Genomic DNA, 144,179 nt, shown 5'->3' with positions numbered 1-144,179 from the left:
AACTGGTTTGGTCAGAATCATTAACTTTATATTTAGCCTGTAGTTCACAGTTTGTAAAAACCTGTAAAATGGACTAGGACTGTGAGCGTACACAACCTTGTATATCTAGTTATTGTGTGTCCAAGGTGACGGCAAGAATAACAGAGCAAGATAGGCTAGATGACTCATAGCTCTGCTGGTGGGAGTTGGAAAACAGCTTTGTACTATGAATCTTGTGGGAACCTGTGTAATACCATACGTGAATGGAATTCCCGACAAAAAAAAATAATGCTGAATGTTATACCTTTTATTTGGTTAAGTTGCAATCAGCGACACTCAGAAGCTTACACTGAACTACCACATCAGTTACAGATATTTATGGACAGTTAACACCAGTTTATTCATTAAAACAAACTGAAGCAAAGTAGCTAACACTTTTGTGAACACTGGGTTCCATTCACATACTAACGACAGGAAAAGTATAGCAGACAGATGTCGAGTTTTAGAGAGGATTGAGTGAAAATTGCTACCGCCATTTGTAAGGTGTTAAAGCAGAGTTCTACCCAAAAGTGTAACTTCCGCTGATTTGCTTCCTTCCCTTCTCCAATGCCACATTTGGTACCTTTCAGGGGGGTAGGGGGAACGGGTACCTGTTGTTCAAAGGTACCCTTTCCCACTTTCAGGAGATGGCGCCACTGAGCTGTCCCTCGGAAATTCAGCCCCCCTCCTCCTTCTCCCCCTGCATGGCCAATTAGAAATTGCAGTGTGCTTTGCACATGCACAGTAGGTAACCAACTGTGAAGCCGAAAGGCTTCACTGCCGGTTTCCCTTACAACGAATGTCGGTGGAAGCAGCCGGCAGCCAATCCGAAAATCGGCTGGGTGCCATCATTGTGGGCTTCCTGGACAAGTAAGTGTCTATAAATCAAAAGTCAGCAGCTACAGTATTTGTAGCTGCTAACTTTTATTTTTTTTCCCAGCTGGAACACCGCTTTAAGTAATTGCATCTAAATCATGCCACAGTGTCTCCCCCCCACATTTTGTGCCCTATGATGGTACTACCTTCTCTGCATTTTACTAAGAGTTGTTGATTAAGTCTGGGTTCACACTTGTGCGATTACTGACATCGCATGTGATTCGTACCGCATTGCTGTGCAGATCACATGCGATTTCTGTGCAATGCGAATACAGCCATATAAACTGTATGGCTGAATTTGCACTTTATTCTGCAAAAATGGCACGGGACCCTTTGCAATCCAATTCCTGCACTATTTCAGAGTTTGCAATGCGATCTGCAAACTAATCTGGGGGATGTCATTAACTTAACATTGACACCTGCAGCGATTCACAGATGTCAGTGTGAACTGCCGGCAATTCAGGTGCGATGCGGGAACCTGCACGGGAATCACACAGGTTCCTACATCGCACAAGTGTGAACCCAGCCTCAATTTAAAGCTTAAGTTTGGGTGTGGCTGTTTTTGCATAGATATATCTGCTTGGACCAATGTAAGTATGCATGTGCCATACCTGGCTGATCCCAAAGGAAGATGGAGGTTACTACTAAGTTCTGGGTCCTGTGCCGAGCGGCTGCCCAGTGCATAGTGAACCAGGAGGTCACTTGCTTGGCATAAGCGCCATTTACTTTGCATATTATCAAAGCATGCAAAGCATTCTCTGAAAGGCCAAGGAGGAGATTGTGATGTCACCACCCATCTCTCCACTGCATCCAATTGGAGAACATATTGATTGAGAAAATGCAAAGTGTTCGGTGAATGACTCCAATGTTGAGCAACCGGTTGCCCCGGTGCTCAGTGAACACAGGAAGTCATTTTATTGGCACAAGAGCAATTTAGACAACACTTTGCATTTACTCAATTAATGCAAATCGTTCTCTGATTAGTGTGGTGGAGAGGCATTTTGGAACCCAGAAGCTAGTGACATTTACTATGCCTACCACAGTGATCGCCAGTTTTCTCGGGAATCCCACAAATATAGAAAAGACATACTTACATTGATCCAAGCGGGAGCAATGTAACTATGCAAAAATATCCATACCTGAAATTCAGCTTTACCACTGAAGCCTAAATATCATCCTATTATACTAATAAAATGCTACATTTGCCAGAATAAATCCATAACAATGGATGGCACACTGCTTGCTGCAAACCACGTATAACCTATTTTCCTGAAAATCCTTAGTGGCTGGTATGCCTACCCTCATATGTAGGTTTTGAAAGTCTGACTTTTCCGATCAGTGAAGCCAGTGGGACAGAATATCATCCAGGTCCTAAGTATTTTCAGATACAGGCCATCAATAGCATTCCTATATTTCTGGTACCTTGCATTTACTTTAAAGCCCAGGGAAAGTCTGATAAAATGAATGAGGTAATGTGAGGGTGCAGTAAAACATACATTTTATATCTTCTGTTTGTGATTCTTTTCAGCTCCAGTGGTTTCATAAAATATTCAGAAGTAGGCAAGTAGGCAGCAGAAAGGGCAACTGCTACTTGGGCTGCTGTGGTCTCATTCACTACTGAGTCAGGAGTAAACTTAGTGGAGGAGGGTGTGCCAGACCATTACAGGGAGACTGCTGCAGGGCTCCTCTCTGTTGTCTGTGTCTTAACATTTTATGTTGGAGCTGAAAACAAGCACAGACAGTAAGCAATTTATAATGTATGTTTTACTGCACCCGTAAAGTGGTTATAAACCCTTAAATATACCCAATGTTGTGACTATCCTCAAGTGATACACAGAGATTAAACAAATCCTCCTACATAAGGTGTACCTTTTTATCTGCAGTCTTATCTTCTCTATATCAATTTAAAGTCCAGAATTTATACAGCTTATCTGAGCTTTTAAAAAAAGCAGGGGGCAGAGAGTTGAAGTTACTATTTGCAGAGCTCAGTAAGAAGAGCTTAGAGCTAATTCGAGGGAAGGAAACACACCTCCTCATAGAGCACACAGGAACAGAGCTGAGGCTGTCAATTGCAGGCTATGTGCAGGAGCTACCTCCCCTGTCACCTTTTTACCTCTTGGTATCAGGAAAATGTGTCAAATGTGACTCATGCAGATAGCAGAGGAATGAAGCAGCAGACAGAAATGACATGTAAGGCTCTGGATTGAGACAAGTACACACTATAGAGGGATATGTTATGTTCAAATTTTGTGTCAGAGGTTTACAACCACTTTGAGTTATCTCATTAATTTTACATCAAATGTCAATAGGCGTTTAGGCTCCATTCACATATAGGCATCTCAGATCGCGGGCAGAATTGCTGAGATTCTGCCCGTGATCCTGAACCATTGCAAGTCGCGGGACGCCTGTGCGATTCCCGTGACTTGCAATGGCACCCCAAATGTGGCGGGATTTTGCCACGATTGACACCTGATGAATCATGGTAAACTCGCGCAAACAGAATTGCAGGATGCCTGTTGCCAAAAAGAAGTTCTTGTACTTTCTTTGGGCAAAAGGCGTCCCGCAATTCTGTTTGTGTGATTTTACTGCGATTCGTCAGGCGACAATCGCAGCAAAATTGTACCACGTTTGGGGTGTTATTGCAAGTCACAGGAATCGCACTGGCTTCCCGCAACGTGTAATGGTTCGGGATCACTGGCAGAATCCGAGACGCCAATATGTTAATGCAGCCAAAGGCCTAGGGAGCAGGCACATACACTGAGTCTGTATTTGGATAAGAAGAGTACCTGACAAAACAAGACATTAGATCCAAACATTTGCCCAGTTTTAAAAATAATTAAGATCAATTGATTGGCAGTGTGAAGCCCTAACAGTCCTAATCTTGCTAAATTAGGGGATTTGCACTATCCTGGAGAAAATGAAAACTCCTTCAAACAGGTGTGCTATATAATGCATGCAAATCTCATTTTAGCAAATGTAAGTCATTTGCCACAATTTAGCCATTTTCCTTGAGGTCTTGCTGTATGAGGAGCTGATTCTCTCTTACTATACTGCTGTCTGCAGTACAACACATACACTTAATGATAATCTGCATGGAGACACAAAGGTTCATTTCTGTTATATTACTGTGAAGGATTTGTAGTTTTCCCAAACCAACTCCCACACACACACACAACGGCCCTTTGATCGCTGTACTTCCTCCTTTCTGCTCTGACCGCGCCCTGGTGCTCGCCTTTCATTCTTTCATCATACCTTTTCTGTGCAGATTATTACTTTTGCTCCAACAGAGTGAGTCACCTGTGTGAGATTTACTAGAGCAAACACTGCTTTAAAGCAAACCTGTATGCAAGAACCAGGTACTCTATAAATGCATCTACTGCCACTAGGAACCCTCTGGTGTCTGCGGACCACAGTTACATATTTCAGAGCATCTTAGCTAAGCCTCAGAAGCTTTTGAATCTTTTTTAGGATACTTTGAGGCTTCTTGAAGGCATTGCATCACAGAATTCAGTTCAAAGTGCATTGGCAATCATTTGAAATTGGTTTGCATTGCATGGTGGTTGTAAAAAAAGTAAAAAAATTGCACAAGGCTGCTTAGGGTATACTCAGGTGCCATCTGTATTCTCCACTGTAAGTGTCGCTCGTCCACAGCGGCAATGCCGATGGGGGAGGAAGTAGAAAGGAACCTAGTTCCCCTATGGTTCCCTTGGTCACAGGGAGGCGGCTATCTGATTGGATGCTGACACTCCATGTGTCCTTGGCAGCCATCTTGGGTCCCAGTTGGGTTATCTCCCTACCAGAAAGCAAAGGAAAAGAGTCGAGTGTAGATCGTGAACAAAATTTATTCCAAATGAAGGATAAAACTCACATTAAGGTGCATATAACAAGCATTTCAGACTTATATATAACATATCACAAGCAAAGGACTTGTGGAGGAATGGGCGCTGTGATGCCCGTGTTGGTGCTGTGTCTCTGCAGGTCTCGCTGGATCCAGCCAGCAATTAAGATGAAATGAAGAGCAGCTGAGAACGAGGGCTGAGACGCACGGTGAAATGCAGCGTCGATCCTCTGACATCACTGGTCTGCGACACGTTTTAGAGCATGCGCAGTAGGTGTAAGATGACAATGCGTGCATTGACAGCCCCCATTCCTCTGGATGTCCTTTGGGTATGTAGCACAATTCCCAGCTGTTTTGCTGGCTGTGGGTCCCCCTGGGTCACCGGGTGCAACAAAAGTACCTTTGAGCATGTTTCTCCAAGTGTGAGCACTGAGACAATGACCAGTCCAGTATCTTTGGGTTTTTGTATTTATTTGGTAACTTGGATAGGAGAAGGGATGAGTGGGATACTCCTTTGGCTAAACTATGCACAACTTAGCGGAGACACTTGAAAAATGCCGATTGGCGCTGACTTGACCCTGGCAGGATGCCGGTTAATGCCGGTTAACGATAGTTAACGCTGGCCTGATGCCTGTTAACGCTGAACTGACTTGTGACTGCTTTTCTGGATAAAGAATTCCTCTTTAAGCTCCCTTAAGCACTCCTTGCTGATGTAGCTATCTGTATACACTGCTGCACTGCTGAACACTTCAGGGCCCGCACCGGCGCCCCCTTTCTCTCACTTCTCTTCAGGGTTTAGACACAGGCACCCCCTTTCTTTAAATCTCTCTACTGGTTAGCTGGCTCCCGGATCCCTTTTGACCTTCTGGAGTGGTCCCCTATCCTAGGCAGACCCCTGGGCAGTTTCGAGTACTCACAACACTGTTTTTCCTGGAAACTTCTGCCCAGCAGCTCCACTCGGTCCAGAGCACTCTGGATCCTTCCTGCAGCTCAGCTCAACCTTCGGTCCTCTAGGCCAGTGGTCCTCAACTCCGGTCCTCGGGGCCCACTAACAGGCCAGGTTTGCAAGATAACTAAATTATATCACAGGTGGTCTCATTTGCTGCTCAGTGATTGCAATATTCTAGTCTGCATCTCCCCAAGGTAATACTTAAAATCTGGCCTGTTAGTGAGCCCCAAGGACCGGAGTTGAGGACCACTGCTATAGGCCAACCACCCAGGACACATTTGCTTCCTCTGACAGGAGGAGTGACAGCCATCAGCCTCCTCCTGGGACTCTGTTTCCCACCAACGACGCTCTGTCATGTGCTCTCCTCAGACTTATACCCCATTCCAGGGTGCATTGCGGCAGACTCCGCCCTCTGGGATAGATGCAAGCCCTGGTGTGCTATTGGCCAGGTTTCCTCCACTGTCCAATAAGAGCCCTAATCGGACACAGTGGGGAGACTCCCCAGACTCAACAGACACACCTGGAAACACATAACAGCCTAGCTGAATGATCAGGCCCCCCTGATAAGAAGGCAGGGCCACAATATGCTTTTCCTGGCACCTATCTAGGAGGGGGCTACACGTATAACACCCAAAATGCTCATTGTTTTTTTTACATGTTTGGGCAATGCAGCTTCCACTCCTCCCCTCTTGAAGGCCAGCCCTGTGGAGTGGACTTATCTCCTTTTTCACATGGATGTTTATATGGACCATTTACATTTTTATAATTACCAGTTTCATCAGTAGATTTCCATGTTTTAGCACCTTAGTATTTTATGTTGAATTGTTGCCTTCCCACCAGGCCTGTTGTATACTGCTGAACCTTTGTTAAAAAGTTACTCCTGTTACTGCACTTGGACTCTGTGTGCTCTCTGCTGCAGCTACCCACAAGGGTTCTGTAGAATCTACATTTTACAGCTAGGCCTCGTTTACTCAGGCTCCAGCTAGGCCTTGTTCACTCAGGCTCCATCTTGTATACAGTTTCGGAGAAGTAGGAAAAGTGCAGTTACTACGCCATCCTTGCTGGAAAGCCTACCTTTTGGCTACAGACCAGCCAGGCTGCATTCTGCTACTCGTGGCAGACACTTTCAACATCTCCAGGTCTCCAGTCTTCTGTTCCTTCACTGTTGCACTTTGTAAGTGGTCCAAGTTGGGTTGCCTCCCTGCCAGGCCTGTTGTGTACTGCTGAGCCTTTGTTACAATATACTCCTGTTACTGCACTTGGACTTTATGTGCTCTCTCCCACTGAATCACGCTGCACCTATCCACAAGGGCTCTGTAGAATCAAAGTTCCCCATCTAGGCCTTGTACACTTGGGCTCCATCTTGTAGGGCCGTGTGTACAGCAAGCTTTTGCTAAGCATTAACAAATCTTTCAGCCAGCTCCAGCTCAGAAAAGTTAAACAGCAATCTAAATGGGAATGTAGAATGACACTTTAAATAAGCTATTAGCAGTTCTCAGTGAGCCTCAGCGCTACTTGAAAATTAAAGTATACTTAGCAGAAACACAGGTTAACGTCCTCGAACTGGAGCTGAAGGTTGCTTTAGAAGCTTCAGTTTGGCTGCTTGAAGCTTGCTTAAAGGATAGGTTTACCTTTTAGAAAGAAATAATAAATTAACATGTTTTTTCAGGTAAAAAAAATGTCCATTTATTTTTTTTTTAAGCCTATAAAGCATTGCACCAGTGGTCAGCCGATTACTGGTGCCATGCTGGTCTCCAGCAGATCTGTCTGTGTATCTGTATGCCTGTACATCCCATACAGGCAAGCAGATACTCAGTGACAGGAAGATAGTTGTCTGATGAAGGACTTGTGGGGGTGCGGGGCCTGATCCATTGGGTGTAACATGTAACATGTTACGAAAGGTGAACTTATCCTTTAAAGCTTTGCAAATGCTTCTTAAAATGCTTGTTGTACATATTAGGGCCAGTTCACACCAGAACACGGTGTTCGACACCCACCTTCCGTTCACATTTCCCGCACCGCATTTAAAATGCACTACAGTTGCAATCTGCAGTGGGTGTCAATAAACCATCCCTTTGTGGAATGGATTCTACTGCTCTGCTTCCTGCAGATGAAATGAGCTATGATGTGTATCATCAGAGTTTGAAAAGCTTGAATGTTGAATTTAAAAAAACAAAAAAACAATGAACATGTCATACTTACCTTCTTGGGGCAGTGCTTTTGCATAGAGGATTCTCCTCTTCTCAGGTCTCCCACAGGTGGTACTGCCCCCCCCCCCACTGAGTGACCCTACAGGAAGCTGCTTCCCATGGGGGCACTCATTCGTGCTTGATCCCTAGCCGGACTGTTTGAAACAGCCCAGGTTGTCCCCCACCCTCTGTTCACAAGTTTTGACTGACAGCAGTAGGAGCCAATGGCAACCACTGCTCTCAGCCAAGCCTGTCAGAGCCAGGAGAGAGAAGAGGAGCTTCTGCAGATGAGCATAGCGCTGGACCGAAATCAGGTTCAGATGTGTATTAGGGGAGGAGCCACTTTTAAAAGGTTATTTACATTAGTGCAGAGAATGCAATAAGGTAAAAAACCTTTTACTTTTAGAACCACTTTAAAGCGGAGTTCCGGCCACAAAAAATTTTTTTCAATGAAAATACCCCCGGGAAAGTCAGGGCTAGTACATTCCACAATGGATAGCCTCTGATCTGTCCCGGTTCGCACTTACCTTTTAGAAGAAATACTTACCTTGAAAATTTATTCTCCAGCGCTGCCATCTCATGTGTGGGCAGCTGAAGCCAACGCGTCCTCTTCTGCGTCCTCTTCCGTGTCCTCTTCTCCCAGAATGCGCCTGCACCGGCCCCGCTCGTCACTTCCAGTGCGCGCGCGTCATCCCTCCACAGCTTCTTGGCATGCCCAGAAGCTGTTTAGCAGGGAACGAGGCACCGCACCGGAAGTGACGAGCGGGGCCGGTGCAGGCGCATTGATTCCTGGGAGCGATGTCGGTCAGCTCCCAGGAATCAATGCAAAGAGGAAGTGACGACGCGGGCCGTGCACGCAGAGGGAGGAAGTGGAAGAAAGGTGATTATATTTTTCTGCAATAACAAGGTAAGTAAAAATTAAAAAAAAAATCGTAATTATCCATTTCTTTTTCAGGTGACTAGAAGCAATTGTCGATTTCATGGCTGGAACTCCGCTTTAACCTTCTTCCTTTTTCCTCTATAGCATAATGGTCAGTTCTGCCTGCTGAGTGGGAGAGATCCCGTATGATCATTTAAGGCCCACCCAAGTCTTGACTTGGGCATGTGTACCTGGGTACTTGTCATGGGTGGCAAGAATTCTGCCAGAAATATGGTGTCATTACTGCACAACTAGTGTTGTACAACCGGGTCCCACTATCGGGCCTCTCTCATCACCAATGTTTGACATGGGCGATTTTGTTCATAGATGCCAGGTTTAATAGAATATCTTATTGGTCAAATAATCAGACACGGAATAACTGTAATGCCTTACTGTTATGAAAGCTGCACTGTAATGCCTTACTGTTATGAAAGCTGCACAAACATGGACTCTTCACAGCAGTGTCTCTGTGGCTCAGTCAGGTTAACATGTGGCTGCACTGTTTAGTCTCTATACAAACTAAAAAAAAAAAACAGAGGGTTTAGTGGAGAATCACTACAGTCAAACAGTTTAGAACATAACAGCTACTTGTGCTTATCCTCATAAACATCGTCTCTCTCAATGTAGTCCAGGGTAGTTCTGGTAAGCCAGGTGAACAGCTGGAGGGATTCCAGGCCCAAGGTAACAGGGCCACTCTATTGGAACTGCAGCAATCTAGAAACAAGTGGGTAGGTGCTCCTAACAGTATCTGGGTCTTCCAGAGATGCTGTGTGCAAACAAGCTCTGGCCTGGCTGCCCACATATTGGTTTTGATAGTGGAGGGCCTCTCACCTAGCTGCAGATCACTTGCCCAGCTACATCTGCCTCATCAAAGGTGGCCACCCCGAACTGCTGAAGGAGGGAAGCAGAGAAATGATCTTTCTTGAGTATGTCCAGGAACCCAGGGAGTTGCGAGTTAAAAGGGTCTGTGCCTGCATCTGAGCATGGCGAGTAAAAGGCACTCTGCTACATGAGTCACTAACCTAGAACAAGCATAGAGATGAGCACTCTCTATAGAAGTGGGGTGTGTCATACCTAATTGAAAAAAAGTACTTTTCAACTAAACTGTGGCAAAGAATATAGTAAACCCTAACAGCAATATGAAAATATTCTTCAAAGTTATACTTGGAATGTTTCTAGAAATTTCTGTCATTAAAACTAGGCGGCTTCAATAGACTTTGCAAAATATTTTATGTGCATAGTTGCCTTTTTATATTTGAGAAAACAGCTTTCATAGACAATGACACATACAGGGCTGGAAGGTTTGTTGCTACAGACAAACATATTAGTAGTAATATTTGTTTTACCATCTTAAATTTGAAAAGAGATAACATATTAGAGATTATTGAAGTGCACATGCATATACTATGTATGCTTTAGGAATCTGTCACTATATCATGCTTGTTTTTTGTTCACTGTAGGTAAATTAAATGATGTTCTGTAAAGAGTTGGTGCATTAAATGCCTACGTTGGATTCAGGCAGTAAAGTTAAACGCAATTTTCTTCAGGATCAGCTTTACTCATGCAGGCCTTACTGAGCTGCAAGTAAAAAAAGGTATACAAATAATACATCTAATGCAAAAGTAATATTTTAAACCATAAATTTGCACATATAATCTCAGTTTATGATTTTAGTAGACATGTGCAGAACAGAAACATTTGTTTAATTTTGGATAGATTCTTTGTTACTAATTTCATTTTGTTGATTCGTTTCGGAATTTGTTTAGTTAAATTTAGTTTATTCATTTTCTAATGAATTCCAAAATTTCAGAACAATCAAAATCTGGCTTGGTCGGAAAACTATTGACCGATTCAAATTCCGTGTAAAGAATAGCTGATCGTTAAGGAGGGGGCCAGGAAACCTTCACATCCTTAACAACCTTACAACCCTGCTCACAGCTGAAATGTAAACAAAGAATGCCAGTAAAAGAAAAGTCAGGAAAAAAAAAAAAAAAACAGCATGGGATTTCCCCCCAATCCATACCAGGTCCTTTGGGTCTGGTATGGATTCTAAAAAAAAAAAAAAAAAAACAGCATGGGATCCCTCCCAAAATCCATACTAGACCCTAATCCAAGCTTGCATCCCAGCAAAGGGGGGGAGGGGGGACGAGACGAGACGAGTGAGCGGCCTCCCTCTCCTAAACCATACCAGGCCTCATGCCTTCAGCATGGGAGGGGTGCATTGGGGCAGGGGGGACTCTGCCCCTTGACTCCAAAGCACCTTGTCCCCATGTCGATGGGGACAAGGGCATCTTCCCCACAATCCTGGGCTGAGGTTGTGGGGATCTGTGGGTGGAGGGCTTATCGCAATCTAGAACCATACATAGTACCCCTACCCATTCACCAAAAAAGTTGAAAAAGTGAATAAAGACAGACCACGAGTTTTTGACAGGTCCTTTATTTAAAAATAAAAAACAATATCCCCTGATGTAGATCCTTGTTTCCACCACACCGCTGGACCTGAAGAAAGAAAAAAAAAAACCTCCAGCCTCGTCAAAGGCTCCTCGCCGACTGCCTGCTCTGCAAACTGACATTTCTTAACTAGGTAATGGCCGGAGTTACCAGATGACATCAGCGGATGACCCCGCCCCCTTATGACATCATCGGCCCAGCATGCCCCAATCTGTGATGTCACAGGAGGTGGGGGTCACCCACTGACCTCATCAGGTGACTCTGGCCATTACCTATTTAAGAAATGTCAAACTGAGGAGCAGGCAGTTGACAGGGAGCCCTTGACAATGCTGGAGTTTTTTTTATTTCGTTTTTTCAGGTCCAGCGGTGCGGTTGGCGGCGTGATTGAGGATGGATCCACATTGGGGGACATTGTTTTTCATTTTTTAATAAAGGAATTGTCAAAAACTCATGTCTTTATTCACTCCTGAATCTTCAAATAACCAAAACTTCATCCGAATTTACATTCGGACTGAAACAAATTGCACATATCTAGATTTTAGAATGTTGTTTGGTAATGGCAGCTGTAACCTTGGATGCTAATATTGCAGGCCAGTAAATTGAGCCAGACATAGAGACTCAAAAAGAAATGATGGATGCAAGTGTGGTTGCAAGGGCCTGCATGCTGTGTATAATAGAAAATTGTGCCTTACATGTGAAGTGCACCTCTGCCCAGACTATTAACTCCTTTACTGCTGCTGCTGTAAGGATTATGGCACAGCAGTGAGGTTACTATTAGTTCAGCCAACTTTGGACATGATTATAGAAGTGGTATGCCCAACCCCACCACATTCATTTCTTGTGCTCACCTGTGCTCTCCAGGAGCCTAAGAAGTCAATCAGCACTGTTAGGATGGTGAGTGGAGGGGAGGGGAGGCAAGGGACATCTGTTTCCCGAACTCCCCTGACAGCAATGAATTCAGGACCCCCCAGATCGGATTGCTTTTAGCTTCAGAGCCGTCAGATCCTGACTGGTGGGGATGGGCAAAACAGCTGACTGAGTGCAATCTCTACTCAGTCGAGCTGAGAGGAGTGTACAGGCATACCCCGCTTTTAAGTACACAATGAGACCAGAGCATGTATTTAAAACGAAAATGTACTTAAAGTGAAGCAATACCTTTTTAATTTCCTAGGCAAGCTGGCTGGCCACAAATAGGATATGTTGTAGTCCTGGGTCCCCTCACATTGCTCCCTAAGTTTGGTATCCCTGTCACTTATGGCTTGGGAGCAGTGCCATGTCAAGCTGACCAAGACTTCCCATAGATGCCAATGTTAAAAACTGGGAGTAATGCCATGCCAAGCTGACCAGGCTGTGTCCATACTCGCGAGTGTACGTAAAGTGAGTGTACTTAAAACGGGGTATGCCTGTAGAAGAGACGTTAGGGGTCCAAAACTTCCCTGATGCCTCTGTAAAGAGTGTGTGTCACTCCATTTGTGCTATCACATAGGAGGCTTGTTAAATTTTTATTTAAAGCCAACCTTTTCCCATATAACAAGACAAACACACAGAAATGGAGCCACAATGCATGCAGTAGTAAAATAAATAAATGCAGGATCATTATTTAATGTTATTTATTGCTATAGTGATATTAAGGTCAAGTTATTTTCATTTAAAATAAAAGAGAGGTTTAAACTTACCTGCCCTATACAATGGTATTGAACAGAGCTGTCCCTTACCTCCTCTTCCTTGGTCCCCTACCAGCACTGTCCTCTCCTCCTCTTCTCTAAATGCCCCCATAGCAAGCCATGTGCCATGGGAGCACTCATGCAGGGGTGCTCCTGAGCCAGGTTGTGTATCAATATGTAGTGTGGTGTAGCATGGTGCAGAGGCAATAATTTACACAGGTAGGTGCAATAGAAGGCTTGTATTGAATTAATGCAGTAACAGTTCACAACAAACCCAGTGGGCAGGCTCCCCAGCAGTGAGCACTCACAGTTTCCAGCCACATGGAAGAAGCAGATTCCAGCTGGACTGACAGCGTCTGTTGAGAGGGTACAGAATGCAGCCTGGCCGTTTAGTCATATCTCCTAACTTTTTGAGATGGGAAACGGGGACACTTGTTAGCGAAAGTATGTAGGCATAGGACACACCCCACTGCTACACCCCCTTAAAGGAGAACTATACAAAAAAAATGAATAGTTAAAGCAGAGTTCCGGCCACAAAATCGACATAATCGATTTTGGGCCATCCGTTTGCTCTTGGTCACCTGAAAAACAAATGGATAGTTACGATTTTTTTTTTTTGTTTACTTACCTTGTTATTGAAGAAAATATACTCGCCTTTCTTCCACTTCCTCCCTCTGCGGCCGCGGCCCTCGCCGTCACTTCCTCTTTGCATTGATTCCTGGGAGCTGAACGTCATCGCTCCCAAGAATCAATGCGCCTGCACCGGCCCCGCTCGTCACTTCCGGTGCGGGCGCCTCATTCCCTGCTAAACAGCTTCTGGGCATGCCCAGAAGCTGTGGAGGGATGACGCGCCCGCACCGGAATTGATGAGCAGGGCTGGTGCAGGCGCATTCTGGGAGAAGAGGACGCAGAAGAGGACACAGAAGAGGACGCGCTGGCTTCAGCTGCCCACATCCGAGATGGCAGCGCTGCAGAAGAAATTTTCAAGGTAAGTATTTCTTCTAAAAGGTAAGTGCAACCCGGGACAGTACAGAGGCTATCCATTATGGAATGTACTAGCCCTGACTGTCCCGGGGGTATTTTTAGCTAAATTTCACCCCCGTGGCTGGAACTCCACTTTGAAACCCAAAAGTGCTTTTTTAACACTACTATTCCTTTATACAGTCTTTTGAAATATACCAGTGCAGAAATTTGGAAATTGGATGAAAGGTTTAGCACTGGGAGACCCTTTTTATATATATACAACTATATAGATTGGACCAAAATGAGGGAAAAGCAAGCAAGAAAGAGGAACACAGGGACTTTGTTCCAAATCAGGGACAGTCCTTCAAAATCAGAGACAGTTGGGAACTTTGATTTAGTGCTAATTCGGGAAGGTGTCCAGAAGAAATGTGACCCTATACTTTCCATCCTTGTCAGGAATCTCCCCTACTACTAGTGGTGTCCCTAACAGACAGGGTACCTTTCCCTACTCTGCCCATTTGCCGAATGCACGTCAAGCCTGGGAGCCAGGGCCTTAAACAGGCTCTTCCTGACCCAACATGGTTGCTGGATTCACATGGGGCAGCAGCATTCAATTGGGTGCTTCCCCAGTGACTCAGGAAAACATAGAGGAACCATGTGTCTCCTGGCTTCCTCTCCGGCTGCAGTGCTGCTGCAGAATAGCACCTCCTGCAAGGGAGAAAGTAGACTGCACTTGCCTACATATAGACGCATACAGAGTGACTCGACCCTGCCCCCTGCTCTTGTTCTCAAGATTTGACTGACAGCAGCAGGAGCCAATGGCTCCCGCTGCTGCCCTTGTCTTGTGAATGCAGGAAGAGAGGTGAGGGGGGCTGCTGACAGAGACCAAGGAAGGGTATCAAGTAAGTGTTTGGGGGGAAGAAATGGCATAAGAACTGCAAGATGTTTTACAAGAACTCCCCTAGGCACAGAGATGTATAGTAACTAAGTAGAACTACTTCACTACTGTACTTAAGTACCGAAAGGCGGTATCTGTACTTTCCTAGAGTATAATTTTTTTCTCCTACTTCCACTTTTACTTCACTACATTTTTTCAATGATTTCAATACTTCTACTCCGATATTTTTTTTTTTTTGTGCTGCATAGTTACTCGTTACAATTATAAAAATTACCACCACCAGAACAGTAGATGGCAGGTTTCATGAAGCTCAAAACATGTGTATGATCAGCGCATACGAAAATAAATGCTACTGTATGTATAAATAAAAGCTGCATTTGAAATAATAAAAACCAATGTGATGTTCAAACTTTTGACTTCTTTCTTTAATAACTACATAACACAGTACTTGTACTTTTACTTTCAGTACTTGAGTAGCAATTTTTTTTCAAAACTACTGGTACTTTTACTTTCAGTACTTGAGTAGCAACATTTTTAAAAAAAATACTTAAGTACAAAAAATGTTGAATACTTTAGTACTTCTACTCAAGTCACTTTTTGATCGAGCACTTGTACTTTTACTCAAGTATGGGTTTCGAGTACTTTATACAACTCTGCCTAGGCACTAGGCAACAAGTCATCATTAGATAACGTTATGCTATCCCTGAAACCATATTATTAAACAGGTCTTGATTCAACACAAGTGCAGTTTACAAGTCAAAATCAGTGGCAAAGGATTTTCTCTGCTCACTGCACTCGCATGCTCCAGACACCTATGTGCAAACTAAATCATAGCTGAGGCCAACAGCAACCAATCAGATTTCTTGTTTAATTCCACAATACTCATTAGGGTGAGAAAGAATAAAGCCTGTATGGTATTGACCACCACCCTGCTTTTTTCTTTGGAACAGTTTTCATGAATCAACCCCATTGTGTGCCTCACTGTAATCTTCAACTTATTGCCCTATCGTATATTATTTTTACATAGAGAGTGACAACAGACCCCATCTCCCGAGGCTAGGGCGTGCTGCTGTGTGCACATAGCTTGTCTACTCCAGAGAATGCTGAAAGTCTGCATGTCTTCTTTATTTGTGCAAACAAGATGTTCACAGGTGTGAATGCAATGCCTATCAGATTTCAGTATTCTTTGAGGAATTTCTACACATCTGAAAGTTGTATGGAGTAATAGCCCAGGAGGACAGCAGGGTTCAGATAGGAGCCCCATGGCATTTCCAGATAATTGTTTTCCAGTTTAGTTACATGTCTGACTTTGCCTTTAAGCAGAAGTCAAAGAGACAATTGATGGGAGCTTGGTAGTTAAGGAGCCAGGAGCTACTACTGTGTTCATTCAATTTTTAAGGGAAAAATACTTTACTACTGATCACAATCTGTAGGTTGACCTGGATATGTTCTTTCTTGACAAATTAGTTCCAGAAAGATATATGTTTATCCAAAACCATGCGCTGTCCAGGTATGACAAAAATGGGTTTTGTAGTCCCTGGTGACACACCCTTCAACCAATCAATTCCAGCAGGTATAAAACACTATACTCCTACTCACCCTTCCAGAGGCGTAACTAGAACCTTCAGGGCCCCGGTGCAAGAAACTATGAAGGCCCCGGCTGGGGGCCCTTCCCTTGAAGCCTGGGGCTCTTCCCACTGATCCTGGGGCCCTTTACTCTCGTTGCGGGATCCTTTCACAATTTTAGCAGTGGGCCCCCTTCCTGCCATCTTGGGGCCTCCCCACGGGTGTGGAATGCCAGGGCCCGGTTGCAAGTGTGACCTGTGTGATCCTGGAATTTCACCCACTGGTTTCAGTGTTTTTTTTATTTTTTGGTATTTTAATTGTATTATTTTTATGATTTTATTTAATTTTTTTACAATGACATTGACTATGACTCTGTTCATTCAGAAAAGGAAGGAGCTGGTAAATTACATATTTACCGACTCCCTCCTGGTTCTCTATTGTGACACATCCCCTGCAGCAGCCAGCAGGAAAGGGAAGGGAGCACAGTGGAGGGAGGGGGGGTCCAGGGGAGCACACAGGGGCCCAGAGACAGCAGAACACAAGGGAACAGGATAGGAGGAGTGTCGGGGGCAGCATACAGAGGAACCAATCTCCACCATTTTCCTCCTGCAGCTAAAGGAGGAAAAAGGAGGACAGTGATTTCTCTACATGCTGCCCCCCCCCCCCCCTCCTATCCAGGTGTGAAGGGGAGCCACACAGGCTCCCTGGAGCATGGGGCTTGTTTGCAATTGCAACCCCTGTTGTTACGCCCCTTCACCCTTCTCTCTTTGTTACTGCACTCTCTTGACCTTGCAGCAAATCCTTCACAAGATGTCAGAAAATCAGGGAGAGATGATCAAGAAAAGAGTCTTTTCTGCTCACTGGAGCTTGTCTTGTTGGATGATGTGCAGTGGCATAGTGACAAGGCCCATGCCTCTGCAGCTGTATCAGTGTTGCCAACTCTCAGTATTTATACTAATGGCCAGTAATAAATGAGCATTTTTTTACAGAAAAAGGGTGCCAGCAAAAAAAAATGTCTGTGACGCTCGGCTCAGAACTGTGCATGTCACACTATCCACGGGCAAATGTGAGCGAACAAAAACCCCAACAGCCCCCAGCCCCCAACAACGGTAGCTCGACTTCTGTTCAACCACATTTCCCATACATGGATTGAAATTCGGCCGGTCCCTGCTGAACCAGCCAAATTTTGATCCATGTATGCCAGCTTTGGGGAGGGAGGGTATGACAGGTCATTGCTTGCATTAGTGCTTGTGTTTATTGCAGCAATTTGGGAAACTTCTGAGATCATTTAGAATTCATTACCAGACGCAGTTGACCTGCAGCAGACCTCCTTCTGAACTGCTTCAAACGGGTCTGAATTACCATTGGCTTGTAAGGGAATGTAAAACCGGCTTAAAGAAAACATCCTGTCAACACAGGACCTTAGTCCTTGTTTCCTGAAGACATTTACGAACTAACGTCATTAGAACACTTGAGTAAATTTGGGTAAAAGCCAAAAAACCCATCACTATGCTTGGATTGTGCCAAAATATCCTCTCTCTGATTTTCTGCAGTAGTTGGATAAAAGATATAATATGGTCAAACTTGTCAGTAACTAAACAAAAATATCTACTTTGGGTAGTTTTCTTTTTAGGTCACTTGTAATTTATGAATAAAGCCAAACTCTAGGCAAGAAGCTAAGTATTTAGTTTAAATAGATATGAGAATGATTGTATCTGCCAAAGGATTTGTAATTCTGTTCAGCTAGTCATGTTATCTAGGCACCCTGGCCAGGGCCGGGACAAGGGGTGGGCAGGAGGCGCGGCTGCCCTGGGCACTGTGGTATCATGTGAGGTTTGGGGGCATCCAGGGCACGGACAAGGGGTGGGCTGGAGGGGCGGCTGCCCTGGGCACTGGGGTATCATGTGAGGTTTGGGGGCATCCAGGGCAGGGACAAGGGGTGGGCTGGAGAGGCGCTTGCCCTGGGCACCTGGGTATCATGTGAATTTTGGGGGCATCCAGGGCCAGGACAAGGGGTGGGCTGGAGGGGCGGCTGCCCTGGGCACTGTGGTATCATGTGAGGTTTGGGGGGCATCCAGGGGTGGGACAAGGGGTGGGCTGGAGGAGCGGCTGCCCTGGGCACTGGGGTATCATGTGAGGTTTGGGGGCATCCAGGGCAGGGACAAGGGGTGGGTAGGAGGGTCGGTTGCCAGGATGGTGGCACCCTGAACCTAACACTAAGAGAAGGCGGGCGGAGCGCAGTTTGGCATCTTTGCCCTGGGCGCTGGATGGCCTTGTCCTGGCACTGACCCTGGCAGATGGTAAAACCCAATCAATGACCTACACTGCAGCGGCAGCAGTACAGCTTGATCAAGGGCAAACTCCCAGCTTATTAAATGAACAATAGGTAAGCAGCATTACAGTAACAAGGTCACTCTGTCCTCCTGTCCGCATTTGTTTCTTGTGAGCACATGTGCACTGAGTGTAATTATCTCAGAGTGCTGAACCTACCTCTCCAAGTATGTTTGCAAGGAGCTGGGAATTTTTCCACTTCAAATGGGATTAGCATTCCAAAACAAGTCTATGGGCATGCAAACCCCACTTTAAGATGGTCAAATAAAGGTCAGATGGGAGTCAAATGCAGATCAAATGCACCAGTCAATGATTTCTGAATGATTTTAGAAGCCTCTCAAACTGATGCCATTGACATACTGTAGCACACAGCTAATAGAGAAGTTCCAGCCTGTAAAAAAAAAAAAATTAAAAGTCAGCAGCTACAAATACTGTAGCTACTGATTTTAAAAATAAGGACACATACCTGTCCAGGGATCCTGCAATGTCGGCACCCCAAGCTGATCCGTCCATCGGCTCTGGGTGCAGGCGCCGGCATCTTCACTAAGGGAAACAGAAAGGGAAGCCTTGAGGCTTCACAGCCTGTTTCCTACTGCACATGCGCGAGTCATGCTGCACTTTCTGTTGGGAAAAGTTAACCGGGGAACAATTACAGCCTTAGCCTTGTCCCAGGGCATTGATGGAAACAGCACAAGGCAAAGGTACCCCATGTGCCTAGCCAAGCCTAGATGAACCCACCCCTGGGGGTAGTCCTCTCATGTGACCCAAATTTGGCGCCCAACCAGTACTTTAAGTGGGCCGGTATGCACTGGTACTCAGTACCGCCATTTCCAAATATGGCTCTTGAGCACACTGCCACCTCTCCGCGCACCTTAGTGTACCAGTACGCTCATTTTGCACATCTGCGCCCTCAATTCCCCCTCCCCAAGAATATTTCCCACTCCAGAGCCAGACCAGTCACCACCAGTGAGTCCCCCTGCTCGGGAGTCCCAAGCCCAGGCCAGGGGGGGGGGTTGCTCTGTGGGGACCCTGATGTGGGGTGTGGGGGGGGGGTACAACATTTATAGGCTATAATAGAGTAGAGTACCGGCACCTCTTTTGGGCCACTTAAAGCACTGCGCCCAACAAGTTAATGAGAAAACATGCAGAAACCAAGAGTCTTAACCTGAAAGTGCAAGGGCCTCATACTACTTAACTGTTGGTAATACAGGTATTGTACAGTCAGCTTGTAAGATGTGAAGTCTGGTTAGGCAGCTCCTGTGTGGATTTCTGTGTGCATTGAAAGCATTTCCTGCTAGTGATCTATGCAGATCGAAAATATTATTTTTTTTTTTCAAGTCTACAGAAAACTGCATTACCTCTACATAACTCTTAGTACTCTTTCGAAAAGATTGCAGCACAAGCACTAGAATGGCCATTCTCAGTATTTACAGAACACATGCAGCTAAAGAGCTGCAATAAAGTTTGTTGAAATGTTTGCATGCACTGTGATGTATATAGTAAATATGTTGGGTAGGTCTTGTTTTTTTTTTTTTTACATAACTCTTACCTCACTTTAAAGATTCATGAGCAAATGCTGCCTTTGTGGTTCAGAGTTTCAGAGTTAAGGGCACTGCATGAATGTATTTATTTACTAATGAACACAGTATAAGCTCATAGCAAGCATTCAAAAATAATATTTTGCTAATCTGACTGCAGTCTACTGAAATATAATTGGTTGCTAAAGCAAACCTCCCAACTTTCTGAGATGGGAATAAGGGACACCAATTTGCAAAAGTATGTAGGCATAGGACACATCCCTGCCACGCCCCCTTGAAGGGCAATTGTACAAAAAAAATGATTGGTTAAACCCACAAGTGCTTATTTTTACCACTACTATTCCTTTATATTGGCTTTTTAAATTTATAAAAGCAGAAATTTAGAAACTGGATGAAAGGTTTAGCACTGGGAAGCACTTTTTGATAGATAAAAAGTGCATTTTATATACAACTATATAGATCAGACCAAAATGAGGAACAAATAAGGAGGAAAGAGGGACAGAGGGACTTTTTTCCGAATGAGGGACATTCCCTCTAAATCAGGGACAGTTGGGAGCTATGGCTAAGGGTCGCTGCATCTGTATGTCATTTTTGTTCTCCATGCTCCAGAGGAGAGCAACTAAACTGATTAGGGGGTTAGAGGATCTTAACCACTTGCCGACCGCTCACTGGTGCTCTTCGTCGGCAAAGTGGTTAGTTCCCGTCCAGCGACGTAGACCTACGTCGCTGGACTCCTCCCCTTGTGGGCGGCGCACGCGCGCCGCCGAAGGCTCGATCCCGCTGTATTCAGTCACAGCGGGAGTCGGGCCAGGGGAGGAGCGGCGGTGATCACCGCCGCTCTTCCCCGATCGTCGGGGAATCGAGTTTGTAGACTCCTAAGTGACAAACAGTGACAGATTGCAGGGTTCAGCATAGCTGAACCTGCGATCTGTCCCTGTGTCACTCAGTCACCTCCCCCCACACACGTTAGTAAGCACCAGACATACATTAACCCCTCCCTCTCCAATAAAATTAACCCCTTCCCTGCCAGTGTCATTTTTACAGTAACAGTGCATATTTATAGCACTGATTACTGTAGTAATGTCACTGGTACCCCCAAAAGTGTCAAAAATGTCAGTCAAGGGTCTGATCTGTCCGCCGCAATGTCGCAGTCCCGCAAAAAAAATCGCAGATCGCCGCCATTACTCGTTAAAAAAAAAAACACCAAAAATGACAGAAATCTTTCCCTTAGTTAGTAAACGCAATAACTTTTGCGCAAACCAATCAAAATACACTTATTGTGATTTTTTTTTTACCAAACATAGGTAGCAGAAAACAAATTGGCCAAAAATTTAAAAAAATTTTGATTTTTACATTTTTTTGGGGGGAAATTTCATATAAAAAAATGTGAAAAATATTGTTATTTTTTCAAAATTTACTCTCTTTTTTTGTTTATAGCGCAAAAATTAAAAATCGCACAGGTGATCAAATACCACCAAAAGAAAGCTCTGTTTGTGGGAAAAAAAGGACGTACATTTTGTTTGGGTACGGCGTCGCACGACCGGGCAATTATCAGGTCAAGCCGCACAGTGCCGAATCGCAAAAAGTGGCCTGGACGTAAGACAGCAAAATCCTCTGGTGGTAGAGTGGTTAATTATGAAGAGCGCACACAAGCGCTTGATTTATTCTCCCTGGAAAGGAGATGCCTGAGAGGGGACATGATAGCTATATACAAGTACCTCAACAGTGATCTCAACATAGAAAAAAAACTGTTCAATCGCAACAAATGCATGAGGACACGTGGACAATGCAATTAGAGGAGAAGAGATTTAACCTCAGGCTACGCAGGGGGTTTTTTACAGTAAGGGCTACAAGACTGTGGAATTCTCTACCACAAATGGTAGTTACTGCAGGGAGTATGGCTACTTTTAAAAGACTCTGGGACGAACATCTCAAGGATCAAAACATTCAGGGGTATGGGAAACGATTGTGTCCACACACACACCTACACAGGTTGAACTGGATGGACTATCGTCTTTATTCAACCTCAACTACTATGTAACTATGCTGCTATTATGAATTATAATTCTAGACCTGTACATCTCACTGTTGGCCAGCAGATGTCACACTGCCATCCAGTTAGGGACACTAGGGAAGGTGTATGCACTCTCACTAGGTACACCCTCTACTTTCTTGGAGACAGGATTGTGTCTGTACTCTGTACAACTTGATTCTTGTCGCTCCCTCGCTGGAGGCAACTTGCATAAATTACACTTGTCTTATTCTTATTGGCTCTTCAGAATTATTATCACACACCAGGGTAGGCAGAATAGAGCGCAGCTCACAGCTTGACAGGTCTTCACTATCATAGTGCTGACACACCCCCTGTGCCATTACTTCCCAGGGAGGAAAAGTCCCAGTCTTCTATGCTGTGTTCTCATGCAGGTGGTATTACCTGATGAACAAAGAATGTGACTCATCTGCTAACTGCGTACCGCTTGGCAACAGATCTATTTACTAAATATACAGCATCTTTCAAATAACACAGGGTTATTAAAACAGCTGCCATGTCTGCTCTCACTTAAAGTGTACCTGTCACCAATTGTGCCTGCAGCCATTTTTTTTGCGGATTAATCCTATTCAGCTATTGTCATAGCTGTTTATCCGCACACTCTTTTTTTTTTTTTTTTTTTTACTTTTATTAGGTGAACCAGAAGCCTCTCGCTTACTAATATGTACTTACTAAAATGTACACTTAGGGTCCTTTCACACGGGCTTTCCGTATGTCCGCAAATCATCCTATTTTTTTGCGGATGATATGCGGACATAATGTAAGTCAATGGCATTGCGGATGTCAGCGGAATACCATCCGCTGACATCCGATTTTCCTCCTTTCAGTTCTGTTCCGTTTTTTGGAACGGAACAGAACCCTATTTTTCCTCCGTTCAAAAAACTGAAAGGAAGGAAAATCGAATGTCAGCAGTGTCATCCGCTGACATCCGCAATCCCCATAGACTTACATTAGGTCCGCATATCATCCGCAAACGGATGGGATGATATGCGGACCTACGGAGCGGATGACACAAATGTCATCAGCTCCGTGAAATAAAAAAAAAAAAAGGACCGCAGCGGAGCTCTCACACGGAAAGCCCGTGTGAAAGAGCCCTAAAACTAGAGTTGACACCTGGCCAAGACTTTTCTGAACTGGCTGGTAAAAATAGGACTGGTTGCCAATGTTATTAATGGGGAAACATCATAAGGTGGTTTTTCCAAGAAAAGGTGGCAATTTTATATATCACTTATGTTTAATTATTATTTGCTGCATTTAAAAGACAGCTATAATTTATACACTCACTTTTACAAGAGACGCATGCAAAGTCTGATTTCTCTGGCTCACCTATAAATCAAATGTTTGCAGTTGCATTAAAAAATTTAAAAATCGATTTGCTATTTTAATCGCACTTTTCTATCGCCACATGCCTATCCATTTACAATTAACTGCCATCTTACTGTGGGCCCTTCCCACTGAGCTCTGCATAGACAGGCCCTGCCATGTTAAATACAGTGCACTTACAGGAGCAAGTTCTGATGTAGTGGGAGCAATGCTATAGGGCCTCTGGCTTCGGGGGTAAGGCCAGAGAAGGACTATAGGTGTGCACCAGGTATACCGGCTGTGCCTGGGCACATACTAAGCATCTCATGCCCATAGGTGTGGGCAGCCTATTGCATTAGGGTGTGTACCCTAAAGCTCAAAAACATGTGTGTGCGTGTCTACATACACTCTATTACCAAAAGTATTGGGACGTCTGCCTGGGCACAAAGCAAGGTCCATAAAGACATGGATAAGTGAGTTTGGGGTGGAGGAACTTGACTGGCCTGCACATAGTCCTAAACTTAACCGGATAGAACACCTTTGGGGTGAATTGGAGAGGAAACTGTGAGCCAGGCCTTCTCATCCAACATCAGTGCCTGAGCTCACAAATGCGCTTCTGAAAGATTGGTCACACATTCCCATAGACACACTCCTAAACCTTGTGGACAGCCTTTCCAGAAGAGTTGAAACTGTTATAGCTGCAAAGGGTGGGCAAACTCAATATTGAACCCTACGGACTAAGACTGGGATGCCATTAAAGTTCATGTGCGTGTAAAGGCAGGTGTCCCAATACTTTTGGTAATATAGTGTGTGTATCGCCACAACACATTGATCTCCCGGTCTGCACAGTGAAAGAGAAGTGCATAAGCACTCCTTTTATGGCAGAGTCGGTAAGAGGGAAATCTTTACTATCTTCCCGCTGGCACACAGAGCAATAATGCTAATGGGCATGAGATGCTTAGCGTGTGCTCAGGTACATCCGGTATATCCGGTGCACACCTATAGGTCCTTCTCTGGCCTTACCCCTGAAGCCAGGAGCCCTATAGCATTGCCCCCACTACCAGTGGCGGCTGGTGCGTTGGGGGCGCGCTCCCTGTCCATGCGTCCGGCTCCCTAATCTACATGCGGGGCGCCGAACGCATGGAGTTCAATTAGTTTTTTTTTCTCTGAATCACCTGATTAGAGCCAGAGGCTCTAATAGGCTTCAGAAAAGGGTGGACTCGGGGCGCAGAGCACTGCGCCCTAGCCCCCCCCCAATTTTGCGACAATAGCGAATTAAAATTCGCTATTGTCACACGGATCCTCCTCCTGGCCATTTGGGAAGAGGGTCCAAGACCTGCTTCCCGATTGGCCAAAAGACGAACCCATGCCATTGGCCAAGGAGGAGGCGGGAGGACTCGAGGAGTCGCGGGGGATTGAGGACAAGCCGTAGCTGCAGGTAAGTGCACTGGTTTCTCTGCATTGAAGGGGGCACGCTGGTCACTCTGCATTGAAAGGGGGCACGGCACGCTGGTCTTTCTGCATTGAAGGGGGCACACTGGTCACTCTGCATTGAAAGGGGGCACGCTGGTCACTCTGCATTGAAAGGGGCATGCTAGTCACTTTGCATTGAAAGGGGGCACAGCACGCTGGTCACTCTGCATTGAAAGGGGGCACGGCACGCTGGTCACTCTGCATTGAAGGGGGCACAATGGTCTCTCTGCATTGAAGGGGGCATGCTGGTCACTCTGCATTGAAAGGGGGCACGGCACGCTGGTCACTCTGCATTGAAAGGGGGCACGATGGTCACTCTGCATTGAAAGGGGGCACGCTGGTCACTCTGCATTGAAGGGGGCACGATGGTCACTCTGCGTTGAAGGGGCACGATGGTCACTCTGCATTGAAGGGGGCACGATGGTCACTCTGCATTGAAGGGGGCACACTGGTCACTCTGCATTGAAAGGGGGCACGCTGGTCTCTCTGCATTGAAAGGGGGCACGCTGGTCACTCTGCATTGAAGGGGGCACGCTGGTCACTCTGCATTGAAAGGGGCATGCTAGTCACTTTGCATTGAAAGGGGGCACAGCACGCTGGTCACTCTGCATTGAAGGGGGCACACTATACCTTGATTACTGAAGGCTCCTTTCACACTTTTGTGACCTCAAAGTCACACAATTTTTTATAGCATTTTTTGCCGCAAAGCAATGCCTATTACATTTTTCTGTTTGCGCCCCCCCCCCCCCCCCCAAAAAAAAAAAAAAAATTTATAGCACCATTCGCCACTGCCCACTACATCAGAACTTGCTCACTGGATTTAATATGGTAGGGCCTGCCTACGCAGACCTCAGCTGTCAGAGGGTTCATTCCTTCTGGCTTAGAAAAGTGGCATAACAAGGATGGGGCATTGAGTGTGGTCCACAGACTGGCAATAGGGTCAGCAATGACATTGTCAGCATGCAGGCATTCGGGTCCTGCAGTGCCTGCATATTTTCAACACTAATGTCACTTGGGGCATGTCCTCTCACACCTATGATCTTTTTTGCTGTCTGTAAGAAAGAGATGTTCATTTCTCTTAACAACCACCAATGTAAGGGACACTCTTACCAATGACCACCAACATAAGGGACATTCTTATCAATAACCACTAATGCAAGTGCTATTCTACTCATTGACCACCCATGTAAAGGGTATTATTCCTACCAATGACCACCAAAGTTTGGGGTATTATTCCTCATAATGACAACCAATGTAAGGGGCATTTTTCCTTACAATGACCACCAATGTAAGAGCAATTTTTTTTTTAAGGCAGCACAGTGACATAATGGTTAGCATTTACCCACATGGAGTTTGCATGTTCTTCCTGTTTCCAGTTTCCTCCCGAACTCCAAAGAGGTAGGTTTATTAGCTCCAATCTAAATTGGCACTAGTATGTGTGTGCGTGTATGTATGCATGTGAGATAGGGACCTTAGGTTGTAAGGTTCTTAAGGGCAAGGACTTATGTGAATGTGCAGTATGTAAAGTGCTGCAAAAAAGTTGTCAGTGCTTTATAAATATCTATATTAAATATTAAATGACTACCACTGTAAGGAGCATTGTTCCTCCCAATGACAACAAATAAAAGGGTCATGTCACTTAATGTAACAGGACCTTCTTTCTCCCAATTGCCACCAATGTAAGGGAACAACTAATCTTTGACAATGAATGTTAAGCCAGCCATACATGGACCGAAATTCAGCCAGTTCATCAGGCACTGGCCAAATTTCAATCTATGTATGGGCAGGATAATTTGTACCCAAGCAGATTCATCGAACGACTTGGGTACAACCAGTCTGTTGGATTTTTGACACGTGATTACTGCCAGCGGCTTAGCCACTAGCAGTGATCATTTTGTTTCACCAGCCAGGAAGAACACAATAGTGCTGTAGCAGGAATTCAGTGTTAAAAAAGGGAGCCAAGTGATTTTCTTACCTTCCACCCATGGTGGAAGGAAAGAAAACCGAATCATCTATGGGCTGCCTAAGGGTACACTACAATTTGAACCATTTTCATTTCATTATAGCCTTTATTACTATTTACTAAACTTGATTATAACAGGAAGTATTGCTGTTGTATAGGGGGGGTTTGTTAAATAAATGATCCACCCTGGGATTTGAATAGGATAGGTGTGTTACTGGTTTGGAAACAAAGGCAAACTAACAGTAATGATGGGCGTAAACATGGAATGGTGTTGGGGTATACAGAAGGAAGCAAAAAACAGCAATGTTAAAAAAAGCCATTTCCATTAAAGATGAAGCAGGGTTCATTCCTTCTGTCAATTATTTAATCAACTGTTGGACTTCAGACAGACGTTTCTACTTCCGAATCCACAAAGTCAGAGTGTGTTAAAGTTTTTCTTTGAGTACTGTGGTCAATAGATCTGTGGGCCCCCCTGTGGTCAAAAGATCTGTGGGCTCTTCCCGAGAGTTCAGCCAAACCCTACATGGTAGGGTGAGATTTCTACTGAGCAATCTACTGTATGGCTGTATTTCCAGACTGCTTTGACTAAGTAATGGGTCAATGTTCACTTGTTTCTTAAACGCTAAGCCTCTCAACAGTTGTATCATGGTGCAACTGAACTTGTTACTTGCCGAATCTTCTTGTGGGTGATACATGGCAGTTTGTGACTTCTTTATGCCTAGTAAATGGCACCATTCTTGGAAGAACTTGATTCTGAAACAGGACCCCTGGTCTGAATGTATCTTATGTAGACAGACAGAAGTGCTCCCACACCATCTGGGCAATGGTTTTGGTGGTCTGGTTACCAGTTGATGCTGCCACTGCAAACTTAGTAAAGTAGGTGACCATGACTAGAACGAGAGGTATCCATCTATGTCAAGTGTAAGAAAATCAGTACTTCCACTGAGGCATATGTGCAAAGCAAGGAGTTGGAATTTGGGCCTCAGCACCCTCCAACACTGAGTGAACCACACTGTATTAGCAGACTTGAACAAACAACATGAAACAGTTGCACACATTGCCTGTCTCTTTAACCAGTCCCCTGCCTAGGTGCTGCCCGGCTGGATTTTGAACACATGAGGTGTCTTGCTCTGAATGGGCAGCATTCAGGGAACATTTTACATTATCTCTATGAATGCAAAGCATGATTTATTTGGACCAGAAGGAGGGGCGGTAGCGGTAATGTCTCAACCCCACCTCATTCCATCAGAGAACACTTTGCATTCTTTGAGAAAATGAAAAAGGATTTCTGAATGACACCTGTGCCAAGCCGGTGACCTCCTGTATTCAGTAAGCAACAGTGCTGCCACTTGCCAAGGGATCGGGAACCTACAGGTAGGCAGTGCAGTAAGGATACCTGCTACAGTAATTTCCAGCTTCCACAGGGAACCCACAGGTATGTCATGCCAGTTTAGTCCAGGAGGTACAATTTGCTATATCTGGAATTTAACTTTAAGTAGTTTTTCATTGCAAGATTTTGGCCTTTTTACATGTGTAAAGTTCAGGAGTAGCTCAAGATAAGCTTCTGTGGACCTAGACACCCCACTCTAAGATATCATGCTATACCTGAAAGCCAAAAGTATTGTAAAGGACATGAACATATAGCAGGAAGCAATGGTTTGATGGCCTGGTTATAATTACTGTATTTTCTGGCGTATAAGACTACTTTTGAACCTCAAAAAAATCCCCCAAAAATGGGGGGTCGTCTTATACGCCGAGTATAATATCTCCAAGGTAACCTAAGTATAAGTATTACCGGTAGATGTAATCTCTCAAGATGCTGGCTGTGTGGAAATCCTGTACCGGTATACTGTATGTACCGTAGCTTCGGCTACATACAGTATACCGCGCTGAGCCAATCAGGGAGAGCGATGTATTCTATTATTGAATGCAAAGCCTGCTCGGATTAGCGGAATAACATAAGTCCGCCTCTTTGACTCTGCCAATCCGAGCAGGCTTTGCATTCAATAATAGAATACATAGCTCACTGTGATTGGCTCAGCGCGGTATAGTGTATGTAGCCGAAGCTACGGTACATACGGTATACCGGTACAGGATTCCAGCACAGCCAGCATCTTGAGATTACATCTACTGGTAATACTTATACTTAGGGTACCTTGGAGATATTATGAGAGATTACATGTATTACAGTACTTGGGGTACCTTGGAGATCTATGAGAAATCTGATGTTTTTCAGCGGTGTTACTTTGCTTCGGAAGGGGGATAGTCTTATACGGCGAGTATAGCCCAAAACCTATGTTTTAACTAGAAAATTAGGGGGGGGGGGGTCGTCTTATACGCCCAGTCGTCTTATACGCCGGAAAATACGGTAAATGAAATCAGATTGGTTGTTGCAAGCCACTACACATTGTATAAGTACACCTTCAGTGCTCTTGGCCTTGCTGAATAAGCTCATTGAACTTTTACTTGTATATTTCATCAGATCTGAATTCTTGTGATATGTAAGATTTTTTTCATTTTTTTTACTTAAAAAAAGTGTGAGAGAAAGAAGCTTAGAGCTAAAAGGATGACAATCTTGTACTGAGTGACGGAATAACAAACATCTAATCTCTTATAGCATTCTTACTTGTCAGAGGGTTTCTATAACTTCAGAGGATGGTATGCTCAGGTTTAGCCCTGAGGTGTGGGTCTTTCTCAGATTCTCACAGCCATAAATTCCACATGAATGAAAATTTGTTATAATACAACCAGTCTGCCAGTTTCTATCTTTTTTATTTCAAGCATTCATAGAGCATACTGCAAGTTACAAGCGGGCTATATCACATGTTTTTTTTTTTAGCTGGAGGTGAGTGGGTGCAGGCTGTAGTTAAAACTAGTTTTCTCTAAAGAGCCACTATTTATATATTAGTTATCTTCCAGCGGAGTTCCACCCAATAATGGAACTTCCACTCTAAGGCCTCCTGACCCCCTGACATGCCACATTTGGCATGTCTTTTTTTTTGGGGGGGGGGGGGGGAGTGGGTACCTAGATTTGACAGGTACCTAATCCCACTTCTACTCGGGCCACCTAGAAGTTCTCCTCATCCCTCCCTCCCTGCAATCTTCTGGGACACGTCACAGGTCCCAGAAGACTACCTGTCTACTCGGGACGTGCAGCACGATTCGCACAGTGCGCACCTGGCTGTGAAGCCGCAAGTTGTCACAGCCGTGTGCCCACACTAGAGATTCCAGCACCGCGGAGAGAAGAGGGAGACAACCAAGGCTCCCCCCGGCCACATCGCTGGACCGTGGGACAGGTGGGTATGTGTTTATTAAAAGTCAGAAGATACACTTTTTGTAGCTGCTGACTTTTAATAAACACAAAAACGGGCGGAAATCTGCTTTAATTAAAGCTGATCTACAGGGGAAAAAAAAGCAACTAAATACGCAGCGCTAAAACACATTACTGTAGAAGCACTATACTATAGCATTCTCTATTCTGGTCAAAGTGGCAGAATCTTTTTAACCACTTAAGAAATAAGCCTTTTTCTGACACTTGTTGATTAAGGGCTCTTTCACACTATCCGTCCATCCGTCGGACGGACTCCGTTTATCTTAGCGGGGGATCGATCCGCCGATCCCTCGCTGAGCAGGAGGATGACAGCTGTCAGTTCCCCATAAATCTCTATGGGGGAATCGGATGGGAATGGACCATCGATCCGTTCTCATCCGATCCCATCCCAACCGATCCGCTGGACGGATGGAAAATAGCAGACATGGGAGTAAGTCACACATGTGCAAGTCACAAGCAAGTCTTAACCTTCAAGTCTCAAGCAAGTCCCAAGTTACTGTGGCAAAAAGCAAGCAAGTCAAGTCGAGTCCCTGCTAGAAGTCAAGCAAGTCAAGTCAAGTCATTTATTTTGGTCAAGTCACAAATCAAGTCAAAATACTGATCTACCCCAATTTTCACCTTTAAATCAATTAAAAGTTAGTGGTCAGGAAAGGTTTTGTTTTATTTTCAACATTAACAAAACTGCTTAGTGTTTTTTTCTTGGCATATTAAAGAAACACTTTGAATGCCCAAACAGCTCAAAATCCTTCATCTGGTCATGTTTCAACACCACAGTCACTAAAACATGTTAAGTATTTCCATTGTTAAACAGCCAGTGTCCTAAAAATCAGAACACAGTGAGGTGTTTTTAGTGACTGTGGTGTCAGAAACATAACAGGCACATTCATTTTGCTTTAACACATCTTAAGAAAATGCAAAGTAAAGTCATTTCGAGTCCTATGCCTCAAGTCAAAGTCAAGTCTTAAGTCATGAATACCAAGTCAAAGTCAAGTCGAGTCTTTTATTAATTTTAGTCAAGCAAGTCTCAAGTCCTCAAACTGGTGACTTAAGTCTGACTTAAGTCAAGTCATGTGACTCAAGTCCCCCGCCTCTGGAAAATAGGGTTTCCATCCATCCAGATTTGACGGATCAAATGGGATGTCAGAGAACATGTCTCTGCTGACATCTGATGCCCCATAGGGATGCATGGGGGGACCGTTCAGATCCGCCAAAAAAACGGACAGGCGGATCTGAATGGTCCGCCTGTGTGAAAGAGGCCTTAAAGTTAAAATCAGTATTTTTTGCTAGAAAAAAAATATATATATTAGCAGGGACCCTAGAGAAGAAAATGGCAGTCGTTGCAATATTTTATGTCACACTGTGTTTCCGCAGTGGCCTTTCAAACACAAGTATTTTTGAAAAATAACACTTTCATGAATCAAAAAAAAAACAGTAAAGTTAGCCCAATTTTTTTGTTTTTGGATAATGTGAAAAATGTTGTTACGCCAAGTAAATAGATACCTAACATGTCATGCTTTAAAATTGCGCCCACTTGTGAAATGGTGACAAACTACGGTACTTAAAAATCTCCATAGGCGACACTTTAAAACATTTTAACCACTTGCCGACCAGTCACGTTGACTGTACTGCGGCAAAGTGGCTCGTTATCGTCTGGCGACGTAGACCTACGTCACCAGACATTCCCCTTTCTCGGCCCGCCGGAGGCTCGCTCCCGCTGTTTTCAGTCACAGCGGGAGTCGGGCCAGGGGAGGAGCGGCTGTGATCACCGCCTCTCTTCCCCGATCGTCGGGGATCTAGTGTGGAAATCCGCCCGCTTGTGTAAACAAAGCGGGTGGATCTCCTAAGTGACAGGCAGGGTCAGATTGCAGGGTTCAGCATAGCTGAACATGCGATCTGTCCCTCTGTCACACAGTCCCCTCCCCCCACACACGTTAGTAAGCACCAGGCATACATTAACCCCTCCCTCTCTAATAAAAATTAACCCCTTCCCTGCCAGTGTCATTTTTACAGTAACAGTGCATATGTATAGCACTGATTACTGTAATGTCACTGGTACCCCCAAAAGTGTCAAAAATGTCAGTCAAGGGTCCGATCTGTCCGCCGCAATGTCGCAGTCCCGCAAAAAAAATCGCAGATTGCCGCCATTACTCGTTAAAAAAAAAACACAAAAAATGACAGAAATCTTTCCTTAGTTAGTAAACGTAATAACTTTTGCGCAAACCAATCAAAATACGCTTATTGTGATTTTTTTTACCAAAAATATGTAGCAGAAAACAAATTGGCCTAAAATGATAAAAAATTTTGATTTTTACATTTTTTTGGGGGGGGGGGGGGATTTCATATAAAAAAAATGTGAAAAATATTGTTGTTTTTTCAAAATTGTCGTTTTTTTTCTGTTTATAGCGCAAAAAGTAAAAATCGCACAGGTGAACAAATACCACCAAAAGAAAACTCTATTTATGGGCAAAAAAAGGACATCAATTTAATTTGGGTACAGTGTTGCACGACCGCGCAATTGTCCATTAAAGTAACACAGTGCCGAATCCCAAAATATGGCCTGGTCAGGAATGGGGTAAAACCTTCTGGTCATAAAGTGGTTAAAAATACGCTCATTAAGAATTTTTTTGTCAAAGACATGTAGCTAAATACATTTTGGCCTAAATATATGACAAAAATTGAATATATTGGATATTTTTTAACTGTCAAAGTAGAAAAATATTGTTATTTTTTCACAATTTTCGCATTTTTTTATTAATATCGCAAAAAAAAAAAAAGCGCAGAGGTGATCAAATACCACCAAAAGAAAGCTCTGTTTGTGGGAAAAAAAGGACGTAAATTTCGTTTGGGTACGGTATTGCATGACCGCGCAATTGTCAGTACAAGTCTCACAGTGCCGAATCGCAAAAAGTGGCCTGGACGTAAGACAGCAAAATCCTCCGGTGGTAAAGTGGTTAACAGTTACCATTTTAGAGTTACAGAGGAGGTCTTTTGCTGGAATTATTGCCCTCACTTCAACGATTGTGATGATACCTCACGTGTGGTTTACATTTACAGGCGCAACTTACCTATGCATTCACTTTTTTTTTATTTTTACATTGTCCCTTTACATTTTTTTTATCACTTTTATTGGTGTCACAAGGATTGTAAACATCTCTGACAGCAATCATTACATGTCAGGTATTTTTTACTATATTTTCTAAAGGGACCCCAAATCCTTCCTTTTCACTTAGAAAGCATTCAAAATGCCAAGTTTGCCTGTTTTGAATACTGACATTTTTTTTTTTAAATTTGGCGCCTTTAAGGCTCCGATAAACCGAAAGTGATGTCATGACGTCGCTTCCGGATTACTAGAGCCAAGACCCCATCAAAGCCGATTTCGGATTTATTCGGGTTTCCGGCCAGCCAGCGGTCGTGCCTGCTGGTTGCTCGGGCCTCCTGGTGGAAGCTGACCGTCGGGCTCTAAAAAAACTGCAGCTGCAGGCATCACTCCGGTACAACCACTTGAAGCAGAATGACATACAGGTACATCATTTCGTGGCAAAATTAACTTTTTAACCAATTTTAATCAGCTAAATACATTCCAGGTGCATTCAAATGAAATATGTTCAAAGTCCAAAGGCTCATATGCACACTGCAGCTCAAAAAGAAACAAAAAAAATGCTTTTGCAGGTATTTGAGCTATGGCTCTACATATTATAATAAAAAAAAGCAAAAATAATTTACTGGAAATCTGCCTCTACTTTTGCCCTGCTCCAGGTAATTGGGGTTACTTGAAAGAAGGCAGAATGCCAATGCAGAAGTATGCTGGCTACTTTGTCCTGGAGAAGTCACCAGTGGTTGCCCATAGTACCCCCAGTGAAATTATGTATACATGTAAATGTAAAAAGGGGTACCATATGTCTTACCACATCTAAGGCCCAGTTCACACTGATGCAACATGCGCTCTGACTTTGAGAGTACATGTCGCATGACGTGTATATATCAATAGTTCCCTATGACAGCCGTCTTAACTGGTCCAACACAAATCGGTCCGACTTTGAAAAAAGGTCCGACTTTGGCCTGTTTTTAGCCCATTCAATAAGTCGGATTAAAGTCAGATGATCCATCTTAACTGATCTGGCTTGTGGCATGCGACTTGTACTCTGAGGATCTTGAAGTGGAACGCCACGCCAAAATGTTTTAAAAAACGGTGTGGGGTCCCCCCCCAACACCATACAAGGCCCTTTGAGTCTGGTAAGACTTATAGGGAACCCCACGCCAAAATAAAACTAAATAAATAAAACAGAGTGAGGTTCCCCCATTACCATACTAGACCATTCCAATTTTTTTTTTTTTTAAACGGCGTGGAGTCCCCCCTGAAATCCATACTGGACCCTTATCTGAGCATGCAGCCAGGCAGGTAAGGAACGGGGGGGGGGGGGGACCAGCTAATGTCTTCTCCCTCTGGTTCTTCCTCCCCTTCTTCTCCCTCCGCTGTCTTCTTCCTCTAGTTCCTCTGCCAGTTCTCCCTCCACCAATGTCTTCTCCAGACGCTAGCTTCCGCTGTTGTGTTAGCTCCGGTGTTTGCCATCTCTCATATAGCTATGGGGCGTGGCCACCAGGTGATGTCATCCGGAGACCCCACCCCCTTTTAATGTCACTGTCCCATCAGGCCCCGGGGGATATTCTTCATTTTAATAAAGGACTTTTTCAAAAACCTGTGTACTATTTTAATTATTTTTGACACTCTTCTGGGTGAGTTGGTAGGAATACAATGTACCCCATACTCATTGAAATAGGGTGGGGGTGTGATCTTGGGCCCCCCTTGTTAAAGGGGGTTTTTAGATTCCGATAAGCCCCCTTACTGCAGTCCCCCACAAGCACCGCCCAGGGTTGTCGGGTAGGGGCCCTTGTCACACATTGATTGTTTATTGCACTTGCTCAAAGCACACAAATATGCAGCATGCTAAGAGAAAGACAGACACAACTAAGGTGCCTTTCCCATGGGCTTTTTGATCAGGTCCGCCTTTCAGTTTTTCAAATGGACCTGAATGGAAGCTCCATGCAGCTCTATAGGTAGGCTATAGGTATGCTATAGGTAGGCTTATGTAAATGGCCTTGTGTCCTTGTGGCCGAGTTCGTCAAAGTCTGGAAAAACTAAAAGGGACTGCATCCCTTTTCTGTTTTTCTGGACCTAAACATGATGGATCAGAGGTAACCTGATCATAGGTGTGTGCAGGGGGTGTGCACACCCTAATCACTATGCGCAGTACCAATTCCCCTTACTGCCCCACCTCAAAGTGCTGCTGGCTTCCCACCTCTTCCCCCAGCTGCTGCGGGCGATATTTCAGGATGGAGAGTGGGGGAGGGGGGTATTAAATAATTAAATTACCGGCACCTCCTTTTATAGATGAACAAACTTGCTCACTCTGTTCATTGAAAACTGAAGCATACTAAACTGTGTTGCATGCATCTTTAAAGTGTAACTTGTTAGGTATCTATTTACTCAGTGTAACATTATCTTTTACAATATACAAAAAAAAAAATTGGCTAACTTTAATGTTTCGGTTTTTTTTCAGCGAAGTGTATTTTTTCCAAAATAATTGCATTTGAAAGACCACTGCGCAAATACCATGTGACATAAAATACTGTAGTGCATTTTTTTCTCTAGGGTCTCTGCTAAAAAATTATACATAATGTTTGGGGGTTCTAAATAATTTTCTAGTAAAAAATACTAATTTTAGCTTGTAAACAACCAGTGTCAGAAATATTCTTGGTCTTGAAGTGGTTAAGTTAAAAGTATAACTAAAGGCAGTGAGAGGGATTAGAACCCCTGTCAGGTTTGTATTGCTGTCTGTGCCCCCCGTTAAGAAGATTCACCCTCTCTATTTGTCCTGTTTACCATTATCATTGAAAGTGAAAGTAAAAGAAAATTCCAAATTTTGGGTTGTCCTCAGAAAAGTAATAGAAGAGAAATCTTCCAATGGGGACACAGCTTCTGGTGACCTGGGGGTCTCCAAGGAATTCCCCTAATTTGTAGGGATTATCTCTCAATCCTGTTTGGTTATGGGACAGGAAGTGAAGGAAAATCTCAACACAGATGGCGAATAAAAATCTGACATGGGTTATAACCCTCCCTTGCTATATCCAAAATGAAAAAATAAAATAAATAATTGTTTTGCCTATAGTTCTACTTTAACTACTTGCATTGGTTAATTTCGGTTTATGATTTGCCAAATAAATCTAGAGTAACATAAAAAGTTATTTCTTTTAACAGGTTGTTTAATCACCTTAGACCAAATAGGAAAAAAGAGGACACAAAAGAAAACAGAAGCTTTTAAACAAAGTCTTTCTTTTTTGTCTGAAAGCAAATGTAAGTATAATTAAAATAAAAGAACATAAAATGCAAATATAGACATAAATGAAATATACAGCATTGTACCTGTTCAGAGAAAAAGTGCACAGGGCAGTGATGGAGCAAATCTATAGCGATTAACTGAAGGTTGATATTTGACTGCTTGCCAAGGATTGCCTCCCCCTATATTATTTTGCATTATTTTACTTTCATAAGTCTGTCGCACATAGTATGCTTTAGGCTAAGTTCACTCTGACGCTAAAAACAGGCATTTGAGAGGTGTTAACCTGAGGCACCTATGCAAATGATACAATAGACAACACACAGTGCTGTTCACACTATCAAAACCTCAAAGCGTTAGCGTCGCTTCACTTAGCTTCACAATTGAAGCCTCATGTCGAGTCAGGAGGTGTTTGAAGCCTCTTATTCAAGTCTATAATAAAACTTTTACAAACGATCTGGTGGGCAGTTGCGGTGCGATTTCGGGGCATTAGGATTTGTTTACTGCCTATAACGGAATAGGCATTTGTGGAGCGGTTTTATTGTGCCCTAACGCTCATCAAACACTTCAGGAACTTGAGGAGCATTTTTAACTCGTCATTAACGCTTGTAAAATTCCAGTCTAACGCCCATACTAAAGCTATAGGAGCATTTGCTAACCGTTAGAAATTTTATCAAGTGTGAACAAACCCTTACTGTGATGTCGCCTAGCTAAAAAGTTCTGGATTCGGCTAAAGCAGATGATACAATATGACAAAATAATAAAAGCTTGTAATATTATTACTGGTAACTGTTTATCACATATAATATGGGTTAATTGTAGAAAAAAAGCACATTAATAATTTTTACAAAATTCTGTGATTTGTTAATTATGTTAATAATTCAATGTGTAGTATTATACCAAGTATCCCAAATATTCTCAATCTATAACTTTAGCAGGAACCAGCCGAGATCAGAACCCTTAATGGGCAGTCTGAATGTACCAAGTTGATTGATCGATCAACTTGGGTACAACCAGCCTGCCAGATTCTCTTGTCTTCTCCTGACAGGGATGACTGCAGTCTAGATAATGAGGTCCTGTCGGAAATTCTAACTTCAACCTGTCCTTCAGAACTAGCTGGTCCATACAAGCTATGGTTGTTTCACGGGACAAGAACTCTTCTTACAACAGGTGAGGTACTACCTTCAGAGGAGAAACACCAAGGGTTAGAGTCTGCCCCACATCCATACTTCTAAATATTGAGCTGCCTAAAAATGAACATTTACGTATTTTTCCATTGAATGTATTCAGGAACATTACAGACCTTCCAGTGTAAACTGTAAAAATTATTTCTGTTTTTCTCTATCAAATCGTAATTTCATTCTGTTCAACAAAATATTGGTTTTTGGACTGTAAAACCTTGTCACGTGGAAATATAGATATAGTTAGAACAGTTGGCAATAATGGTGTATCTGTCGAGCATCATATACCGTATATACTCGAGTATAAGCCGAGTTTTTCAGCACATTTTTTTGTGCTGAAAACGTCCCCCTCGGCTTATACTCGAGTCAAGGAAAAAAATGTCCTCTCCGACGGGTTTAAGGTTTAAAAATGGCGCCGCCCGTCGCATACATGTTATCGCGCACGCGCCGCCGCCGCTCGTGTAATTTCGGCTATTCCCGGCGCCGCTCGGGAGAGGCCGGGAATAGCCGAAAGTATACGAGCGGCGGCGGCGCGTGCGCAATGACGTGTCGGCGCCGGGCGGCGCCATTTTTAAAATGAAGGCGCCTCTGGAACAGGTAAGTGAAACAGCTTCACTACCTGCCATGGGCTGCGGGCACACTACGAGGGATGCAGTGCTGCGGGCATGGTCCACATGTACCATGTCCACAGCACTGCATCTCCTGTAGTATGCCCACAACCCCGGATCCTCTAGTACCATGCCAGTACCCTGCAATCTCCTGCACCATGCCAGTACCCTGCAATCTCCTGCACCATGCCAGTACCCTGCAATCTCCTGCACCATGCCAGTACCCTGCAATCTCCTGCACCATGCCAGTCACCCTGCAATCTCCTGCACCATGCCAGTCACCCTGCATTCTCCTGCACCATGCCAGTCACCCTGCATTCTCCTGCACTATGCCAGTCACCCTGCATTCTCCTGCACCATGCCAGTCACCCTGCATTCTCCTGCACCATGCCAGTCACCCTGCATTCTCCTGCACCATGCCAGTACCCTGCATTCTCCTGCACCATGCCAGTACCCTGCATTCTCCTGCACCATGCCAGTACCCTGCATTCTCCTGCACCATGCCAGTACCCTGCATTCTCCTGCACCATGCCAGTCACCCTGCATTCTCCTGCACCATGCCCGCCGCCCTGCATTCTCACCCTAGGCTTATACTCGAGTCAATGATTTTTCCCATCTTTTTGTGGTAAAAGTAGGGGTCTCGGCTTATACTCGGGTCGGCTTATACTCGAGTATATACGGTAAATACTTTCTAACCCTGCGACCATTTGATTGATTGTGTTTTCTCCTGTTTTATCTTCCAGCCAATTTCTGTAGATATTTATTTTTCTTATCTTATGTATGGTTTTGTTGTACACATTTCTATGCAGTGTCTGCCTAGGGATATTAAATATACAAATGTAATAAACGGCCTCCTGTGTACTAAGATATTGTAGCTTCTAGGGAGATTGTTGCATTCTATTACAAGTATGCTCGGTTGTCAGGAATCTTTTTATGTGTGTGCGTGTGTTTAAACTCCAGTCTGATTCTTGAATAAAATACACTACTGGATAGCCAATATGAAGTGTTCAAGTCAAGCAGAGATGTGGACACCTGAGGAGTGAATCCACCTCCCATGTGTGCAAAAAAGGAACAGAGCTTATGTCACAGGACCACAGGTTTTAGATCTTTTTTTTGCTAGTGAGGCTTGAAAAGAGACAGAAATTTTGTGATTTTCAAATCCACTCTTTCAGAATCCATGATAAGAAGCCTAACTTGTAACTTCTTTAAAATGTCATATAACAGCTAAATGCATCTGTTGGAGCTTGAATTATGGTGAGGAGATTTTGAAATTAAAGTATAACTAAAAGCAAATCCTTGTTTTTTAGTTTTGGATGGTATGGAGAGGGATTGGAACACTTATCCCTTTTTATTGCTGTGTCCCCGTTGGTAAGATTCACCCTCTTGTTTTGTCCTGACTTGTCTCTCTTGATTTGTCCTGTTTACCATTATCATTAAAAGTGAAAGTAAAAGGAGGTGATCACCCAAATCCACCTTAATGGCCACTACGAACACCTATTAGCCTTGCGAACCTCCTCCCTCAAAACCTTTGACACCACCTGGAGCCCTTGGTGGCAGTGGCGGACTGGATCCCCCCCGCTGCCGCTTCCACCTCAGGTCCCCCTCCCGGGAAGCCTCAGTCCTCCCCCTTCTGGAACCACCATCCATAGAGCAGAGCCTCCCCCCCCCCTCTCCCCTCTCCTTTTCCCCTCATTCCATCTACACATCCCTCCACCTTCAGACCGGTATGAGTACTTAACCCCCTCTCCTTTGACATTTGTGGTACAATTGTTTCTTACTTACTTACCTGTTGATTACCGTTGTCCTGCCTACGTTGGTATATAGCTGTAACCCATGACCGCTTGTATGTACGTTTGTTGATCGTGTTATTCATGATTATTCTTTTTTTCCAAACATCGTTCATTCTGGCTCTGCGGCTGCGTCCGAGAGCGTGTTTTCTAATTCATGTCTTTTTTTGAAAAACCCAATAAAAACTATTTGAAATAAAAGTGAAAGTAAAAGAAAATCCCAAATTTTGGGTTGTCCCCAGAAAAGTCATAGAGGGGGACATCTTCCAATAGGGACACTAGTTCTAGTGACCTGTGGATCCCCCAAGGAATTCCTTTAATTTGCAGGGATTTCCTCTCACTTCCAGTCTGGCTATGCGACAGGAAGTGAAGGGATAGCTCCCCGATGAGACACAGATGGTGAAAAAAAAAATCTGACAGTGGTTATGACCCTCTATCCAAAAGGAAAAAAATGTTTTGCCTGTAGTTCTACTTTAAAGACCACAAATGATAAACAAAGATAGTAAGGCTCGGTTCACACTACGACGCTCCGACTTAGGGGGCGACCTGTGAAGTCACGTGCAGCGCGACTTCGGCACAACTTGCACAGACTTCATAAAATGAATGTCTATGGAAGTCGCTCCAGGTCGCCCCGAAGTAGTACAGGGCCCTTTTTCTAAGTCGGAGCGACTTGTGTCGCTCCTATTAGAACGGCTCCTGTACCAGTCAATGGACCTCGACAGTGCGTGACTTGTCAGGCTGACCAAGTCGCCTGACAAGTCGGACTAGTGTGAATGGACACTAAATGCTTCCAATTGCAAGCTACCAGACAAAACGAAAATATGGGAGTTTTGCTTCTTTCAAAGGACCTCTGAGTGTGTCTGCAGCCTCTTTCTCGTCATTCTGAGCAACCTCCCTTTGGGGCTGCAGTTAGACCAAAAGGTGTGTATTTTCTCTAGATATGTGCCTCCTTAAAGTATAATACAGTACACACATTTCAAAATTGAATTTCAGTTATTTCTACCCTACTCCTATTAATACGAATTATCTAGTATGCGTAATCAATACTGGGATGTAATGGGATGCAGGTAGAATGTGCTTCTGTGTTTATTTAAAAGACATGTTTTTCTGTTTAAGGCATCTGTATAAATTTAGTCTTCTCAAAAATTTCCCTAACATAACAAAATGCTTGCATTGAATATGGCAGCTATGTGGAGAAATATTGTAAAAAAAAAAAAAATAGGGGAAGATTCACTAAAATAGACATCACTTAGTAATCAGATGTATTGCTGTGCACACTCCAAGAACTGTTCCGAGATCTGGACGGCCGCCGCACTTCTGCAAAGTAGAAAAGAAAACCTTATGTTACTGGTTTAGGGAAAAAAACTCAAATTCAAATATTTAATTAAGAAAAAAAATCTACTATTTGCTAGCAGTCTTTTTTCTTGATTGTTGTGTGTTTTCTCTAGGTCAGGGACATAAGACTATGGTGTCTCTTTTTAAAAAAAAAAAAAAATAGCTCCACAAATGCCACAGCATTTGCACAGCCATCCCAAATAATGTAATGTGCCTAATTTCCTATGATCGGCAGCTTCATCTAGTGGCCATTACATGGTATTTACCTGGATGAGATGTTCCAGGAAAATACTGCATTAAGATCACTAGGTGGAGCTGAAAATCATGGAAAATATATTAGACACATTATGTGGATTATTTGTGAAGGTTATTCGAATGCTGTGACATTCAAACAGCTATGTTGTATTTTTTTTTTTATAAACAGCCCACTTAGTGTGTTTCAGGCCACATACTTTGCTCCCCATCCATGTACTGAGGCTGTCAGTAAGTGAAAGATGAATTTAAACTGAATGTCTTTCAATAAGTTTTCGAAAACAAACTTGCAAAGCAAAACAACAATTAAAAGCAATTTGCAGGGCAAAGCAAAAAGCTTGCTTTCATTTCCCTCCCTACCAGCACATACACATATTGCATCCGTTTACACCCCTCGGTCCATAGGAGTAAATGGGGGTCCTTTCAGGTTTGCCTGAAAAACTGGCAGGCGAACCTGATTGGACCCTTCTTGTGAAAGGGGCCTTTACTGTTACATGGGCAAAGCACAGTTTTACTTAAGCCCTGGTTCAGAGGCGTAACTAGAACCTTCAGGGCCCCGGTGCAAGAAACCATGAAGGGCCCCCCGACCCCTGGCCGGGACCCTTCTCTTCAAGCCTAGGGCTCTTTCCACTGATCCTGGGGCCCTTTACTCTCATTGCGGGGCCCTTTATTACAGTCCCGCAGCAGGACCCTTCTGCAGTGGGCCCCCCCTTCCTGCCATCTTGGGGCCTCCCCACAGTGGTGGAATGCCAGGGCCCAGTCACAAGTGTGACCTTTGCGATCCTGGAAGTTCACCCACTGGTGTCAGTAGTTTTTTATTTTTTGGTATTTTAATTGTATAATTTTTTATCATTTTATTTTATTTTTTTACAATGTCACTGACTATGACTCTGTTCATTCAGAAAAGGAGTGAGCTGGTAAATTACATATTTACCGACCCCTTCCTGGTTATCTATTGTGACACACCCCTGCAGCACCCGGCAGGAGAGGGGAGGGAGCACAGTGGGGGGGGGGCAGCACAGTGGACGGGGGGACCAGGGGAGCACACAGGGGCCCAGAGACAGCAGAACACAAGTGAACTGGATAGGAGGAGTGGCGGGGGCAGCATACAGAGGAACCAATCTCCTCCATTTCCTCCTGCAGCTACAGGGGGAAAAAGGAGGACAGAGATTTCTCTACATGCTGCCCCTGCTGCCCCTCCTATCCAGGTGAACAGGGGAGCCGCACAGGCCCCCTGGAGCATGGGGCCGGTTGCAATTGCAATCCCTGCAACCCCTGTAGTTACACCCCTGCCCTGGTTCACACCAGTGCGGCTTTGAAATCGTACTACTTCAGTGCCACTTTAAAGCTGCAGATCAGTGCGATTTGGATTGGCGATTTAATTAAAACTTGTGACTTCATTTAACAGAAGTCAATGCAAGTCACAATGAAATTACAGAAAAATAGTGCAGGAACCATTTTGAGAATGTTTCCAGAAGAGCATTCGTGAGGTCAGACACTGATGTTAGCGAGAAGGCCTCGCTCGCAGTCCAGGCTCTAAGTCATCCCAAAGGTGTTCTATTGGGTTGAGGTCAGGCTAGTCAAGTTTCCCCACCTCAAACTCGCTCATCCATGTCTTTATGGATCTTGCTTTGTGCACTGGTCTAAATCATTTGGTGGAGGGGGGATTATGGTGTGGGGTTGTGTTTCAGGGGTTGGGCTTGGCCCCTTAGTTCCAGGAAGGGGAAATCTTAAGGCGTCAGCATGCCAAGACATTTTGGACAATTTCATGTTTCCCATTTTTAGGAACAGTTTGGGGGGTGGCCCTTTCCGTTTCCAACATGACTGCACACCAGTGCACAAAGCAAGGTCCATAAAGACATGGATGAGCGAGTTTGGGGTGGAGGAACTTGACTGACCTGCACAGAGTCCTGACCTCAACCCAATAGAACACCTTTGGGATGAATTTGAGCGGAGACTGCAAGTCAAGCCTTCCTGTCCTCATCAGTGCCTGACCTCACAAATGCTTTTCTGGGAAAATGGTCAAACTTTCCCATAGACACACTCCTAAACCTTGTGGACAGCCTTCCCAGAAGAGTTGAAGCTGTTATAGCTGCAAAGGGTGGGCCAACTCAATATTGAACCCTACGGACTAAGATTGGAATGCCATTAAAGTTCATGTGCGAGTAAAGGCAGGTGTCCCAATTTGTTTGGTAATATAGTGTATATAGCAATGTTCATTTAGTTAGTAAAGAAACCTACCAGTTTCACAATGGAAATTTACAACTGGAGGAGAGTTCAGCCTGAAAAACAAAATAGAGAGAAGACTTCACTGATGAAAAAAAAAAAAAAAACAGATCATGAACGATTTAACACTATGGGTCTTGTGTATTACAAACGTCTGAAAATAAAGCGTCTGTGTTGAATTTAGAAGCCAGTTGGATTTCAGCTCCACACCTCACCCAGCGCAATTGAATTCCTCATTGACTAAAATAGCCCTGGAAAAATGCTAAATATGTAATGCAGGTACCATAGGTGTGGCAGCCCATTGCACAAGGGTGTGCACCCCAAAGCTCAAGCACACATGCCTTTCTCTGCAGCCTCAGCTGCACTGGAAAGTGAATGAATAGGAAAAGTGCTCTGTGTTGAGCGGCTTCCTGTTCATTCACGACCTGAAGCATAGTAAACACAGATTACTATGCTTCAGTTATGATTACTCACTGTGTTCATTTAGAAAAGGAAGGGGTCGGTAAATAAAATATTGATTAGCCCTTTCCCCCACTCTCCATCCTGAAATATCCCCCACAGCAGCCGGGGTGAGAAGAGAGGAAAGGAGGGAAGCCAGCAGCACTGCAGTGTGTGTGTGTGTGGGGGGGGGGGGGTGCAACACAGGAGAAGCCTGGGTAGTAGGGGAAATTGGCACAGCACAGAGGGGGAATTGCCACCGCAGAGTGATTAGGGTGGGCTCTAGCACACCCTCTGCACACTCCTATGGCAGGGACCTGGATTTAAATATGAATTTACTTAGGTTAGAATAACTATTGCATTTTGCTAAATTTATATATATACACAGGGTAACTTTACTATGTCAGCTAGCAGAATCGCATGGACACCCTTTTAGTGTGCAGGCACTGCAGTATGAGAAATGATCTGCCCCATATATATATATGTCATCCATCGTTGTTACTCTAAAATCCTCTGATAGATATTGAGGACTTAAAGTTTTTTTTATAAATCAGTGCAACTGACCTCTGCCATGTTGCAATGTGGAAGAAAAGTTGGAATTCAAGATGGTGATCCTGATGTTGTGCAAATTATAGTGTAAGCTGTTGAATAGTTTAGTGTTGACAGTATGCCAGCAGGTGGAATCTATGTTGTGGGCAGAGCCTGAAAATCTGGTGGAGCGATCTGACCATTGCAATACCAAAAAGATATAACTTTTCTAGCACCCTCTCATGGGAAAATGAAAAAAGAAAAAAAAATGCTATATGCATATGCTCTGCTTACTACATATGCTCTACTTTAACATCATACTACTCAAAATTACTTAATGCATTTTTTATTATTGATCCAGCACAGGACTTGGGAAGATACTTCTCTGAAGAGGATATTTACCCAGCTATGGTAAAGAAAAGTTAAAAAAAATACAAAATCAACTACAAATGGATATCATCCTTGGCTAGGCAAGGATTAAGGAAGTGGAAGCAAGTAATACTAAAAAAGGTAACAGGAACAGGCTAGGGGGGAGGAGAGGATGATGATTACTTTCATTTTCAGGTGAAGGTCCACTTTAAGGATGATTTTAGAAGATACATATCCTAGGATCTTACCTGAGCTCTTCTCCCTCCAGCAATTTATTATAGGTCGCAATCTCAATATCCAGAGCCAGTTTGACGTTCATGAGGTCCTGGTAGTCCCTCAGTTGCCGGGCAACATCTTGTTTGGCTTTCTGTAGGGCTTCCTGTACTTCGGCAAGCTTTGCATTGGCATCTTTAAGGGTGGCACTAGTGTTCGTCTTGGCCATGGACACCTTCTGCTCCAAATTCATACTCTGTAATGCCAAACAAGGGAAGGAATGAGAAACGTATTTCAACCACTGCAAAATGGCTGCAAATATGTAAGCCATATGCATTTTACAAGAACAACTACAAAAATCTATCTGAGACTGGTTATCTGTAGGACAGTAGGGTTCTCAACCCCAGTTTGCAAGTAGCCCCAGCAATTTGGAGTGAATGTGAATGAGGAGAAAAGAAAATGTGTACCAAATTGGAACTGTTGCCCATTAACCTCCCTGGCGGTATGATTCTTTCGAATTTTAGGTGCTGAAAGCGGTACTATTATTTTGCTTGCAATTCTTGAGAATGAGCAGCCCAAACCAACTATTTACATATGATTTTTTTTTACCGTGTGTTCTTCTTTATAACATCTCGAGTATGATAAAGTTTGAAACACAAAATCCTAAATTATAATATAATAAATAACTATAAAATAATAATATAATAATAACACTTTTTTTTTTCAAAAAATAACACTTTTTATTCAATAAATTATAGTAAATCATGTAATCAAAAACACTGACATTTTTTTTTTGTCAAACAAGGATGCAATATATTTTTTTTTTCCCAAAAAGGATGCAATATTACTTGTCATACTGCTTCAATAAACGTCCCGGGTGTGGATAACTTTGAAACAGGGTACAGCGCAAAGTCCAACATCACATTCTGGACAGTAGTACCGCGTTTCCTTTCTTATTTTCCACCCGGTGTCGTCGTGCTTGGAACAGCACACCACACACATCCTTGTGGGTGCAGACTTCTTCTCCGTCGGCGGAATGTGGTCCATAAAATGACGACCGGTCAGTCGTTCGGGGTTCACAACACCAGCAGCACGGCGTCCGGATCGACTTACTGTTGGTGTCTGGTGCCTGAGAAAAATGAGCTCAGCAATTTTCCACACAAAGTCCGCATGGATCACAGGCTTGTCACTTTTCTTTTTTAGGAGAATGAAGGCATTCCACAAACACTGCTCCAGGAGGTGTCTGAATATTTTTTTATAATATTTTTTCTGCTGTTTCCGCATTGCTGGATAGAAAGTCATGGCCTGGTCAGCTCTGTCCACACCTCCCATGGTGTTGTTATAATCCAGGACCAGTTGCGGTTTCAGAACATCTTTTCTCCCTTTTGTATGGACCATGACAGTGGCGGTGTTATGGATGGTGCTCATCAGGCAGACATCTTTTTTGTTGTGCCATCTAAGTGCCAACATTTTTCCTTTCTTCCAGGCAACTAACTCTCCGGGCTTGAGTTTTTTGTTGGCAAAGCTGGGGGGCATGTCACGCCGGTTTGCTCTGACGGTCCCATACGCATCCGTCTTATGCTGTAGAAGGAACTCAAACAGTTCTGGGGACGTATAAAAATTGTCTGTAGTGACACAATACCCCTGATCCAGCAGAGGATCAATCAGCATCAGAACAGAAGCAGTTGCCATCCCATAGCTGCTGAACCTTTGGTTGAACTTGGTTCCTCTCCCAGTATATAGGACCGAGTTCCAAATATAGCCAGAGCTGGATTCACACAGCATAAAAGATTTGATTCCAAAGCGTGCTCGCTTGGATGCAATATATTGGATGCAGCTAAGTCTCCCTTTATATGCCATAAGACTTTCGTCTATGCAAATGTCTCTTTCTGGGACATAGGACTCCTGGAAATTTTTCAAAATTAATTGGTAAATGTCCCAGATCTTTTTCAGCTTCGGAGCCGGATGAGAAGTCTCATCAAAATCCTCATTATTGGCAAAGTGCAAATATCTCATAATAAGGGAAAATTTGTACTCCGACATGTACCAAAAAAAAAGTGGGGCCAATAATTTGTTTGTGGTCCAATACCACTTCTGCAGGGGTTTCCCCACCACTCCCTGCAGAATAATTAGGCCAAGGAATTTCCAGATATCCGCACTGGTAACGTGTTCCCACATCCTGCTCCTTGAAAACCGCCGATGTGCTGCGGCTTGTTGTTCCTGGTACCGATTGGTCTCCACAACAATTTTTTCGATAACCTCATCAGTCAAAAAAAGTTGCAGATACACCAAGGGGTTATCCTCCTCAACATCGACTTTGAGACCAGGTGCTCCGGTAAACGGGAACCTTGGGGGCGCTACATGCTCCGTACCGCAGTCGATCACGCACCAAGTATGCACATCGCTCGGCACAGTCACAGCATCATCACTGAACTCACTTTCAGCGTCGGATGACAAGCTTCCCCATGAATCGCTGTCACTCCACTCTGCATGCGATTTGGGATTGCTGTCGCTCTCGCCCAGCAGGTCATACATCGCTTTTGATGTTGCGCGCGCTTGTTTGAGGCCATTGTTGCTCTGCAATGATCCAGATACAATGTATAGGAATAATGCAGGAAGTGCAATGGAGAAAGCACTGGGGGGCAATCAAAGGTCAATTTATTTTATTTAGGGAATATAATCCAATAGGATTACAGTGTATCAGTGTGTTTGTGTGTTATACATTTTGAATTTGCCGCCGGTTCCACCCCCCGGTGGACGTCACGTCGCCAGAGACGGAAGCCGGGGCTGACAGACGATCGGGAGGAAGCTACGCCGCCGCATACTGCCCGCATACATCGCTGGATCCCGGAGAAAAGGTAAGTAAAACCTCTTCCAGGATCCGGCGATCTTCCTAGCGGTACCCCGAGTGTGGCTCGGGGTTATCGCTTTTGGCTCTAAAATGTAACCCCGAGTCACGCTCGGGAATACCGCTAGGAAGGTTAAGGAACAATCGCATATCTTGTTTAATGTTTCTGAAAAAGTAGAAGGAAACTCCTGAATGTTTGACGCTGACAACAACTTTTTCTTCCTTTCTTTGGTTTCATTGCAACAGCAGCTTTATCTTTTTAGGATCTGTCATCTGAAACACCTGTTGCAATTATTAATAGTAGTGTTTATTGTGTGAATTATGAAGCAAAACTTGAAACTGTGACTTGGAGGTTGCATTAGGCTACATTCATATGGGAGTTAGTATGTAGCCAGGGGAGGCTGCTAGCAAAAATCAGTAGATTCTTGCTGATGGTCTAAACACTGTTGCACACTCTGTGTGCAAACTGCTGCAGGTATTAGTGGCAGTTGTCAGATTTGTACCCACTTATTTTGGTAGCCAGTGCAATTATTGGAATTATAAACTCCAATACAAGTCTTGTAACAACACTGATCTATTGAATTGCCTTTACAAGCTTGCCACCTGCCTGAAAAACTGAATCTAGAGGAGACTGTTTAAGAGCACGTTTTATTCAATGGGGCCTTCTTGGCAGAAGTAGCGGCCAGTGCAGCCCCAATGTATAGAGAAGGCAAAAGGCCTTGTTTCCAATGGTGTTAGTTAATACCACAGTGTTGCTGTAGTGTTGGCTGGCAAAAGTACTGCAAGTACTACTTTTTTTTCAGCGCAATGGTTTATGATGCGAACCACCACATTGCAACACCACTGCAGTGAATTAAACTGTAATGAAAACTCATTTAAGTTTCAGAGTTTATTAAATTTCTGTAAAAAATAAGTAAACGGTGTGATGCATCGGGATGAGTGCATTAACAGCGTGTCTTACAGCGCACACCAACAGCCACCAACAGCCAAATGTTTAGGATAGTTTGCTGGTGTGAGCCCTAAGACCCCATTTGCACCCCCATGTCGCCTAAAGCCAAATGCCTGAAGCTCAAAAAAGTTCTGGAGCTTGTTCTGTAGCTCAAATTGGGCAGATGTGAGTGTTTTTGATGCGTTTTTATTCCCATAGCAAACTAATAGATACGCGTAATTCGCATGTTTTTGTCTCGCGTTTTTACACGATTTTCTGCTCAAATAAAAAAATTTAAAAATTCAATAGGAATAATATATGAATAAATAAATACACAAATAACTAAAAATTTTCACAAATAAAAAATATGTAATAATTCATAAATAATAATAAATAACTCCTAAAATATGAAATTAATTATTATTATTAATACCATAATACATAAACACCTAAACCCGAACAAAATAAAATTACTAACAAGGAGGGACTCTTGCGCTGTTATAGGAAGGGGTGTCTAGGATGGAGGAATAAAACAAAAGGGAGGGAGGTGGCAGCTAGCACTGATAGTTATATCCTTAAACTACAAGAAAATAAGAGGTGTGGGGTAGTGCTGCGCTACCTCTAAGATAAAAATGGGTAAAAAAATCAGCAGAAATCTCAAAGCATGGACGGATGGGTAAAAAATTTAGCAGAAATCTCAAAGCATGGAACTCAATGTATAAAGATGTAAACAAAACTGATATATAAACCTTCTCATACAAAATATACAAAGTATACGGATATGTAATTAATGAAGAACAAATAAATATAATTGTGCAGTAGTAAAATACTAAAGGGCAGTGCAAAGTCTTAATATTACCAAAGTGACAAGAGCTGTAAAAAATGCCTGGTGCAAGGAGATAAGACGTTAATACATAGTAAAATTAATACATAAAATGATATTAAAGGTGCTATGAATGCATGCAAAGTGATATTGCTGGCAGAAATATCAAAAACAAATAATTGACTAGAGGAAATATAAAAGTGTAATTATAAGTGCAAAATAGTCCAAAAAGGTAGCACTTATGCTATGATGCAGAAAAACGCAGTGATGATAAGTTCATTTATTCAATTAAAGTGCATGGTGCAGGGATTAGACACTCAGGTCTCTTCATTTGTGATCCTTGTGACGATGATATATTATGCTAGATCAAAACATAAGGTGCTGGTGATAGTAATTAATCCTGGGTACACGTGCAAATACGCATCTACCTGGATAACAGAGGCAGTGTGAGAGACGCATTTATGTGGTGGGGGTGGCAATAGAGGATCGAGTGCGAGTGCCGAGCGCCGCCATATTTCTGGAGCAGGACCTTAGTAAAGATGCCAGAGGGGACATTTGCAGGCAAAAACGGCTATACAACTAATTAGAAGGACTACTCATGTAAAAATATACACATAGGTGCCAGAATTGCCTGAACGATGGTAATAAAAGACTAGTAATTGATAAGTGCGGATGTCTGCCGCCGCCATTTTTTTGTAGCAGAGCCCTAATAGGTGTCTTCAAGGAATGAATTAAGGGACATACTGGTTATCCTAGGTAGATCACTATATAAGACTGTGATGCAAAGTGATGCCATATAAGCCCGAACAATGGCGTTACAAGGACAAAAAAGTATGAGATGGGATGTGAAGAAAACGGTAAATTAACCCCTTGGGTGCCTGATGTAAAACTGCTTCAGAATAACAATGTAGTGAAAGCCACCAAATATATAAATAAATGGACCAGGACGAAAAGGGGACCACATATTACCGTATCGCATATTCAATCCAAACTTGAGATAAAAAATAATGAACAAAAACAAGGGGGGCTCTGCGCATCAAAGGAAGTGACGTACGCACCCACTGTAATAATAAAAAAATATAAATAAAAACATATCATCATGCAGAGCAGCCATACTAAAACTTAGTAATATTATAAAGAGGTGAATAAAAAGTAAAATTAAGTAGGTAAATAATATGTAGGTAAAATTAAAATATATATATATATATATATATATACCGCATAAATGGCATGAAAAACAAAGGTAAGATGGAAGTAGATCATAAATACTGTAAAAGGGAGAAAAAAGAACATGGGGTATACCAACAGTGGAATGTGCCAGGAAGTGAAATAGTACAAAATGAAATGGAATCGAATAAAAAGTTATGTGGTTAAAAAGTGACTAACAAAATGAATGGAATAGATGGTGGTATGGGTATTCATGCCTGTAAATTCATTAATGGAGTGTGATAAGAAAATACTTAATTATTTCCATATTAAGACTGGGTGAGGCAAAGGAGGAAAAAAAATATATATGGTGAGAGGTGTCTAAAGGAGGATGCTACATGAATCGTAGATGCAAAAATGAAAGATGGAACAAACAATCAAGGGGGGCATCAAAAATAAGTTACTGGAGAATATGTAAAATATTGATCTGTTAAAAGTTATTGAGAAAGCAATTAAGATCAAATTCTATGTTTAGGCCGAACGGATGAAAAGTATTCATTAAAAAAATCCATTTCAATTCTTGTTGACTCAGGGTTCTAACCTTGTGGTCGCCTCTCCAATGTTTCTTATGTTGGCATTAACCACTCCAAAGCGGTAGACTTTTAAGTGTGTGGGATCTCTGTTGTGTACCAGGTCACAATGTTTTGATACACTATGTTTATCAAAACCCTTACACATATTTTGTACATGCTCTTTTAACCGTATTCTGAGCAATCTCTTAGTACGGCCTACGTACTGGAGGCCGCAGCTACATTCAAGAGCGTATACTGATCCTTCTGTGTTACAGCTGATGAATTGATTGATTTTAAAAGTTTTAGCATTACTGTTAGCAGTGAAATCTGTTCTTTTACCTTTGGGCATTTTGGTTTTGGTGCAGGCATAGCATCTCTTGCACAGGTAGAATCCTTTACCCGTAAAGAATGTAAAAGTTTTTTTAGGAGGATCTACTATACTTTAAACCAATTGATCTCTGATGGTGGAAGCTTTTTTATAAACAAATTTTGGCTGATCCGGTAATATCTTTTTGAGGTGCACATCTGTTTGTAAGATGTGCCAGTGTTTCCATATGATCTTTTCTACTTTTTTGTATTGTGCATTATAGTCTAGGATTAGCGGTACTTGTACAATTTGTGTGTTACTGTTAACCTTGTCTTTCATCAACGTCTCTCTTTCAAGTGTCTTGTCTTGACCTCTCTAATGGTGTTTTCTATGTGTAGTTTATCATAGCCTTTGTCAGTAAATCTGCGACCCATACTAATTGCTTGTTCTTGGTAATCGGAAATAAATGTGCAGTTAAGCCTCAATCTTATAAATTGCCCTTTGGGGATGTTGAATATCCAGTTTTTATGATGGCAGCTGGTGGTCGGGATATAACTATTACGGTCCACACTTTTAAAATGAGCTTTGGTAGTTAGTGTGTTGTTGGATTGTACAATCTCGAGATCCAGAAAGGAGATTGCTTCTTCGCTGATATCACTTGTAAGTGTTATATTTCTGTTGTTCTGGTTAAGGGAGTTAATGTAATCTATAAGCTTAGTTTTGTCTCCTTTACATAGAATAATGATGTCATCTATGTATGGTTTGTAAAGAGTGAATTCCTTGGGTCGATTCCGGTATACGCTATCTTCTTCCCATTGGGACATGAAAAGATTTGCGACACTTGGTGCAAATTTTGCCCCCATGGCTACTCCGGTTTTCTGTAGATAATAGATGTTATTGTACCAAAAATAGCTGTTTTTAAAGGCAGAAGTCAAGACACTTAACAAGATATTTGTGCTGTTTGCATGAAAGAGTAGATAGATGTCTGAGGGCCCATTTGGTGGCTTCACATGCTTGATGATGTTCGATGATGGTGTAAAGTGAAGATACATCTATGGTCACCATTATAAACGGGCCTTCTTCTTTTTTGAGGTCCTCTAAAAGTTGTAAAATATGTTTCGTATCCTTGAGAAAGGATTTGATCTGTTGTACTAGTGGTTGCAAATAAAAATCAACATATTGGCCTTGTCTGGCAGTAAGGTAATCAATTCCATTAACAATTGGTCTAGGTGGTGGTTTCTCTTTATTCTTGTGTAATTTTGGTAATGCATATATTATGGGTGTGCGACAGGCCTCTGGTATAAGATATTTAGCTTCCTTTTTATTCAGAATATTTTTCTTAATCCCTAGTTGTACCACTTTTTCTAGTTAATTCTTGTATTTGTGCAAAGGGTTACTTAGTAATTTGCATTAGTTATTGTTCATCTTCTAAAAGTTGGTCCATCATATCTTGGTAGTATTCTTTTGATAATATTGCTATGCCCCCTCCTTTGTCAGCAGGTCTGATAACAATAGCCTTTCTTTCCGTTAATTTCTTAATTCCTGCCTTTATATGCCCTGGCTCATGACTTTTCTTTAATTCCAAGTCACTCACTTCAGTAGTTACTAGTTTTCAAAATACCTCTATATGTTTATTGTCGATTATTGTTGGGTTGAATAACGATTGATTGCGTAGGTTGCTGTGTATCACTTCTTCTGTCCTGGTATTAGTCTCTGTAGATCTTGTGGGATTGCTTAATATATATTTCTTGATGTTTTAGTTTTCTCACATATTTTAGGATCCCTATATACGTGTCAAATTTGTTGAGGTTCTTTACTGGTGCTTATTTTAAGCCTTTATCCAATACTGCTAGTTCATCTTTAGTCAAGTCTTTGCCACTGAAATTGAATATCCCTTCGCCTATTCTCATTTTCCTTTGTTTTCTCTTTCCTGATCTACATCCTCTCTTCTTTCCATGCTTCTTCTTTGCGTTCTTTTTTCTTCTCGGAGAGTGGTTGTCTATTCTTCTCCCTAAAAAATCCAGTCTGGAATCTTGTTCGCATCCGTGTGGTGCATAATGATTGTGGTTATCTTCTTCTCTTAGGTCTCAGAGAGGGGCGTAGGAATTGTGTGTTGGTATTGGGCTTCTTTCTCGTGGTCTGTTTTGGTGATGTTCTGGTGCTCTGTGGTTCTGATGGTCATACGGTGGTCTATTATTGTAGTATTCTGGTGCTCGATGATAGTAATTATGTTGTGGTCTGTTATTGTGAAATTCAGGAGCTCGATGGTAGTATTGGTCCTAGGGGCGTCCTTTTCTTTCTCTAGGCCAGTTGTTGTGTCTATTCCAATTGTTATAAGGTCTGTGATTGTTCTTCCAATATGCTGGCTTTTTCCACCACTGCGTGGTGTTCTGTCCCATTGTGGGGTTCTATTTGGTGTATGTTCTTGTGGGTGGTAATAATTCTCATTTCTTGATCTATTGGGCATCCGCCATTGGGGTCTGTGGTTTCTTGGTGTTCCTGGTGGTCTATATTGTTGAGATTCTTGTGGTGGTTGTGGATGATGTCTATATTCCCTCTGGTTGTCGATCTTTACTGTTTTTTCAGGTGTAGAGTAGGTGGATGTAGGGTTGCTTTCTCTTAATTGGTTCTGCCACTTGAATACTTGATCTGTTTTGTAGTCATTGCTATCTCTGGTGTATTTTTTTCCTTTTCTAATTTGTACCTCTTTATCTTTTTTGATCAGATCTTTGTTAAAGAGTTCCACCCTAAAATTAAACTTACCTCCATCTTCATGCCCGGGGTCACCTGAAAAACAAATGGATAATCGCAATTTTATTTATTTTTTTACTTACCTGGTTTAGAAGAAAATATACTTACCTTACTTCCTCTTCCTCCCCTCGGCGGCCACAGTGATTCGTCACTTCCTGGATTGCAATGATTCCTGGGAGCTGAACGTCATCGCTCCCAGGAATCAATGCGCCTTCACCGGCCCCGACGTCAGTTCCGGTGCAGGCGCCGTCATACCTTGCTAAACAGCTTCTGGGCATGCCCAGATGCTGTGCAGGGATGACGCTGCGGCACCGGAAGTGACGGCGGGGCTGGTGCAGTGCATCGTGGGACCGAAGAAGACGGAAGAGGACACAGAAGAGGATCACGCTGGCTTCAAGCTGCCCACACCTGAGATGGCAGCGCTGGACAATACTTTTTCAAGGTAGGTATTTCTTCTAAAAGGTAAGTGCAACCCGGGACAGATCAGAGGCTAGCCATTGTGGAATGTACTAGCCCTCACTGTCCCGGGGGTATTTTTTATTAAAAAAAGCTTTCCCAGGGTGGAACTCCACTTTAAGGATTGCGGTGAGTGTCAGGATATCTTGATTGTCTTTATAGGTATCTAATTGGTTTCTCAGTTCTCTGATTTGTTGATCTATTTTTCTAATTTTCCTAAATTTTCTCTTCAGCAATAGTCTGAGCAGTTTCAGCCCTTTTTCATTGAAAAAGTTGAACCACCCTTCTACCGACTCTGGGTCGGTGAGCCCATCATTAGGTGGTACATTCCATCTCAATCTTCTGGGGACAAAGTTCTATTTAATATAGCGTTCAAAGGTGGTAATATCCCACCATGCACTGACTTTCTTTTCCATGGTGTGTCCTAGTTTTCTCATCAGACTATCCAGGTCTTTATTTTTGTTAATGGGTTAATTGCCATTTTGTCTAGATTAATATCTCTCTTATCCATAAAGTTAAACACTTCCATAACTGCTGTGAGAGGAGGTAGGATGTATGTGAAAATGTAAACAAGGAGGGACTCTCGCGCTGTTATAGGAAGGGGTGTCTAGGATGGAGGAATAAAACAAAAGGGAGGGAGGTGGCAGCTAGCACTGATAGTTATATCCTTAAACTACAAGATAATAAGAGGTGTGGGGTAGTGCTGCGCTACCTCTAAGATAAAAATGGGTAAAAAATCAGCAGAAATCTCAAAGCATGGAACTCAACTAAGTTTTAGTATGGCTGCTCTGCATGATGATATATTTTTATTTATATTTTTATTATTACAATGGGTGTGTACGTCACTTCCTTATATGTGTAGAGCCCCCCTTGTTTTTGTTCATTATTTTTTATCTTAAGTTTAGATTGAATATGAGATACGGTAATATGTGGTCCCCTTTTCGTCCTGGTCCATTTATTTATATATTTGGTGGCCTTCACTACGTTGTTATTCTGAAGCAGTTTTACATCAGGTACCCAAGGGGTTAATTTACCATTTTCTTCACAGGCTTATATGGCATCACTTTGCATCACAGACTTATATAGTGATCTACCTAGGATAACCAGTATGTTCCTTAATTCATTCCTTGCAGACACCTATTAGGGCTCTGCTACAAAAAAAAGGCGGCGGCAGACGTCAGCACTTATCAATTACTAGTCTTTTATTACCATCGTTCAGGCAATTCTGGCACCTATGTGTATATTTTCACATGAGTAGTCATTCTAATTAGTTGTATAGCCGTTTTTTCCTGCAAATGTCCCCTCTGGCATCTTTACTAAGGTCCTGCTTCAGAAATATGGCGGCGCTCGGCACTCGCACTTGATCCTCTATTGCCGCCCCACCACATAAATGCGTCTCTCACGCTGCCTCCGTTATCCCGGAAGAAGTCAAGAGGTCACGTGACGTAACGCGTAGGACATGGAGACCCGAAAGCAGCATACCAGGAAGAGACGCACGCTACCTTCATTACTACACTGCTGACAGCTATCCTTTATGTGAGATGATATGTTTTTATCCAATTAAATGTTTTGAAATACTACACTATGAGGAGTTTTATGTTTGTACCCGACCTCTTAGAGCAATACCAGGAGTAGCGGAGTACCCCCACAGGATCTCCATCCTTAGGATCTTAGGAGAACCCCACCCATAGGACCCCAGGAGTGAACCCCCCCCCCCACCAGAGGGCAATCCGGTACCAGGAGCCAGGAGAGGGACCCATCCCTGGAACTCCGCAGCCATTTATCTATTCATAAGGCTATATACAAGAAAGTGACAGGTGAGAGGCCAACCACACATTTAGGGGGTTCCCCACTGTCCATCACCTGCACTTTCGTTTGAAGATACCAGGTAGACATGTATTTGCACGTGTACCCAGGATTGATTACTATCACCAGCACCTTATCTTTTGATCTAGCATAATATATTATCATCACAAGGATCACAAGTGAAGAGACCTGAGTGTCTAATCCCTGCACCATGCACTTTAATTGAATAAATTAACTTATCACTGCATTTTCTGCATCATAGCATTTTGGACTATTTTGCACTTATATTTACACTTTTATATTTCCTCTAGTCAATTATTCATTTTTGATATTTCTGCCAGCTATATCACTTTGAACACATTCATAGCACCTTTAATATAATTTTATGTATTAATTTTACTATGTATTAACGTCTTATCTCCTTGCACCAGGCATTTTTTACAGCACTTATCACTTTGGTAATGTTAAGACTTTGCACTGCCCTTTAGTATTTTACTACTGCACGATTATATTTATTTGTTCTTCATTAATTACATGTCCGTATACTTTGTATATTTTGTATGAGAAGGTTTATATATCAGATTTGTTTACATCTTTCTACATTGAGTTCCATGCTTTGAGATTTCTGCTGATTTTTTTACCCATCCGTCCATGCTTTGAGATTTCTGCTGATTTTTTACCCATTTTTATCTTAGAGGTAGCGCAGCACTACCCCACACCTCTTATTTTCTTGTAGTTTAAGGTTATAACTATCAGTGCTATTTATTTTTATAATTACTCATAATGATAACAATAAAAATAATAATTATTTCATTTTTTTGTGTTAGGATGTTCAGTTATTTATTATTATTACGTATTATTATTATTAGTAGTAGTAATAGTAACACCCTAACAAAAAAATAAATAAATAACCACTAACCCTAACCCCAACTCTTAATCCTTACCCTAACCTTAACCCCTTACCCTAACGAAAAAAAAAAGAATAATAATGATAATACAAAAAATTTAAAAAGCTAAAAAACCTGAAATACCTAGCAACAAATCATGCAACAAATGATAGTTTTCTCTATTGGCTAATAAAAAAAACGCCAAAGCTCAAAAATGCTGTATAATAAAGCACAAGTCACGCTTAAAAAGGCACCATTATTGCCCATAAAAATTCTCAAAAAAAACACTGGAAAATTGCACAAAGACGCTACGTTCAGGTGGGAATGCAGCCTAAGCCTAGGTTCACATATGTGCGGTGGCATGCATATTTGCGCATGTTCCTCAACTGCATGCAAAATACACTGCTTATAAGCAGATGCTCTGGGGTGCCGTTAATCCAACAAAATGCCTGCTTTTTGCTGCAGCACCATGTGGTTCCATGCAAAGCGTTATTGAAATAGGGTCGAGGACTTCTTTTCTCGCGTTTCTCATGGGCACATTACGCCCGCACGCATAAGTGTGAGCCTAGCCTAAGCCCCCTTTCACACATATGTCCATTCGTCTGTTTTTTATTCATCCATTGACAGATGAAAAATGGACATCATGCATCTCTATGGAAAAACGGATGTAAATGGATGATCATCCATTTACATCAGTTTACATCCACATGTGTCAACATCCGGATCAAAGCAATATTTTTCTTCTGTTAAAAAGACAGAATGGACGAAAAATGGATGTAAATGGAAAAAGGGTTCGTATTTGCATCAGTTTTTGCATTGGTAGTGGATATATATAAAAAAAAAAAACTGTTGAAAACTGATCTAAACTTTTCTTTGAAAAAACATGACTGCACTGATGAAATGAACCGTCTGCATGTGTGAATGGGGCCAAAGTCACCCAAATAACTCTTGCAATGCACAAATTGTAAACAGTTAAAATGTAACCATGACCTAAAGTGATTGTATCTAAAAAACCTTCTAAAAATCGATTCAAAATGTAATTTCTTTCAGTTAGGAGAATACTGGATTTGGATCTGCGTTGATGACTTCTTATTGGAGACACACTGAGATGTTCCACTCCAGTAGACAGAAACACTGTTCCTGATTATCTCTCTGCTTTGACAAGATGCCAATCTTCTAACATGTAAGTGGAGCGCCAGCTAAAACCTTTTTTTTTTTATAAATCCTCTGTTTTTTTATTTCTTTGTTTCTTAATGGTGATAAGCAGCATTTTTTGAAGGATCTCAATCTTTATCTCAATCTCTAAAGTTTTTTATGCATTAATTTAAAAAATTGTGATGCCATACATGTGAACATCTATATTAATTGTATACCTAGTGGCCTTGCTATGTGGTTTATAATCGCATTCACAGTATCACAATTACAATATAATAGTTTAGATACAATTCTCCCTCAGTTTTTTACACAAACCATATTTTCCATTTTTTTTTTCTAAAAACTCATATATTTCAATGCAAAACATGAAAGTGTGGCCTTGGCTTTGTCACAAAAAAATACCTTAAAAGTCAGTGTAATCAGCAGTGTTAATTTTGGCAGCAAACTTCAATTTAGTTTTAGTCCCATTTTAGTCTTCTGCAAGTGTTTTAGTTTTAGTCGTATTTAGTCGACTAAAACTCCAGTACATTTTAGTCGACTAAAACATCTTACATTTTAGTTGACTAAAACATCCTACATTTTAGTTGACTAAAACTCATTTTAGTCATCTAAATGGTCATTGTCAGGTCAGAGAGGAGGCCTGTAATGCTGCTGCCTGCAGTCAGTGCAGTGAGTACACACAGTGCTGCTCAGAGTGCTGGATGGGGTTCTCAGGTTTAAGGGTGGTCTCTGGTCTGACTCTGAACTGAAGTTGTTGAACAGGATGGGCCGGGCGGGCCTCAGCGGCCTGTATGCATGCACACAGTCCTGGATGGATGGCGGAATCGGATGCCAGTGGTGACTGGTGAGTGGTCTGAGGGGACTCAGGGAGGCAGTAATAGCTGGCCTGGCTGTTAACTCACAGTGGGTGCTCTGCTCTGGATGTGGTGGTGGCCGGGTGCCAGTGCCATGTGATGAGTCGGGCCTGGCACGTCTGGCTGTAGTGCTGCAGCTGCAGTGCTCTGGTGAGGTCAGGTGACTGGTCTCGAGTCGACTCTCTTGTAGTAGCCCACTGCTCACGTCGGACGTCACGGGGCACGCCACGCCAGACGCCACACAGGCGGAGCTCCGTGAAAACCGGAAGTTGGGTAAACGTCCCTGCCTCACATTCTCGTTTAGTTTTCGATCGTTAATGAAAACGGATTTGATTTTCGTCATAGTTGTCGTCATTTGACAAAAATGTGCTATACTTTGCGTCACGTTTTCGTCAGTTGAAAAATGCCGGTGACGAAAGCGGAGACTAAAACGTTTTCGTTGTCTAAATTAACACTGCTGTAAACTCCATTGCTGTAATGTCATTGCACATATTACCTGAATATATTACCAACATTAAATATTAGGGAAAAATATAAGAAAAGCCTTTTTCTTAATTGTTTCATTTTCAGCAGCTTAGTAGATGCTCCTTACTTATGCGTATGCGGTGGTGCAATACATGTTTAAACTTTAATGTGCTATTATTACAGGCTCTGGATGGAATTGTGTTGTTGATATAGAAATGGCCAGCAGAGGAGTGTTAATTTTAATGATGTCAATTTTCTATTTAGTTTTAGTTATAGTCTTATGACTAAAATGCTATTTTAGTTTTAGTCGTATTTTAGTCTTAAGACAAAAATGCCATTTTAGTTTTAGTCGTATTTTAGTCATCTGAATTGTTTTAGTTTTAGTCGTATTATAGTCGACTGAAATTGTGTTAATTTAGTCGACGAAAACGTTTTAGTCGGTTTTAGTCGGCGAAATCAACACTGGTAATCAGCACCTCCATAATAATGTAGAGACTCTTTTCAGTGCAGAGCCTTTATTATTTTATTTGCAAAATGTGTAAAAAAAATAAAAAAACGAGATCTTAGAATGTTTTTTAGCCTCAGGTATTTATACATGGTTGTATTCCAAAAGAAATGGATAATTCTAATCAAGCAAATCTTCTTAACCACTTAAGCCCCGGAGGATTTGGCTGCTAAAGGACCAGGGGTTTTTTTGCGATTTTTTACTGCGTGACTTTAACGGACAATTGCGCGGTCGTGCGACGCTGTACCTAAACGAATTTGACGTCCTTTTTTTCCCACAAACAGAGCTTTCTTTTGGTGGTATTTGATCACCTGTGCGATTTTTTGATCACGCGCTATAAACAAAAAAAGAGCGTAAATTTTGCAAAAATAACAATATTTTTCACATTTTTTTATATGAAATTCCCCAAAAAAAAAAGTAAAAATCAAAATTTTTTAACATTTTTCGGCCAATTTGTTTTATGCTACCTATGTTTGGTAAAAAAAATCGCAAAAAGCGTATTTTGATTGGTTTGCGCAAAAGTTATCGTGTTTACTAACAAAGAGAAAGATTTTTGTCATTTTTGGTGTTTTTTTTTTTAACGCATAATGGCGGCGATCTGCGATTTTTTTTTCGGTACTGCGACATTGCGGCGGACAGATCGGACCCTTGACTGACATTTTTGACACTTTTGGGGTTACCAGTGACATTACTGCAGTAATCAGTGCTATACATATGCACTGTTACTGCAAAAATGACACTGGCAGGGAAGGGGTTAACTTTATTGGACAGGGAGGGGTTAAGTGTGTCCTAGGGGCGTGCTTTCTACTGTGTAGGGACATGGCTATTGGTGTAAAAGCAAAGATCAACCGTTCTACATAGTAGAACGGTCAGATCTTCACTTTTACACAGGGAGAACTGACAGGCAGCTTGTTTACACAAGCTGCTCTGTCTTTCTCCCTTCACAGGAGCGATCGTAGTGTGGCCGGCGGACATCGAGTCCGCCGGTCACACGCACTGACTTGCCTGTGAACGAGCCGCGGCGGGCGCGCGCCTCGACGGGCGCGCGCCCGCCCGCGATAGGCTCGCAAGTCAGTGACAGGCGAGTGACGTACCGATACGTCACTCTGCCTGGCCGGGGCTGACCGCCGCAGTATATAGTCGTGCGGCGGTCGGCAACCGGTTAAACATCCAAAAATAATACCACATAAAAATGCATATATAAATTGCAATGCAAATTTTTAAGGCCCAATTAAACTTTCAGTAAAGGTTAACTCCACTTTCGTGAGGGGAAAAAAATAGCAAATATATCAAAAACAATATAGCGTATACAATTGCGACACAAATCATATTGCAATTGAATGTTATTAATAATGACCTTTCCTTTTCAATCTGCAGCTGTTGTAATCTTCTGAAAATGCAATATGGCTACCTGGAGTTGTTCTGTACACAGAATGTGTAATGACCACACTCCAGAAACATCATTTTTTCAGTTTGGATAGAGCAAAAAAGAGGGTTAGATATTTTTTTCGTGATCTGTGTCCCATTGGGGAGATTAACCTTCACTTCCTGTCCATAGTTCCATAGTCAAAACAGGAAGTGAGAGGAAATTTCTGCAAATTAAGGCAATTTGTTGGGGTCCACTAGGTCACCTGAATCAGTGTCCCCATTGGAAGATCTCTCCTCTCTTTCTTTTCTGAGGACAACCCAAAATGTTGGGTTTTCTTTTACTTTCAATGATAAAGGTAAACAGGAGAAATAGAGGGGGTGAATCTCCCTAACAGGGGCACAGACAGCAATAAAAACTGACAGGGGTCGTAATCCATCTCCACTTTATTCAAAACGAAAGAAAACCTTTTGCCTTTAGTTATTCTTTAAATAATGCTGTCGGTCAAATCCTGTGAGTTGGAGACAGAGGCCTAGCTGCACTGTGTGCGTCTATAGACACACACACAGCCTGGCTTGGGAGAACAAGTGCACTGTTGCCCCCTAAAGCACATGACTTGCTATGGGGGCACCCACAGGAAGAAAGAGCAGAGAGCGAAGTAATATTTTTAAGTTTTGCATAGTTCTAACTATTTTAGGACAGGTCACGTTCAATTTATTAGTTAATTATTAAGTGATTAAGTGATTATTATTTATTATTAAATAAACTTGTCATCAGTTTAGGTAAACTACATTTAATTGTAAGTATGTCAATGCTTTTATCGAACTTGCAGCTGTCAGTTTCACAAAGATGTGAAGTAAATGTGTTAGTCTGTGCTTGGAATTTTTGTTAAGACATTGTTATTTTTTAATCTTTTGGACAAGGTTATTTCAACAGACACTTGTTAAAAAGAAGTTATATGTAACAGTTCCTCAGGCGATTTAATTTACGCTTTTTTATGGCGGTGAGTGACAGTATAATTATGATGTGGTCCTTCCTCTGCCTTTATGATGGTTGTTAAAATAACACTGATTGAAATGCACATTAGAAAGAGATTTTTACTGTGCACCCATGGGCAGAACTAAAGCACTCTACTGAATCACGGATTAGTATTTGCACAGTTAGTTTATGTTCTGGTTACAAAAGAAACAGGAAAAAACAAGAAAAGATAGTTATTAGGCATCCAGTTGCAGGTAACATATGCTGCCTATATAATCTTCCTTTACAGAAGCTTGTATTTAGGACAGGTTCTAAGCCTGTGGACTGGGGTTCCCAAGGTGTAAAGGGAATACCTGGAGGTATGAGGTGTTTCCCATAAAATGATAGCAATTGATGACTACGGATGGCAAATATGCGGCCTTGGCTTCAAGGGGTTGTACCAGGGTGATGCCTGCAGCTAGAGGCATCACCCTGTTAACATTGTTTAGAGCCGACAGTCAGCTTTCTTGTACTATCAACTGATGCGGCTAAGCAGCTGCTTGATTGTTTTTACAAGGAGAGGGATGGGACATCCCCTCCCGCCGCCTTCTGCGGCTTGCCTGGGTCTCCCGTCCCACCAAGATATCCGATCGACCAGTCGGAACCTCCGCCAGCTGGCTGGAGACCCAAACAAAGCCGGATTAGGCTTTGATCGGGTCTCCAATGTAGAAACCCCGAAGCAATGTCATGACATCCCTTCTGGTTACTGAAGCCTTAAAGGCGCCCGGAAAACATTACAGTATTTAAAACAGCCAAACTTAGTGTTTTAAATGCTTTTAAGTGCAGAGGAGGGGTTTGAGGTCTTTTGAACTCCAGAGCCCTCCATCAAGAGTACCTGTTACTGCCTATTACTGTCACAAGGGATGTTTACATTCCTTATGACAGCAATAAAAGTAATTCAAATATATATGTATATATATATATATATACAGTGGGTACGAAAAGTATTCAGACCCCCTTAAATTTTTCACTCTTTGTTATATTGCAGCCATTTGCTAAAATCATTTAAGTTCATTCTTCTTCCTCATGAATGTACACATAGCACCCCATACTGACAGAAAAACACAGAATTGTTGACATTGTTGCAGATTTATTAAAAAAGAAAAACTGAAATATCACATGGTCCTAAGTATTCAGACCCTTTGCTCAGTATTTAGTAGAAGCCCCCTTTTGATCTAATACAGCCAGGAGTCTTTTTGGGAAAGATGCAACAAGTCTTTCACACCTGGATTTGGGGATCCTCTGCCATTCCTCCTTGCAGATCCTCTCCAGTTCTGTCAGGTTGGATGGTAAACGTTGGTGGACAGCCATTTTTAGGTCTCTCCAGAGATGCTCAATTGGGTTTAAGTCAGGGCTCTGGCTGGGCTATTCAAGAACAGTCACGGAGTTGTTGTGAAGCCGCTCCTTCGTTATTTTAGCTGTGTGCTTAGGGTAATTGTCTTGTTGGAAGGTAAATCTTCGGCCCAGTCTGAGGTCCAGAGCACTCTGGAGAAGGTTTTTGTCCAGGATATCCCTGTACTTGGCCGCATTCATCTTTCCCTCGATTGCAACCAGTCGTCCTGTCCCTGCAGCTGAAAAACACCCCCACAGCATGATGCTGCCACCACCATGCTTCACTGTTGGGACTGTATTGGACAGGTGATGAGCAGTGCCTGGTTTTCTCCACACATACCGCTTAGAATTAAGGCCAAAAAGTTCTATTTTGGTCTCATCAGACCAGAGAATCTTATTTCTCACCATCTTGGAGTCCTTCAGGTGTTTTTTTAGCAAACTCCATGCTGGCTTTCATGTGTCTTACACTGAGGAGAGGCTTCCGTCGGGCCACTCTGCCATAAAGCCCCGACTGGTGGAGGGCTGCAGTGATGGTTGACTTTCTACAACTTTCTCCCATCTCCTGACTGCATCTCTGAAGCTCAGCCACAGTGACCTTTGGGTTCTTCTTTACCTCTCTCACTGAGGCTCTTCTCCCCCGATAGCTCAGTTTGGCCGGACGACCAGCTCTAGGAAGGGTTCTGGTCGTCCCAAATGTCTTCCATTTTGAGGATTATGGAGGCCACTGTGCTCTTAGGAACCTTAATTGCAGCAGAAATCTTTTTGTAACCTTGGCCAGATCTGTGCCTTGCCACAATTCTGTCTGAGCTCTTCAGGCAGTTCCTTTGACCTCATGATTCTCATTTGCTCTGACATGCATTGTGATCTGGAAGGTCTTATATAGACAGGTGTGTGATCTAATCAAACACAGCTGGACTCAAATGAAGGTGTAGAACCATCTCAAGGATGATCAGAAGAAATGGAAAGCACCTGAGTTAAATATATGAGTGTCACAGCAAAGGGTCTGAATACTTAGGACCATGTGATATTTCAGTTTTTCTTTTTTAATAAATCTGCAACAATGTCAACAATTCTGTGTTTTTCTGTCAGTATGGGGTGCTATGTGTACATTCATGAGGAAGAAGAATTAACTTAAATGATTTTAGCAAATGGCTGCAACATAACAAAGAGTGAAAAATTTAAGGGGGTCTGAATACTTTTCGTACCCACTGTAAAGTCCCACGCACAGTGAAATAAATATAAAGTGCAGTAGCAGTAAGTGAAAAAAAATCACATATAGAGTCCCATGCACCAACAAACTTCAGTGCAGTCTCCAGAAGACTCTTGCACACACAAACAGATCTTCAATCCCTTCACCACATGGTCACCCAATGTGTGAAGAGGCTTACCAGAAATCACTGACCCCTTAATTATAGGGGGTCAGTGTGAGCAGAATGATATTCATCAAAAGCCAATATTCCAGAGTAGATTAGAGCCCTCCTGGAGGATCCACCTTGCAATCGCCAATATACTATTCAACTTCAGAATCCTTAGCCAGCCCCACGTTCCTCCTATTCCTTCGCAAATTACGAAGCTATACTCATCAAACAGCATTTATTCTCATTTAAAAAGCTTTCCAACTAAAAGACTCAGAAGAATAATTAATGAATCTTAAACCTAAAAAATAAGTTAATAAACTGGGACCATAGTCACCAAGAAAACAATTGTTAACACACAACGCTGTGACGTACTGTAAACCTGCAGCGCCTGCAAGGTCCCCCTGTTCAAGAGAGCACATGTACAGGCCCATCTGAAGTTTGCTAATGATAATCTGAATGATTCAGATGAGAACTGGGTGAAAGTGTTGTGGTCAGATGAGATCAAAATCGAGCTCTTTGGCATCATCTCAACTCACTGTGTTTTATGGAGTAGTAATGCTGTCTATAACCCCAAGAACACAATCCCCACCATCAAACATGAAGGTGGAAACATTATGCTACGGGGGTGTTTTTCTGCTAAGTGAACAGGACAAATTTACCACATCAAAGGGACGATGGATGGAGCCATGTCCGTTAAATCCTGGGTGAGAACCTCCTTCCTCCAGCCAGGGCATTAAAAAAGGGTCATGGTTGGGTATTCCAGCATGAAAATGACCCAAAACACACCACCAAGGCAACAAAGGAGTGCCTCAAGAAGCAGAACATTAAGGTCCTGGAGTGGCCCAGAACTTAATCCCATAGAAAATATGTAGAGGGAGCTGAAGGTTTCAAGTTACCAAACGTCAGCCTCAAAACCTTAATGACTTGGAGAGGATCTGCAAAGAGGAGTGTGAAAAAAGTCCTCCTAAGAGGTGTGCAAACCTGGTGGCCAAATACAAGGAATGTCTGACCTCTGAAATTGCCAACAAAGGGTTTTGCCACCAAGTACTAAGTCATGTTTTGCGAAGGGGTCAAATACTTATTTCACTCATTAAAATGCAAATCAATTTATAGATTTTTTGTTGTTATTCTGTCTCTCACTGTTAAAATAAACCTACCATTAAAATTATAGACTGATCATTTATTTGTCAGTGGGCAAACATGCAAAATCAGCAGGGGATCAAATACTTTTCCCCGTCACTGTAGGTGAAAGGGAATCTTTTCAATTTGACACAGGAAAAACACGAGGAGGGTTTACCCATGCCGACTTTTTCCAAATCTAAAAAAAAGTTTTTGCTACAGATACATATTGAATTCTTGGGTTGTTTAACATTTGTTCAGCTAATAAACTTGCTGCACTTTTTGACTTTATAGACCCTAACTTACAGCATATTTTTCAACATAGCTTTATCTTAATTCATAATACAAACAGCAAACTCTGCCCATTACACAAAACACTTACCTGGGTTTGAATGCTTAAGACCTCTGACCTCAAACGCTGGATCTGACTGTTGAGCTGGGTAATCTGGCTGCGGCTGTTTTCCAACTCAGTTTCATAGCGTCCAGCTTGGAGGACTCCTTGTTGTAACTAAATAAAAGGATCACAATGGTCATGTTTCATTGTTATGATTAAGTACAATAGGACCTCTCTATAGATTGATGGGTTATTACTTCTTTGTTTAACTAATGTCTATTTCTTAAAGACCCAATCCTTTTCATAAAGCTCACCTCTGCTTTATGCATTGTCAAACTATCAACCAATCAATCCTTATGTGCAATGGTGAGACTTCTGATGTATCACAAAGGTGATGATGTCAATTCTCTGGTGATTTTGTTACACAATCAGTTGAGTTTATTGCTTGCACATTTTAATATAGTTTTTTAGTCAACAGTTATAGTGCCAAAAAGGCATAGAGACCCTGTCATATTTTCTTTTTTGCTGTCTTTATTCCTGCTGAAGAGATTCACCATCTCGTTTTGTCCAGGTTCTCATTACAGAAAATGAACAAATCTTCCACTCGAAATACATATTCCTTTGACAAATCTCTAAAAGAGATTTTACTTTACTCTATAGAGATTTCCCACTTCCTCTTGCAACTTAGACCAGGAAATGAATGATCAAACACTGCTGATCTCTCAACTCCCAGTCTTCAGCCTGCAGAGAGCTTGTGAGTGTCAATCACTGGCTCTCTGCTTTGCCCCTTCAGTGCTAACTGGAGTTCTGGGCAGTGCAGGAGCAGGTGGCTCAGGCTCTCAGTGGCTTGCTAAGAGGCTGAACCAGCTGCTAGTCCAAGCTTCTGGGTGGATCCCGACCATATGGTAAGGATCTTTTCAGAGCCCGGAACATGTCTGTGATGTCAGCTGACAGTGGGCTTTAGCTCTCTCCGAGCCCATGTAGTTGTCTTGACTCTCCCAGTCCTATGGGCAAAAAGTCCCCCCACATTGGAACATGTCTCCCAAACAGGTCACCCCTCCTAGCTGGAGTACACTGCTATATTCACACACAGCCTGTGTCTCTGAATGTCAGCAACTGCCCTGAGCTATGCTCAGATTTGGCTTAAAACGATCCTACACACCTGTGCCCTCACACAGGCTGCAAGCAACTAGGAAAGCCTGGAATCTGGACTGAAGGTTCCCTTTAGACTAAGACACTTTGGAACCTTTAAGCTCTCATCCCAAATCCGGAATTACCAAACCCGGAGAAAACATAGAGCACAGCTTTCTCTGTTCACCATAAACATGTCAGAGCTTGCCAAATTGCAACTTTGAGAATCCTGTGTCCTTCTTATACCAACTTACTAAACTTGTACCGTGGCAGGGTCTCACACTGTCACAGCTGACAACACAGCTCACACATAGCATCAAAGGCTTCTATGACATCCCAACAACTAGCCTTCTTTTTCTGGTTTGTTTGTTGCATGCTTTGGCTGTAGCATAGTACATTCTTTTAAAGAGACATACATCCTTTTAAAACTCTGTTCCAGTTTGAACCTTTTTTGAGTGAAGTAGTAAAAAGGTTAAAACCCCTTCAGTTTTTATTGGTAGCTGTAATTTCCCTTTACATTTTATATCTGGGGCACCAGGACAAGAAATAAAGAAAACAGAGCTCACCAGGAAAAAGTCACATTCAACAAAACCAAAAGCCCGCCATACATGGATTGAAATTTGGGATCGACTTGGGTACAACCAGCTTGTCGGATTCTTGGCATGTGATTACTGCTGGTGGCCATAGCCGTTAGCAGTAATCATTGTGTTCTGCCAGCTGAGAAGGCTTCCGCCCATGGTGAAAGGAAGGAAAGAAAATCAAATCATCTATTTTTTTTTTTTTGTTATCCCGTGGCGTGTGAAACACACTCAGACTAACACAGGGTGTGCAAAATAGTCTTCCCTCCGAAGAGGTAGGACCCTAACCTCTATCCCCCGGGGCGCAAGACTCCTGACAGGGACTAAGGTACTTCCTATGGTCTGCCTGGCCGAAACCAGACAAACCCCGTTCTCCAGGGGGACTGCCGAAACAGCCCACCCCAAGTACTAGGTGGGGCTCCCCCAAAGTGAGACCCCATGAGAGAGGGCAAACTAAGCCAGAAGGCCATATCCACCCCCTCCCAAGACTCTCAAGGCTGGGCCCGAGGACCCACACTCTACAAGTCATGCAGAAAAAAGAGTGATAGTGCAGTGACACAACAAAGAAAAAAACACACACAAACAAAAAAAGTGGGGGAAGGGGAAGTGGGGTAAGTGCTATGGTGCCATGTGAGGTACCAAGGCAGGCCTTCCGGCTATGGGTTGCCTAACAGAGATAACGATCTTCCCTACTGGAATAAATTATTTTTTTTTTGTTTTTGTTTTTTTCTGCTGCCTCTGTCCGGGTTAGTGAGATTTTCTGTACCACTGACACTCGGTCAAGAACAAAGGCTCTAAGCCCACTCTTATCTGTTTTATCCAAGTAGCTGTTAATTTTTTAAACAAGTAACTGTACTCTTGCACAGTTACTGTAAATAAGTAAATAACATCATAACCCCCCTACCCCAGATCAAAGTCTTATACTTTGTCCATGCTCCTGTCAACTCTGCCATCAGGTCCTATAATTATTTTGTGCATGCCCATTTATTTCATGTTCTTGCCAAGTCCACGCTGAGCCACAATGGTACTGCAGCAAACTCTGCCAGCGAGTCCTGTAATTATTTTGTGCATGTCAATGTATTCCTATGAAGAGGTGGTCTATAATGCATCCCAACAAAAGTAAAACTTTGCTTAGGAATGAATGGGATTTTTCTGTGTAATGTACAAATTAAATAGGGGACTGGCTGGGAAAGTTTGCATCATCACTGGTTGCCCTATGACCAAAGAAATAGCAGATGCAAGGTGCAGATTAAACATTAGAGAGAGATGGCTGCAAAACAGCGGAAGAAGCACATAGCTGGCTTTGCTGGATGAGAGCAAAACTCAGAGGTCGGTTTACCATAATGTGCAAGTATGTTGTGCATACTTGAGCATTAAAAAATGGCTCCACTCCCTCTGGTTTAACAACAGTCAAAAAAGACTAAAATATATGATAAAAATAAACACAGATATTAAATATTTAAATGTAATGTCTATATATTTTAATATATTTTCCTTAAAAAAAGAGAAAAATGTATTTGGTCAACACACTGTACTGTATTTAGTACTGGTCTGATAATACTGGCAACAACTTCTGGAAGTTACTAATAAAAAAAAGGATAATATTAATAAGTTGTGTATGTGACAATTTTCAGCTACAGTCTGTAGGAGAACTTATCCATTTCTGCCTATTTTATTATTATTGTTGTTGTTTAGAAATATTTAGTAATGTTTAATATGCTATTGTTTCAGAATTTAATGTTATATGGACATAATAAAATTTTATAACAATTCTATAGAGATGCAGTAACTGTTATATTATTTATATATCTACCTTTTTCTGGGACAGAGCCTTTGCTTCTTCTCGACTTTTTGCTGCAATGGTTTCATATCGTTCCTTTATCTCTTGTATTAGATTTTCAAATTTCAAAGGACATCTACTGTCCATGTTCAACAACACTGATATATCTCCAGACTCCTCCATTACTTCTTTCAGCTCCTAGGACAAAAAGGGACATAATTAACGGAATCCTACTTTGTTGGGCAGTATTGATCTTACATTCCACCTATGTGTATGCCATGCTCTTGTAGTGAAGGTGTCACCAAAAATAACTAAATAAGGTGGTAGCTTTAAAGCAGAACTCCAGGCACCTGCATCTTAGTATATACACCCCTTACCTATGTAGAGGCATTGTGTTTGCTTTCATCACTTGAAAAAAATTCTTATTTTTTGCTGACTACCAATCTGATTGGGGGGATAAACAAAATGTTTTAAATTTGCTTTGCTGATGATTGGCATTAAAAATGGCCAAAGTTCAGCCTTTATATCTGCACTGCTATTGCTTCCCAATAAGGCTGGATAAAAGGAGGCAAGAACTGCCCATTTTCTTCAACTATTTGATGTCTCTTCTTCATCACTCTAACCAAGCTCTCAGGTTTTATCTACACAACTCTGATTCTTCTTAATTATGACCTACTTTGATCAAGGAAACAGTGCTGCTGTTGCTTTCAGCAGATGCCCCATGGTTTGGGGCTAGCGGAGACTGAAGTGAACCAGTGGTGTACCTAGCATAACCCAGTGCACATAACCCCCCTCCCATAAATCAAAATAATTTATATTATTATTAATTAAAATGAATTATAGAATTTCTCATGAAATTAAATTCAGGAACAGAATTGTCCAGTGTCCATTCTTGGTCTTCCCTGCATCTAGACTAGAGAAACCAGTAGTGTGCTTAAATATTTGTAGAGTATTCCACAATATCCACTGAAAGAATGATGGATTGATGATCTGCCAAAGGCTGTTTGGAAGTACACTTCATGATTACTGTATTTTCTGGCGTATAAGACTACTTTTGAACCTCAAAAAAATCCCCCAAAAATGGGGGGTCATCTTATACACCGAATATAATATCTCCAAGGTAACCTAAGTATAAGTATTACCGGTAGATGAAAATTAGGGGGGGTCGTCTTATACGCCCAGTCATCTTATACGCCGGAAAATACGGTAATACCCAGTATATGGGAAAGCGTGATAGACCTCACCTTTGTGAGGGTCTATTTGGGAGGAAAGAGGCTGCAGTGATAGGTGGTTGGCACTGCAGTGGAGAACTTTTCGCTTACAAATCAAATGGATCACATATGATTGATATACATATGAATATCACAGATTGAACATTATCAAGCACAATTGTTTTCGTTTTATATGCACTTTTTATTGATTATTGGATATTTTGATATTTTTTCCTTTTGAATTATTCACATTGTAGCGCGGTACTATTTGGATATTTTATATTTTGAGATGTGGAAACAAATGACAACTGCTGCCAGCAACACATATACACTAGTTTATTTACATAAATTTTCTTTATACATATGGTTTAGGCTAGCACAGGGGTTTAATTTTGTTTTTAATTTTTATTTTTTTTTTAAAAAGCTGTTTATTGGTACCGGTATATATTATTAACATATATTGGTTGTATTATAGTTTACTAGCTGTAAATCTCCAGTGTCCTGTAACTCTACAGCTTTGCCTTCTAATTATGACCCTATGTGACGATTTCCAACTTTTTGTGTGTAAATTAATGTAGTCTGGGTTGAGTTTTGGTAATTTACTTTTGCTAACTCAGTCAGTGATGTACATTTAGACAGACATGAGATAAGTGGGAATCGTCAAGAGGGAGAAATGCAATAGAATCCTCAGTGACTAATAACAGAAAAAGAATACAGCCAGGCATTTGCAGTATGACAATGCAAAGTACAAGAAATCATAGCATACAATATGATTTTTGTTCACTGGGGTAAAACATAAGGTAAGGTTAAGCTAAGGTTACAGACACACAGAATTTAGGAAAAGTTCTTATTTACGTGCTCATAGACAGTAGTCAGCAGGTCTATAATTTCCTTCAGCTGGCCTTGTTTTATTTCGAGTTCAGTCTTGTCCAAGCTACAAGCATCTACATCCTGAAAAAAAAAAAAAAAAAAATGTAAGCTGATTATAATAATTGCCATGTTAATTTAGCCATATTATTATTTACTATACTACTGACCACATAACCTTTATAGGCTCATACCCAGGTTGGTATTATGATATGGATACATGGCAGTAAGTGGTTTGCCTATGGCGCTTTTCCACTGCATGGAACCGAACGGTTCGGCACACTTTTGTGCTTTTCCACTGCTGGTACTGCATGGTATAGTGTAGGAACGGTTCGGTACGGTACGGTACAGTACGGCGGCACTTTTCCACTGCATGGAACCGAACGGTACAGTACGGCTCTGAAAAAACAGTACCTACTCGATTTTGATTCCAACAGGTACCAAACTGGTACCATATCCCACAATCCTTTGCATGCAGTCACTACTAGCCACTGATTGGTCAGAGAATCCCACCCAATCCCACCCACCCCGTTGTTATCCCACCCACTTAACTTTAGTACTACTTTAGTGGAAAAGCAAACCATATCGTACCGTACCAAACCGTTCCAACACCGTACCATGCGGTACCAGCAGTGGAAAAGCAAACCGTACCGTACCAAACCGTTCCAACACCGTACCATGCGGTACCAGCAGTGGAAAAGCAAACCGGGCCAAGCAGGGCCGAGTAGAGCCGAGCCGGTACTTGCAGTGGAAAAGTGCCATTAGATGACAGATAGAGATAAAAAAAAAACAAATGTACTTCCCATATTATATAAACTAACACCACATTTTGGGGACTTAGAATGAGCAATCGTTTTGTTGTGGAGTGATTGTTGCTCCATGAAAGAGAATCTATAACTGTAAGAGCTTGTCGAGTCAGCCACAGTATATCTTTAGTGGCTATTAGGAATGGGTGAATCTGCCTATATTTTTCTTGGGGGGTTCACCACTTTACTATTGGTGAAAATCAATCTTGGCAGCAAATCCCATTGAATTTTCAAGGGGAGGGGGGAGTTGGAAGTGAATCACGTTATTAAATTCTGTCCTTTTTGAAGGCTAATAGCAATCTATTGACAAAAAGTGCATGGAGAGTTGGGCACTATCAGGAGGTACATTTAAAAGAGCAAAAACATTTAAAAAAAAATGCAGCAGAGAAAAGATTATTTTAATGAAACTTCAAGAATGACATGAGAAAAAACATAATTCCTTTCAATGACATGCTTGGAAAATTTCTTTAAGTTGTATGTGTTTGCTCTGTTTCAAATACAGCTTTTTGTATTACCACAGCTCCATTGAGCCAGTCTGTCTGGACAGTATGATCGCCTGCTGACTTGGCACCATCCACAGTCAGTTTAACTCTTCAGTAAGACAGAGGTGCTGATTGCAATGCAATATTAAATTAAATATTTATGGGGAAAAAAATATTAAATTAAATAATTGTGGTACAGAGGATGTTTTTCCATTATTTTGAAGTGTAAGTAGACAATGACTTTCCCTAAGCCCTGTATATGCAAAATACCAACATTGATTGAGGGAACATAGATAAAAACAGGGAGGATTTAACTAGCACTAAAGGAACTAGCACTAAACAGGAAGGAAGGAGAGAGGGAGAAACCGCATCACATAGTTGTAGTGGCCCAAAGCCACACCTGGATGTAGGCATATTTCAAACAAAAACTAATATAATGAAAGCACCCTATTCCCTTACTCCATCTGTTTTAGATGGATTACCCAAAAACAATAAATATATAAAAGTCCTGTGTTAGTTACACATAAGTGAAATAAATGAATCAGCCATTAACAATCCAGTAAATAATTAACAAAGTGCCAGTGCCTAAATTAAAGTGCAATCCGTGATTCCATAAGAAGGTATATGTAACAAAAAAAATCAATATTCAAACAAAGTCCAACTGCATTAAAAATCTGTGCTTCTCTGGAAACAGTCGCAGCCTCCTACAGTGGCTATGTGGCTGCGGAAGGTGGCCAGCATCAATGAAATGGAAGATCTTGTGGCTGCCGAGTGGGGCACTAGGGAGGGGTTTCTCAAAAGATGGTATTACTGGCATGAGTTCAGTTTTTCAGAAGAATACAGAGATTTGGTGGCCTAGTGCAGCTTCTGCGGCCCGGGTGGCTATCTCTTTCCCCCTTTCCCCCCCCACCCCCCATTACCTCCTCTCGCTTTTTTTTCCTTCCCTCCCTCCCCCCCCCTTTTTTTTTTTTCTTCTTTCTTTTCTTCTTCCCCTCTCTTGATGGTGGACTCTTTCCCCACCTCTACACAAAAGATGGGAAGGGGAAGTGGCGGGGACTGCCGTTCATTATCTGTCTCTCTGGTTTTTATCACTCCCCATGGGCATACATGCGTGGGCTCATACTAGCTGACTGGGAGAGGAGCTTGGTCGGCCCGGGGGGGTCTCTCCCTCACACCACTCCGGCCATGTGAAGATGCCGGATGGGGGCGGGATCCCTCCGGGGGTCGGACTTCCCCTAGCAATTCTCTCCGACATTATGGGTAATGCGCTCTATATTATGTTATTCCCTGAAGTTGTCTGTTCTCTGTATATGATTTTGTATATGGACTGACACCATTGGTTTCCTTTCTTTTTTTTTTTTTGCCTATTCTGTATGCCTTGTTATTTCTTCTTCCTAATAAACATTGAATTTATAAAAAAAAAAAAAATCTGTGCAAAAAAATGAAAAAATTATTACTTAAATCTTCTATTACACAACGCCAGTGCTTAAAAGTGATAGTGTGGTGCCAATTCTACTTCCGTGTAAGTAGTGCCCCTACCCCAATGGGGCAAGACTCACCAAATGTAGTTGATCTCTTTTAACTTATGCCAAAAAAGATCAAAGAAAGCTTTTCCACAGCTCCGCTGTGCATGGCTATGTATCCTTAATGCTGTCTCCTTTTACACAGACCAGATTTGGGGTTTGCATGCTTACAAAGCAAAGCAGAGAGGAATTCATCGTGTAAAATGTCTTTATTGAAAGCTGAATAAAAACATTAAAAAAACACTCACATTTTGGGGTGCCTCCCTGACACCCAGGAATCATCTACCGGTAATTTATAATACCCTTGCCTGCCGCTGTGAATGCGGGAACCGATACTCTCCATGCTAACCTCAGAGACCTGAGAGGAACTTTTGCCTCAGGCCTAAGTGACAATTCCTGAAGACGCGATTTTGGGCTAAACGTACGTCGGAGAGTACGACCGTCTTTTGCGGGACCTGTGTGACATCACGTCAGGGCCAAAAACTGAAAGTGAGACTTGGAACACACGCACACGTTGGCTTCATGCTGGCAGTGGTGGTGTTATCCTATACCATACATGCTGTATATTGCGTTGGAAGACTTTTTGGTCTTGGGGTTATATCACACTGGACTATTTTATTTACATTTTTGACATTTTCACTTATGTTATTATTTGTATTTAAACACCACACCTATATTGTATTTATGTCACAAGTGGATTAATTCCTTTTTAAAGGGGCAGCTACATTTTGCATATACATGTTTTATAATAGGCGCCATACACTGGTTTAATATTATTTCATTACACGTGTGGCCCTGTCTCTCACAATATCCTGCCTATAAATTACCCTGTCACATGTTCTCTCAAAGGAAACTATAAGCTACTGAGATGATGCATGTTATCCAGAAATACAGTATTCTACAGTTGTGAAAAAATATGCAGTCTGTTGTCACTGTAGTGCATATGAATACAAAAGGCTGTAAAGAGGGTGCCCTTGTTTTTCCTTAGGGCAGCTAGGTCTTCAAAACACAACTGTGTTGACATCTGCAGGCAGGGCTGCTGTTAGAAATCGCGGGGCCCCGTACAGACTACCTGGCAGGGCCCCCCCTCCAAGAAAATATTAAAGATATATTTAGCTAAAATTACAACAAAATCACTATTATCAGACACAAATGTAACATAACTCGCATAATTCCTACTAAATCTAAAAAAAAAAAACTATGTTAAATAAAAAGGAAGATGAGATGAGAAAAATATACAGGCTGGGCAGTTGGAGCTCAGTGATCAGAGAGACAGAGAGAGAGAAACAAAGTTACAATTTACAAATAAACTCCTGAGCAGAGATAAGTGCTGGGAGGGGGGCCCACACAAGGGAGGGGGATTAGTGAGGGACAACTGTCTCTTTCTCAACAGATAAAATCTGATAGCAGGGAGAGGGACAGATCAGATTAAGGTGCTGGACGAAGATTTCTATATTTGTTGTCCATCACTAATCCCTGTGTGCTCGGGCCCCCTACAAGAGGGCTGGTGGTCCCCCCCTATCAGCGGCCCTGTCTGCAGGTACTCAGTCTGGCTTGCTTATTGTTTCTTTATTCTGCCATTGTGAAAATTAGTTGTTTCCCCACTATCCTACGTTTCCTAAGAACATCACACAGTAATTATAACTTTTTGAAATAAGAAGTCAGGTGAACTATAAGGTGTTTTATAATGGTAAATCATGCAAATTATAGATTAATAGTCTTTTGCAGCTAAATCCCTATTGAACTTTTATTTAAAATTAAAGTTAAAGTGGAAATTGCTCCAAAAAGGGGAGCAGGAGTGGTGCCAGGTGGGGTGCTTGTGGGTGCTGAAGTCGGCTGTGAAGCCACAAGGAGTGACAGATGACTGCCCACCGTTAACCGGCGCTGGGGACCTGAAGACTGCTGAAGAACCGGCTGGGGATGGGTGACAGGCGACAGTCCCTGATGGGTGACTGACGGGTGACAGGCAACGACCATTGATGGGTGATTGACGGGTGACAGGTGACGGTCACTGATGGGTGACAGGTTAACCTCTGACGATCACTGATGGCAGTCTCTGATGGTGACAGGTGCACTTTATGGGCACTGATGGGTGACAGGTGCACTTTATGGACACTGATTGGTGACAGGCGAACTTTATGGGCACTGATGGTTACTGATGTGGTGACTGTTGGGTGACAATATGGGCAGGGGGGTAACAGTAACACTGCTGGGCACAGATGAGGACTGTACACTGTTGTTGGGGTGATGTGTCAGGTTCTTTTTATTTGTGTTCTTGGTGCAGTACAATATAGACACAGATCGGTAACTCACTGGTCACTGGAATTGGCTCCACTGGAAACAGTGTGTGAGGAAAGAAGAGCTGGTAGCAGCCAGTTACCGCTCTGTATTTACATTTGTGATCGGCTATGAATGGATCACGGCCGATCACGCGGTAAACAGCCATTTTCTTTGGCAGTTTAACACTGTCGGTGATGAGCTGTGTCTTTCAGACACGTCGCCACCAACAGTGCCGGGCTGCGTGTACTTGATCTCGCGCATGCCCTGTTTGAATGGGCCAACGTCATAACGGGAGACGCATTATTCCGCCATCATTTGAGGGTAGGCGGGCAGCAAGTGGTTAAATACTAAAATTTGCACCTAAAACTGTAATTTTGTAACTTTTGTAAAATAGCAGTAAAAACTTGGCTGTTCCAGTAAATTTTAGGTGTTGTGTCAGTAAATTTCAATCTGGTAGGTTGGCAACCCTGCCCTGTAACCAATTTTCTATCCAGGTACTCATCTTATGGTCCGTGCCTACAGACCTAAGTTTGTAAAGTAAACGTTTGTGGGGGAATGTATCAAATGCCTTTGCAAAATCCAAGTATACCACATCTACAGGCAAACCTTTATCTAGATGGAAGCTCACTTCCTCATAGTTGCTGCTGCATACAACAAAAAACAAAGCTTTCAAATGACTCAGAATAGAACATAAAATCCAAAGCGGTTGCCTAAAAATAAGCAATTTACCACCCACAAATTTGATTGATCGAACTGGGATACAAATTGACAGCTTCAATACAGGTTTTGAAAAAAAATCTATGGAAACCAGAAATACTATGGGAAAGTCAAATGCCATCCCCCTGAGGCCACTCAAAATCACTAATTTCCACATTCAAAAGCTTGACATTTTCATTCCAGCTTGATTGAAAATGGTTAAAAATCACAGAAAATTGCCATGTTTATGGCCAGCTTTGAACTTTGCAATTCATGCTGTATTTGCAGAAAGATGTAGTTTCACACTGGATCACAGAGCAGATCTGGGAGAAAAATACACTGCACACCAAGTTTCTAGTAAAGCTTTGTACACAGGGGCAGAAAATCAGCTGATTCGGCAGGAACCGGTCCACTTAAGCTCCATTCACACCTGAGCGTAGCAATTTACTGGCGTTTTTCTGGTGTTTTTTTTTTAAAGTGTTTATGCAGCTTTTTACAATTGTTATAGAAGCGCATTACAAGCGTTTTACAGCTTCAGGCATTTTTATTTAGCCAACAGAAAGCACTCAGGGGAGGAGAGAGATAGAGAAGTGGAGAGCTGCTGTTTGAGCAGAAAACTAGCGACAAAATGGCCGTAAAGTGCTCAAGTCAGACATTTCTATTCACTGTGGCCAAAAACACTTGTAATCTGTCAAAAAAAAGCTTATGTTCTTTTTTTGAGTGACAGGAGTTTTGCTTCAGGCAGCAGAGCGCTCATATGTGACCAGGGGTAAAAGGAATGGGATTTGGCTTCTTAAAGCCTAACTCCACTTTTGTTGAGAAAAAAGCATTTCCCTTGGGGTGATCTATGTACATTGCAAGGATTTTACAAAACTTTGTTGCAGATTCCTACATTTTGTTATTCTGAAGAAATCATTGTTTGTTCCTCTGTGCCTCTGTGCTGAGTGGGTCAAATGGGAGTGGTTTCATAATTATCTATCAGCTGTGGCACCTGCAGGGCTCTAATGAGGGCACTAATGAGGAAATCTGCTGGGCCTACATTCCTTTAGAAGTGCTCCTATTGGATGTATCCCACCAAAAATGACATTTCTTAATGCAGGGGATGGCAGAAATCTGACTTGCATCTTAGACAGACTTCTGGGAAAATTGGTGAGCCAATCACACAAGCAGGAAATGATGTTTCTGGGGTGTGGTCAGTATACATTCTGTGTACAGAACAGCTCCAGGTAGCCATATTGCATTGCAAATTCAGAAAATACAACAGCTGCAGATTGAAAGGTAATTTTTTAATAACATTCAAACACAACATGATTTGTGTCGCAACTGCATATGCTATATTGTTTTTTCTTTATTTGCTATTTTTTTCCCCCCACGAAAGTGGAGTTACCCTTTAAGCATTTTAGAGCTACAAGCTTCAAGCTGAAAATCCTTCAGGCATGAAGGGAGCCTTATGGGCCATACACACTATAAGATTTTCTGAAGACTTTTTCCTTTAGATTTACCAAAACCATATAATACGAGGTCAAACCTAAACACTTTCAATTTGTATGCAATCTGGCAGGCCCTTGCACTACATAGAAAAGGTAAATCTGAAGGAAAAAGTCTTCAGAAAATCTTATAGTGTGTATGGCCCTTTAGGGCCCATGTGTACCGCTGTCTGTTCTACAGAAGCCGGTCTCACGACCACCTTTTGTCAAACGGGCATGCTGCAAAACCTGCATCTGACCTGTATCCGATCAGCGCTGGTGACCTGTGCCTGCAACTGCTGATCAGTGTGTTCTGGCAGACAGAACACAAAATCACAGTGGGGGAGAACATCGTTTGTGTTAGTATGCTGATCTTTCAATTCTTTTTTTCTGCAGCCCGCTGGGTTGAACAAAAAAAAACTTCTAGTGTGTACCAGGGAAAGAATGCACATACTTCTTTTGCTTAAACGATATTTGCTTATTCCGGAGTTCAGCTTTAAAACAGTTAATGTTTTAATATTTTTTATCATTTGAAAACAAAACCCACTAAATGCTTTGTCTTTTAGCATATCCTCATTTGAATTGAATGCAAATAATTGTTAGATAAACTTTGATTTTATTCAAAGTAAAACTTGTTACACATTATAATGTTCAATAGGATTTGCACTACAAACAGTAGTTAAATCTACTAGCCAGGTACCTCTATTGAGAATCCCTGTCCTCACTTCTTTCTACTAGAATTCTTAAAATGAGATTTTAGCACACTTATTGTAAATGTTAAACGTTTTTCCTGTTAAACCAAGATTTTGCCATGATCTGCCTAACATACAGTAAAGAATTGACACCCTTTCATACAAAGTGCACTTTTTCTTTTTTGCCCCCTACACCGATCTAACAGAACTCATCTATCCCATCTGCAGATGCATACTTACCAAGATCTGATGCCTGCAGTCTCTAGAGATTGTTTAAATCCCACACCACAAGTCTTCTGTCTCCAGCCTTTTGGCTAAGATCAAGTGTAGTATCTATTCTTATCAGTTTGAATGGAGTGAGAAAGCCGGTGCTGTCCTGAGCCGGTTAGTACTGCTCCCGGATGTAATTGGTAAGGAATGGTGATGGTGGCGGGAGGGCCTTTTTCTCCTGGGTTGAATCTGGCCTTGAAAAAGGCTTGTCCCCAGTTGAAGGCAGGCTCTCCCTAAGCTGTCAAGTTCTGATGCCTCCTGGTGGGGATGTGGCTGCACTGGTCTGGCCGAAGGCTGGGATCCGAAAGAAGCCCATGGTGTATGTGCCCCTGGGGTGGTAGCCCAGGGGTGCCTAAATTCTCACAGGTGGGGGAGCTCATCTTGAGTTTTTTATGGCACCTTGGTCACCTCACTTACACACTTTTTTCGCACCTGCCTCTAGGGATTGGCCTTTTGGCCAGGACCAGAGGAATTTTTAATCCCTGGTTGATGGGCATGTCAAGGTCTTGCACCTTGACACTAAGCACTTCCACACTTCCCCTTCCCCATTCTTGTGTTTGTGTGTTTTTTTTCTTTGTAGTTTGTCACTTTACTATCTCACGGGCTTTAAAAAAAAAAAAAAAAAGTCTTCTATCTCCTGGCTATGCCTGCACAGTTGGAGCTCTGTAAACTTATATGGGGCTCCTCTGCCTCCATCTTCCAGCCAGGAGATTCAGGGGGACAATGTAAACAATCCCTGGTGGCCACAGGCATCGGATCTTGGTAAGCATGCATGTTAGGTCAGCAGAGGTAAACAAAAAAAATAAGTGTATCTTGTAATAAATTTTGTTGCCAAAATCAAACAACCAACCAAAATGGTGGCTGCTTGCGTTATCATTAGGTGACCATCTGGGCTCCTGTGGAAGAATGACTGCATAGGAAGTACTTTCTGCTCTAAATGTTCCAGCATCCAATGCACCTGGTGAAATTCAGCCAAAAAAATAGCTAAAAGGCAAACAGAGGGGGATCCAATTGGTTCAAACTCAAAGATTGTTGAGCGTATAAATGCTGTTAAATACATATCTCCCACAAGGAGTGTGAGGGGTGCTGTAATGAAGGGCATGCCAAAAAATGAAATGGCCCCTGTGGATGAACGTCTGCGCACAGGCTAATACATGTTTCTTTTCGTGCTTACAGAAATTTGGCAATTGCTAATGTTAATGCGCATAAGCATACCAGTGCACACACCTGTGCGAGCACGCATACCCGTGCACACAGGTGCTCACGTGTGCTTGTGGCAGATGTTGGCGCCAAACTGCCTATTTAAACTGGGCCAGTGCTCGGAAGCCACCCCCGCCGGGAGAAGACAGTAATTATTGTTAGCGGCTATAACAGCCAATTGCAATAATCACATGTAAAATCCCGCAGGCTGGCTGTACCCAAGTTGATTGATAGATCAACTTGGGTACATTCCGCCTGTCCATGCATGGATCAAATCTCAGCCAGTTCCTTCTGAACTGTCTTATGGCTGGCTTTAGGTGAAAGGAAGAACAAGGGAAGGCAAATATTATCAGATTAAATTTAAGAATGAAATCCAAGTCCTGCCTAGGTTCAGCGCTATACAGTTTTTAAGCTGTATCCCTGTGACCCCTGATCTTTGATCCTGAACTTGCCTGACCTTTTGTTATTAACCCTTCTTCTGTCTGGTCTGCCCTTGGATTTTCTTTTTCTGCCATTGATTTCTGATTACCTCCATCACCTAATTTAGCCTGGACTTCTGACCAGGATTTTGCTCACTGGCTTTGCACCTCACTGCCTGCACAGTGCTGAGCGCTGCATGTTCCTGACCTTGTTTCTGGGCTGCATTGCTTATTTGTTACTGACTCAAACCTGTGCTGTACTTCTGTAAATCAAATAGCAGAGCTCCTGAGTTCCATTCACCAGATCTTGTACCTTGACACTTGTGGGAATTGTGCAAAAGGCCACCTTTGTCATCTCAGGGTCCTCATACAGGTACATGACACACTACAACATTCTTTGGGTCTAGTTATAACAATTGAATGAGTTTCAGCTCCGTTTATAGGGTTAAAAGATCTCTTGGGGACTTTTATTAAATGACTTGAGAAAACAAACTGGGAACAAAAGAACAGTTTGTGCCTGTTCCTCTCCATGTCCTTATAATTTGTATATTGGCTACTCTGCATAAAGGGTTTCTGGTACTCAGACAGCCCATATGCTAGCAGTGACCTGTTAATCAGGTTTTGCAGCTTTGTCTGGATTAATTCAATAATATTGCAATAATATTGGCAGTGTAATAAGATGACATATCTTTTAAACATTTTGTATGCCAGTGCAGACTGACAGCTTAGTAGCAATTTGTAGATTGCAGCTGTTTGGTGTTTGCTTTCTGCCGTTCCTGTTAGTAGCAGTAGTAGTACTTGTTCTTTACTCAAAGCGGTTTGGCTACACCTACATAGACTCCCCAGATATGTCAGATTTGGCCATTAATGTGGATGGTATAGTTTTATACTTGAGATTTTATCCTTTTAATTAATTTCCCCCTAGTTAAAGTTGGAAAAGGTAGCATGAGATATTGTCCAAAGCAACCAATCAGATGTAACTTTAGCAAGTAATCCTATACTTTTACTCTATTCAGAACATTTGCTATGATCAGCCCCCCTGACCTCAAGAAAGACATACAGTTCACCTTCTACTGTACTTCCTCCACCCTCTCATGGCACACAGCACAGAGACATTCATCCACTTATAAGACAATATTGCACAATGTAAAAACTACTTTGATACAGAGCTAAGACTAATGCCTCGTACACACGCATCGATAGTTGGCCATGAATTTTCGGCCAACGTCCGATCGGCCGATTATCGGCTTGTTAGTATGATGCTTCCGACAACCGACTGCGACTTTTCGGCCAAACAAAATCTGGTGTGCATGCTATAAAATTTTTGCTGGCCGTCACCAGAACGGCCGATTGTTCTTCAGTCAGTACAGATTTCGGCAGACAAAAATGTGATGAGCAAGACTGGGCATGCTCAGAGAAGAAAAAACACACGAAAAGTAAACCAGAACATGACATCACTTCTGCAGTTGGTTGTTGTTGGCCGACAAAATTTGTGTGCAGTCTAGAGCACATTTCAACCAACACAACAACACTGGACAAAAGACGGCCGATTGGTCGGCCAACAATCGGTGCGTGTGTACGAGGCATAAGACCCTAACAGGTTGTCCTGCACGGTATGTTTCAATGCTGATCTAATAAAATAAGTTTTGGATGAGCAGACAGGTACTGGATACTATTGTTATAACAAAACATTTATTAGATACATGACATCATTCTTACCTTCTTCAGTCCTACAAATGCATATTCCATGTCTGTGCGTATATTAAACTCATCTTCATACCTAGGTAAGACAGATGGAAAATATATTATGAGATATACAGGCTAGTTGCCCTATGGTGATATATTGGTGGACTAGGGATTAACTTGATTTTGGGCTATATAAAGTAGAATGTAAAACTGGCACACTTTCTGTTAAAAAGGTGTTGTAACTATTCCTGCTGGACCCTGATGAAAAAGTGAGAATGTCCTGGATAATGTAATGATATCAGCACCATGTCAGCTGTTATGGCTTGTTTTACTGCGAGGTTCTGCTGCAGCCTCTGCTCTGACACAACTGGCGTCCTTTAGTACATGGAGCATAATTGCTCTTAATCCTTTTATGAAGAGAGAACTGTTGATCATCGGACTTTTTAAACAGTTTGCAAAATTTTTGGTTGTCTATTTTTCTCTACTGTGCAGAAATGTAAAAATACCTCACTTGGTTTTTTATAGGATGCTTGCCCAACAATTTTACTTGATGTGCACTGAATAGTGGATGTATATTTTACATGAGAGGAGAATCGATATTCATTTGCATGCTGTGTGAAAGCTAGTTCTGCCAAATAGAACATTCAAAAGTCCTTTTGATGGGACCATTCATATCCAAGAACCTAAAATGGAATTATATTATTATTAGGCCATTATTGATTTAGTGACTCTTCTGCAAAAAAAGCATCCAAAGCAATGTTCTTCTGCGTGTACACTGAGCCATGCATGTGCAACTCAATATACATTCTTGATACGCATCAGTGTCGACATAAGCGAACTCTGTGCCATGTCCAACTGTTACTGCATCTAGGGACTGTCTATCAAGATGGCCGAAGATGCCAAACCCAGAAGAATACCAGGTGAAGATGGAAGTGTTAGCAACAGGGCTTATGTTGTTGGAAGAGGGAAGTATAGCAGAGGTTAGTTAACTATAATTTTTTGTTATCTTGTATGCTTTAAAAAAAAAAAACTCAAGGCAACCTTGAAGGGCAGGTTCTAGCCCCTCTACCAGCAGCCTGCCAAACTCTATGAGAGGCTGGCAGTTGCTGTTCCTGGACAGGGATGGATAGTGTACTGAGCAGTATGTACATTTGGAACAGTATGCACCCTGGGCTGATTACCTGGAATGCAGTTTGCCTGTCAGTGTGCATGGGGCTTTAAGGTGATTAGACAGTTACTTGTGAACCACTTAAACCCAGCAAACAACAAAGCTGGACCTACACTATTAGATATTTTATTTGAACACTCATATAGAAATTCTAAATCACAGATCATTCAATTTTGCCATCATTGAGTCAACTAAATTCAATTATTTTGTCCCTCGAACATGCATCTTACAATATGTATGATTTTTTCCAAAGAAAGACTTTGTCTGAGAAAATGTTTCCATTCTGCTCCTTTGATTTTCTTGTCATTATGGTCAAAAGCAATCATTGATTTAACCCCAATAATCATTAAAAAATTGAGCAAAGGTTTTGAATAAAAAAATTTTAACAAACTTTTATGAGTGTGTGGTTGGCTTTATAGTACCTATACATTTCCGGCTAGCTTGGGGAAGGTTCTCTGTCTATAGAAATCCCTGGAGACAAAGTTGGCTAACTATTTCCAGGCCATCAATCAAATGGACTGGGCTGAAAACACTGCTACCGTAAGCAGAAGAGCAGGTTTTCAATCTAACGGGGTACAGTAGCTGCATAAGCCCTTTATGTATAAGTGTCAGTACCTCTTGTAGACCATTAACAAACAATAGAATACTTAAAGTGATTGTAAAGTCTCGTGTTTTTTTTTTTTAAATAACAAACATGTTATAGTTACCTGCTCTGTGCAATTGGTTTTGCACAGGGCAGCTGGGATCCTCCTCTTCTCAGGCCCCTCTTCGCTGCTTCTGGCCCCTCCATCCTGTCGAGTGCCCCCACAGCAAGCAGCTTGCTATGGGGCATCCGAGCCGAGCTGCAGCTCTGTGTGTTCACTGTGTTCACAGACACAGAGCTGCCATCCGACTCGCCCCCTCTCTCTCCTGATTGGCAGCTGCGGGTGCCAATGGTGCCATGGCTGTGTCTCAGCCAATCAGGAGGGAGAGTCCTGGACGGCTGAGGGACTCGTGGACATCACTAGACAGAGATGGGGTTCAAGTAAGTATTAGGGGTGCTGGGGAGGCTGCCACACACAGAAGGCTTTTTATCTTAATGCATACAATGCATTCAAATAAAAAAACCTTCTGCCTTTACAACTCCTTTAATGCATACAATGCATTAAGATAAAAAATGTCTGTCTTTACATCTCCTTTAAGCCTCACACACACTGCTAGGTTGAACAATAAAAAAAACCTGGCAGCTCAGGTTGGAGCCGCTGTACTAACAATCCGTTGTTAGTACAGTAAACTCCCCTGCAGTGCCATTGTGTTCTGACAGGGGGAAAGCCACCCCCCTCCCCCCTGCCAGAACACTCTGGTCAGCACTCTCAGCCATTTTCTGAGAGCGCTGACCAGGAGCCAGCCAGCACGGCTTTTTTTGGTCATGGAACTTCAGGCCCAGCTGCCGTACACATGGGCTGATTGCTGGCCAGTTTGTTTTAAACCGGCTGATGACGCCTCACATTCAGCCCATATGTACTAGGCTTGATTTCTGGTTTTATGTGCACAGCATGGGAGCCTAGTGGTAGCAATGCTGCTTTGAAGCAAAGAAGTGAGCATTAAGTTTGAGTACATACCTATGTTGTTTTTTTTTCAGCTACTCCATGTTTCCATAGTCTAAAAAACATACTGGTTGGATTTGATGTGACTGTCTTCTAGCCAGAAGACAGCGTATGTATGTTTGTATGTAAAGAGCGTGTGTATGTTTCTCTTTGTATGACTGTAGCAGGGGTATTACTGGTTTCTACACTCTTAGACCTGATCCAACACAATTTTATCATTCAGCTGACATTACTCCAACGTTCCACCTGAAAAGGAAAGGATACAAATATCTACATGATTGTTTCTCAAGGTCATGCTTATGAGAATAGTTTTTCAAGATTTTACTGGTTTAGATTCATGATGGGCTAAATTCTGTGCAATAATAAAATTAAACTGAATCAGGTCCAAAAGCACAGCATTTGTATGCTTTCTATAGTATGCTGTTTTCATCTCTTTGAAATGAGATTTGGGCACCTAAGGGACCTCTTCACGAGTCAGAAAGCAGTCAAATAAATCCCATGTTCCATGCTAGTTAACTTACATAATATGCCATCTCCAGAAGCAGTGCCAATTGGCTAATTTCTCTATAAGGAAGCATGAATAGTTCTATGTTCATTCTAAAGCAAAGGTATCAGTGTGAGTAAAGCCCCGTACACACACGCAGATCGTCTTCATACAAACGTCGGCGGACGAAAGATCTGCCGATTGTATGCGTGTTAGTATGGTGCCTCCGACAGATGTCTGCACACAATCCGCGGACAAGAGTCTTTCTTGCAAACATGAAAATTTTTGTCTGCAGACACCAGAACGGACAATTGTTTGCCTGTCAGTACAGAAATCAGCCGACAGACCGCAGATTTGCAAGACTGGGCATGCTCAGAAAATAAAAAACACAGGGAAAGTTAACCATTACATGACATCACTTCTGCAGTCAGCTGAAGTCTGCAGACAAAATTCTTGTGCTGTCCTTGTGCTGTCTTTGCACTTTTCAACAGACACCGACATCCCGGGGAGAAAAGATGAACATTTGTATGACGACGATCTGCGTGTGTGTATGGGGCTTAACACAGCTGTTTATAAATACGTGATATGATTATGGCTATATGTTATTAATGGAAATTTAGATTTAATTCAGGACCTATTATTCATTTTAAAACCATCTCCTCCCAAAAATTTGGCATTTTCAGATAGGAGATTCACCAGTTAGAAGTTATATATAACTAATATACTGTGAATCACCTAAATAGGTATATTTATAACAGTAATAAATATTAACACACTTTCTAATTACGGGCAAGACTCACCCTAAACTCTGCAATTACACATATCAACAATTTACCTTGGAACAAAGCCAAAACCCTTCTTGCCTTCCTTACCAAGTTTCATCCAACAATCATCTACTAGGTATCAGAAGCACTAGGCCACATTACCTGTAAGTGTAATTTGTTGCTGTTGTTCATTAAAATGAGCTTCATATTGTTTATGGCTGATTTACTCATTTGTGTTAAAGCGGACACTCAGCAAATAATTAGTCATGCAGAAAACGTTTTAATCCTGAAATATTGGGGGAAGCGATGACACAGCAATACACAGGATAGTCTCATACAAAGAGTGAAGGCTGTAGACTCTTTGTTGGATGAAGCACTTCCTGGGTGTAACAGTCAGCCGTGCTCCTTTATTATCTGCTGGTCATTACTCAGCACTGTAACTCGGGTCTCTGTTTCACACATCTGCTCCGATCAAGAAAGATTATGTAGGCTGCTGGACTTGCTGCCTCTGCCTAATTAAAAAGGTTAACTTGTCTTACTTTGGGTCTGTCTGACATTTATCTGACCACTAATGCCATAGATTACTCCTGAAATTTGATTTAGACTATGTTTGTATTCATGTAAATTATATTTTACCACTCATCCAAGTGACTTTCTCAGTTCAACCCAATTTGGGAATATACTGAAGCATTTCTTGAGTATGGTTACATACAGCATGCCGAGGTGTGTCCTTAAACTGAACAAGCCAATTGGAAGCATTGTGAAACATCTTTAACATTACCAAGCAATTTACTACTAGCTTTAATATCTTATTGTGATAAATATCCAATGTATCCAGATATAGAGACCTTTTCAAATGATCTCTAAGCAGAACTGCAGCCCCTATGCTGTGCAAATTTTCTCCCATGCTTCATTAGGTGTGGTTAAAGCTGTAGAGAGGCTGATGGTGGAGGACACTGGTGGACGTCGTCACAAACATAAGCCTCGTACACACGATCAGATTATCGGACGATCTTTCGTCCATTTTTTGTTGCATGCTAGTCTGATGTGGAAAGTGAAGAGGTTACTTTCATACGAATTTTCCCGTACGACAGAATTCTACTTCAGAAGTGATGTCATGTGTTGGATTGTTTTGTATGTGTTCTTTCGTTTCTGAGCATGCCTAGTCTTGCTCTTACGATTTTTTTCTGATGAAAACTATACTAATTAAATGAAAATCGGATGTTGTGTTGACGTACGATAAAAATTTTAAAGCCTACACATCCAGTTTTTGTTGTCCGAAAATTCGTAATCGGCTTTCGAAAGCACTATAATAACAATCCGAAAAGCGGCAGATCGTTCGTCAGACAGAATTTAACTGCCGATTTTAGTATCGTGTGTACGGGCCTTAAGGTTTAGGGGCCAAAAAAGGACAGAATTAACTTTAGCATTCAGTATGTATTGAAACCAGGTGCTGAAAAATTTGAAAGCATAATTTTTAAGGAAACTATACATATGAAAAACAAACTCCATTTTTTTTCTTCATAGTGTTATATCTATACAAAATGTTAAAACCTGCATTTTTTTCTAGAAACTACTTTTAAAGAATTGTGTATTTTTCAAAAACAGATACTCTGGAGAATAAAAAAAGCAGCAATGCTATTGCAAGTTCCACACAATATTCGCACAGATGTTTATCTAATTCTTATTTTCAGGAAAATATTATTTGCTAAAATATTAAAGATAGAGTTATGTTAAGTAAATACGGTAGATACCAAAAATTAACCTTAAAATTTCGAACACCCATGAAATGACAAAAAAACAATGGCACCCAAATTCTCCATAGGTGAAGTTTTAAAGCCTGTACAGGTTATCAGTTTAGAGTTAAAGAGTAGCTCCACTTTTGTTGAGAAAAAAAACATTCCCCTCTGGGTGATCTATGTACATAACAAGGATTTTAACAAACTTCGTTGCAGATTCCTACTTTTTGTTATTCTGAAGAAATCCCTGTTTGTTCCTCTGTGCACAGTGAGTCTAATGGGAGTGGTTTCATGATTATCAATCAGCTGCTGCAGAATCAGGGCTTTACTGAGTAAAGTTGCAGGGTCTACATCCCTTTAGACGTTATTTCCTATTGGAAATATCTTACCAAAAATTTAATTTTTGTTGCAGGGGATGCCAAAAATCTGACTTGTACATCTTGTATCTAATGCCTTGTACACAAAATCAGATTATCAGACTAATTTTTGTCCGCTTTTTGTTGCATGCCAGTCTCATATTGAAAGTGAAGAGGTTACTTTCATACGAAAATTCTCGTATGACAGAATTCAACTTCAGAAGTGATGTCATGTGTTGAATTGTTTTGTATGTATTCTTTAGTTTCCAAGCATGCCTAGTCTTGCTCTTACGATGTTTTTTTGGGACAAAAACTGCACCAATTACAATGTTCACGTACGATAAAAATTTTTTAGCTTTCACATTCATTTTTTTGGTGTACGAAAATTCATAATTGGCTGCCGAAAGTACTAAACTAACGATCCGAAAATCGGCAGATCGTTCATTGGACAAAGTTTTACTTCTGATTTTCTTATAATGTGCATGGGCCTTTAGTGTAGACTTCTGGGAAAACCAGTGAGCCAATCACACAAGCAGGAAATTATGGGCCTGATTTATTAAAACTGGAGAGTGCAAAAACTGGTGCAGCTCTGCATAGAAACCAATCAGCTTCCAGGTTTTATTGTCAAAGCCTAAGCTGAAGCTAGAAGCTGATTGGGTACCATGCAGAGCTTCACCAGCTTTTGCACTCTCCAGTTTTAATAAATCAACTCCTATGTTTCTGGGGAGCGTTCTGTACACAGTCATTCTGTGTATAGAAAACCTCCAGGTCGCCATATTGCATTGCATTGTACAGAAACAGAGCTGCAGATTGAAAAGGAAAGGTCATTTTAATAACATTTAATTATAATATGACTTGTGTTGCAATTGTTTATGCTATATTTTTTTTATTTGCTATTTTTTTTCCCTATGAAAGTGGAGTTACCCTTTAACTATGAATTGTGACACTTGAATTATTGCTCTCATTCTAACATTTGCAGCAATACCTCACATGTGGGGGTATAGTTGATGTTTACATACACACACATGTGCTATGCACTGCACATTTGCAATGCAGTGTACGGGATGAAGGAGATGCTGCTTACATATGAATATTATTTTATTACAATTTAGCACTTTTTTTTCTTTATGTAACTTTATTGTTATCACAAGTGGGCTAACAAGCATGGGTTCTCTTTAAGGAGAAATCAAGAGTCTGTTAGACCCTCAATGTCTTCCTGGCCCTCCACTGCAGCTAATTGTGCACAGATTGTGCTTGATTAGCTGCTACCCCAGCTACAGTAGCCAGGCAATGAAAGCTCTGAACTCGGAAGTGATATAATGCCTGTCACTTTCTGGGTTCATTAGTTGCATAGGGGATCCATTCCCTGACCTCTTTTTTGCTCTCACAGTTTAAGCAATATACAGCAGTCCTGGGCTTCCTGGAGAAATGGGAGAGCCCAGGAACTTGGAACCACAATGGGCACCTTCAGAGCCCTGAGAAATTATCACTTTTTATCTGAAAGCCATTAGTTTGCTTTAACCTCTAGAATACCAACACATTTGTAGATGAGGGGTTAATTTATTGATGTGCCAAGTCCACACTGTAGATATAATACAGCTGGAGCATTATATCTGAAACACAAAACTCCTAGTTTTCAGATTCTGTATATATCAATGCATCTATACAGAGGCGTAACTCGAACCTTCAGGGCCCTGGTGCAAGAAACCATGAAGGGCCCCCCGGAGCCCTGGCAGGGGCCCTTTCCTTCAAGCCTGATCCTGCGGCCCTTTACTCTCGTTGCAGGGCCCTTTCACAAGTTCTGCAGTGGGCACCCTTCCTGCCATCCTGGGGCCTCCCCATGGTGGTGGAATGCCAGGGCCCGGTTGCAAGTGTGACCTTTGCGATCCTGGAAGTTCATCCACTGGTGTCTCTTTCACAAGTTCTGCAGTGGGCACCTTTCCTGCCATCTTGGTGCCTCCCCATGGTGGTGGAATGCCAGGGCCCGGTTGCAAGTGTGACCTTTGCGATCCTGGAAGTTCACCCACTGGTGTCAGTAGTTTTATTTTAATTGTATTATTTTTTATCATTTTTATTTTATTTTTTTTTACAATGTCACTGACTATGACTCTGTCCTTTCAGAAAAGGAATGAGCTGGTAAATTACATATTTACCGACCCCTTCCTCCTGGTTCTCTATTGTGACACATCCCCTGCAGCAGCCGGCAGGAGAGGGAAGGGAGCACAGTAGGGGGGAGGGATGGGGGGGGGGTCCAGGGGAGCACACAGGGGCCCAGAGACAGCAGAACACAAGTGAACTGGATAGGAGGAGTGGCGGGGGCAGCATACAGAGGAACCAATCTCCTCAATTTTTCTCCTGCAGCTACAGGAGGAAAAAGGAGGACAGGGATTTCTCTACATGCTGCCCCCGCCACCCCTCCTATCCAGGTGTACAGGGGAGCCACACAGGCCCCCTGGATCATGGGGCCCGGTTGCAATTGCAACCCCTGCAGTTACGCCCCTGCCTCTATAGTCAGACATGTTTTGCTTTTATGCGTCTTTATATATTAAAGAGTTTGTAGAGTCAGAAGGTTTTTTATCTTAATGCACTCTATGCATTAAGATAAAAAGCCTTCTGTGTGCAGCAGCCCCCCTCAGCCCCCCTTATACTTACCTGAGTCCGCTCTCTATCCAGTGATGTCAAGGAGTGCTTCAGCCATCTGGGACTTTTTCTCCTGGTTGGCTGAGATTCAGCAGTGGCACCATTGGCTCCCGCTGCTGTCAATCAAACTCAGTTAGCCAATCAAGAGAGAGAGGGGATGAGGCCGAACGGCAGCTCCGTGTCTGAATGGATACATGGAGCTGCAGCTCGACTCAGGTGCCCCCATAGCAAGTTGCTTACTGTGGGGGCACTCAATAGAAGGGAGGTGCCAGGAGCTCCAGCCAGGGACCCGAGAAGAGGAGGATCTAGGCTTCCCTGTGCAAAACCACTTCACAGAGGAGGGAAGTATAACGTGTTTGTTATTTTAATTTAAAAAAAAAATAGACTTTACAATCACTTTAAACCTATCTATGATATGTTTGTACCTGTTGCCATCTTTTCTAACCTTTATGTGTGGCTGCTTCATGCCGAGAGCAAAATTGTAGCAAAAGTTCTGACTGGAAGTGATCTCTCCATCCCCTACAGAAATTGTGTTTATTCGGATATGAAATGGATTAATCAGTACTGGGTAAACACTGCTGTGGTCTGTGGATAGAATTTCTTTGTGCGTCTGTGTGTTTTATGTATGTTTCAATAGAAAGTTGTGTGTGTATATGTCAAGAAAAGAATATATGATTAAATCTGTGAGGTAGACTTATCAATCACACAACAAAAAGTTTTCTATAGGATATAAATAAGCCTATAGTTTAAATGAATGTGACCCTTAAACCAATATTATTATGGTTTGGTTTCATTATAGAATAGCTGAACCTAAACCTTAATGCTGCAGACAACCTAATCTGATTGTTAGCCTGTATTCACACCTAAGCAGAGCCTATTTCTGGTGGTTTTAACAAGTTTTATGCAAACATTTTGCACATGTATCAAGCTTTAACCCCGGTTCACACTTGTGCGTGTGCGGGGTTTGCATGTAATGTTGGAGCGCACTGCTCCGACATTACATGCGATCGGCTGTGCAGTGCGAGTTTAGTACAGTTTGTATGGCTAAATTCGCACCGCACCCGCAGCAAACACGCACAGGGACCCTTTTTGGCAGCCGCATCAGGATCGGATCACACAGCGGTTCACACTTGTGCGATCCGATCCTGTGCGAACTGCACGATCGCACTGCGATATGCGATCAAACTGGGGGTGTCGTTAACATTACATTGACACCCCCAGCGTATCGCATATGGCAGTGTGAACTGCCGGGGGTGCGTGTGCGATGCGGGAACAGGCTGCGGATTCGCAGCCTTCCCGCATCACATAAATGTGAACCGAGGCTTAGGAGATTTTTTCTTGAGCTTGACAGGGGGAAGAATTCTCCAGGCACAGAAACATACTCAAAATGCATGAAAAAGAGCATGTAGCACATTTTTAGATGAGCTCCCATTGAAGTCTATGTGGCTGAAAATGCCTGATGATGTTTAAAAAAAAAATAGCACATCTATTTCAAATATACAGTGTATAAGTTTTGAAATGTGAACAAATGTACATTTTTGCCAGAACACCACAGATAAGCAGTTACATCCAATTCTTTATTAACCGTTTCTGGACCAGAAGGATTTGCCCCCTTAATGGCCAGGCCATTTTTTGCGATTCGGCACTGCGCTATTTTACCGGAAAATTGCACGGTCGTGCGACACTGTACCAAAATAAAATTGATTTCCTTTTTTTCCCCACAAATAGAGCTTTCTTTTTGGTGGTATTTGATCACCTCTGCGATTTTTATTTTTTGCGCTATAAACAAAAAAGAGCGACAATTCTGAAAAATGATATATATTTTTCACATTCTGCTATATAAAATTCCCCAAAAAAAATAAAAAATGTAAAAATAAAAATTGTTCATCCTTTTAGGCCAATTTGTATTCTGCTACATAGTTTTGGTAAAACAAAAAATCACAAAGGGCGTATTTTTATTGGTTTGCGCAAAAGTTATCGCGTCTACAAACTAGGGGAAAGATTTATGTCATTTTTATTCATTTATTTATTTTTTATTAGTAATTGCGGTGATCTGCGATTTTTAGTGGAACTGCGACATTGCGGTGGACAGATCAGACCCCCAACTGACATTTTTACCCTTTTTGGGGGACCAGGGACATTACTACAGTAATCAATGCTAAAAATATGCACTATTACTGTAATAATGACACTGGCAGGGAAGGGGTTAACCTAAGGGTGATCAAAGTGTTAAGTGTGAGCCTAGGGGAGTGTTTACTAACTGTATGGGAGATGGGCTTGTGAAATGACCACAGAGAACTGTGATCCTATATAGAAGGATCACGGGCGCTCTGTGATCATTTCAGAGAGAACAACGGTCAGCCGTGTTTACAACAGCTGACCATCCTTCTCTCTTAGCTGGGAGCGATCGGTATCCCCACAGCCTAGTGGTGGTGGCGTGCGCTCGCCCCCCAGCACCGCGTGCACGGCTGACGTAGGGTTACGTCAAATTGCGAAGTCAAAACTGCGGCGGGCGGGCGGAAAGTGGTTAAAGAATGATTATATCACAGAAGACATAGTGCAACGTTTCAGAGCCACGCAGGACTCTTCGTCAGGCATGGGATAGATCCATTACATGTCTGACGAAGGGGTCCTGTGTGGATCTGAAATGTTGCACTATGTCTGATGTGATCATTCTTCAATAAAGAATTGGATGTAATTGACGATCCGTGGTATGTAAATTTGATCTGGGATGTTTCCAGTTCCAGCTAGTTGTTGCTACAGCACCTGCTACTCCTAAAGCCTTCCTTAGGCTTCTTTCACACGGCCGCTCAGTTTATTTCGTCTGCTGCGGCACTTTTTTTTTTTACGGACACACACGGGGTGACACTTGTGTCATCCGCTCCGTATGTCCGCATATCATCCCATCCATTTGCGGATGATATACGGACATAATGTGTGTCTATGGGATTGCGGATGTCAGCGGATGACACCGCTGACATCTGATTTTGCGTTCTTTCCGTTTTTTAAACGGAAGAAAAAAAGGGTTCTGTTCCTTTCCAAAAAACGGAACAGAACTGAAAGGACGCAAATCGGATGTCAGCGGATGGTCATCAGCTCACATCCGCAATCCAATTGAAATGCATTCTGTCTGTATATCACCCGCAAACGGATGGGGTGATATACGGACATACAGAACGCCCGTGTGAAAGAGGCCTTATTCAGGAAAATTTGTAATGGGGATATCAATGCTACTTTGAAATTTGAACAGACACAATTAAATGTTGAGTGTAGTCAGGTGTGGGGAAACAAACTACAAAATGCACAGATGTGAATAGAGGCCTTAAGGGGGAAGTCCAGCAAAAAACTAAAATCTCTAAATCTATTTGCAGGCACAATCTACTGTAAAACTAACCTATCTAACCCTGTAAAACAAAACATACTATACATACCTTTTCTGAAGCCAATCCAGTCCGGTCTCCAGCGGCAGAAGCTCTGTGCAGGACACAGCCAACAACGGCTGTGAAATGCCTGGGAAGTGACGTCACCCATAGACTTACTATGGAGCTTCTGTTGTCGCTGCCTCTTTTGCACATGCCTACACAGAGAAGCTGCCGCTGACAGCTCAGCATGGGATCGGATCGGCTTCAGAAAAGGTATGTATAGTGAGTTTTGCTTTACAGGGTTAGATAGGTTAGTCTTAGATTGTGCCTGCAAGTAGATTTAGAGATTTCAGTTTTAGGTTGGACTTCCCCTTTAAGGGTAACTGAACTTTTAAAACCTGTTTGATTTTTAAAATATCCAGAGACATCAAACTATTCTGCTATCAACTCTATATCCTCTTGTTGTCTGCCTATTGTTTCAATGTGCTTTAGGAGTTATCAGCACAGGCCTAGGTAAGTTATGCATCTGTTTTGTAACTGGGGGCATCAGCTGCAGACAATGAAGGCACTTGATTCAATGTCTTGAGAGTCAGATACCATAAATAATGTTTTCAAGGTTGCAGTGCAGATGTGTAATCACCAAAGAACAAAAACCGCTAAAAGCTAATCCCTCTGCATAAATTTAGCCTCTGGGTAATACATGATTTGAGGCTGGGGCTGAGAGAACAAGGAAAGTGTCAGAGATGGATGTGCATTCTGCTTGCCTCAGTTGTCTGTTTGGAATCACTTAGATTGGAGGTAAGGGGGCTGAGGGGCTAGAGGTTATCATTTCCTATTTTTTTTTGAGCAAATATATTATACAGTATAAATTGTAAGGGTTTTTTACAGGAATTGGCCACATTTCTCACTCCGTAGTTGTATTAAAGGTCCTGTTTTTGATTGGACAGTTGTATTTTCCAATACGATAAAAAGTTCTCTACTGTGGGAAGATCAAATTTATTCTGCAAAAGCTATAAGTAGAGAATGCGGCTTTGTTGCTTCTATGAGATTGAGAGGTGTTGTAATGGGCCTTGCTGGAGTAATATTAATATTGCCATTATTATGCAGGATTTGTATAGCGCCAACAGTTTGCAAAATGTTTTACAATATAAAAAAGGCAGTATACTCTAGTTGCAATATGGATCTATGGAAAGAAAGGAAACTTATGGTGGCGCTGCCTAGAAATAGTCCTAAATTGGACACTGTCCAAGTCAGGACAGACAAAGGCCGGAGCCTGTGAGGATGTAGCAGCTGGGAGCTGCAGGAGAAACAGTCAAGCTGACAAAGGTACGGTGCTTTGTGCACAAGTACTGGGACTGTGTGGTTGAGGGTCTGAAGGACCAAGGCTCTAGGCCTGAGCAGTGAAGCTGCAAAGACAGCTACGAGGCTGAATTCTATGTTTTGATGTATTAATGTGTCTTGAATGGGGAGTGTATGAGACAAATGAAGGAGGATTTGGCTCAGCCAATAAAGGGCTGTGAGGAGTACCCACCATTTCTATTAACGCTGGGACAGGAACCACTTTATAGCAAGCGTGGGCTGAGAGTCTATCTGTGCTGGTCAGTATTAGAGTGGCTGGGGGAGTCCAATTCCATTTGTTGGCTACATACCTGTGACCGCTGTAGGGGTACTTCTATTTGGTGAGTGCAGTCCTATTGGGGGAGCACAATTGCACCTGCTTGCACGGAGTGATTTCTGCACAATCAAACTATATCTTATATTTTTCACATTTTCTACTTGCACTTTGCATGATTATTGGGACTATTGGACTATGCATTTTATATATATATATATATATATATATATATATATATATATATAGCAAGGTTTCCAGGCCTGTGGCCTGATGTGGGTCTGCCATTGGTACCGGAATCCTCTCCAGCCCGTGTGAGCCGGGTCCCCAGGTGTGACAATTAAAGCAGTGACAACTCCAGCATCTTTGTTTGTGGTTTTTATCATAAATTAAAGGGATGGGAGAAGGAAATGAGTGGGATACTCCTTGTGGCTTGCACTAATTACAATTGGGACTTTGATCCTGGAAAAATGCTTCCTTGATGCTAGCCAGCGCCAGCCAACGCTCACTGACTCTGAGAACACTCTGTAAAACAGAGGAAGTGTCGAGTCCCTGACCTATAGTCCAGTAGATCCAAGCTGAGAACTGTAGAACTCCTGACACTGCTTTACTGTGTAAGGCTCCATGTACACGGGACGCTGGAAATGGCCGTTTAGGAGCAGTTGGGCGTTTTTTTCAGAAGCCCCTGAACCCATCTACATTTTATCTTATCTGTCCATGTACACCAGGTCGTTTACAGTCATTTGCAGGCAGTTGCGTTCAGGGACTGTTTTTAGAACGCAATTATTTGCGTTCGAACGTGTGTTTCCCGGCGTTTCAAACGCACAAACGCGTCCAAACGCGTCTGGACGCGTCCGAACGCGTCCAAACGCGATGACCCGCGTTTAGCGTTCGCGTTTTTCCATTTTAAAGGGGAATCATTTTTTTGACCTCTAGGAACGCTTCTAAACGCAAACGCCCGCAAACGCCGCTAAACGCCCGCTAAACGCGGGTACAAACGCGACCGAACGGACGTTTCAAACATCCTAAAAATTCCAGCATTCAAAGGGACTTTTAACAACGTCCCGTGTACATGGAGCCTAAGTCATTGAATACTTTTCCCCCGCCTGGTACAGCTTGAGGTAGTATTATGCAGAACTCCAAATAGCTAACACTGTAACTGGCACACGCAATACAATTTAGGGTCCAGACTGCCGGTGCCCCCTTTTGTGCTCCTTGAACTCTTCAGGGTCCACTGACTATGTACCCCCTTTACACTTTAGGGTCCTCAACCTAGGTACCCCCTTTCCAGCTACCTGACATTGGATCCCCGAACCTCTTCCGGAGTGGTCCCCTCTGACTCTAGGCAGACCCCCAGGGGCAATCCTCAGTACTCACGACCTGTGTAGGCTTTCCTGGGACTGAACCCCTCTCTCTCTCCACAGGCTCTTGGCACACTGGATCCCCCTCAGCTCAGCACTCTCTGGACTCCCAGGCGACACCTGAGACATCCACCTTCCTCAGACAGGAGGAGAGACAGCCGCACTCTCCATCCTGGGACTCTGCTCCCTCCAAAGACACACACACCTTTGCATATATATATATATATTTGATTTTGGATATTTCTTGAATTTTTTCCATTTTTATGATTTGTTGTATACTTTATTATTATTAGCACTTAATTAACTGTATTATTTATGTACTTTATTGCATATTTTATAATCAGTGAGGATTTTGAATTTTTTTGTACCAATTTGAATTTTATTGTACCAATTTGTACCTTTTCACTTTATCCTTGTATGTTTCATATTTTATTTATATATATTTACAGGTTACACCACCATATTAATTCTTTTGCACATATGACACTTTATTTCTAGGCAGCGCCACCATACCTTCCCTTTCTTTCCATATTGTTATACCCCATTGGGGTATTTGAGGTAGGCAGCAGCCCTTCTATTCCTTACATATCGTAGCGCGGAATTTATATATTCTTTACAATATGGATCTAGACAAGAGGGTTAGGATGGCCCTGTTTGTGAGAGTACTGTATATAGTGTATTAAGCTTCTAGAAATAAAGGTTGTTATGGCAGAGTAATTGTAAAGCGTAATGTTTGTAGTTTTTATATAAATTTGAAAAATGTCTACTAGGGTTATTTTTATTTTAAGCTAGTACAGTTATCTGAAATCTACAATGTATCTTTATACTGCCAAAAGTAGAATTATGTAGAGGTAACTGCACTGAGTACTTAAAGGTTCCAACCATATAAATATAAAAATGTGTAAGAGTATCATATAGCAGCTACACTGGTCATATACTGATAATATAAAAGCAAGATAAATATAAGTATGTAGCGCTTAATCAAGATTTAAAAGAAAGTCCATAAATAGTCCATAAAAGGAGAGATATCCAGAGATCCTCGTGGAAGAGTGTAATCACACAGCAACCAACACTGAGTAGGAGGGTGAAACAGATACGCCACCAAGTGAAATGCCAAAACACACTTACCAGACAGATGTAATGAACAAGCATTTAAGCAATAGCCATGGCAAACTGCAGGTAACAGTCAAAGGGTCGCCATCCCATTCCACTTCTCAGATGAGGATCTCACAAGTATAGGGTCCGATATCAGATCGAAAAACCACTCATAAAAAAGAAATAATACCCCTCATGGTGCAGTATGTAAGCATCAACCATTCATTGAAATAATAAGAGGAAAACTCTTATTATAGCAGGGGAATACAAGCATATAAACGCCGATCAGCGTGGTCCCGATCCTAACCAACAAAAGGGCTGCGTTCGTCCTCGGCTGCGCATGTGCTTCCAGGCGTCCACCAATAGGGAGCGGCCCTATTGGTGGACGCCTGGAAGCACATGCGCAGCCGAGGACGACCGCTGCCATTTTGTTGGTTAGGATTGGGTCCACGCTGATCTGCGTTTATATGCTTGTATTCCCCTTCTATAATGTGAGTTTTCCTCTTATTATTTCAATAACTGGTTGATGCGTACATACTGTACCATGAGGGGTATTATTTATTTTTTATGAGTGGTTTCCGATCTGATATCTGACCCTATACTTGTGACATCCTCATCTGAGAAGTGGAATGGGATGGCGACCCTTTGACTGTTACCTGCAGTTTGCCATGGCTATTGCTTAAATGCTTGTTCATTACATCTGTCTGGTAAGCGTGTTTTGGCATTTCACTTGGTGGCGGATCTGTTTCACCCTCCTACTCAGTGTTGGTTGCTGTGTGATTACACTCTTCCACGAGGATCTCTGGATATCTCTCCTTTTATGGACTATTTATGGACTTTCTTTTAAATCTTGATTAAGCGCTACACACTTATATTTATCTATCTTTATACTGCGTTGTTGCACGATAGCTGGAAGTTGAAATTTGCTCTGCACCGGGGGCTTTTTCACTGTAAGCTGATGGTCAGGATGCTTAGATGAGTTTACAAGGCAGAGAAGTTAGGCAAGTCAGCAGAAATGAAAAGACATTTACTAGTATACTAGAGAAGAGGAATCAGATAAGGTATTGACTCTGATTCTGCAGCACTGCGCTACAATGAAACTATTACCCCATATACTTTGCAGCCACACAGCCAACAAAGGTAGAAAGATTATACAGATTTGTGCATCAATTCACAAATATTTTGGCAAGTAAAGGAGTATGGATATTTTCATACCTCCCATTTGCACGGCAACTCTTGCAGGGTGCCCAGGGTCCCACATGCCCCTTTTGCCGAACCCACCCCCCACCACGGCATCTTACCAAGCCTCTTTCTCAGATTTGATCTTTTCATAGACAGGCGGAGGAGACTGAGGAGGAGGGACACTGCTCTGCATGAGCTGGGCTGATCTGAGGTCTGTAATAAGTTTAATAGACATTGAGACTTGGAAAGGGGGGGGGGCAGTGACCTAGAAGAGGAGTGGTCTTGGGAGCAGTTAACAAAGATTTAGGCTGCAAGGAGTGATGGGGAGGGCTAAAAAGATATATGCTAGGGGACTTGTTCTAAAAGAGGGGCATCAGATTTGAAATCCAGGGGAAGGGAGGATTTGTGTTGGAGAGGATTTGGGGGGGGGGGGGGTTGTGCTGGGGGTGAGATTTGGGGAAAAGGATTGGGGCTAGAAGCGGGGAAAGGATTAATGCAGGGATAAAGGTAATTGGTCCTAGATGAGGGATTGGGGGAAGATTTGTGCTTGAAGGGGGGGAAAGAATTTTTGCTGGGAGGAGGAATTAGGGGGGAAATTGTGGTGTTTGGAGGGGGGATTGGCAGAAGGGAGCATTGTGCTGGGGGATTCAGGAGCGAGGATTTGTACTGGAATGGTGGTTGTACTGGGAGGAAAGATTGGGGGGGGGGGCAGAAGAGAATTTATTCTGGGAGGGAAGATTGGGGATAAGGAGGATTTATGTTGGGAGGGGAAGAGGAATTTCATTGGGAGGGGAAATTGATGGGGGTTGAGATTTGTGCTGGGATGGGGAAGAAGGGAGGATCGTGCTGGGAGAGAAATTTTGGGGGGTGGAGGAGTATTTGTGCTGACAAATGGGGGAAGACGATTTGTGCTGGGAGGAGAGATTTGGGAGAGATGATTTGTTCTGGGAGGGGAGGGGGCAGGATTTGGGTTAGGGAAGGGGAACAAACATTTGTCCTGGAAGGTTGAGCATGCAGGTTAGTGCTGGACTTTTTTTGCAGTGGAGGAAGTGGGGTATTTTTCTGAAAGGGTAAAGTGGGAGAGTATATTGCTTGTGGGGGGGGGGAGTATTTTGGACTCTCCTGGTCCTTACACCTTATGCGTTACACACCCATGTCCTCTGCACTGTTTTTGTTTTCTATTCCTAAATCCATATATGCATTACACACTCCTGTCCCCTGCATTCTGTGCATTACACACTCCTGTCCCCTGCATTATGTGCATTACACACTCCTGTCCCTTGCATTCTGTGCATTACACACTCCTGTCCCCTGCATTCTGTGCATTACACACTCCTGCCCCCTGCATTCTGTGCATTACACACTCCTGTCCCTTGCATTCTGTGCATTACACACTCCTGTTCCCTGCATTCTGTGCATTACACACTCCTGTCCTCTGCATCCTGTGCATTACTCCATGAACCTGCTTTCTGTGTGTCATGTACTCCTAAACCAGGCACTGACTACAGCACTTTGTGCATTACATAATCCTGACCTCTGAACTTCTCACTTTTTCATTTTCTCAAGGTTTGCTAAGCAGTTCTTGAGTATTTTAATGAAGTTCTTCTTTAAGGTAGGCCCAGACAAAGTGTTGGCTCTCTATTTTCAGTGTGGAACATTTTTTTTATGATTGTGCTGGGATTTATATGTATTTGTAAAGCTCTTGCTTGTGGCACAGCAATCAAAGCATACTTTATAGATACAAGGAAGCCTGTGCTTTGTTTAGGCATGTACTTTAAGCCCTTCCCACTGTTAACAGTTTAGTCACACCCACTTTTGCTGTGGCACGTGTAGCGCACCGCAGGTCACTACCTCCCTGAAGTGTCCCTCATTCTCAAGCTCTAAAGGAGGTATATCTTTTCTTGACTAAAGTTGCGTTTAAAATCTGCTATCAGTACACCCCAACAGCCAGCACTAACTTGTCTTTTATATCATTGATTGAATCCATCATGTCCAGCAGGCTCTTCTGGGTCTGGTTATTTTTCTTGTTTACGTTGTTGACTTTGCCGAGAAGTCGGCTGATGTAGGACAGGTAAATAGGCTCTAGGTCTGTTTCAGGAGTATCTTCTACTTGCAGCATAGACCAGCGGTCTTCCAGGATCTCACGCTGTTTTTCCAGATATAGAATCTGTAAAACAAGGGTTGGTAGCATATTTAGAGCATTAGTGTGTATGCCGCTCCTTGATTTGTCAGTTATAGATAATATACAACTGTGACATGCTTGTCTTCAGTTTCTCATATCACATGTCTGCATCAGATTTTAGCAGCAGATGTATACATGTATCCCCTTATCTCATATTTTTCAAATAACTTGCTGTTCTCATACTGTAAAAAAACATCTCCTCACATTCCTGATTGATTTACTAACATCCACTTTTACTGTATTTTCAATGCGTCACTAACCATCTATCACCAGTGCTGTCCTTATACAGCCTTCGTGTCCTAATTCAGACAACACTCCTTTAATAATGCATTCTTTGCTTTTTTTGACTACTGGTTCAATGGGGTCCCCCTTTAACCCCAGATGGTTCCCTGGGGAATACCTCTACTCCGAAGGTTAGTCCAAGGGGCATTAGTGTGGAGTGGAGGTCTCCAATGCACACAATAGTTGAGTAGACCAATAAACATTTGCTCTCACCTCCTATGTAACCACACTACCATGCCAGGTAGCTGAAAATGTGTCATACTACTATTCAGGGCAGCCATCGGAAATTTTGGGGCCCCTTACGCAGCTTTAGGCCTGCCCCCCCCCCCGGCCTGACCACCAAGTTACATCCTCCTCCTCTGCCTGGGCCTGTGAATGTATATGATTGAATGCTAGGATGCCAGGGGGTCCTAGCAACCAATAATTTTGACAGTGGTGGCCAGCAGGAGGCTGGGAGTCAGGAGCAAGTGCAGCGGGTGGCACTAGCGAGAGTTGGGACTAGTTGCCAGTGTAGGGGAGGAAAGGAAAGGGGAGGTGTCAACTTGGAGCCCAGGCATCCCTCAGGACTGGGCCCCTCGAGACGCCTGGGCCCCCTACATATGTATGGGCTGTAACCCCCTGATGGCGGCCCTGCTACTATTCAAAAAATAAGAAAAGTTGGTGTAGCCTAAAGTGCAGTTAGTCATTTCCTTTTCTGACTGGTTTTCTGGAATGTAATGAGCTATGGTCATCACCTGGAGATTTTAAAGTGGAGCTTGTGATGATACACTCACCCTACGAGAAATATTATACTGGATTGGCAATCTTGCATTCCTTTCAATCCCTCGTTGAAACTCACTTCATCACCCTAAGCACCAGTTCTTTTATACCACAACTGGAGACACAGGGATTGGGCCACAGCTCATTGCACTATGAGTTTATTGCGTGTTGAAAAAAGTTAGTAGACAATGATCAGGCACATACTTAAGCATGGTTAAACAAAAAAAAATTCCAAAATATTCCCTCCATGGGTCACTGTTAATCACCAGTTGTGCATATTTTGAAATGTGGCATCTACTACAGCAACAATGTCTTTCACGATCCGTTTCACTTGTTCCTCAGTAATGGTTCCCCCCCCCCCCTACCCCAAGAGGGAAACCATCACTGTCATTACCATGGGGCGCCTAGTTGTCACAGACCCCTCAGAAATTAGATCTTCACTCTGATTACCTGTGCAAAATTCCCCTTGCAGCCAGCAAACAGTGGCCTATTCCCCTTTTTGGAGGAGAATTCCTTCCATCATCAGTGAACATCACCAATTAAATTATTTGGTGTGCTACAACAGTTTAATTTTTGAAGCCATAAAAGAGCTATCAAAGCTAAAATGTGCTACTTTACAGAAGGTGGCAAAAAGTTTTATAGTTTTCTAAATATTAAAGCAGTATTAAACTCAAAACAAAAAATGTAATACAGGCGGTCCCCGGGTTACAAACGGCTCCTACTTACAAACAGAGGGAGACAATGGGAAATTAGAGGAAATCTACCCCAGAAAGGGAAATTCACTCCTGTAAGAGTTCTCATGGAGAAAAAGATGTCTCCACTGAAGCTTTATCAATAATCCTTGTTTCCACAACAACCCAACATTTTCAAAATCTAATTGTCTCAGGGACAGAAAGTGAGGTGAAATCTTCTGAAGAGGGGTACAGACAGTAAAAAATAAATGTTACAGGGGTGTTAACCCTTCCCTATGCTATCCAAAAAAAATTATTTTTTGGGCTGGACTTGTTCGGGCGTGGCTTGGATGTAGAGCGGAGAAGACGTGTGCTCCCGGAGCTCCTGCAATCCTGAACCTTTTCACCTATCCTGTTGCCCGCAAACCTGACAGACTTACCTCCATTGCCTTCCTTGGTACAGGGGGGCACCTCCGATACTCACCTATGCCTTCCAGACGCCACTCCGTTGCTCCGCAGACACATACTAAGACCTTGGCTCTCCGGCCGCATGCTCCGACGCCATCTTGGCTGATCAACTCTGTACACTCCTTGCCAGCATGGAGGCGGCTCAAGTCACTGACTCTTCTGCCGGTACCTCGGCCCGTGCCGTGGGCTCGGACACAGAAGTCACCCTGCATGCCATCGAGCACAGCAAGATGTCCCTGCTGGTCAGAATTGATCACCTGGCGGAGGAATCTTATCCGTAATGACCTGGACAAGATCAGAGGGCGCTGCTGAAGACACCACTACACAGCATTCTGGCCTCCTGGAGGGCTTGCAATCTAAAGTGGTTCTGCTCATGGCCAAAGCTGACGACGCAGAGAATCGCATGCAGCGCAACAACGTGAGGGTCCTGGGCCTGCCAGAGGGAGCGGAGGGGGCTGCTCCGGCCGAGTTTGCCGAGCGTTTCTTCAAGGAGCTCTTGGGTACGATGGAGTTGTCCCCCACCTACATGGTGGAACAGGCTCATCAAGTCCCCACTGGTAGGGGGATTCCGGGCGCCCCCCCCCCCCAAGGCCCTTCCTAGTCCGCTTCCTTAACTACAGGGACAGGATCCTCAGCGAGGCCCGAAAACACCCCGACCTCCGCTTCAAGAATGCTGCCGTCCACCTGTATGCTGATTTCTCGGCGGACCTACAGAAGAAACGCAAGTCTTTCACGGATGTCTGATGTCGGATGCGGGAGAGAGGAGTGCAGTATGGCATGTTGTATCCCAGTTGCCTGCGGGTCTCACACGGCGGAGTGGTGAGATTTTTCAATACACCAGAGGATGCGGATGCCTGGCCCTGCGTTAAGGCTCCAAAGGTACTCTGGGGGGTTTCTCTTATTTTTCATTTTGCCATTTTTTACTTTTTCCCCTTTGCTGCTATGCGGCCTTTTATTTTTTCCATTCTTCTATATGGTTGGACTAATGGTGCCTACCTCCTTCTGGATTCCCTTCTGTTTCTCCTGACCTGGCCGCCCTATCCTATTCTTTTTGGTATATCCCTGAGCTGGATCCATTATGCAGAAGAGCTCCCGAGGAGCATGCCCACAACTTTTTTTTTTTGTACACCCTTTTTGTTTGTTTCTTGTTTTTCACGGTCCTGACCTTTGATTTGGTGGGAGGTGGAGGCTGCTCTCCCACTGACTTCTTAGGAGACTGAGGACTGACCTGCAGAACAGAGTTCTTTTTTCTTTTTCCTGGCCCCGTGTCTGATGGTTGCTGACTAGGTTCTTCTAGACAGTGTTGTTTTGAGTTCTTTTTGGGGATGAAACTGACCCGAAACACCGTTGTTTCCTGGTCAGCAGGGTGTTGTATTTTTTACTTTTTATTTCTTTGTTTTTGGCTGCAAACCCATGCTACACCATGCATTTTCATGTTATATGTACTGCTTCACTGCTATGTTATGTTTCACTGTGGGATCAAGCTTAGTGTATATGCCTCACTGTGGCTGGGTCTGAGGGGTGGCGTGGCTGGTTCCCTGCCTGGCCCTTGGGCTCCCCCCCCCCCCCCCCCCCCACTGCTCCCTGTTCTTCTGTCCTGCGATACTTTCTGGAGCCATGACAAACCAAATTAAAGTAGTCTCTTGGATTGTGCGGGGCCTGAATAACAAATTCAAACGTGCGCTTTTATTTAAATATCTTCAGTCCTCTAAACTGCACATTGTCTTCCTCCAGGAAACCCATCTGATGTGGGTAGGTCACTCCTTCCACTCCTCTTATGCCAGGGGGGTCTCGATTTTTGTACATAGAGCTCTGCCCTGTCGTATCGAGCGGGTCATTACAGACCCCAAGGGTCAATTTGTTATCCTGGCTTTGGAAATTGAGGGCCGAATATTTCTCTTTGTGAATGTATATGTTCCTCCGCCCTTCTCTAGTGTTGTAATATACCACATTTATGATCGCTTGGCTGAATTCTCGGCCCAGCGAATCTTTGTGGCGGGTGATTTCAACAACATCCTGGATGGTGACTTGGATACCTCGAATCAGATTTGGCAGTCTTGTCTGGACCTGCAGACCTGGGCCTCGACCCTGCAGCTCTCGGAGCTGTGGCGGTGGAAGCACCCGCAGAATCGGTTCTATTCACGTGTCCTCCTCTTATCATTCTGGCTCTCGTATTGATCTGGCATTTTGCTCCCCCTTGGCCCTGCCCTGTGTACTGTCAGCTAGCTATCTGCCTGCCGGCCTCTCCGATCACTCGCCGCTGGAGCTTCTGCTGCGGCTGGGAGCCCGGGGAGAGCGGGGGGGCTGGGTGGTTAGGCTGTGGGTGGTTGCAAAACCAGAAGGTAATGGAAGGGATGAACGGCAAGATTGCTCGGCATTGGGACCTTAATGGCCTCACCTCATCTGCATTGGTGTGCTGGGATGCCTTTAAGGCCACTGTGCGTGGCAACTATATCTCCGCCATTAAATTCGCCAGGGTGGAGTGCGCTGCGGAGAGGATAACCCTGGAAGAGGCCGTTGCAGAGGCCGAGGTGGTGTTTGTCTCAGATCCATCCCCTGAGGCGTACTCCTCCCTGGCCCAGGCTAGGTGAGCTCTGCACTTGCATGTCTCCTTAGCCACTGAGGCAGAGCTGGGGTCACTTCGGGCCAAGATTTTTGAGTCAGGTGACAAAAATGGTAGACTTCTGGCCAATCTAGAGGCGGACTCTAGACTCCAAACCGTGGTCCCTGTTCTACAATCTGCACGCGGGGGCCTTCTTAGGGACCCCGCTGAGGTTCTTCTAGAATTTCGTAACTACTATGAGCACTTGTATGGAGCGGGTCCCCCCCCCCCCGCCAGACGGGGCGGGACCTGGGGTCTCTCAGGGATCTAGCATTGCCTACCCTGTCGCCGGAGGACGTTGCTCTCCTGGAGGCTGAGTTTACATTGGAGGAGGTTGAGCTGGCCATTCGCTCCCCCCCCCCCCCCCGGGAAGACCCCTGGCCCTGACGGCTTGCCGGGGGACTGGTACAAGATGTACATCTCTGACCTGGCTCACAGGCTCTTGAAGACGTACGCCTCCTGCCTGGAGTTGGGAGCTCTGCCAGAATCCATGTCTCAGGCACACATAGTTCTGATTCACAAGCCTGGGAAGGATCCTACCCTGTGTTCGGCCTACAGGCCCATATCTCTTCTGCCACAGCTGACTGTGGCAGCCGGCACCAGCGAGGCGCTGCTGAGAACGATTGCCTTTGATTTAAAAATGGCACCAGGCAGCACCATTATGTAACTGCATATGTGCCTGCCCCCCCCCCTTCCCCGACTGAGCTTGTACGAGCTTTCCCAAGCCCGGCAGGCATCCGAACGGCGCATGCGCAGTTACGATGACGGCCTGCAGCCATTTGTTTTACGGGCACCGGCTGCCCATAACGGGCATTTACGGACAGCCGGGACAAGTTAAATTACCTGGGACAGGGTCCTATTTGCCGGGACTGTCCTTGCAAAAATGGGACAGTTGGCAGGTATGTGAACTGGTTGCAATTTTGATGTGGTGCGGAATCCGCAGTTAATTCGTTGTGAATTCGTACTGCATCTAGTATGAACCGAGGCTTAAATGGCAGTGAAGAAGAGAAAAATATTTTTTAATCTTTTAAAATCTACAGCTGTTATTAAAATAATACTTCTCTTATTCTTGTTCAGAAACCTCTTCTTATGGGGTGACAATGCTCTCTTTCTGTCTCACACTTATAATCCTCCGTTGTCACTCTGCCATAACTGATGGAAAAATGTACTTTCAGTTTTGGATATCGTAGATGGGTTAGAACACCTGTCAGGTTCTTATTGCTGTTGGTGTCCCTGTGAGGGAGATTCACCCTCTCTGCATGTCCATGTGACTGGAAGTGAAAGAAAATCCAAAATTTTAAATGGTTTCCAGAGCAAGAATAGAGAGGAAATCTATCAATTGGGAACTCCATTGTGACCACCAGAGATTTCCCTCCATTTGAAGGCATTTCCTCTCACTTTCTGTTGTGGTTGGGGGACAGGAAGTGAAGGGAAAACTTCCCAATGAGACACAGATGTCAAAAAAATAAAAATAAAAAATGAAAGGGGTTATATGCTTCCCTAACTCTATAAAAAAAAAAAAAAAAAAAAAATTCTGCTTTATAACTTTAAAATGCTACTTTATAACTTTAGTTGGCTATGTCAGTGCTTAATCCACAGGCACAATCCCTTGTTGCCACTAACAGGAAGCCGGTACAAAGAAATGGCATGCAGTGGCCACTGAAGAGCCTGTGTGTAAACAGGAAGTGACTAAAAGAAGCTAAGCGCTAAAATGTAAAATAAGAATCAAAAAACAGTAATTTACTAATATATATATATATATATATATATATATATATATATATATATATATATATATATATATATATATATATATATACACACATTATATATATGGAAATTGTATATGATACACATAGCTTAAGCAAAGTATATGGCATCCAGATTTGACTCTGAATGGCCAGCTTAATGTAGAATTAAATTTTTATTTTGGAAAGAGTGAGGTAAGGGGAAAAACCCTTTGTCCTTTTATTTTCCCCCCACCTGTGTCCCATTGCCAAAGTCTTCAGTCACTTCCTGTTCCATAGCCAAAACAGGAAGTGAGAGGAAATCCCTCCAAAGTGAGGGAATCCTTGATTGGCACCAGGGCCAACAGAGCTAGGGTCCCCATTAAAAAAGTTGTCTTCTATTTCTGAGCTGGTGACAATCCAAAATTTGAGGTTTTCTTTCACTTTCACTCTCAATGATAACGGTAAACAGGACAAATAAAGGGTGCGTTTTCCTAATGGGAGCACAGATAGCAATAAAAATCTGAATAAAAATCCATCTCAGCTCTATCCAAAACTAAAAGGTTTTGGCTTTAGTTATACATTAAATAGGCTTTTACTTGAAGAGTAACTCAACTTTTCTTGAGAAAAAACATTCCCGTTGGGGTGATCTATGTACATTACAAGGATTTTAACAAACTTTGTTGCAGATCCCTACCGTTTGTTATTCTGAAGAAATCTATGTCTGTTTGTCTGTGAGAAGTAAATCTAATAGGAGTGGTTTCATAATTATCAATTAGCTGTGGCAGCTGCAGAGCACTAATGAGGAAATCTGCTGGGCCTGCATCCCTTTAGACGTGTTCCTATTGGGAGTATCTCACCAAAAATGACATTTTTGTTCCAGGAGATGCCAGAAATCTGACTTGTATCTTAGGCAGACTTCTGGGAAAATCAGTGAGCCAATCACACAAGCAGGAAATGATGTTTCTGTGGGACGTTCTGTACACATTCTGTGTATAGACAACGTCCAGGTAGCCATATTGTATTGCATGTTACAGAAAATTACAACAGCTGCAGATTGAAAAGGAAAAGTAATTTTTAATAACATTCAATTACAATATGACTTCTGTTGCAGTTGAATATGCTATATATTTTTTATTTGCTATTTTTTTCCCCACGAAAGTGGAGTTACCCTTTAAAGGGTAAACTCCACTTTCGTAGGGAAATAGGGAAAAAAAAATAGCAAATAAAGAAAAAACAATATAGCGTATACAATTGCGACACAAGTCCCATTGTAATTGAATGTTATTAAAAATTACTTTTCCTTTTCAGTCTGCAGCTGTTGTAACATGCAATACAATATGGCTACCTGGAGGTTTTCTATACACAGAATGTGTACAGAACGCCCCCCAGAAACATCATTTCCTGCTTGTGTGATTGGCTCACCAATTTTCCCAGAAGTCTGCCTAAGATACAAGTCAGATTTCTGGCATCTCCTGGAACAAAAATGTCATTTTTGGTGAGATACTCCCAATAGGAACACGTCTAAAGGGATGCAGGCCCAGCAGATTTCCTCATTAGTGCTCTGCAGCTGCCACAGCTGATTGATAATTATGAAACCACTCCCATTAGACCCACTCAGCACAGAGGAACAAACAACGATTAAAGTGGTAGTATCGGAGTATACTTAACTGTTACCTACAGGTAAGCGTATAATAAGGCTTACCTTTAGGTAAAATGAATATCTCCTAAACCTGCATGGTTTAGGAAATATTCGCCCTGCATGCAGCGGCTGACACCAGCGGCCCATGTGCTCTGAAGGCCCGGCGGACCTTCAAAGCTTCTTGCCGGAAAGTGACCTCCTGCCCGCATGCGCGGTCGTGACGTCACCGCAGCTCCGGCCACTCACAGCGCTGGAGCCGCCGAACCCGGAAGAGAAGCAGAGGGAACATGACAGCTCACTCAGCGGTGTCTGGGCCACCGTGTCGGGGCTTCGTTCTAAGGTAAGGATTTCATAATGAGCTAGTATGTGCATACTAGCTCATTATGCCTTTCTCCTGCAGGGTTTGTTTTTTTTTTTTTGTGAGGATGCAACCGCTTTAGGCCCATTTCACACTTGCGGACTGTTCAGATCTGCCTGTCAGTTTTTCAGGCGGATCTGAACAGATGCCCCATGCATCTCCTATGGGGCATCGGATGTCAGCAGAGACATGTCCGCTGACATCTGATCCGGTCCGTCCAGATTTTGACGGATGGAAACCCTATTTTCCATCCGTCCAATGGATCAGATGGGATCGGATAAGTAAGGACAGATGGTCCATTCTCATCCAATTCCCCCATAGAGGACAGCGAGGACCTGACAGCTCTGTCTCCGCACACAGCGCGGAGTCACAGCTGCCATTCCCCTGCTCAGCAGGGGATCGGCAGATCGATCCCCCGCTGAGAAAAACGGAGTCCAAGTGTGAAAGGGGCCCTAAAGGCTTTAGATACAAGTCAGATTTTTGGCACCTCCTGCAACAAAAATGTCATTTTTGGTAAGATACTCCAAATAGGAAATAACATCTAAAGGGATGCAGACCCTGCACCTTTCCTCAGTAGAGCGCTGATTCTGCAGCAGCTGATTGATAATCATGAAACCACTCCCATTAGACTCACTGTGCACAGAGGAACAAACAGTTATTTCTTCAGAATAACTAAAGGTAGGAATCTGCAACAAAGTTTGTTAAAATCCTTGCAATGTACATAGATCACCCAGAGGGGAATGTTTTTTTTTTCTCAACAAAAGTGGAGTTACGCTTTAAGCAAACTGTCATCCAGGAAAATGACTGACTGAAGAGCCACAGTTTAAACACCAATTTAGCACATAAGGTCAATAAAATAAACACTAAATACACAAAGATCTTATGTAGTGTACTGCAGCATCACACTGGCTTCCTGAATGTCAGTCCTGCATTACTTCACTGTAGAAAAATGTAGAGTGTTGTCACCATTTGCCCTTCCCTCTGCACTCACCTTGTCTCTGAAAGACATCAGTGCAGAACTTAGCTTGTTCTCTGCATCATCCTGATGGCTGACCACGGTCTGGGAATCAGAAGACACCGTGAGCTTGGATTTAAAAACCTCTTCGAATGACTGAGATGAATAGGAGCCATTAGTAGTAGTGGTACAGGATTCTTTTCTGTAATTTTCAGATAATGCAGGGCTTGGAGACGGATAATTCTCCCCATTTTGAGATTGCCAGGGGGACACGTCATAGCCAAAGGCGTTAGAGAAAGTAGCCATTGAGATTCGTTAGTAAGCTTGTCGTGAGCTCCGGTAACAAAATCTTTTTTTTTTGTGAAGAGCAGCGTCTTCCAGAGCGGGAGAACACACTGTCTGGGTGTGCCTGACACAGGGAGAGGCTGCAATTAGCAGCCGACTGAAAAATACAGTCATTCAGTATGCTAATGTGACATACACAAAATCCCTCACAGGTGGGGTATTAATGAACACATGCCCACTTTGACTGATACTGTATGTTCTTTAGGTAGAGCTATGCAACAGTAACACAAGCAGTCATTACTCTAAGCACTCCCATAGACAGACGTACACACAGAAAGCACTTGTGCATGAAAAGACAAGTAGGAGAGGTATTTCACAAGCACTATAAAAAATTCTCATCCCTATAGGAGCTAAATCGCACAATTTAAAGTGTATCAATCATCCAAGAAAAAAAAAAAATAATGCATGCATGGGTGTTGTTTAATTTAGAGGAGTGTTTCACACTTTTTTGTTTGATAGGATAGAAAAGGGGGGTACACAAGTCTATAGACACCACTCTAAAATCAGCTATGGATATCAAACTATTTACATATTCTTTACTGTCGTTAAATTAGCTTTAAAACCTGCCACAACTGACCTCTCTAGCTGTATGCATTGTAAAGTTATGCCTTCTTCAAGCGCAGTTCAAGTCGTTTTCAGATTTATTAAAAGTCAGCAGCTACTAAAAGTGTAACTGCTGACTTTTAATAAACACACATTTGCCTGTCCCATGGTCCAGCGATGCGGCCACCCGAAGCCTCACTCCTCTCTCTCACCTCTCCCCAGTGCTGGCATCACAAGTGTGGGCACCTGGCTGTGACAGCCAGGGCCGGTGCAAGGATTTTTGCCACCCTTGGCAAAAAGAAAATTGCCACCCCCCCCCATATGCTCTCCCACCCCCATCCCAAGGTCCTGAAGGGGGGGGGGGGTTGTCAGATGGACCTGGCCATGGACCCCCCGTCACTCCAGAGTCCAGTCCACACCATATCTGGGGGCGCCAGCTCACTTACATTGTTCCTCCGGACGGCGACGGCGTCCCCCTCAGTCTCCTCCATGTCCCCTCTCAGTGGCCGTCTCCTCCCTCCTCCTCCCCCAATAGGATGCCTTCTTCTTTGGCCAATTGGGAAACAGGTCTCAGGACCTGCTTCCTGATTGGCCGGGAGGAGATTTAATGTGGCAATAGCAAATATTCATTCCCTACTGTCACACAATTGGATGGGGGCTCAGGGTGCAGTGCTCTGCACCCCCCGAGCCCACTCTTTTTTGAAGCCTATCAGAGCCTCTGGCTCTAATCACATGCTTAAAAAAAACCCTCATTAGAATCCATACATCCGGCGCCCTGCATGTAGATTAGGGGGCCAGATGCATGGATAGGGGGAGCAGCGCCAATGCGCCCCTAATGGACGGGCCGGCCACCACTGGTTAAAACCCCTTTAGTGACTTATGGTAAGTCCCTTCCCTTAGGGGCCTAAAGGGATGCAGATCCTGCCACTTTTCCTCATTAGAGCCCTGCAGCTGCCACAGCTGATAAATAATTATGAAACCACTCCCATTTGACCCACTCAGCACAGAGGCACAGAGGAACAAACTATGATTCCTTCAGAACAACAAAAGGTAGGAATCTGCAACAAAGTTTGTTAAAATCCTTGCAATAATGTACATAGATCACCCGGGGGGGGGGGGGGGTTACGCTTTAAATCACTTGACCTTCCTATATATTTTATTTTGCACAAATAGAGCTTTCTTTTGATGGTGTTTGATCACCACTGGGTTTTCTTATTTTTTGCTATATAAGTGAAAAAAAGAACGAAAATAAAAAAAATAATAATAATTTTATTTTCTACTTTCTTTTATAAAACATATCCAGTAGAATCAAATTTTCTCCTGAATTTGGGCCAATATATATTCTGCTACATGTCTTTCGTAAAATAATAAAAAAAAAAAAATAGTGTATATTAACTGGTTTGTATGAAAGTTAAAGCATCTACAAACTATTGTATATAACTGATCAATCAATATATGGTATAAAGGGAGCCCAGGGCTCGGTACCCAGCTTAAGGATGATGATACCCCAGCATATGTAATATTATACCCTTATACACACTTTATCTACAATTTATGGTATAAATTGATCAGTCCTGATGTATCGGTGGCCTTTTTTTTTTGAGCCCCTTAAAGTGCCAGGACAGTGAAAATACCCCAAAAATGACCCCTTTTTGGAAAGTAGACAGTCTGAGGTATTTAGTAAGAGGCATGGCGAGCTTTTAGAAGTTGTCATTTTTTTGTCACAATTGTTTGGAAAATTAAGAAATTAAATTAAACTTGTTTTGTTTCACATTTTTTTTTTACATATTGTCACCAGTAAGGTACAGTACAGCGTCATCATATGACTGGTGTGGAGGTGATCAGGTATACTGACAGTATGTTAAAAAAAATAATATTCATTTTTTAATTACAATTTGTATATTTTTTAACATTTGTTTTTTCTTCTTTCAACATCTTTTTTTTTTATTTTTTAACTATTTTTGTACATACTTTCATCACAGTAATTTAGTATTACCATAGTGGTGATCAGGGATTTTTTTTTTTTTTTTTTACACTTTGATTGTTGTTACAGTGATAAGCACCAATCCACTGTCGTGGGAGCAGTGCACTGCATGCCCCTCAGCTGGATGAGGTTCATGTATGTGATCCAGCCTGCCTGTGCCACCCTGCCACAATAAACCAGTTAAAGATGCTCAAAGATAACAACAAAGATAGCAGAGTTTTGGTTTATTTACTTTCTAACAGTTTAGGAGCACCTGGTGATTGGTTACATTAGAAGATCTGCAGCCTGCCAAGATTCTGGTGCAACAGAAGGTAATGGTGAAAGAGCTCAGAATTCAATCTCACTATTGTGACCATTGAAAATGTATTTCTTCACAATGCTTATATATACAGAGATTGATGAAGGTATGTTTTGAAGTGCTAATAATCCAACTATTAGTTCCTCCCCTCAAGCCAGGGTGTTTGGTGTAAATCCAGAGCTCCTTTTCTACTTTCAGTCCTACATTCAATGCTGTTCAAATGTTGCTGTCTTCACTTTGTAACATTTTCAGCTTTGTAACTTTATAACAGTTCCAAAATATGCATCTTATTTACAAATTAAACCACAAAGATATTTATTTACTCCCTTGTTATCTCTCACCACAACTATTGCAACTCCCTCCCCATAGACCTACTTCTACAGAGGCTATCTCCCTATTCAGTTTTTTTATGAATACTGCTGCCATCCACCTTGCCAACCACTCTGTGTCCACCACCCAAATTCCTCCATTGGCTTCTGAATGCCCAATGAATAAAATTCAAAATACAAATAACAACATGTAAAACTATCCATAACTCTGTCCCGGCTACATAACCATCCTGGTCTCTAAATATCATTTAAACCATCCTTCCTCCCAAAACCTCCCGCCTGCTCTGTATCTCATCACCTCCTCCCACTTTCACTTCCAGAGCGTCTCTTATCCTACTGTACTCTCTACCCCAATCTGGCTTTGTCCTTCCCTGCCTGCCTTTAGGCAATCCATGAAAATCATCTTACCTTTTGTACCACTTGACCTCCCCTTTATTTTAGATTCTGAGCTGTTATGAGTAGGGCTCTCCTAATCCACATTGAATTATATTGCAACTTTTCTGTCTCCATTTATTTTGCAAAGCGTTGCACAAACAGTTGGAGCGTTATACAGTAAGTATTGTATAATGATAATAATAGTACTGCTTGTTCAGAATATGTAAAAACTGTAATTTAGTGTGCTTGATCTGGGTATAGGTTCACTTTAACCGCTTGCCGACCGCCGCACGACGATTTACGTCAGCAGTCAGCCCCTCACACGCAAAGCGACGTAGGGCTACCTCGCTAGCCTGTGAGGGTCTAGGGAGCGAGCGTGCGGTCCTGCCCCCCCCCCCCCCCGCGCGCGTGTCCCCGGCGGACCCGATGTCATTCTTTCCTGTGTAAGAATGGAGATCAAACGGTTCTGCTATGTAGGACCGTTGATCTCTGTTCTTACACTAGTAGCCACAGACAACCACAGTTAGAATCACGCCCCTAGGGACACACTTAACCCCTCCCTCTTCAATAAAGTTAACTCCTTCACTGCCAGTGTCATTTTTACAGTAACAGTGCATATGTATAGCACTGATTACTGCAGTAATGTCACTGGTACCCCCAAAAGTGTCAAAAATGTCAGTCAAGGGTCCGATCTGTCCGCCGCAATGTCGCAGTCCCGCAAAAAAAAGATCACAGATCGCTGCCACGCCGCCATTACTCGTTAAAAAAAAAAACAACAAAAATGACAAAAATCTTTCCCTTAGTTAGTAAACTAAAGTTTTTTTTACCAAACATAGGTAGCATAAAACAAATTTTGATTTTTACATTTTTTGCTGGGGAATTTCATATAAAAAAATGTGAAAAATATTGTTATTTTTGCAAAATTGACGCTCTTTTTTGTTTATAGCGCATGATCAAAAAATCGCACAGGTGATCAAATACCACCAAAAGAAAGCTCTGTTTGTGGGAAAAAAAAGGACAAATTCGTTTAGGTAAAGCGTCACACGACCGCGCAATTGTCCGTTAAAGTCACGCAGTGCCGAATCGCAAAGTAGGCCCTGGTCAGGAAGTGGGTAAAATCTTCCGGGGCTTAAGTGGTTAAGATACTACTGAGCCCAAGGCAAAGTTAGCATTATAAGACTCTCATTACAAGTTGCAATAGCTAAGAGGAATAATGTGGATATTTAAAATTAAAGTATATTTAAAGCCAAAACCTTTATTACTTTTGGATACCATGGGGAATAGTTACAGTCTCTCAATTTTTTTTTTTTTTGCAGTCTTTATTCTACTGGGGAGGTTTCTCTTCGCTTCCTGTCTCACAGACACAATGGGACGCAAGAGGAAATATATCTGTAGTAAATAAATATCACTTTTATTTGTCACCAGAACAAGTGCTTCTATTTGAATATTTCCTCTTACATTCTGTTTTCTTGACAGCTGAAAAAAGTCTTTCCCATCACCTTCTGTCACTGTGACAATTATCACCAAAATATATAGCAAGAGGGTAAATCAACACAGCAGGGAAACAGACGTACATAAGGTTTTGGCTTTGGATGTTATCCCAACATTTCATATTTCTGATTTGTATTGCCATTTACTTAACCAGTTCCGAACCACCCGTCGCCTTTTTACTGCGGGAGGGTGGCACAGACAGGCAAAGCGATGTAGGTCTACGTCGCTCTCCTGTAGGCCACTAGGGGGCGCGCACGCGCCGCCGATCGTCAGCGGGGAATCCAATGCGGGTGTCAGGCGGCTCCGATTGCTGCCTGACACCCCTTATCTCTCCCCACTGAGAGAGAAGGACGGTCGGCTGTTGTAAACACAGCCGACCGTCCTTCTCACTGCAATGATCACAGAGCTAATGTGATCCAGCTATATAGGATCGCATGTCTCTGTGATCATTTCACAAGTTCTACCCCCATACAGTTAGAATCACTCCCCTAGGGTCACATTTAACCCCTTGATCACCTATACCGTTTACTCCTTCCCTGCCAGTGTCATTATTCTTTTAACAGTGCATATTTTTAGCACTGATTACTGTAGTAATGTCACTGGTACCCCCAAAAGTGTAAAAAATTTCAGTTAGGGGTCCGATCTGTCCGCCGCAATGTCGTAGTCCCGCAAAAAATCGCAGATCACCACCATTACTAGTAAAAAATTACCAAGGCGCAATAACTTTTGCGCAAACCAATCAAAATATGCTTTTTGCGATTTTTTTTTTTTTTACCAAAAATATGTAGCAGAAAACAGATTGGCCTAAAATTTTAAAAACTTTGATTTTTACATTTTTTTTTTGAGAATGTCATATTGCAGAATGTGAAAAATATTGTTTTTTTTTTTCAAAATTGTCGCTCTTTTTTTTGTTTATAACGCAAAAAATAAAAATCGCACAGGTGATCAAATACCACCAAAAGAAAGCTATATTTGTGTTAAAAAAAGGATGGAAATTTAGTTTTGATACAGCGTCGCATTAGCGCACAATTGTCCGTTAAAATAACGCAGTGCCGAATCGCAAAATAGGGCCTGGTCATTAAGGGAGCAAATCTTTCCGGTCCAGAAGTGGTTAAATAAAGTGATTGTAAAGGTAAATAAAATAAAAAAATGTTGATCATGTCTACTTACCTGATCTTTTTGGGTCCCCCATTGGCGCTCCTGGCCCCTTACCCTCTGTCCAGTGCCCCCATGGGAAGCCGCTTTACTCGCACCCGAGCTCTGCTGCTGCATCCATTGACACAGACAGCAGGACTCAGTTCCTCCGCCCCCCACTCCCTCATCACTGGCTTTGATTGACAGCACTGGGAGCCAATGGCTCCCGATGCCCCAGCAAAGCCAGCAAGACCTAGAAGTGAGGGAAAAGAAGAGCTGCAGACGTACATGATGCTGGGTCAAATAAGGGCTCAAATAAGTAAAAGGGGGGGGGGGTAAGGGGAAATGCTGACACCTAAACATTTTTTACTTAATGCAAGGAATGCGTTAAGTTAAAAAAATGTTTAGACTTTACAACCACTTTAAAAAGCATCCTGCTTGCTTTGTATTGCTTCCTTTGTGTAAAAAAAAAATACCTGGTGATTCTGCGAGTTGCCCTGCTTTTCTATTTCAAACTGACCATGCCAGGGCATGGATGCGCAGCTGTCCCAGTGTGGTCAGTTTGTTTTTTTGCATTCTGCTATGGATCACAGCCAACATCAGTGCCTGACCTCACAAATGTGCTTCTGGAAGAATGGTCAAACATTCCTATAGACACACTCCTAAACCTTGTGGACAGCCTTCACAGAAGAGATAAGCTGTTATAGCTGCAAAGGGTGCGCCAACTCAATATAAAAAAAAAAAAAGGTTTTACCTTACATTTCCATTTTAAACTGGTTATAGTAATTATAATTTACACATAATCCCACAGTGATCAACAGATTATTTGAAAAATCAAAATTCACATAAAACATGTTGTTTTTGTTCCTGTGACCACCCCTGGCTAAGATGCAGTTAGATTTTTGACCTCTAGATTATGACTTTATTACTATGACCCTCCCTTTGCTATATTCTAAATGTGGACACCCTGTTCCTAGTTTAAAACTGTATAAAAGCCAAAACCAAAAATTTAATAAACTGCAGTTTACCAATCATAGGATGTGGTGTCTGCATCAGGGGCGGACGTACAGGGGTCGCAGGGGTCGCCATGGCGACCGGGCCCCATGCTGCAGGGGGCCAGAGAGGGCCCCCTGTATGTATAGAGAGGAGGAGCGGGAAGCGCAGCTGAGACAAGCTCCCCGTTCCTCCCGAGGGAGCTGATCTCACATTGGAAAGTGAAAGCACAGTGTGTGCTTTGCTCTCTGCCTCCCCCTACAGTGCAATACCCGGCAGGAAGTTACAGGAAGGTACAATCCTCTCTCTGCCGTTTATAAAAAGGCTTTCTGTATGTATGTGCATTTATGTATGTACCGTACGTATGTGTATGTATGTGTGTGTATGTATGTATGTGTGTATGTATGTGTGTGTAGTAACATGGACATCTTTGAAGGAGCCCTATACTTTGGTGCCAAATGAACTGCATAAACTTGAAGGATGTCATCTAAGGAGCAACATATAGGCTCCAGTAATATGGTGATAATACCACACTGCTAATGAAAGCTGGCTGTATGAGTATATGCTGGGGCATTGTTAGCCACCCATATTTCCAGAGCTCTTGAGTCAAAGTGCCATACATCAAGCGCCCTCTAAGCACATGCAATGCACACAGTTGCGGCATACTAGTGTGGGGTTCAAGATGTTAAAGCAGGTGGAGGCAATGGTTGCTGGATGCTCTCAGAAAAGCGGTCCGAGCACATATCGCTCTTCGGAGAGGAAAGCGAGTGTGAACGAGCCCTCAGGGCTAAATGATTCCATTTTGTTAGACTTTTATTATATCTCATACATGCAACCAATAAACACTGCAAAGTCATTCTGTGCTGTGTATGATAGTTACATAGTTACATAGTAGGTGAGGTTGAATAAAGACAATAGTCCATCCAGTTCAACCTGTGTAGGTGTGTGTGGCTGTAATCATCTCGCATACCCCTGAATGTTTTGATCCTTGAGATGTACGTCTAGTAGTCTTTTGAAAGCCACCATACTACCTGCAGAAACCACCTCTTGTGGTAGAGAATTCCACAATCTTGTAGCCCTAACAGTAAAGAACCGCCCACGTTGCTTGAGGTTAAAACGATTCTCCTTTAATAGCATTGTATGCCCCCGAGTCCTCATGCAATCCCTTCGACTGAACAGCTTTTTTTCTAAGCCTAGATCCCCATTGAGATATTTAAAAATTGCTATCATGTCCCCCCTCAGGCGTCTCTTCTCCAGGGAGAATAAATCAAGTGATTGCAGACGCTCCTCATAATCAAGGTCCTCCAATCCCCTAATTAGTTTAGTTGCCCTTCTCTGGACCCTCTCCAGCTCCAACACATCCCTCCTGAGGACTGGTGACCAGAACTGGACAGAATATTCCAGATGAGGTCGGACCAGAGTTTTATAAAGTGGAAGGATTATAGTCTTATCTCTGGAATACATCCCTTTCTTTATGCATGCTAATATTCTGCTAGCCTTGGCAGCTGCCGCTTGACATTGCATGCTCTTGCCTAGTCTATCATCAACCAAGACTCCCAGATCCTTTTCCATTTTTGATTCTCCCAAGGGTTCCCCTCCTAATGTGTATTGTGCTTTTATGTTTCTAGTCCCCAAGTGCAAAACCTTACATTTCTCCACGTTAAACCTCATTTGCCATGTGGTTGCCCACTCCGTTATTTTGTCCAGGTCATTCTGTAGGATATCTGCTTCATGCTGTGCTGTTATTGCCCTGCCTAATTTTGTGTCATCTGCAAAAACTGATATTGAACTACTGATCCCGTCCTCAATGCTGTTTATGAATAAATTGAACAAGGTTGGTCCTAGGACTGAGCCTTGGGGGACCCCGCTTACTACCTCCGACCAGTCTGAGTATGCGCTGTTTATTACCACCCTTTGGACACGCCCTTTTAGCCAGTTCCGTATCCAAGAGCAAACCCTGCTGTCGATACCTGCAGACCTTATTTTATAAATTAAGCGCTTATGGGGAACTGTATCAAACGCCTTAGCAAAATCTAGGTACACCACATCCACTGGTCTGCCCCTATCTAGCTCACAGCTCACCTCCTCGTAGAATGTTAAGAGATTGGTTTGACAAGAACGCCCATTTGTAAACCCGTGCTGGTTACTACTGATGATGCTGTTGTCCTTAGCAAACTCTACGATATAGTCCCTTATCATCCCCTCCAGAAGTTTACATACTACTGATGTCAGACTGACAGGCCTATAATTTCCCGGTATATGCCTCTGACCCTTTTTGAATATCGGAATCACGTTTGCTTTCCTCCACTCCCCTGGTACATCTTCTGTCCTAATACTGTCCGCAAAGATCAGGAACAGTGGTCTGGATATAACCTTACTGAGTTCCTTGAGTACCTTCGGGTGTACGCCATCCGGGCCTGGTGATTTGTTTGTGTTAAGTTTATCCAGCCTTTCCCTGATTTCACCCTCTGTTAGCCATAGTGGCAAGTCCTGTGTATTACTACTAACCATACAGTCATGGTCAGTGTACCCCTCCGTTTCCTGTGTAAAGACTGACGAGAAAAAAGCATTCAGCACGGTTGCTTTTTCAGTGTCCTCTGTAACCATCCTCCCATCATCGTTAATTATGTGTGCAATATGCTCTGCCCTAGTTTTTTTGCTGTTGATATACTTAAAGAATTTCTTTGGTTTTTTTTTAATATCCTCCGCTATTTGTCTCTCAAAGTCTATTTTAGCCATCTTGATTTCGTGTTTACACTTCCTATTTGCCTCCTTGTATTGGTCGAAAGCCAATACTGTGCCCTCTGATTTATATTTCCTGAAGGCCAATTTTTTTCCCCTAATAAGTTTTTTAACGCTCCGGTTTAGCCAGCCAGGTTTGGCTTTGTCCCTTCTAAATTTATTTCCCATAGGAATGCACTGCAAGATGCCTTTGCTTAATATGTTCCTAAAGCATTCCCATTTTTCCTCTGTGGTCAGGGATCCCAGGGTTCGGTCCCAGTTTACCCTTTCCATCAACGAGTACAATTTTGGAAAGTCTGCCCTTCTGAAGTTAAGGGTTCTTATGTTCCCCACTTGCCTTGCTATATTGTTATTTACGCTAAATGTGATCATCCTGTGATGTTGTCCTGGACTCCTACCTCCGAGATTAGGTCTGGGTCATTAGTGATCAATAGATCCAGGATTGCGTTTTCTCTAGTAGGAGAATCCACCAACTGTGACATGTAATTATCCTGTAAGGTTTCCGTGAATAGACGGCCCTTATGTGAGTGTGTAGTCCCCTCTTCCCAGTCAATGTTGGGATAATTGAAGTCCCCCAATATGATGACTGATCCTAGCTTTGCCACTTTACCCAAAAGTGCGAAAAATTCCTGCTCTACCTCCTCCCCTTGTTTAGGTGGCCTATAGCAAACCCCCACAATTACTTTTCCCTTTTCTCCTTCCCTATGGAGTTCTACCCATATGGATTCTAACTCAATACTCATCCCTTCCGTAATGTCACTCCTCTCAATCACCTTTACATTATTCTTGACGTAGAGACATACTCCTCCCCCTCTTTTTCCTACCCTGTCCTTCCGATACACTGAATACCCTTGGATATTTGCCAGCCAGTCATGTGAGGGGTCGAACCAAGTCTCCGTTATTCCCACTAGGTCTATGTCCTCCTCATGCACTAACATTTCCAACTCATCCATTTTATTAGCTAGGCTCCTGGCATTAGCATATACCCCTCTTAGTTTTACGGAAGTTAAACGTGATTGGTGGTTATGTTTATTCCTGTTTGGTCTGCGGTTCTCCCGCACAGACCTACCGATTGACGTTGTGGACCTACTGTCGCTGCTAACCCTACAACTGTCTTCAGTCCTTTGTTCCCTCCTAAATGACTCTACTTCTGAGCCCTCCCCCCCGTCTCCTAGTTTAAAAGCTCCTCCAACTTGGTGGCCATCTTTCTCCCCAAAAGAGCTGTACCGCCCCCATTAAGGTGCAGCCCATCCTTACTAAAGAGCCGGTAGCCGACTGAGAAGTCGGCCCAGTTCTCCAGGAACCCAAACCCCTCCTTCCTACACCAATTCCTCAGCCACTTGTTAAGTTCCCTAATCTCCTTCTGCCTCTCCTGTGTGGCTCGAGGTACAGGCAGTATTTCAGAGAAAACCACCTTGGAGGTCCTTTTCCTCAATCTATTACCTAAGTCCCTGAAATCGTTCTTAACCACTTAAGCCCCGGAAGATTTTACCCCCATTCCGACCAGGGGGTATTTTGCGATTCGGCACTGCGTGACTTTAACGGACAATTGCGCGGTCGTGCGACGCTGTACCTAAACGACTTTGGCGTCCTTTTTTTCCCACAAACAGAGCTTTCTTTTGGTGGTATTTGATCACCTGTGCGATTTTTTGATCACGCGCTATAAACAAAAAAAGAGCGTCAATTTTGCAAAAATAGCAATATTTTTCACATTTTTTTATATGAAATTCCCCAAAAAAAAATTTAAAAATCAAAATTTTTTTACTTTTTCGGCCAATTTGTTTTATGCTACCTATGTTTGGTAAAAAAAATCGCAAAAAGCGTATTTTGATTGGTTTGCGCAAAAGTTATCGCGTTTACTAACAAAGGGAAAGATTTCTGTCATTTTTGTTGTTTTTTTTTTTAACGTGTAATGGCGGCGATCTGCGATTTTTTTTGCGGTACTGCGACATTGGGGCGGACAGATCGGACCCTTGACTGACATTTTTGACACTTTTGGGGTTACCAGTGACATTTCTACAGTAATCAGTGCTATATATATGCACTGTTACTGTAAAAATACACTGGTAGTGAAGGGGTTAACTTTATTTGGGAGGGAGGGGCTGTGTGTATCCCTAGGGGCGTGCTTTCTACTGTGATTGGCTGGGGCTTGAGCTGTATGGACACTGATCAACGGATCTACATACTAGATCCGAGTGATCAGTATCCTAACAGCAAGGAGAATGACAGGTGGCTTGTTTACACAAGCTGCCTGACATTCTCCCTCTCCCCCGCCGATCGCCGAGTGACCGGCGGACATCGGGTCCGCCGGTCACACGCGCGGGGGGGTCCGTGACCACGCGGGAGCGGGAGCGCGCCTCCGGGGGCGCGCGCTCGCTCCCTAGACCCTCACAAGCTAGTGACGTAGCCCTACGTCACTTTGCCTGTGAGGGGCTGACTGCCGACGTAGATCGGCGTTAGGCAGTCGGCAAGTGGTTAAGGATCCTCCACCTACCTTTAACTTTGTCATTAGTGCCCACATGCACCATGACCGCTGGGTCATCCCCAGCCCCCCGCACAACAATCTGTCTGCCAGATCTGCGATATGCCGAATGCGGGCGCCCGGTAAACAACAAACTGTTCGGTTAACAAGATCTTTTTTACAGAATGCCCTCTCTGTCCTCTTGATAATTGAGTCCCCAACTACCACAACCTTTCTAACCTTTCCTGAGTTACGGCCCCCCTTCTTCCTGGAGCCGTCCCTCCCCTGGCAGCTGGGGGAGGGTGCATGCTCCAGCACTGCCACTCCTGAGTTAATATCCCCCTCAACCTGCAACTCGGCAAATATGTTAGGGTGTACCAACTCAGGACTGGCCTCCCTGACACTCCTCCCTCTAACATTCCTGTTAGTACACACTCTGTGCTGTCTATGATGTGTGCTATATACATTCTATGCAGTGTGCTATACACATTCCGTGTTGTGTAGGCTGTGTGCTGTACACATTCTCTGTGCTGTGTATGCTCTGTGCTGTACACATTCTGTGTTGTGTGCTATACACATGCTGTGCATGCTGCGTGCTGTACACATTTTGTGCTGTGTATACTCTGTGCGGTAAACATTCTGTGTTCTGTTTGCTGTGTGCTGTATACATTCTATGCTGTGTGCTTTACACATTTTGTGCTGTGTTTGCTCTGTGTTCTACACATTCGCTGTTCTATATATTCTCTGGGCTGTACACATTCTGTGTTGTGTGCTTTACACATTTTGTGCTGTGTTGTGTACTGTACACATTTTGTGCTGCGTTGTGTACTGTACACATTTTGTGCTGTGCATGCTCTGTGCTGTACACATTATGTGCTGTGTGCTGTACACATTTTGTGCTGTGTATGCTCTGTGCTGTACACATTCTGTGCTGTGTGCTGTACACATTCTGTGCTCTGTATGCTGTACACAGTCTGTGCTGTGGGCTGTACACATTCTGTACTCTGTATCAGGGGCGTAACTACAGGGGTTGCAATTGCAACCGGGCCCCATGGTCCAGGGGGCCTGTGCAGCTCCCCTGTACACCTGGATAGGAGGGGCGGCGGGGGCAGCATGTAGAGAAATACCTGTCCTCCTTTTTCCTCCTGTAGCTGCAGGAGGAAAATGGAGGAGATTGGTTCCTCTGTATGCTGCCCCCGCCCCTCCTCCTATCCAGTTCACTTGTGTTCTGCTGTCTCTGGGCCCCTGTGTGCTCCCCCGTTCCCCCCCCACTGTGTTGCCCCCCGCCCCCACTGTGCTCCCTCCCCTCTCCTGCAGGCTGCTGCAGGGGATGTCCCAATAGGGAACCAGAAAGGGGTCGGTAAAAATGTAATTTGCCAGCTCCTTCCTTTTCTGAATGGACAGAGTCATAGTCAGTCACATTGTAAAAAAATAAAGTAAAATGATAAAAAAAATAATACAATTAAAATACCAAAAAATAAAAAAATTTACACCAGTGGGTGAACTTCCAGGTTCGCAAAGGTCACACTTGCGACCGGGCCCTGGCATTTCACCACCGTGGGGAGGCCCCAAGCTGGAAGGAAGGGGGCCCACTGCAGAATTTGTGAAAGGGTCCCGCTGCAGGATCATAATAAAGGGCCCCGCAACGAGAGTAAAGGGCTCCGGGATCATTGGGAAGAGCCCCAGGCTTGAAGAAAAGGGCCCCGGCCAGGGGTCTGGGGGGCCCTTCATGGTTTCTTGCACCAGGGCCCTGAAGGTTCTAGTTACGTCTCTGGTCTGCATCAGTTTTCTTTTCTTAGACTTTTTGCCACTGTTTCACCTGGTGATCTGGCCAGTAAGACACCTCCTGTATTAGAGTGTCTACACTCCAGATGAATGACCACAGGGGGCCGTTTCATGTGGCCCTTGCATCTCTCCTGTAGCTGCGGCACCCCCTTCATTCCCGCCCTCTCCTTGTCTCAACAGTTGGTAGCAGAGATGGGGACAGAATTTCTCTGCCGTGCAGCTGTGGAGTGGCTCATCTCTATCCCATTCCCCCATCTCAGCAGTTGGTAACAGATAGGAGGACAGAACTACTCCTAAAAGTCCTGTGGCTCTCTGTGCAGCCGCAGCACCCCTTCATCTCCGCCTCTCCTGGTCTCAGCATTCAGCAGATTTTGGCAGCTGATTTCAGCCCTCCTCTGGTCCTCCTCCAGAACCCGCACTTGCTGCTTCCCAGGTCCACCCTCAGCTTTTTCCTGGCAGCAGCACAAGGTAAGGGGGTGCACTGTGATGTAAGGAAGGGTGGGGGACTCTTGACTTCCAATGGTGGGGAGCTCTTGACATTTGATAAAAGGGAAGGTGGGGTGCTCCAGACATATAGTCTTACAAATATAACCGGCCCTTTGAGTACAGCCATAATGCTGATGCGGCCCCCGATGAAACTGAGGTTGACACCTCTGGTCTAGACCATCAGATGAAAATAGAAGAAATAAAACCTAAAAAAGAAAATGAATGCAGTAATCACATTTAAGAAATTGTAAGCAACAATTTAATGAAAGTTTGCTTTTGGATTTAATACCACTTTAATGGGCCTTCGCCTTTTGGACACATTGGCCACAGTCTAAACTACTGAAAACTAGATTGTGTATTGGCTGCTTTTGGTACTGCTTCCTTTTTTTAATTTACCTACTTTCCTGGAATTTTATGAATAGCTGAATTCTGGGTAGGACATTTGATATCTTTATATTAAAAAAAGGAAAAACTGCTGGGAATGTCTTGACAGGAATCCTCACCAAATATGATAACTTTAATTAGAGAGCATAGGGTGTGAGATGTGACTTTCTCATGTGTTGATTGAGAAATAGGTACAAGTTTATTCAGGTGTAGCTATCCTGCTCAGTACTCTGCAAAGATGTGTGACCCAAAGCCCCATTACCCTTTCATACTGTAACAACCTATTGGGGCTCATTTACAGTTATGCTTGTCTCTAAAAAAGCGATCCACGGTGGATGGCTTTGCAGAGACCGGTACAGAAGCAGCTAAAAATCATTCATGAGAAAATACTGCTGACTCCTTTTCTTTTGACAGCTGAATTGGGTTTTTAAATGGGAAAACCATATCCAAATCATGGGCCTAGCATTAGGCCAGTGTTTGCTGTGCAGCCGCAATCTTGAATGGGTTGTTTTTGTCATCAGCACTGCTTGGCAAATTAATAAAACTTGAATAAACCTAACAGTATTCAACTAGAGTTGATTTTCACAATTAGGATAGAGTTGGGGTTAGAGTGGAGTTGGGGTTTTGGGGGAGATACAGGAAGCATTCTTGATTTAGCGGTAGAGCTGGACCGCAGTGTCATCACTACAACAGTCATTGCCTTTGTTACTTCTTTTTCCTAAGCCAATGTGTGTTTTTTCCATGTTGGACATAAATAGAAGGCACTAGAATCTGGAATGGATTATGTCCATATTTTTTAGGCTGATTTTTCTAAGCTGGCAATAACTCTGGTGAGTATATTAATTTCAAACTGGAGATTTAAGTACAGCCATTCACCCTAACTGGCAAAATGCAATATTGTGTCCTAAAGACCTTCATTGTGTGGACACACTGGACTCATGTTGATAAAAGCAAAGTCGTGTCAAATACTCTAAGACTCGATTCACACTAGAGCGACTTGTCAGGCGACTTGTCAGCCTGACAAGTCGCGCTCCCTCCCAGTCCATTGACTGCTACAGGACCTGTTCTAATAGGAGCGACACAAGTCGCTCCAACTTAGAAAAAGGGTCCTGTACTACTTCGGGGCAACCTCGGAGCGACTTGCATAGACTTCCATTATGTGAAGTCCGTGCAAGTCGCGACAAAGTCGCGGTGCATGGGAATGCACAAGTCGCCCCCGAAGTAGTACAGAGTCGTGCCGCCCCAGTGTGAACCGACTCTTTACAAACTTTTGGCATAAGAATGAACATATTGAACAAATAAATGTCCGCCTGGCGGGTCAATGAGTTTTCACATGAACAAAAAGAAAACTATTCAAACTCATGAGATAAACAGCTCGTAGTCAGATATGTAGAAGTATTCGAAAACAGAGAGAAGAAGCGAAAACTGTTAAGAAGGGAGTGCGTCTACATAAAGTGACTTAGCAACATCATCTGATTTCTTCCATATTTAGAAATTCTAAGCGGTTATCGATAACACTACAGATCCCTCATCTTAATCATTACTCTACTAGTTACCAGATCACCAGTCCTTGTGGGAAAAGAGGGGGGGAAGTAGGGGGTGGTAACAAATTCCTGGTCCTCTACCAAGATGGCTGCCTGCACACAGACATACAGTTCAGAACAACAATAGGTGGGACAAGTGGGGTGCTGGATCCATTTTAAATGTCTGCTATAGTTAAGAAGAATAGTTCTCCAAAGAGAGTAACAGCTGTAGATCAGCATGTGTCTCATGTAGACTGGAGTTCAATGAAAAAAGTGCCAGACACATTTTGAACTAGTTTAATTTAAGGTTAAGGTCACTAAAGACCCTATGCATCTTGGGGGGTTCCAAAGGTACCACTTAAACAGGGCTAGGAAAATGTAACTAAAAACGTATATTCCTATTTGAGCTATGAGCCTTTAAATTCAGCAATAACACATTTTTGGGCAGGCAGGGGCCTAGACTCTCTTTTACTGACATTGTATCTCAAAAAATATTTAGTAAAGAATAATTTTTTTTTTTTTGGTTTGACCATTTACTTAACCTAGTGTTGACATTTTAAAAGTACCGTATATTTCCGATAAAGATGTTTCTTCAAATTAATTGTAAATTAAATTAGGGCATTTTTTTTAATTATGTGTATTTTAGCTGTGATACCACAAAAATAGGTTAAGTAAAATAACTTAGAAGGGGAAGAAGAAATAAAAGCAGAACTTCATTCTCTCAATCAACATTGAGTATTTTTAATTCCTATGCTGCTAGCATTAGTAAATGTATAGGAAAGTACAGTATAATATATTTGCCTGTTTTTATTTATTCTTTTACATTTCCTGAGTTACTTCCTGGTTTCCATGCCTAGGCAAATGATGTCATACATCCCTGGAGTCTTCAGTTGGGTAAGAGGAGCTTTCTCAGCTAAGCACACCCTCTCCTGCTTGCATGCCTGAGCTAAGGGCAGGCGGATTCCAGGAAGTAAATGCCACATGAATTATCTGCCCTTATTTAAGATGACCACGGCCAAAAATGCTAGGGGGGATTTTTCAAAGTGATTGCTCAACAAAATAAAGCATGGAGACATGGATGGGTGAGTTTGCTTTAAATATTACAAAATAATTAAATAGAATTTTTGGCTTGTGGTGCTCAGATGAAGTGTAGTTCGACTTTAGGTAGGTAAGGTTTGGGGGAGGGGGTGCATAACCCAAGGCACTTAGATATAGTTTTACAGACAGTAGGTACTTCATTTGTCTCTAGTCAACAGTGGTACCATAGTTGGTGGAAAGGTAACATGATTGGGATCTTGTCTGAGCCTGTGTAATTATAATAATTACAGATTTAAGTTGCGTACCTAATAATGTTGTTATATAAAATATTTATATAGAAGTGCTACATTTAAATCTTTTTTTGTGAATCTGGGTTGATCTGTGTGCTTTACTTTTATTTTTTATGTTCTCTATCCTCTGTCCCAGCCAGACTGTCTGTATCATCCCCTGACCCTTTGCTTCTATCTGTTTGCTTGTAAACATTTGTATAAAGTGCTTTTTTGCATAAGACTTTATGCAAACATGTAAGAACATTTCCTGTATAGGACACTATCTTATCATTGTGCTGGATCAGTCTAAAATCATTGACAAAAGTTAAGTAGATAATAATAGTAAGAATTCATGGCCATACACATGCTTATTCCAAGACTTAATTCTTGGCCATATGAAGTATATGCATTGTAAGGCTCTTCCAATTATTTATGCCAATGACTTAAAGACTTCGGAAAAACCTGGGTGTTTGAGTGGGCTCTTGTTCTTTCTTTTTCTGCAGATAAGAAAGTGGGACTTAGTAATTTCATATGCACACTTTAACCATGGGTAGATCCAGATTTCTGAATAGGCTATATAGGTGTGGTTTTTAGGAGTAGGCAATGTAAAGTGGGAAGAATCAGGGAGGCTTGTCTACCCCAAACCCCTAGATTTACTACATGGCATTCCAACTCCACCATGTCACTGGGTGTGAGGTACAGTAAATAGTTATCAAACAAAGGTTATATACCAATTTAAAGGGAACAATCCCTTGAAAATATCTAATTATGTAAAATTAGAAACAAACTCCCCACTATACTGAATAGGGAAGACTTGGGCATCCTCAAAACACCTACTGGGAATCAGAGGCACCACAAAATACACCTCCTTATAGTCTAATGGCCTTCTTTTAAAGGTTTCTAAGTTTAAAGAACTCAAGGATGCTGCTAACTTTGCATTTCGAGATCCCTCTCCCTAGGCTCTACTAGATAGCTAAGAATGTGGTCACGAAAATGACTTACTTTTCATGCAATAGACAATTTTCCACCCAGTGATGTCGCTGTTCCTCAAAATAATGCGCTATTTCCGGGCCCCAGGAGGAGGACTTTCTGATGGTTTCCTGTCTCATCCATGCAGGGAAATCACACTAAATTTCTCACAATGCCTAGGGAAATAGAGGTCACGGCAGCCTTGTGTGTGTGTGGAGCTTGGGCTGAGCAGGCCTGTCATTGGAAGTCGAATCAGCAGTAGGCAGTTCAGACTGGGAGTCTCTGGGGTCCTGTCATGCAGTGCAGGTGGTTAGGCACTAAAGCTGGCTTCTGTGCTTTTCACCTATGGCTGCCCCCTTTCCCCTAAGGCAAGTAGACCTACCAGTACTCCGTCTTATACACAATGCTATAATGCCTGGCCACCACATCAGGGCAGGCACAAACTGAGAACAGCAAACAGGTACTTGCAGTTGGCAGGCAGGCAGGCAGGCAGAGAAGTTCTATGACAGTTCAGGTACGAGGCAGGCAAGGTTCAGAATAGTCAGGATTAATAACCAGGATAACGATATCCTCACAGTGTGGTACTGTGGACACCAAAAAGATAAACTATGCCACGCCTTAATGGTTATCAAGGAAAATCAAAAATGAAGAAGGAATTGACTTTTGATGTTTTTAACAACTTCAAACTCCCTGTTTGTCTGCCCTGCTCTGCTGTAATGTATAGAGAGAAATAGCCGCACTCCAACTTGAAGGTGAAAAATATAAAATCTGTTTTATTCGTATCCAAAAGATAAAATCAATTCAAAGTGTATCCATAGTACAGTCAGAGACAAGAGATGAACGCATAGTAGTTGACGCGTTTCACGGATAAACGTCCGCTTAGTCGTAACCATCATGGTTACGACTAAGCGGACGTTTATAACCGTCCGCCGTTTTATAAACGTCCGCTTAGTCGTAACCATCATGGTTACGACTAAGCGGACGTTTATTCGTGAAACGCGTCAACTACTATGCGTTCATCTCTTGTCTCTGACTGTACTATGGATACACTTTGAATTGATTTTATCTTTTGGATACGAATAAAACAGATTTTATATTTTTCACCTTCAAGTTGGAGTGCGGCTATTTCTCTCTATACATTACAGTTGCCTGGACTGCGGATCCTTGCTGCACCTTATTTTGATGGTTGGGATTACCTTATCACTGGAGCGGTTCTTTTGCCCTTTCTGCTGATCTGTGACTGCCCTGCTCTGCTGTTTGGATTCCCCTGTTTATGACCTTGGATTGGAACTTGGCCAATTCTCTATCAATTCTGTTCGATATTTGTTCAGCATAGGCTGAAAAAATATCGAACAGAATTGACATACCCTGAGTTGGCAACACTGTCCCTCTTTGATACTCTTAACAGGATATTACCTGTTCAGGTTACCCATTGTATTATCATATAGGGTTACTTACCAGCCTCAGGGATGTTATGATCCTATCTAGCTTAGCTACATCTGTTGAGAATGAACTGGACCATTAGATGGCGAGTGGAATTATTTTAGCTCACATTTTTGGCACATGTGCTTTTATATTTGTACAGTATATGGTAAAATATATGTTTTTCTTTTCTATAATAAAAATTATGTTAAAATGCTTTTAATTATGCTTACAACTTCTATTCCGTCTTAACTTTCAATTTTCCTCAGAATAGTCAGGGTTGAATCCATATTCAAAAGGCAGGCAGAGTTTTGAGGATTGGCCAAGTTCCAATCCCAGATCATAAACAGGGGAATCCAAACAGCAGAGCAGGGCAGACAAACAGGGAGCTTGAAGCATGTGTTAAACACACTATCACAAGCATGAGACTTCAGGCTTGGCTGGCTTACATCAGGTTTGGTCTCCACCCAGAGACTGGCTACATCAATTACCTTGCAGGTGGACTGGCAGTCAGGGAGAATGCATCGCAGCCAAAACTAAAATACTGGAATGAGACCATCAGCTGTCATGGAACAGGAATGCTCACACGCTCCTGACAGGTCCACCCACTTTAGTGAGCAGGGATGTAGTTACGCCCCTGCTTGCTGAAACAGAACTACAGCACAGAACTACAGCAGGGGAGTTACAAGACTGGGACATAGTGGTCATCGGTCTTACAAAGCGGAAATTACAGACAATGAAGCCTGTGAGTCATAAAAATGCACATTCATTTCCTCTTAGATTACACACTGAGGAAAGAAATGGACTACATATCTGCTCAAGGTAGAAAAGCACCAGCAACAACATTCTTGCTCTATCCCTATTGCATTCAGAGGGGGAAATTAAATTATTTGAGCAATTTCAGACAGACTGCTAATGAGACAAAAAAACCTTTTCAATATTTAAAATTTGCCTCTGGCTCCAAAAGCAATTTGGAACCACCATCCTAATTGTCACCCCATTCCTCTTTTAGATGAGTTAGCTAAGTTGAGAAACACTAAGGCCCCTTTCACACGGGCGGATGTTCTGTCGCTGGTAAAAGCACGTTTTGTTATTTTGAAATTCCAACGCTCCTGGCACAAAGATGACTAACATTTGTACACTGCGTTTACATGCGATTACTTGCATTTACATGCGGCTGCGTTTAGCCACTTCTGCGGCTAGAAATTGAATTCTAGTTATGGAAAATGGAGGGGGGGGGGATTAATGGGTGCTTTGGTACACAAGTATGCAGTGATGTATTGCACAAAAAGGGACAGCTTTGCATGTGTCAGCAACAAATGTCAATTCAAAGCCAGCCTATGTGTTTTTTTTTTAGGGCAGCCAGCTTATACTGTTTGTTTTCCTCCTGCATCTATGCCTTGATTGCAGTGTATCTTCCAAGCACCAAATTTAGTAAATGTACTGACTACTTTGGCAAAGAGGGGGGAAAAGAATAAGGGGTGCTCAGGTGCATACCACTGTTGCATACAAGTATGTTTTGACATTCTGCACAAAAATGGCAGCGTTGCCTGTGTTTGGTACCAAAGCCAACTTGTGGGAAAGCAGACAGCCGTCATCTTTAGGTTTCCTCCCTGTAGCTATGTGTTTAGTGCAGTGGATCTAGCCATCATCAGGTGATTTAGCAAAGAGGTACTTTGCCACGGATCCCAAGAATGGGGCACTTTGTGTTCCCTTTTGGACAGTGGCAGTAGATACACCAGATTTTTACCCTTGTATTGGGAAGGGGTGAAACATCACCTTTGAAGCCTCCCCCCAAAATGTTCTCTTTTTTTACATTCCCCTAACTAAGAGCATGATTTTCCTCCTCCATTTGCTGCCTACTCTTCCCCCTGTGGAAGGTTGGTCAGCCTATGGTGGGGGATCCAGCCACTATCAAAAATTGTGACAACATTTTGTTTCCCTAGAGTGGAGAATTTTGTGCTCCCTATTAGATCATGGCAGTTAGTTCCTCAAGATTTTCCTCTTGTATTGGGAAAGGGTGAAACATTCCCCTTGAAGCTGACGCAAATGTATTTCTTTTCCTCACCACCAGCAACCCAATCCTAATCCCCCTCACTGCCAACATTCCTTCTCCTCCATGCCATCAAATCAACCCTCTTCCTCCTCCTCCTTAACTCCAGCGCCCCAACCCTCCTCCTCATAATTCTTCTCTGCCTGGCTTTCTGTGTAAAGTAATATCAGTTGGCATATGGCCTTCTAGGGAAAATAATAGAGGCTGAATATTTGACTCTGTGGTGTAGCGCAGGTCACAAAAAGGCATAAATGGAGTGTTAGGTAAAACTGCCATAAGGATGCTTGGCATGCAGTTTTTTTTTTTTTTTTTGAGGAAATATTTTTCTTCTGCTTCTACAGAAGCTGAAGTTTGTGGGTTGGTGCTGGGGATAGCTTGCAGAAGAAATTCTGCTGACTCCTCATAGCTATTTGACAGTTATATGGCAAAATTAGTGGAGAGAGAAGAAAAGGGTACCGGAGTAATAAAAAAAGAAAATGTCTGCTTTCTGTCCTTGAGGAGGAATAGGAGGAAAAGGATGCATTAGCAGGTCATAAATAAATGACAGCTATACACCCCTAAAAAGAAGGAAGAAGGAGGAAGAAAAATTTGCATTAGCAGGTCCAAAATAAATGGCTGCTATGCACCTTTGAGAAGGAGTAAAAGAGCACATTGCCACTCTAAAAAATGGCTTTTATGTGCTCTTGAGGAGAATGGGTGCTTGCAATATGCATCTACCAACAAACTCTTCGGTGCATAGTCTTGTGTTTGCGCATGCATGTGGTACCCAAATGGCTGGTACTTTTCCCATGTCTTTATATGCTGCAGACAGAGGCTGCAAACCACAACAGTGCTGCTGGTAGCAGAAATGTTAACAAAAGTCCAGGGGTGCTTACAATGATCAGGTTTTATTTATTTATGTAAAATCCAAAAGAAAAAAATTATTGCTGTAACTGCAGTGTGTGCTGGAGTTTGGCTTTAATTTGTTAATGTAACTAAATCTGCTAGTACATCTAACACTCCCCTGTGTTATAATGAATCTGATTATGGTGCAGCCACTATTGTATTTAACCCAATCAAAATGTAAAAAACATATGTCAGAATATGGTCTCACTGACGCTGTTCTTGAGAAACATACTGTTCCTTAACATTGCATACAGCCTAAAGGCTTCTCCCAGACATGTCATTTAAAAGTCTTTCCAATGTTGCTCTTGAAGTTGCATTAGTATATGTCCCCTTGGCAGTTTCCAGCTGCCTATGCTCTTTGTTTGACAATTTCTTGCCTATTAGTTGTGAAAATGACTAAAATTGATTTTCAAGATTCACCTTTCCCCCATAGACTTGAATGTGGTTTGGTTTGAAGTTTGCATCTTTCAGGCTTTAGGATTGGTTTGTTGGACTGCCTGCGAATTGAACCCAAGTCACTGGTCAGAAAGTGTATTACTTGCAGGACCAACAGTAAAATTATAGGAAATAAAAGCTGAAGAAAAAGAAAACCTTAGCAACTACCACATCTGAGACATACAATATATAATGTTTTGAGTTTAGATGCACTTTAATTTAGTTAATTTTTCAGATGGAAAGGTTACACTGGTAAAAAAAAAAAAAAAAAAAAAAAAGGTTGAGAGCATAAAAAAAAACAATGGAAGTAAAAAAATCAAGCTATAATAATTTTATTGGCACCCAAAAAAGGCTGTACCTCTACAATGAGTTTGGAGAGAACTTCTGCTTTAGGGCCAGGTTCAGACTAGTTCGCAGCAGGGGGTTTTGGTGTGTCCCTTTTCTCCATTTCAGGTGTGAATTCAGACCTGAAGCGGAGCCAAAGACGCACAGGACCCTTTTCCAATCCGGACCGCAGCCACTCCTGAGCTGTGTGAATCGGCTCCATTAAGAGTCATGAATCCAACCTCATTGTTGCAGAAGCAATGTGCTTGGTATAGATTTTTACAGCCAGCTCCCTGGTTTAACTTTTACAGGGCCCCAAAGGTACTGCCACCTTCCAAATATCTGTTTTTCTGACAGCTGAAAAATGTTTTTAAATAGGAACACTTCACTGCAACCAGGAGCTTATCGTTTGGCTTGTGATTGCAGCATGGACCACTTCCCCCCCAACCGCTACTTTAAATGAGCCCTAAGTTATACCCCAGCAGAAAGAAAGCTTCTTTCCAGCTGTAACCACACTGATAGATTATTAAAGAGGAACTTCACTCTGAAAAAAAATAATAAAATTCAGCAGCTACAAATACTATAGCTGCTCACTTTCATTAAACATGCACTTACCGGCCCAGGACTCCAGTGTTGCCTTCACCTGGGCCGGTTCTTCGGGTCCCCAGCACCACCATCTTGGATGTGGAAAGCCGGCTGTGACTTAATAAAAAAAAAATAAAAAAAAACTCCAAAAGTAGTAGAGGAGGGAGGGAGGAGGAGAAAAAGGGGAACTTCCCTTTGTAGGTGAAGTTTTACTTTAAGTAACAGCTTCAGGTAATGAAGGAACAAAGGTTAGGCAAAGTTTTTGAAAACTTGAAAGTATTCCATGTCTATGTAAATTGATCAGTACCCCTAGCTGTGTCTTCATTTGTTTTTTACAGTATCTGTAGGGAACTACAAAATGTCCCTATTATTTATGCTGTGTTAAGCTGAAGGAAAGCCAGACACTCTGTTTATGCAGGAGGAACACCAACAAATAGTACCACTGACAACCCTGAGAGTCTTGGAAATCCTGTGTGTTCCAGTGCCAAAGGCAATATGAAGGGTTGGTGAAGGGTTATATGAACAGAACAGGCTATTGTGCTGTTCCAAGATGTGTTTGTATCTGTATCCATATGATCATATAGATTCTGAATTACTGTATATATGTGTATCTAAAGTCAAAACACTTTTTTAGTCTTGAATAGAGTAGGGAAGGGTCAGAAATCCTTTTCATTTTTTACTTTTAGGGAGGTTTTACTACCTTTGGTTGTCCTGGGGATCACTATCAACCGGACTAAAAGAAAGAGAAAATCCATCATTATGATGATGACCTGAACAGAAATAAAATGTAAACCTTTCAATGGGGCACCTATTGTAATCATAACTGCATAAACGCAGATTTTTCTCACTTTGGAGAGATTTTCATCTCAGCAACCTTTTCAAAATTAGAAAAATGCTATGGTTTTTCATAAATTCACAGTGTGAATGCCTTACCTCAGATAATCCCATCATGTATCTATTATGTTTATTTCCTAAGATAGTCAGCTCCATCTAGTGGCCATAATTTTATGTTTTCCTGATTGAGGTATTTCAGGAATAAATTGCAATATGGCCACTAGATGGAGTTGACGATCAAAGGAAATAAACATATTAGACACAATGTAAGGATTATTTGTGATGGCAGTGTGAATGCTGAAGCATCAAGTAGTGATTAGCATTAAGCAATGAATCTAATATCTCATAGTTTTGTCCTAATTATGCATGTTTTGCTTAGCTGAGCACAGGGAAAAATGGCTTTAAACTAAAAAAATACTTTTTGTTCACTGCAATACATTTATCAGGATATATGTCCCATCATGCTTTGTGCCAGTATGCATCCTTTAAAGGATCAAGCCTTGGAAGCTGATTCACCAGGAGGAGGAGCTTGGAGGTGGGGCCAGATGTGGGTCTCTTTTGTGACTTATTTTATTTTCTCAGGGTACCTGTGTTGGTGCATGTAAGAGCATGCACAGACATGTGGCTCCAGGTAGACCCTGCTGAGGAATAAAGCCACCCTTGAACAAGATATGAGTGCCAGCCATTCAAAAGATCTACTAATTTGACAGGAAAGACAAACTTCACAGCAGCATGGAACAGCATCCACTATAAGAGATGGTTTATACCAAATGCATTGGGTCTTTGCTGGCAGATCTTTCCAGTGCAGCCCCACACGTCAAAATGCCTTGTTTACTAGGGTGCAGTTCACACCACAGGGTTGCTGTGTTGTGCGCTGAAAAAAAAGGTACTGCATGTTACATGCGTAACTGCTTCCCCTCAGTTTTTTCACAGGAAAAGGAGGGGTATGACAACAATGATGGTATTGCTAGTAACACATCACATGATGTACTCTTGTGGCTTACAGAAGCCAGGGTCCAGAAAAGACTGGAAAAGCTTTAACATTAATGAATCACCAGGACCAGATAGCTTACACCCGAGAGTCCTCAAAGAACTCAGTTAGGTCATAGCCAGGCCAATATTCCTAATCTTTATAGACAGCATACTGACAAGAATGGTACCAGCTGATTGGAAAAAAGCCCACATGGTACCAATATTCAAAAAAGTGCAGACATATACCTGGAAACTATAGGGCAGTTAGTCTAACATCGATAGTTTGTAAACTATTGGAGGGAATGATAAGGGACTATATCCAATAATTTGCTGATGGAAACAGTATCATTAACAGTAATTAGCATGGGTTTACGAAGGGTCATTCCTGCCAGACCAATCTGTTAACATTCTACAAGGAAGTGAGCTGCCATTTAGATAAGGGAAGGTCTGTGAATGTGGTGTATCTGGATTTTGCAAAAACATTTAATACAGTTACCCACAAACGCTTAATCTAAAAACTGAGGTCTCTAGGTATGGACCATAGAGTTTCTTATGGATAGAAAACTGGTTATGGGGGTGTGTCCAAAGGGTGGTGATAAATAACGTGTACTCAGACTGGTCTTTAGTGGTAAGTGGGGTACCCCAATGCTCTGTCCTGGGACCAATTCTGTTTAATTTATTCATAAATGATATACAGGGTGGTATAAATAGCTCCATCTCAGTTTTTGCTGATAACACAAAAAATACAGTATCTGCTACAATATAAAGTAGTGGGTATACAGCTTGTATAACAGTGTCAATTTGCTGTCCCCTCAAAATAACTCAACGTACAGCCATTAATGTCTAAACTGCTGGCAACAAAAGTGAGTACACCCCTAAGTGACAATGTCCAAATTGGGCCAAATTAGCCATTTTCCCTCCCTGATCTCATGTGACTCAGTGTTACAAGGTCTCAGGTGTGAATGGGGAGAAGGTGTGTTAAATTTGGTGTTATCGCTCTAACTCTCTCATACTGGTCACTGGAAGTTCAAAATGGCACCTCTGAGGATCTGAAAAAAAAAATTGTTGCTCTACATAAAGATGGCCTAGGCTATAAGAAGATTGCCAAGACCCTTGAACTGAGCTGCAGCACAGTGGCCAAGACCATACAGGGATTTAACAGGACAAGTTTGACTCCGAACAGGCCTCGCCATGGTTAACCAAACAAGTTGAGTGCACGTGGTCAGCGTCATATCTAGAGGTTGTCTTTCGGAAATAGACATATGAATGCTGCCAGTATTGCTGCAGAGGTTGAAGGCGTGGGGGTCAGCCTGTCAGTGCTCAGACCATACGCTGCACACTGCATCATATTGGTCTGCATGGCTGTTGTCCCAGAAGGGAGCCTCTTCTAAAGAAGATGCACAAGAAAGCCCGCAAACAGTTTGCTGAAAACAAGCAGACTAAGGACATGGATTACTGGAACCATGTCCTGTGGTCTGATGAGACCAAGATAAACTTATTTGGTTCAGATGGTGTCAAGCGTGTGTTGTGGCAACCAGGTGAGGAGTACAAAGAAAAGTGTGTCTTGCCTGCAGTTAAGCATGGTGGTGGGAGTGTCATGGTCTGGGGCTGCATGAGTGCTGCCGGCACTGGGGAGCTACAGTTCATTGAGGGAACCATGAATGGCAACATGTACTGTGACATACTGAAGCAGAGCATGATCCCCTCCTTGGGAGACTAGGCAGCAGGGTAGTATTTCAACATGATCACGACCGCAAAAATACCTCCAAGACGATCACTGCCATGCTAAAGAAACTCAGGGTAAAGGTGATAGACTGGCCAAGCATGTCTCCAGACCTAAACCCTATTGAGCATCTGTGGGGCATCTTCAAACCAGCTCTGTGCTGTCGTCATGGAGGAGTGAAAGAGGACTCCAGTGGCAAACTGTGAAGCTCTGGTGAACTCCATGCCCAAGAGAGTTAGGGCATGACTGGAAAATAATGGTGGCCACACAAAATATTGACACTTTGGGCCCAGTTTGGACATTTTCACTTAGGGGTGTACTCACTTTTGTTGGCAGCGGTTTAGAAATTAATAGCTGTGTGTTGAGTTATTTTGGAGGAATAGCAAATTTAAACTGTTATACAAGCTGTACACTCACTACTTTACATTGTAGCAAAGTGACATTTCTTCAGGGTTGTCACAAAATATAGAGATATAATAAATATATTTATATCTAAATATAAATATATATATAAAGATATAATAAAAGATTTACAAAAATGTGACGGGTGTACTCACTTTTGTGAGATACTGTAAGTAGGGCAATAACTTCACAATAGGATATAGAAATGTAAAATGAAGATCTGAATAAAATTATATGGTAGGCAACTACATGGCAAATTAGGTTTAATGTTTAATGTTGAAAATAGTAAAGTAATGCACTTGGGGGCTAAAAAATATAAATGCAAATTACTTACCAGGGGAAGAACCTCTGGGGAAATCCAGGAGATGCAGAAAGATCTGGGGATCCTAGTAGAAGAAAGACTGAGCAATAGCATGCAATGCCAAGCTGCAGCAAGCAAAGCAAGCAGACTATTAGCATGCATAAAAAGGGAATTTACTCCAGAGATAAAACTATAATGCTGCCACCTTATAAAACTCTGGTTGGGCCTTATCTGGAGTATTCCATCCAGTTCTGGTCACCATCCCTCAGGAAAAATGTGCTGGAACTAGAAAAAGTGCATAGAAGGACAACAAAATTAATAAGGGGACTGGAGGACCTCAATTCCAAGGAACGGCTACCAGCACTAAACATATTGTCCCTGGAGAACAGACGCTGGAGAGGAGATATGATAGCGGTATACAAATACCTGAATTGTAATCCCAGCATAGGAAAAAAACTGTTCAGTCTCAGGGACTGTAAAAAGACATAGGGCCACACAATCAGACTGGAAGGGAAGCGGTTTAACCTTAACCACTTCGGCTCTTACACCTGTTTACCCATTATGGACCAGAGCAATTTTCAGATTTCTGTGCTATGAGCCTCTTTATTCAGCAATAATTTGCCATTACTTAAAGTGGAGTTCCACCCTATTTTTATACTTACCTCCATCTTCTCGCTCCGGGGCACCTGAAAAAGAAATGGATAATCGCATATTTTTTTTTTTTTTACTTACCTCGTAGCGAAGAAAAAATACTTACCTTACTTCCTTCTTCCTCCTTCCTCGGCCGCGGCCCGTCGTCACTTCCTGGCTCTGCAATGATTCCTGGGAGCTGGACGTCATAGCTCCCAGGAATCATTGCGCCTGCACCGACCCCGACGTCAGTTCCGGGTCGCGCGCGTCATCCCCTTCTAAACAGCTTCTGGGCATGCCCAGAAGCTGTAGAGGGATGACGCGCGCGACCCGGAAGTGACGTCGGGGCCGGCGCAGAGCATCGTGGGACCAAAGAAGGCGGAAGAAGACGCCGAAGAGGATCTCGCTGGCTTCAAGCTGCCCACATCTGAGATGGCAGCGCTGGACAAGACGTTTGCAAGGTAAGTATTTGTCCTAACAGGTAAGTGCAACCCGGGACAGATCAGAGGCTAGCCATTGTGGAATGTACTAGCCCTGACTGTCCCGGGGGTATTAAAAAAAAAAAAAAAAAATCCAGGGTGGAACTCCGCTTTAAGATAACAACGTAATACATATATTGTTTTTGTAAGAACAAACATGGCTTTCATTTTATGAATATTTTCCTGCAACAATTATTTTTTTTTTCGCGATCCTTAGACAATTAAACGTAATAAAACTAAACAAAAGGCAAAAGAGTTCATTTTATTCTGTAATTTGTCCTGT

The 144,179-nt window shown here is 42.7% G+C and overlaps 1 protein-coding gene across 1 annotated transcript; it reads right to left on the bottom strand.

Moving 5' to 3' along the window:
• Positions 1–41,479: 41,479 nt before the first annotated feature.
• On the bottom strand, positions 41,480–114,149 carry LOC309548213 (keratin, type II cytoskeletal 80-like; the record flags this gene model as incomplete). Its single annotated transcript, XM_082248167.1, has 9 exons — positions 113,739–114,149; positions 104,015–104,223; positions 84,741–84,801; positions 73,176–73,271; positions 71,143–71,307; positions 67,669–67,794; positions 45,627–45,847; positions 44,059–44,099; positions 41,480–41,547 (listed from the first exon to the last, which is right to left on the bottom strand). The coding sequence occupies exons 1-9, from the start codon at positions 114,006–114,008 to the stop codon at positions 41,480–41,482; spliced, it is 1,257 nt and encodes a 418-aa protein (XP_082104293.1). The 5' UTR covers positions 114,009–114,149.
• Between the last annotated feature and the right edge of the window lie 30,030 nt (positions 114,150–144,179).

Source organism: Pelophylax lessonae, assembly GCF_965119305.1.
Source record: "Pelophylax lessonae genome assembly, chromosome: 2".
In the NCBI taxonomy this organism is placed as follows: domain Eukaryota; kingdom Metazoa; phylum Chordata; class Amphibia; order Anura; family Ranidae; genus Pelophylax; species Pelophylax lessonae.
The sequence above is the reverse complement of the archived record's forward strand: the minus strand, read 5'-3'. Positions and strand labels throughout refer to the sequence as shown.